The following is a 144,179-nucleotide window of genomic DNA, read 5'->3' on the forward strand; positions in this document are numbered from 1 at the left end:
CCCCATCAAAACTCCACAGCCACAAGTGATTATGAGAAGCTTTTTCAGGATGGCCCACCTACAACCTTGAGGTAGTCTTAGTCCTGCCAGGTGATTCCTAACACTACTAGGGTGAGTTAGAGACCTACTCTAAAACTTACCAGGCTCTGGCATGCAATTGTTCATCCTGTTTCACTGGAAGGATCACCAGATGAAGGTAGTGTTGGACACAACAGTAAGCCTAGGAAGCTAGCAGGAGCACTTCTCGGAATCATTTACCTTGGCACAAACCTTGAGATCACCTAGCCCAACTCCCTACGCAAAGCAGGATCTGCTGGAGACATTTGCCCAGCATATCATTAGCTGGGTTTTCAATCTGCAGATTCCACATCTGTGTTTTACCACTTACTGTAAAAGAAGTGTTTTGTCCTGTTCAAAGAGAGGATTTTCAGTCTATGCCCATCTCCCCTTGCCAGTGGTGCTACTAAGATTAATCTGTCTTCATTCGCTCCTATCAGGGATCAGTAGGATATCCCCCTAGGCCTACACAGAGAGAAGTCTTCAGGTCTGAGATCTCCCACCTCAATGTTCAGTTTGGACTAAAACACCACCAGCTGTTTTACTGCAATGTTGTGCCACAAAGGCTTTTGTTTTAGCTGGAACAGAACATGAGAACCTCCACGCTATTTGACAGGATGATGGATTGTCTATTGTAAAGCTATCAGAGGCTGAACTTGAAATGTCCATGTTCCTACACACACCACATATATCCAGAACACTACCTAGAATGATCCAAGGCTTGTTTCACAATTGCAAAAGCACCTGCAAGCACACCTCGGCCAAAAGGTTTGTGACCAATGCTATTTGCTTCCACCACAGGACTTACTCTGTCTCAGAAGACATTATTTCATTAGCAGAAAGAACTGAAATCCACCACTCCCAACCAGCAGTTAAAGAATTAAGTAAACAGAGCTGTAAGACTTCAATTACTGACCTAAAAACCAGGCATTTCATTTACATAACAGCAACATGGACACTCACCCCAAACAAAACCAGAAGCTTTGATTCCTGAGACCAGAACACCCCAAGCAGGGAACAGTTAAAGTGACTGTAAATAAAAGTGGCCTTCTCACACATTCATCTTACCAAAGGCAATTGTCTTGGCTAAGGCAGTCTTTCACAATCCTTGTGGGTCCCTTCTAACTCAGAATATTGGGATATTGTGATATCCCAGTGGAGATGGTCTTCCCCTTTTCACCTTAGATCCTTTCACATGCATGCTGAGCTGCAGCAGATCAAATGGGTTGTGATTCCCAGCCTACTGAAAGTCAAGGCACCAGACTGGCTAAACCAAAAATTCTCATCAGAACCCTGTTTGCGTTACTTACCTATAAAAATGAGCCATCCAATACTCCAGCAATTCAGAATCTGAAGTGGTTATTCTGATGGTTCTGGAAAATTCTCAACCTGTGCTATTCTAAGTATGTCTTGCCCCAAGCTCTTAGAAGCACAGAATGAAGACTGGGTACAAAGTGTCAGTTTGATCACTTACTTTCTAGAAGGCAAATCCTAACTTGCTAGGAAATTTAGACTGCATAAGCTTCCTGAATCAGACTGCCAGCACACAAACAGCAGTTCTAAGGAATTCTGAGGCTGGCTATCAAAGCACTTTTGACAAGCCTTCTCTGGAAAACCAGTAGAGCTGTTCATAGTCCTCAGAGAGCAGAGCTTTAAGATCAGTGACCATAAACACTTGATTAAGTGCTCCTGAATTTGGATTGAACAGCTGTCCTAATTTTAGATGCTCACTGCATTTAAAAATACATCAAAGATGATTGGAACAGTTTTAAAACATTAGATAACAGCTCAGCTGGGACCAGTGAGGGTACCCAGAGGCAGGGGCCAATGCTTTGTTTAAAGGCCAGCAGAATCCCCAAACAAGATAACCATACAGCGTATGTACAGTCAAGGCAGTTGGCTGCCAGGAGAGCAGAGAAGCAATGGGCGTGAGCAGCCTCTGGCATTCTTTTGAGTTCTTGGATTCGTCCTTAGGTTTGCCTTCTACTTAAAAAAAATTAAACCTTGACAAAAAACTAGTGCTAGAAGCACAGTCATGCTCAATAACAAATGAGGAAGAGAATGTTTTCCTTTTGTACTTTGAGCTGACTGCATTCTGAATGGCAACTCAGACATGGCAGTTTCAGAAAAGCCCAAATGTGAGACTAAGTTACCCCAATGTACCAACTGACAGGGAATAAACTCCAAAATAATTAAAAGAAAGCAAACAGGTTTAGTTGTCTGAACAAGGAATTTTAATTTTAGGTCAACTATTGAACTAGGTCAACATCCAGTTCACAATGTCTACAGATAGTGGGCATAGCCAGTCACTACGGTAAGTTTATTGAAGCACCAAGCTCCACACAAGACTGCAAAATACATTTTAAACTACTAGTAAAGAAAGCTTCTTCAAGTCAACAATACTATTAAGGGCCAGAGTTTAAGGACTAAGTTTTCACCTTCCAAGCTATTTTAAGACAGCCAATCCATTGCATAAGCAAACCAAACTGCTACATACTGAAACACAGAGCAGCAACTGCACTGAACAATTCCTGTAAATAATTCAAGGATACATTGAAACAGTATGGGTAAATTGTAATTTTTTATTGGAAAACAAATATACAACTTGGAATGGATTTGAGGCAAATCGTGCCATAAGCAGATTTTTTTGAAAATAAGTGGCTAAACAAAGTTTAAAAAGCATAGTAACAAGAGGAGAAAATGTTTTCTGGCACAGGACCAGGAGTACAAAAAAAACTTGTGTACAAGTACCTGGATAAATCACCCGTTTTGCATTAGTGCAACTTAAGTTTCATATTGTTGACTGTCAATCGTCTACAATGTTAAGACTCCACATTTCAACAACATGTTACAGGTATGGCCACAAACAAGTTACTGTGAAGTAAGCTAGGATAATGAATTTACAGTGCATTAGCCACATGATATATGCTATTCCTGTCATTTTATCCTGCAGTTAAGCTGCAAGAGTCCTTATCTTACCATCACAGCAAAGGGGAAAAACTCCTATAGGAAAAACTCCTATGTACTTCAGAATGAGAGCCAGCATGTTGCTTTAACAAAGGATCCGCTAATGCATGGTAAACCCTAGCTTACTTTATGTAACTTGTCACACCAGTCATAAGTTTCCTAGAGAAAGCTACTTTTTTAATAGACAATCCAGATGTCCCCTCAGTTAACCAACTACATCTAACTTTAGATGTGCAGAAGGGCTTAAATATCCAGAGTAAGCCACATGCAACATTTGTTACTTATATCAATTTTCCAAAAATCAGAACAATGACAGTAAGATAAAGGAGAAAAACATGAAGGAATGGCCTTCTAATTACTATACATGCATAATCTTTTGACAGTAAGGGAAAAACCTTTTACAGATAAGTTACAAACAGAGAAAAGGCAAATAAACAATTTTGTACAAGAAATCTAACACATTCTGTACAACGTCTTCACTTCGCTGTCATCATTTGTACAAACTCTGTAAAAGGAAAGAGTCGCATAAGTTATTTGAAGGAAAAACATCTGAATTGCAAGATCTGAGAAATGGCCTTACTAGTGCTGAACATTGTTTCAAAACTGCATTTTCAGTTACATTCAAAAAAGCATCTTCAAGACTCTTTTCCAGTAGTCACACCTAAAGTCCTCCTATTTTTAATGGCAAAAGGCCTTTATTTTTCCATAAAAGTTGGTCCCTCAGTGAACTGGGAAATAGCCTTACTTCCAAGATAAAATATTACAGGGTCCTATGCCCACAGACTTACAGATGAGGACAAGATATCCAAGAATGACTAAGAGATCGCTACAAATCACATTAAAGTGACAATCAACTAAGCAAGTGTACAGGCAGACATTGTATTGGTCTGAACTTCTGTTTTCCAGAGTGGAATAGTTAAGTCTTACTATTTTATTTTGCCTGGCTGGCTTTAAGCAACTGATTCAATGCTTAGTCCATTTCAAGTTAGAACCCACAAAATAGGATTCTTCATTCATCTTGCTGAAAGAGTTTCAGGTACAATAACGACAGGAAACCCAGAACCCAAAAGGAGTTAACTGGCTGCTCAAGTTTTGAAAGAGCAACTGGAGACAACAGGGACACACACCCTCTTCTCTAGTGCCAGTTCTGAACAGCCTAGTCAAACATACTGATGAAGCAGCAGCCTCGTACATAAAAACTACTTTTCACTCACCGATTTCTGCGTACCCTTAGGCCACAACAAAAAAGGCCTCAAAGGGAAGGCATACCTACACCTCAGAAACAGCACAGATATTATCAGAAAAATACCCTAGATATTTTCTGCAACATGTTCAAAAAGTCAAAATGAAAAGCGTAGTGTCTCAGCTGCAAACAACTGTCTAAAGGTACTCCTGCTTGCATGACTTCATTTATGGTTCAATGTCAGGAAGAAAGAAAGAAATAAAAAGAAAATTACTGTTGCAGCTGATTTATGTGAAATAAATGTATTTAAAGTATCTTCTGAAGGTCTTGAAATTCCTGCATATTTGAGAGGCTTTTCCCTTTGATTAGGAAGTAATTTTAAAAGCATTAATGACAAATGAGCGACATCCTACAGTCAGATCAGCATGCATTAGTTAACAGCACAAAGAGTACACGAACATCTCTTGACAACTTGCTTATTCTAATGGTCATTAGACATCATTAGATTTACAAAGTTAGTTCTTACACTGTACAGAATAGTCCTTTTTTGCCTTTGGCACAAAGGCAGCAATAACACTCAAACCCATTCAGAGGTACACACTAACTGAACATTAGCTTAAAGGAACACTGTGTTTAGATGAACTTGTTGGAACACTGCCCTATTTAACCTTGGTGCAGCTATCAGTAATCACACAAGAACAAGCATGAGAAGTGCGACAAAGAAAGAATCAATTAACAACTCCTTACCTTCATAATTTACTTGACCATCACCATCAATGTCTGCTTCCCTAATCATTTCATCAACTTCTTCATCTGTTAGCTTCTCCCCCAGATTTGTCATCACATGACGGAGCTCTGCAGCACTAATGTAACCATTACCATCCTGGGAAGAGAAAAAGGAACACTGGAATAGACTTGCCTAAGGCCTAATGACTTAATTATAACTTAGGAACATTGCAGCGCAAATTGAACTTTAAGAAGTTAACACAGCCTTAACCACTAGCATTTGCACAAGGTAAATGAGAGCTGTAAAAGCATTATCTTCAACATTGTCCAATGTCTTTGGGCATTGTAATATTATCTTACAGTCTTTGACTGTCCTATTCTGACACATTTTTAAACCATGAACAATTCACCTTTTGCAACTTCTTAGGTGATGAATGCCTATTAAATCATGTGACTGTGGTTCAAGTGGTGATTTCTTAGAACAGAAGCTACTTATCTGATTTGCCTGTTTCATGGGAGTCCGGCATAAAGCCACAAGGACTTCAGAAATGACTTTTACATATTCCAGTACTAGTTGGGACATTTAATATTGAAGTACTAGTGTACACTAACTCAACTGATGTTTTCCTCCCTACCTCCCAAGGCACTTCACATCATGTTTTCAGGTCCAAGATGCATCTTAAGTAAGCTGAATAATTTTAGACTCTTGGTAATTTACTCAGCAAAGACTACATGAAATACTTAAAACAATTTCCTGCCAGTCATCTGGAAGTATTACAGTATCACAGCAAGCAGTACTTTAAATCATGTCACTTATTACTATCCTGACAAGTCCTCTGACTTTTCCATACCACCACAGTAGGTTGAGCTTTAGGGTGAATGACCAACCTAGAGGCTCTCAGTGATAGCACTGCAGATACCCCTCAGATCTGTGAGAAAGCACATTACAATCAGACCGAGTTTTCTTCACAGAAATATTCCAGGTAGACATGACAGTACCTTGTCAAAGACACGGAACGCTTCTCTAATTTCTTCTTCACTATCTGTATCTTTCATTTTTCTTGCCATCATTGTCAGAAATTCTGGAAAGTCAATTGTGCCATTGCCTGGAAGGTTGAAAAACCTTTGTTAGAAAAACATGGTTTGGGCACTTCATTAAATAACTTTATTAATAAAGTTCTTACCATCAGCATCTACTTCATTTATCATATCCTGTAGCTCTGCTTCTGTGGGGTTTTGACCAAGTGATCTCATTACTGTCCCCAACTCCTTAGTAGTTATAGTACCATCACCATCCTTGTCAAATAGTGAGAAAGCTTCTTTGAATTCTGTACAAAACAAAACAAAGTTAATCCCTTATGCTTTGAAATGTTAACAATCAAAAAATTCACTGCTACTGATTGTTGCAAGTTACAAATTTTGATTTCAATCTAAGAAAATTTTGGTATACTGCTCAGCCTGCTATAATTGCAATGGCAATATGGCAGCATCAGCATCTGAAAACACACCCACCAGTCTACTGATGAACCACATGTTGACCTAAATTAGGATGGACAGTCATCCATTTTCAAAAACTCAGATGTTTGTTACTCTCTATCTTGAATAAAGGTTCCTAATATGGAGCTGAAATAGCTGCCTGCAACTACAATGATCCACATCCTTGGTAGGAATTGCATCTCAAAATAAACCAATATGGAATTATTATGAGAAAATTGAAAATGGTACTTTAAAAGTACATATGCTGCAGCTTAATAACACTTTTATTACTAATAGAGGAGATGAGTCAATGGAAAAAGGTATTATCACACCAAACTACACCCGAGTTTCTCAATATAAGCCACTTCCGCTGGACACAGATGTCTGAACATTGTATGCTACCACAATTGTTGAAGGAAGAAAGTCACTGGAGTCTTCAGTCCTGAAAAGGTGCTTACAAAACTGCTTCAGCCCTACTGTATCCTGAAACAGCCTTCACAGAAATGTTTCTGACTAGTTCTAAGACTGCTTTGCTGTGTTTCAACACTACCTCTTAACCCCCTGCAATGGCTGTATTATAGCCAGGAATATTAATACAAGCATAACATGCTTAATTGTCCACTCCAAAAATGGAGTTGGTTTTAATCCATGCCATCTGTCTTTGGCCACAGACCTTAAACTAGCTCACTGGACTGTGGCAGCTCATACACACACAACATTTAGGCATGAGCATCTTGTCTATTCCCTTGAAGACTTTAGATCCCTTTACAGCTTTCAAATTATCTGAGAGATCATGGCTCTGGACAACCTGTCAGCTCAAGGGTACTCCTGCATAAGAATTATTTCCAATAATTATTTTTTTCAACATTTCCATGCAGCCAGCTTTCCAGATGGTGGGTTTTCCAGACCAGAATTGGTCACAGTAAGTTATTTTTTCACAGGACCTGAATGAAGCCTTTACTTCATACTCTGAAACTCTTGAGGTGAGTACAAGCTGGCAAGTGTTAAAAATTCAACTATAAAAATAGGGTTTTTTATAGTTTATGAATGCAGCTAGAACAACCAGAGTCACACAGTCAAATCCCATAAAGGAAAAAAACCCACTACTCTTTGACATTTAAGTCTGAAGTGTTCCAAGACCCAACCCCCACTGTTTAGCCCATCAGAATCAGAGCAAGGTTACCACAGGACCAGTAGAAACAGTTTCAAGCCAATATGTATAAATTACAAAATAGAAACAAGCAGATACAACCTGTACATACAAATCCTTCCAACTGGTCTTTGGGGGGCTAGTTTCAGTTATCTTGGAGGCAACAAACAGGTTTTTTAGGGCTAAGCTCCTACACCAGGGAAGGAAAAACTTTTGAGACAATCCTAGCAGAGATGTTCAGTCTGTCATGGAAGAACCTCGTAAGGGGAAAGTTGATGCTTCATGAGGAGTCAAGTGCTCAAGTGTTATTCAAAACATTTAGCTGTTAACCACTTCATCCTTCATGTGAAAGTCAACCATCACTAACCCAAACATAAAGCAGATTTCACAGTACTGCAGTGACCCTGCCTAGAAAAGGTAGTACTTCATTCATATAGAAAACTCAAAGGCTTGCTTTCTGTATGATGGACATTTTAGTGGTGTATTCTCAACACTAGGAAGGAACCATTCCAAGGACAATTCTACCCTTCTTTTACTCAAAAGTTGCAATAGGTTAAGAAGCAACCAGCTATAAATCATAAAGAAAATAAAGCACGTTGAAGATTAGCAGCATACTCCTGCTTGAACTGCTGAATCAAGTTAAGAATACCATTAAAATACCTCTCTAACCACTTCTAGGAACCACCTCCAGTAATTAGAACAAAGGAGTGACAAGGTACACAGATGCAGTTCAGACTAGAACAACCTGGCATAGCTTTGGAGGATTTGCAGCCATGGCTAGTGAAGTCACCTATGACATACTGAAGTTTACTGAGCAACTCAATTCTGGCATCCTGCAACATAAGGTTATAAAACATACCTTGCACACTTAAACAACTTGAGTCCATACAGCATGTAAAGCAAATCCTCTTTATTCCATACTTCTCCACACCAAACTGCAAATGAAAATTCTCTGCTAAGGCTACAAGGTTTCAGCCTTTCCACCCATCTGAAAAGCATCCTGCGTCCAAAGAAAAAGATGACTTCCAGGCCCCATGAAAGACATGCTAATCCAGCAATGTGAATTCTAACAAGCTAGCTCAGAATGTTCTTTTAATCATAGCTTCTTGGGCATCTGTGCACCACATCACCTTTTCAAATGAAGTGGCAGCCTTCAGTGACCTAATATGTTCAGTGAACCAGGACTACCATATCCACTGCTACACAATTTAGCCAGCTATGTCTGGAACTTTTATAGGAGAATGTCAATTGTTCTCTTCACAACTACCAGGACCTCAACACTTAAAACATGTCTATTTCTACTATGACAAATTTTAAATCACCGTTGCAGCCAAATCCCCAACAGAGAACCACAGCACACTAAAGGAACAAGACAGTGAACACCATGCATAGGCCTGCTTGTACACAGAGTCCATTTAGAACTCTGAAGTCCAGGGGAAGGATAGCTCACTTGACCAGCTGGCTTTGGGACAAAAACATCTTCAGGCTGCTCTGCCATCTGACAACCCAGGTAGTCATGACCCCATTAACTTTGTAATACAACACTTAACCAAAGAGAGAGCCACTTGACTTAGCAACTTCAATTCTTACTGAATGAAACTGCAGCCAGTATTACCATTTTGTAGAAACTTGGCTTTTAGTATCAGTCTTTCATATAAACAAAATCTGGAAAGGTTTTCACCCCCACCTACACTGACAAGAAGCTTCAGTCCTATATGATCAATGTGTCCCACAGGAAATGCCATCAACTTTCACAACCTTGCTTTCACAACTGTATTGTGATGCTTCACAGCAGAGGAGGAAGGATTTAAGCTCTGGGGAAGTGGCTGTTTTAAGTACTCCAGTCTTCATGGCAATGTAATGTTACCTCTACCTTGCAGTACCATTTCGCATGTCTGCCTTCAAACCAAATGCTACGAATCTCCAGGGAAGCTCAATTAGAATGGTGGTGGCTCAAGTTTTTCTAGCCAGTCTCTGTAAAACACTCGAACTGTACCTCTAAGAGCCTTCCAATGCAAGACCACTGGCCTCCAACAGCAGAACTAAGCAGATACAAACTTTCCTAAGCAGTATGAAGAATGATTCCTTCACACACCACCAGTGGGCTTATGTCTTCACATCTGAGGTTCATGGTTTACTTGCTAATACATTTGCTTAACAAAACATCATAGCTGCCCAGAAAGTAGCAGGCCTTTTTACACTGGCTACTAAGATACACTTTTAATCCTTCCATGCAGTTACAAGCCTCTATTCCAGTATGACCAACTCATCAATACTTACTTTTGCCTCTGAGGAGTATATGATCATTACTGAATAGCTAAAATTAATACTAATCCCAAGGTAGTGTTAATAAGCTTCCCGATTATATTCCATAATTAGCTACATCAACTAATAAAGCTCCTACAATTAACAACTGGAACAATGAACCATTACTGGAAAGACAGCAGCGACAATTGATAAAGCCTGCTCTAACTAAACTGATCACAAAACCCTTAGGCTATGTAGGCCAGTTCCTGAAAAAAAAAAAAAACCAAACTGAAGTTGAACTAAATTTGGCTTGTGCTTACTTTTAAGACGCTACCATGGCAACAAGTAAATACACTAAGGACTTTCCACAAAACCATAATTAGTCTCCTTTGAGTAAAAGCAAGCTTCTAAAGTCTAAAAGCTACAGAAGAATGTTCTTAACACTTCAGATTTGGAAATTATGGCAAAAACAAACCAGCTCATAATGACACTTCTGTTTAATACTGTATCTTCAAGAGCTACACCATAACTAAATAGTAGTATCGCAGAGGCTGTTCTTTTTATGCTTGACCTGGTACTATTAGATTAGCAGAAACCTAACATCCTCTAAAGTAATTTCACATGACAGTTATGCACATTAAGACTTTCCTGTATTAACACTACACACTTGTCAAATCAAAATCGTGAAGTTCTTGAACATCTATGGCAAAGCTGAATTCTGTATTAGCGGCTTTAAGACCCATCTGTTACGGAAGAACAGTCTACTGAGAGCAATGAGACAAGTTAGTTTGTGCAGCCTGCATGAATAGGACATAATAACCACAAGTTTTTGCCCTTAGTAAATAGCTGCCAGTGCAGATAAATCCGTTTCTAGGGGCCAATAGCAAGATATAACAGATGCATATTTATTTAAGCCTTTCAGAGCAATTTCCAAATACGGAGTATCAAGAGTTGTCATCATGAAGCCAATCTCTGCTGTCATCAACAAGAGCCACTCAAACATCTCTGCTGACAGGAGACAGCAAAGTAAAATGTTTTTGCATTCTGTTAAAAAAGCACTACAGATACCAAGCCTTCACCAGATCTGTTGTCATCCCCTGTGCCCCACCCCCCTTTCAGTCTGCACCTGGGACAATTCTGTAGTCATGGCAGAAAAATAATTACCAGTCTACTAGCTAGAAAAGCTGTGAGGATTGTTTAACTACATTAACTACACAACTATAATTCATTATATCCATGGTGCTTTTACAGTAGATAAGCCTTTAAAAATTAGGTGACAAATTAAAACATTCCACCATACTACTTTAGTATCTAAGAAAGTTAAATATCTTGTGTAACACAGACTGTCACTGGATTAAGAGATGTGCCAGGTCAAGTAGGAGTAGCAACACAACACAAAAACCTCACCTGCAATCTGCTCTTCTGTCAGTTGATCAGCCTGTAATAAAAGAGAATACAATTATATTTGTAGCAGAAGTTCAAGGCAAAATAAGACAAACTTGTAGAGGCCTCTGAGTATGGCAGCTGCTCTTCAGTACTGATTTGTAGCATTCTAGAATAGTTCTAATAAAGCTCAAAAGTCATCAGGATTGCTTGCTAAGGAAGAACTGGCAGCCTATTATCCTCTCCAAATCCTGCAATATCCCATACACTCAAGTAATAGATTATCACATGTATCAATCAATAATCCAAGCAGTGCTAGCAAGCTCAAGGCACACAGGTCCCTTTAAAACCACAGACTGGTTTTAAAACTCATTTACACAGCACACTAAGCACTTTAGGTCTCAGTAATGCAGCAGGAACCCCCCTAAGCACTTTAGGTCTCAGTAATGCAGCAGGAACCCCCAAATGCCAAATTTAAGGCAGACTAGCTAAAACCAGAAAAACATACTTTTCACTAGAATTAAATCATCCCCTGATTTACATGAAACTTCATGTGCAAGACCTGGCTGTAAAAGACACCAGCTTCAGTCCAAATGGGTAATTTCAGTGTCATACAGCCCATCTACACTTTTTTCAGCCCTTTGTCTACTTTGACTCCATCAGCATAATGTAAGGGACAATAGAGGACAATAGAGAAAGGTTCTGCAGTCTAAGACAATTTCTGCATCAGCTGGGTAAGCTCTAGTGTATACCTCATTCTCCTCTCTCACCAATTTTGAATCCATTAGATTTGATAGCAATGAAAACCATCAATCTTTCAGGCCAAACCCAAAATGAACTTTGCTCTTGAAAGAACACCAAGATGTTTGAGGACTGCAGAAATACTCTCCCCTAGGTTCTCAAATCAGCTGATTCTTTAAACAAATTCTGGATAGCTTGAGTTAAGTCGCAGTAACAAGGTAACACATCTTCAGGGAGACTTCCTGAACCCTTTACTGAAGTGTAAAAAAACAGTAAAATACACAAAAGATATATTCACTGCTGAAATACACCACTGCTTTTTTCCTGTTGTGACCATTTAAGTAGTTACCTTTTTGTAATTACTGTAATATTGACTGAATTTTTTTCTGTCATTAACTATGCCCACCAAAGTCTTTCTCCACATTAGCATCTGTCAGGGAAAGACTTAGAAAAATGTGTTTACAATACCTGTCAACTTTTACTTTGCCAATTTCAATTACATTTTTATACTGCATGGGAACATTTAAGTTACCAGCTGCTGGCTATTCTTCCTATAACAGAAGTGAAGGTGGCTGCTTCAGCAGTCGTACAGGTGCTGAACTGCTTACAAAACCTTGAGTGCACACAATACAGCAACAGCCCAAGATAAAGGCCACAGACTGGTTGGGGCTCACCTACTTTAAGAATTAAGACCACGCTACTGAGGAACTTTTAAAGCAGCAGACAGTGGGTATTGGCAGCTACAGATTCATTTCTGCTGTAGGAAGTATTCCCATGTAGGTTCCACTTTTTGTTAAAAAAAGACTAGCATGGCAGCAGTACTGCTGAGAACATAACCAATTCAAAACTAAGCTTTGGGACAGAAGTGATTTGCCAGTCACTTAGCAGAAGCCCAACAGATTTTTACTTGTCTGGAGAGTATCATTAACACAGACTCATACCTTTGCATGCTATTTACATTTTTATTGCTTGAGTTAAGAGAATGTGCTACATTTCTGTAAGATATTTATGTCCACAGAAAACCGTAGATCAGATTTAAGCAGTAAGAACCTAGTTTATTTAGTTCAATACTTATGAGGTGCCAAGTTGAGTCACATACTCTTTTATATAAACAATTTTATATGGAGACATGACATAACAGTATATAAGTTGTTAAGCATTCCCAAACTCTTCCTTCTTTATAAAGAGAAACTCTTCCAGCAACTTAAGACATCCCAACCATGAATTTGGATGAACTCTGACAATACCTGTAAGAGGTGCAGTGTTTGAGAAGAGCACAAAGCTTATTAGAAGGCAAAGGTATGGAGCAGTTGAAAGATAAGCGGGGAGGTGGGGCAAGCTTGAACAAACACCATCTGTACTCTGCAGTGCTGGGCTCTGCAGGCGCTGCTACGCAACAGCAGCAAAAGGCGGAGCCAGCGAGCCTGCCAGCTCCCAGCCTGCCGGGCCACCCAGGTGTAGGGCTATCAGCCTGGAACCATGCCTGCCACTTACAGGCCACTGTGGCCTTCCTAGAGGGGCCTCCCGGAGTTCTTGATAATGGCGTACCACACACGTGATAGCGTGCACGCCTTCACCCATGCAACACAACTTCCAGGCGGTTAAATACTGACTGCGAGGTGCCCATGCTGAAGGTCTGACAGACCCTTACTGTGGCCGAGACCCACCCGAAACCCTCATCTGATGCCATCACAGCTTTGACGCGGCTTTCTGTGATTCACACTGCAGCATTTTCATTTTCACTGCAATAGCTCCCATTCCCCCACCCCCAGACTGTGCGGAGGGCCTGACAAAGAAGCCGAACCACCTCCCAGGAAAGCAGGGGAGCTGCTGTGTGCGCGGACGTTTCTGTGGCACACGTAGCCTCTAGAGGTAGGGTTGCATTACAGCCGCTATGGCTGCTATGCAGTAACCAGTCTGGGAGCTCCTCCACAGCGCCCGCGAACGCTGCCCAATGGAGAGCTACCAGCAAACGGCAGCGCAGGTGACACTGCTTCCCTCTGAAATTTGGCTCCTCAGTGTACTTCGCAGGCATCACATCTGAATGAACACTTCTGTTCTGACAGGACTAACTAAAGAACAACCACCGGACTAGACTATATAGACTAAAATTAGGTGTATGGTAGGTTAGCTTGTTTTGGGAGCAAATCATTCTGTCTTATCTAGCGTGGGCAACACTGGACAGCCACAGGTTGAGCCAGTCTAGTCTGTTAGGATGAACTATAACCACATTCAAAGTGTCACTGTGCCTCCTGGACACACCCATTTTTGCACGGACCTTGCTTGAAGATACTCCATTTTTGGTTCTGCACAGATGATGACAAAATGCAGTAAGTCTTTTGTTGCTACATTCATTGCCTTTCTTCCCCTCACCCCGCTTTATGGATGGTTTGCTAAGTTCACAATTCAAACTAAAGAATAAATTCAGGCTTCTATTCACCAAATTTCTTTGCCCACAGACAGCATTTCAAAAAACCCAAAATTTTAAGAAGCCATCGTTCACATTAAACATGATGAGCTGACAGTCATTTGATTCCTCAGAAGAATATAATGAATGAAAAGACTCTACAGCATCTTCTCTTAATGCAGAGATAGCACTAAGTGGTCAATGGTGCTGCTTTTGCAACAGAATTGCTCCTTTTAGTACGTTTCTCAGTAGCCGCTTGTTTTAATTTTAAAAAACAAACAAACGCTAAATTCACATCCTTTAGACTGAAATTGAAACCATTCTCCGATTTCACAAAATGCGTTCTATTTCGACAGTGGATTACAATTCTAAACGCAACGCTAGTAATATTAAAAACGCAGGGCTGTTCTCTGCAATGACCAAAATGGGAAGCAAAAATTGTTAAAAAAAAAGCACCCACAAATAATCCCTTGTGCAACGGAGCCACCAACAGCATGGCGCTACCACGGAATCGACAGAGACTCCAACGCGAACTGACAACAGGTCTAGCGAGGAGGGCGATGGTGCAGTGAGGCACAGCCTGCCCCTCATCACCATGCTGCTCAGAAGCTGCTGGGCTCCGCAGTGATTATGACCAGACGCAGCACACCTCGCTAGCGAGCCAGAGAGCTTAGGCTGCCTCATTCAGCCGCGCACGCCGAGAGCAGGGAGGGAGGAAGCGGTAAGAAAGCAGAGCTGGTGCCATCGTGGCAAGCTGCTTTCCCCCCTCCTCCCAAGACCGCGGGTCCCCCCCAGGAGGGACCGCTATCCGCTGCTCCCCCCGGCAACGCCCGGCGCCGCCTCACGGCGCTCCCGCCGACCCAGGGGCCGTTTGGATTTGAATTCACACCAACGCCCCAGGGCGGGAAAGGGACCGGGGCGGGACCCGCCGCCACCACAACTTCCTCCCACGCAAACTGCGCCTCCGAGCGGGACCCCCCGCCCCAGCCTGAGCCCGCCGGCCGCGGTGAGGGACAGCTCCATCCCTCCTCACACCCTTTTGCAGGCGACCTCGCCCCACAGTAGCCAACCCCCCCGCCCCCCATCAGCATCAAACTCAACCGCCCCCATCCCTCCGCACCGCCCGCCGAACCCCGCGGCTGCCCCGTGCCCAGGGACTCACCATGATGGCCCGGCCTGGCTGCGGGGTGCGGTGGGAGCTGAGGGCTGCACGGAGCGCACACTGCGCGACTTTCCCACTGCACGGCTCGCCTAACACTGAGTCCTACCCGCCCTCCTGCGGCGCCTCATAAACCGCCTCACCGACCGAATCGCTCCGCGCCGCTCCCTGCCCCCTCCCCTTCCTCCGACAGCGAAGGGATTGCGAAACAAGTCCCGGCTCTTCGCGCTCTCTTCGGCAAGGCACCCCGCACCCCGAGTGCCGCTCCTTCTGCCCCAGAGCCCCGGCGCAGGAAGTAGCGAGGTGCGGGAAACAGGGGCAAGCAACGCTTGTGAAACGGCAGGGGAAAGAGGGGGGAGGAAGAGAAGGGGGGCGGGGACCGGGGCTAGGGACTATTTCTCTGAGCGGAAGAGGGTTTTAGGAAAAATGCCGCGTTGAAGCGGGGAGGGGGGGGAAACTCCGTAAGGAGGGCGCTGATTGGTGGGTTCGTACCTGCAATGCGTCACTCGGACATGCACGCTCTGGGCTGGGAAGGCGGGCACCCTTCCCCCACTCCGCAGTGCGTGAGGGCCGGAGCGGCCCCGCAGGCCCGCGGAGCCGTCGCTGCCGCGCAGTGCCGTGCCGGGCCCCCAGCCCAGGGCGGCAGCCGTGTCCCCCGGAGCGCATTTGCTACAGCGTTTCGAGCCATTATCTCCGTGCTGTGCTTCGGAAAGCCTCCCCCACAAAGAGTTACCAAATGAGACTCGCTCTGCATCCAACACAGTCCAGAAAAATTCCCACCTTGCGCTGTAAGCTAGAGATGCTTCGTCGCTTGGTAGCGTTGTTGAAAAGAATAGATTTCACAGAATCAATTAGGTTGGGAACGATCTCTGAGATCATCGAGTCCAATCCGTGACTCATCACCACCATGTAACTAGACCGTGGCAGCGAGTGCCACATCCAGGCTTTCCTTAAACACCTCCAGAGACGGTGACTCCACCATCACCTCCCTGGGCGGCCCATTCCAATGTCTTATCTCCCTTTCTCTGAAGAAACTCTTCTTCGTGTCCAACGTAAACCCCCCAGTTAGACATTTTCCCTTTTCCTCCCCCATTTCTCCTGTTAGGAATCACATATGCCCTTGTCCTGTACCTAAGGTCAAGTGGCCAGCAATTCTGAGCTAAAATCTGGAGTCTTATAAGAGTTTTATGCAAAATGCATTTGGACAAATGGCTCCAGGTGCAATTTTCAAACTTGCACGTGTATTTTCAAAGATAATTCAACAGAGAGCTGCAATATTGCCTGAGTCCAGTGATGGCAGTCCTGTCCTCTGTGAAAAGCACAACATTCATTTTTGGGACCATAAATACATTATCAAACTTTGGGATCTGAGTTAAAGTTTTCTGACCTAAGTTTGAACACAAATTACAATACCAATCACATTTCAAAAAAAAAAAAATTTACCTACTTCCACATTTATTTGAAAGAATTATGTAGTTGATATTTACACGGTATGTAAACAAATAGTTTTTTGTACCTATCTGTGCACTGTCAGTACACAAACTAGAGCAATGGCTCTCACTTTGCACACTAAAGAGGTTTTATTCATCTCAGTTCTTTGCTGTCTTTGGTTTAAAGGCCACAGAAATAGGATGTGCTTGGTATGAGGCTGGCATGAATGAACTTATAAAACAAAAAGTCGGTGAGTTTTTCCCCCTGAACATTAAGTCAAATTCTCAAGACTGCTTTCTTTTCAGGATCTTGTATCCACTGAATTCAGAAACAAAGTGGGGTGGGGGGAGGAACAGAAGAAGGCCTAGTTTCTTTAAATAAAAAAGGACCCCTTCATTAAGTACAGTGCCTCTCATTCCTCACTTCCTCACTTTGTGGTCATAGGCAATACATAAAACACCACCATAAAAGCTGGCCTTCAGCTTTGAAATCTATCTGCAATTACTGTTTTGTGATGCACTGGTCTGTTAGGCCTCCTTTACCCTCACCTCTATTAATACTCCACAAATCAAGCACATCTGAACTATTGTCTTTTCAAACTCTGATAACATTTTTTCAATGTGTAATGTGTACCTAGATTAATAAAATACTTCCCAGAGCAGGCAATGACTGCCAAGGTTATTGTTACCCATGCCTCCTCCAACCACTGCCATAGGAAGCAGGAGCAAATACCTACCTGTGGTCAGGCTATGCTGGATACAGACAGCTGAGCTTCAGTCGAATTTTCCTCCTCCCTGATGTCCCCTTTGGTTCAATTTTAAGGATTGCTCTGACATTCCCAACTTCTTTACATTTCTAGAGGCGTGAATCTGTGCAGAAAAGTTCTTGACCAAAAAATTCATACCTGCTCTAGATTTGGGATAAAAGTGGCATAGCAGCGCTCAGGGTGCATTCCTGTCACACCCTCAAATCTGGAGCAGAGCAGAGCACTGGTGCATTTTGTGGAGCAAAACCATCTCCTGTAGAGACCTTAGCTTGGGTCCAATAAAATGCTCACGGGTGCGTGGTGCTGGGCCTGATGTGCCAAGACCTCTCCTTGGCATCTTTTATCCTCATATTACCTCAGAGAGACAAAACATTGTGACACCTAGGTTGCTCAGGTGCCCAGGCTCAAGGAATCTATTGAGATGTGATAAATCATCTGTGAAACTGGTCCTGAGGAATTTGATGAGAAATATGTGGAAGGGCTGTATTGAGACAGCAAATTCTGACCGAGTCCTGTTCCTGGAGTTTGCCACTGGCCATCACGAGCATGGAGGCTCTAGGAAACATGATGGCCACAGCATGAGTAAACTGTAGGCTCATTAATAATGGTCTGAGGGTCTGCTGAGGAGCAGGGGCTTGAATGCAAGGGTCCCAGATAACTGGACCACCATACTGTATGTTTTTGTGTATGTCCCTTAAAGGATTTGGTATCTCTAATTTATATTAAATTCTTCATACTCTTTTTAATTACATTTAATTTTCTCTAAAGAAGTGGTCATTCAGAGCATCCTTCCTCTGCTGTGTGTTTCTTAGGCCCCTTGGTTCCTTGATCTCTCTCTCTCTCTCTCTCTCTCTCTCTCTCTCTTCCATTTCTCTGTTCTTATGTGTCTCCTTTTTTCCATCTGCATTTTCCTACAGCAGCACCCATTTCCTGTGGGTTTCATCACCACCCCCACCTTGCTTCCATCTGTTGAAGAGATCAGCCACGAAGTTAACTTGCAATTACACTACCCGTGAAATTACACCAACACTTCCAGTGGCATTACTAAGCATTAAAGCGAACACCCTGGTGAAATAAAGGCGAGAGGGGGGAATTTGCCCCCTGCATAAATGGGTTGTTGGCAACCTCAGGTAGGTAAACCAGCAGATCCTCAGGTACACTGGGGTAGCCAGAGAGGCAGAATTGCTTTTCAGCAGCCTAGCTGACACTCTGCAGCCTGCATATGCCATGAGAGGCAGGGAAATACATCAAATGACTGGCCCCACTGCAGGCTGCAACTCTGGCACCTCTGGCAGAGCAATAATGGGAAATGACAGTAATTTCTCTGTTGCAGTGGTCAGGTATAGTTCTACCAGCCTGGTCTTTTTAACATGAAAATTTCTCTCTCTGCTATGTAATTTAATAGATTTCTCAATATTTGTGATCTGTGCTTTTTTTCTTCCCCCTCAACACAGAAATACAGTTTTACATAAGTCCAGTTTAAGGATTAGGGCAGCAAATTAGAAAAGCAATTTGAGTTCCAAGGTTAGATGAGCTGTATATGCCAGCAATTTCCACAGTTACTCTTTATGGTATATTTAATATTGTGTAAATGCAATTTGTTCTACTATTTTAATAATACTTTAGTGGATCATTTGGACTGATGTATACAGAATGTTGTGCCATGGTACAAAAATGCTATAGCTGCTTCCTCAAGATTATTGTAATAGTTTGAACAACCTAATTAGAAATTATATTATAAGTGAAATTCTGAGATAAGAAGAAAAAAGTTCTCTACTTATGATAAGTACTAATACTTAGCATTTAACTGCTGCATACAGAAGGAAAATTGCTCATGGCTGTTTTCCCATAATGGGTCTGATTTTTTCCAGCTTTTTCTGTAACACAGAACCTGCCCCCCTGAGAAAGGCCTTTATCCTCAATTCCAGCTTTATGGGCATAAAACTAAGGTGGAAATCAATACTTATCCACCCAGATGTATTTGGAAGGCCTATTCAGCCCTCAGCAAGGAAAAGCTTAGTTGTCTACAAAATTTTAAGGTGCTAAATGAGACATCTTGGCTTCTGGTATCCTGAGAGCATCTATTGATGATACAAACCCAGAATGAGAACTGGGAGGCTACCCTCGCCTCACCTGGATGGCAGCAGTGGATAGAAAAAAATGACTGTGTTGGATGGAAGACACCTCCTCTAATACAAACATGGTTATGGGAATAACTGCACTTTCTACTTGCATGTTGAAAGCCTTGTCTTTTCCTTTGTGCCTGGTCCCTAGAGCACTCGCACCTGGACTGCATAGTGCCTAAAATCATGAGGATAGCATTTCTTCCCCTAGGGAGTATGGACAGGTGATTCCTCCACACTTCACTTTCTGTGGGAAGTGCATAGACAAGAACAGTACCTGGCAGAAGGGACTGCATTACCTGCTTTCAGAATATACCTGTGGCTGTGTCAATGCTGAAGGTGACCCAGACATATCCCAAACAGCTTTTAGGTAATTCAGACAGGAATACCAAGGCAGCTCTAGCAGTGTGGTGCCTTCCACAGAGCACCAGACCCACTTGAGAAGCCAGGCAGGTTTGCAGCCAGCGGATACAGAGCTCTTTTGTTGGGATTATGCTGCTCCCCTCCTCGAGGCTAGATGTTTAAAGCTGATTCAGGTGACCTAAAACTGACTCTTGAACTATATTGTGACTACTCATTAACACAAAAGAAGACAGGAGAGTCCAAAAAGGCAGATAGGTGCACTCACATAAAACGGGAGGCCGGAGGAAGGCACAATATCTAATCATAGGCTCTAGACTAGGATTAAGAGTAAAAAGCCAATGGGACTCATGGGACTCACAATGTTTTCCTTTTTTTTTTTTTTTTTTTTTTTTTTTTTTTTTTTTTTTTTTTTTTTTTTTTTTAGTTTTAAAGAGGTACATGGCGTCTCTCCGTGTTTTCCCGGTCCCCGAGCAGCTCCGGCACCTAGAGCAGTGCCGCCTCCCTCCGGCACCCGAGATCGCCGCGTGTTTTCGGGCTCGGCTCCGTGCCGCAGTCCGGGCGGAGGTGCCAGAGGATTCCTCGCCACTAAGAGCGAGAGACACCAGTAACGAGTGAAGGAACGTCCGCCTTTCCCACGCTTGCAAGGCTAAAAGTCCTTTATTGCCGCGGGGAGCTGTGCCGAGGCGCCGCGACCGGCTACCAGCTTGCGCGTTAGAAAACACGGCTTCGGGCCCTCCGAAGCACGGGATTATATCGGGGAGAGAGCGAGGAGAGCAGGGACCCTCCCGCCCAATGGGAGCAGGCACCGTGGCGATGACGTGGACCACGGCACCCAACGGGGACACGGCCGGGGCGGACCCCCGGCTCTGGGGCGGACGGGGAATGGGAATTCGGAGTGAGGGGCACCGAATCTTCCGGGCAGGACGGCGAGTGGTCACAGGAGTGGCTCCAACAGCCAGGGACCGGGAGTGAACAGCCGCGGAGGGGGAAGCGCGGGGGTACACAGAACACGGCTAGCTAACATATCAGAACCTCTAACCTAAACCCCAAACCGCTATGCAACATAGGTAAACAACTGCTTCCATTTTATGAGGATTTCTGATGGAACATTGTCCATAAACCTGCAGTATTTTCTGTGCTCCTATGAGAAAAACCTAGCTCTAGATCTTCATCTCCCCAGTGTATCATTCTGGAAGATGAGAATGCTGCCTGGGCAGAGGCAGTAAGAGATCCCATTTCTAAACTGTGTTCTTGAAGTACAAGAATAGATGGCCTTCACACTAACTCTGAGCCAGATCTTGCTTTTTCTGTGTTTCATTTTCTAAAATACCTTAATAGGAGGGAAAGCATAAACCCCATATTTACTCCAAGATAACAGAAATCCCATAGTCATCATCTTTAGTACAGTTCTGTTTTGTAGGGACTGGAAATAATACTGTAACACTTAAAAGAGGCAGCATAAAGTGCAGGAGATTGCAGAATGTATTCCAATATTTTCAGATTCTGCATTGGCTTCTTTTTCTTTCCTTTAACAAGCTGTAAGAGGAAGACATCAAGAGTTACCAACTCTCCCACCTGTGGGGCAGAAGTCTTTGTGAGAAGCACCACCCAGTTATTATCATCACAGCTTGACAAGATGAATCCAAGCAACTGTTTAAACTTCCCCTCATGTGAAGATCTAGGAAGACATTGGTAAAGGAAGTACTTGTTAATTCTCCATTTTGACAGGAAGAAATAAGAGGGAAAATATGCTTTTCTGGATCTGAAGATTCTTAGTTTTGGTGGCTTTCTACATGGAAGGTTTTCATCCTAACATATTTTTTCTTTATTAACAAACAAAAATGACAGAATTATAGGTAACTCCTATTAAAAAAATCCTGGGGGAGGCAAAGCACTGCTTATAATAGAATTATTGCTGCAGCCTTAATTAGGGCATGGTGCCAAATACCTCTGTGATGAAAAACAAATCGATGTAATGATGCTTTCCCATTACCTTTTTTTGGAGTAATTAAATGTCACAAAATATTTTGCATACTTCCTACTGGGGCATATGGGACTGATTTACAGCAGAAGTCAAAAGGATTTTCTTTAAAACCAGTACAGGCAAACAGACAGCTTCTGGAACTGAAAGTTAAAATGTATTTTAATTTTCACCACAGCAAATGGTGAATCACTTATTGACTGTAAAATCTGAAATACAGTGTAGAATCTGACTTGATTAACTTAGTATTCTACTTCCCTTTTTCACCCAAATATACATTGTTTCACCTAAACCGAAACTGCTCTGGAAATTCAAACCCTGTCATTTAGTCTTGTACTCTAAGATCCTGCATGTTTAAAGAGACTTATGTCCACACACATTGACGGCTGAAGAATCCACCTCTGTTGAATTCAGTAGGCTTTTCACTGGCTTTCTTTCAGCAGGTCACATCATGAGCATCTTACTCACTTTTTCCTCTATTTCCACTTAGGCATGCTTTCAGAGGGGTTTATTCAACACAAGGGCCGATTAAATAATGAGCAAACAGTTCAGAATTTGGCTGCTTTTATAAATAATGATTCAAAGGTTTGATTTAGCTACAGATGAGCCTGACCCACAAAAAAAAAACAATTGCATCTGGATCCTAACTGTGTCAACTCCCATGGCAGAGATTTTTTTTTCCCAGCCAAAGCTTGGCCTGAAAGTTCATGCAGAAAGACAAACTGTGAATCAGAAGCCTGCACCAGTGCCCCGGGTGAAGTGCGTACCAAGATAGCCTGCAGCCACATGCCAGCTTGCCATTGACCTTTTATCTGCATAAATAGTTGTGACCTTTGGGCTGCTCAAATTAGTGCAAGCTGCTCGAGCAGGCAAGTATCACAGCCCTCTGCTGCTCAGGCTGCATCTCTTTGCCTCTTCCTTCTCGTGCCATCTTCTTCACTGGGCAATGAAGGCAGGTGGGGACATGGGACAGCTTTCTTACGTCTGGGGACATCCTCTGCCTCGAAGGAAATCTACCACTGGCTGAGTAGGATTGTACTAAAGCCTCATTACATCAACTAAGTGACACAGAGAAGACCAAGTTAGGGAGCTGACAATCTGCCTTTGGGTTGATACTTTTCTATAGGGTACAATAAACCTGCTTCTTATCTTCTATTACATAAAAGAAGTCCTAAGAGTTTTAAAATCAAAAGAGATAAGCTGTTAACAAAACAGTTATTCTTTTGCTCAGCCTCAAAGTGAGTTGTTTTTCTTAAAAAGAAAAGGTAGATCACTAAATCACTCTGATCTACTTTTTATTCACTGGACCGTATGCTGTATGGGGTTTAATGCCCATTATTTTCTCAGTAGACCAGAACTAGCATGCTCTCTCATGTAAATAAACATTTTCTCCTATTTCAAAATGCATCACTTGTGTCCCTGAAACCACAGCAGTTTCAGTTATTTTTGGACACAGGTATTTGTACAGTTTTACAAGCACATTTTTTCCAATTGTTTAGAAGAGGTCCTTCAGTTGTTTAATGACAATATTGACTAGGCCTGAGGGGAAGAAAAAATGAGTGGGGTATTTTTAAGGATATAAAGCAGGAAAAAAAAATCCAAACATTTTCAAGGATCTGCAAGACGCCGACTGCACATTTCAAAGGGAGGTTACTATCCCTGAAATTCTTTCCAAAGCTCTTTTTATCTGATTTTCTTTACCCAGAGCTTTTTTCTTTTTGTCTGTTTCAATCATGGGCTACCAGATCCCAAGTGTATTTTTCCACATCATGTACATTTTCTGCATGATGCTTTAAAAATTCAAATGACTCTTACTATACATCCTGGAGACATTTTTAATTGCACCAAGGAAAATTGTCAGGCAGGTAGTGAGACAGCTAATAAGTAATCACAGATTCCCATGTTTTTAAAACTAGATTTGAGGGAGCCATCCTGCAAGTGAGAGTGGGAGCTGCATGCTGAGGCACATGCCTGCTGCCTTTGGCAGATGTGTTGGAAGGGAAGTAATTGTTCTGCTGCATCACATCCTTCAGCTCTGGAGCAAAGTCAAACCCACAGCTGTGTGGGTGAGCTGAATTTCACCCCACATTTCAGAAACATCTGCTTGCTGCAAGGGTTGCACCATCACTCATATATGGTCCTTGGTCAGCCACCCAAAAATCAAGTGCCTCTTTCCCAGAAGGATGGTATGGAAAAGTGCTGCAAGTTCTGAGAATAAGTTGTGAGGGTGCAAAACCTGCAGACACGTCTTTGTGCTGTGCAATTGGAGGGGGTGCAAGAGAGGGTAAGGGCTTCTTGCTCCTATTTCCATGAGCAGCTCCACAGAAACAAGACCTTGTGACTCTCAAAGTCTGTTTGCCAAATTACAGCATCTCCCTCTTTAGTTACACCTGAGAAAGGGCATTTATGTTCCACCAGAGAAGCAAATGAAGGGAGGGCTGGGGTGGCTGGTCTGCATCCCTCTCTTCTAGAGCCATGGAGCCCCTTATGCACAAGCTGCACTACAGCTGCAGAGAGGAAAAAATGTGGGTTACCCTTGCTGAAACATTGGCAGCACATCACTGTTTACAACTGGAATTTTTGCTACGGGCTTTTACCAATGACAACTTAGGACAGGAATAGGAAACTTCACATGATGATGAGGTCAACTTTTTTTCGCTTGTCCTGTGCCCCTAGATGAAGACAAAGCTGCTGAAGTTAAGATTTATGATTGCTTGCAAAAAATTGAGCTTGAGCCACAATTTTTAGCTGGCTCTTTTGTGTTATCTTTTATAGCACTTCTAGCAGCATACTCATTTGAAATTTTTAAAAGCAATTTGAGTTGCTTTCATTTGATCCTCATTTCTGCTCCCCCGCTCGATTATCTGTGCCTGTCCAGGAGCAATTTTAAGTTGATCCATTCTCAAGTAAATGAGAGGGCACTGTGTGTGTTTGCAAAGCATGTTTAACTTGTGTCTTTCATCCGTGATTAATATTAGATCTATTGAACAACCTAAATAAGTAATTCACCTACAAACCTGACAAACTGACAGTAATTTCTTCCCCTCAGAGTTTACAGCTCGCAGGTATCTCTTTTAATGGTTTCATTTCCTTTTGTGTACCTGAAGATAAAATCAGTGCGCTATACAATCATGTGTAGAAGAGGGAAGGCTACTTGGCTGTTGTTCTCTGCCCCCATCCCACTACACTCAACATACATAACGTGCATAAAAACATAGAGTGAGAATAAAATAACCACTTTGCATGTCACTTCTGTTCTCGTGGTTTGTGCATGAGAAGTAGACTCCAGTTCTGCCTTCTGGTTTGGATAACAGCCCTGTAAAATAATTTCTACCAAGAGACTAGAGGTCTGGTTTTGTTCTCATGCAAATGATATTAGTGGAATTATATAAGCATAGAATCAGGGGCAAATGAGAGGAAACTCTTATTTGCTCTTTTGTGTTTTTATGGAGTTGGGCTTCTTACACAGAAGACAATGCTCTCGGAAAAGATGGAAAGTGTGTCAATAGGCATCTGGCCTTGGGAGGACCACAGTGCTTCAGCCTTGCAAGCTGTGTGAGGCACACTCACATCTGGCTGTCAGAAGGTGGCTTGAAACAAAATAAACTCCCCAGACGAGGAAGGCCCTTGGAACTAAGTAAGAGAAAACACTAAGTGCAGGGGGTCTAGATGAAATCCCATCCCCTCTCCGCCTTGTCCACTGGCCTATATCAAAGCTGTAGGAAAGGATGTCCTTCTAGCCAGGAATCCTTTCCTAAAAATAATTGTGTAGGACCTCTCTTTGGAAGCAACGATGGGAGGCTTTTCCTCAGAATCCACCCTGGCACCACTTCAGGTTGTGTGCTGTGCTGGTACTGGGCTAAAGCTCTTTATCTGTCGGAATTCCCCTTCCTCCACCATTGGCTGCATATGTAAAAACCTGCATAAGCCATTGTAGTCTCTGGGATCTGGGGGTGGAGAGTGGAATGGAAGAAATCTTGTAGCAGAATATATTTAGCTTCCATCTCTTCCAGGATGTGCCTTCACACCTCCAGGTTAAGTGCATCCAGCCCTGTACTGAGCCATGAAATGCAGAAGAACCAGCAGAGCTTTCTGCCTCATTGAAGGGGCTCAGATTTATACTTTAATAAAGCATCCTCAGTACATAAAACATAAAAGGGACCACCCCAGTTATTAGAAAAAAGACATTTTAAACACAGTTAATGGGAGAAAACTTAGGTTGGATCCTAATGCTATTCAGCCATACAGAAAAAAAAAAAAAATCATGTGTGTTCAGAACTTAAAAGTGGGATAAAAACTATTGGCTAAAAGGACAGAAATCACATTAACCGAGCTGCCTTTTGCCTGCAATGTTTGGTCTTTGGTGTTTTTCACTTACCAGTGTTGCAGAACTTATTACTTGTCCACAAGGAGTGCTGCTGAAGGCAGGGAGTAACCAGTTCATGGTTATCTGCTGTGATCAAAAGCCTGAGAGTTTGAAATGGACTTTATTCATTGCAGCCACCGTGACTGAGGCCATTTCATATGGAAAAAATTAAGAGGCAAAAAGCATATCATAACAAAGGAATGAGAAGAAAGATCAAAAAATACAAGCAGATTGGATCATTCTCTAAAAATGGATACGGTATTTACTGTTGGCAAATATAATAAATCTAAGACTTGAATTACCACAGGACAGTGGGCAGGACTCTGAATTGCAGATTTTTTTTTATGCCGTCTAAGAGGAAACAGTTAAGATTAATGGTGAATGTAGAATTTAGGTCTAGAATAGAACAAAATGTAACTTATTTCATATGTGCGCAGAATGGAATCTGAAAATAATGTGTTTAAAAAGTCACAATGGGAAATTATGTAGAAATTAAAAGCAAAGAGGAAATAAAAAAATATGGTCCATGAGCATTTCCTTAAAAGTAAGGGGAAAATCTAAATGGACATTAAAGAACATCCACAGCAATTTGCACATTTTCTTGAGACCAATGTAAATGCAGCCAGAAACAGAAAATGGCTAAAGAAAAGAATCTCTTTCTAAGAAGTGTTTACTCTTACAGGCAGTAAAAACCCAGGGGGAGGGTTTTTCCCCCACTGCTAGTGGAGAACAAGCAAGGCAGTTACTGGAAAGCATATACCATAATAAAAAATTCTGAAACACCATTTAATATTTCTGTCTGGCTGAGTAATTAAATGAACAAATTTTCAACACTAAGTGATATGAGATAGACTGTCAGTCATGCACAGCTGGGAGCCAGAACATCCATGTCTCTCAATTCCTAAGATAGTCATCTGAACTTGCAGGAAACTTTGGAAATCACTTTCAGTAGCTACTAACACTAGGTCTTCTAGTGCTGTACTGCCATGCCCTGGTGCTGTATGCACACCCACACACCAGTTTTCAATATATTACAACCTTGGGTGAATTTAATATAAACATGCATTGTCAGATGATAGCAAACTGCCATCCAGCTCCTCTCTTTTGACCATTGCCTAGGAGACTAATTTCTATTGCTGCTGAAATCAATTTGAGTTTTATGACTGGCCTCACTGGAGCCAAGATTTGGTTTAGTGTCTGGATGTAAGCAGCTAATGGTTTTTCTGACAACAGCTTGGAGCCGGTGTAAGTCAAAGCAGAAATATTTAATGCTTTGAGACTGGCAGAACATCCCATTCATACTCTTGGCTTACCTGGCAAAAGGAGTATCAGGTATTGATGCCTTCATTCCTGTTCAAACACCCTGCTTTCCCCCTTAAATAACAGGAATGCATAAGTGGAAGTCATCTCACTTCTTCAGAAAGCTGAGAACTGTGCAAACACCCACTAAAACTGGCCAACATACTCTGAGCAAAGGGTTGGTCAAGGGAGCACCTGAACCTCTGAATGGGATACCACAGACCCAGCCTAGTGCCTCCACTGTCACCCTCCACCATTCTGCCCTCCCTCTGTTTCCCTCACACCTCCATGACTCCTCACAACATGTGACATTCTGCATCTCAGTTGTCTGAAGCTACCACAGCTTGAAAAAGCTGTGCTGCTGGGCTGGGTGGCATTTGGCCCTCAGTATTCTCCCTCCGGCTGCTTCTTCCTTACTGGAGCATCCCTTGGAGGCAGTAAGCACACCTCCTGCACTTCCTGCTGCTCATCCCCAAGCCACCAGCTTTGATCACTCGGGCAACCATTAAGGCTGCCAGCTGCAAATCCATGTGATTTCCAGTCCTCTCCCAACTTTGGCAAATGCTTTTGCCTAAGCAGTAGTGAAGTGGAGCATGGCAGGAGGCAGGCAGCTGGGAGAAGGGATAGTCCCATGCAGGATGTGAGTTTCATCCATCTACTGGCTGGACACAGAAAGCAGAGGTTGCAGAACAAGTAATCCTGGGTGCCTTTGGCATTTTAGAAAGAGCTACATATATGACACAGTTTCTCCAGAAGTTCCCTTTAAATGGGCAGTAAATTTTCTGCCCATTTGTATTCACAGGTCTTACGATTCTATTTTTAAATGGAATGTAGGTGTTCACAAACAGTGGGTGTGAGACTGACAGCACTAGACAAGAGCTCTCCATTTGCAGAATAACTGCTGCATTGACTACTATGCTGTAAACTCCTGTAATGGAAATACCAAGGACTGAGAGGGTCTTCCCATCCCTGGGCTTATTTTGCCTTTGTCCTTGCAGCTGAAGCTGCCTCAAAGGGAACCAGCAAATAAGATGGGCTGTGGATGTGTGTGTGTGTTCACATGCATGTTCAAACACTTGCTAGAATAGACACAAGATTATCAATCTTTCCAGACAGTAATTACTTTTAAGCCTCAGCAATTCATTTGGATTTTGTACTCCATTGCCATAGAAGTAGCTTTTCACATGATGCTTTGAGTTCTCCTAGATATCCTTAAAAAACACGTTTAGGTCTCCTTCTTCTTTATTTGCTAACTTTTTGTTCTTAAACAGCTCAGGCCCAGGTACTTGTACCCAACTTTGGAAATATCAAATGTTCTTACCAATTTTCAGTGAACACCCTGAAACCAGTTTTCAGAGAACACTCAGAACACTGTTGTGCATAGCAGGGGTAGCTTATGCCTCTAACCATTATTTAGCAGGTGATTCTGCAAATGAGAACAATTATGTTGGGCATCTGATCCTTTCTCCCACCCCAGCTCAGTCAGAAACACCTTCTGAAAAAAACATGTCAGAATCCCTCTGACCATTTAAAAAGCTGCCTTGTATTCCTTACCTGTCTCCTGAGCCATCTATTCTGCACATTACAAGATCAGGAGTAGAGCCAATACCAATACCTTCCCTTTCTTGAGGCATGCCAGTTATATTACTGGATTAAGGGAGTTCCTATATTTTCCTCCAAGACTATAGGCATGCCATTTCCAGCTATTTCTCTGAACCCTCCAGTCCTCATATGTTAATGTGCTTTGGCTTTTGGTTCAAGTTATTAGGAAGGAATCTTCTTGAGCCTTAATTTTATTTCTTTGCTTCCTTTCAATAATTTAGGGTCAAGTTATAATTTTCTCTTACTGTCTCTAGGCTTCTGTAGAGAAGAGCAAAATTCTTTTCATTTTTGTCATTTCCTGCCCCCTCCCCCAGCTCACTGGAATGGTTTTGTTAATGTGCTGTGCTTGTATGCTCAGCCCTTTGCTAACTGTCTAAAGAGTTGCTTTTTCCTTGCAAAACTAGAAGAGGATCAAAGCATCATGCCAATTCTGGATGCTAGAGAAAGCATAGGCAGAAGCTGCCTGACACAGAGTTCCTCTGGAGGTGGCATTGCTCTGCCACATCAGAGGTGTCATGGTCAGGCAAGGAAAATGGGAAGAGACCGGTGCTTGGACCTGTCTTCCCATGCTCCAGCTGGGAAATCTGATTTCTGAGCTTTGTTTGCTTTCACAGTATTAGAAATATCTGTTATACAGACTGAAATTCTGTTATAAAATGATTATAAATGCTGTTATGCAAAAAGATCAGGCCCAAGGCTCTTAAGTAGCTAGGAGCCCAAAGACTAGATTTGGGATGATCCAAGGCCTGCCCTTGCAGAGAAACTGCATGCAAAACAGCAACACAGCCTCTTGCTGTGAGGTCATCTAAGGCTTCTTGTGTGCTCTCCTGATTTTATGGTGGGATCTTTTGTGATGAGGTTCAGCCCTGCCTTCCTTCTGTTCATTTTTTTTAAGTACTTTTGCAGTAGTCAGTTCTCTGAAGTGCTGTTCTCTTTCCTTTGAATTGACTGAGAATCTGGGTTAAAGTGACTGACTGATGTGACAACAAAGGAGCGAAAGTCATCAGGTCCAAAGGATTTGATATGCTGTTGGTTATAAAATGTGCTCTGACAGCCCAAGTTCTGTGCCAGATTAATATTTGATGTCATGGGACTTCACTGGCTGTAACTGAAAGAGCTGGGGCCGTTGTTGGGAAAATGGCCATCTCCCTCTCAGGGGAAAGTTAGGACTCATAGGAGCTGACAGCCTGACAGTCTGATCTTCCATTCACCCATAAGCACCAGTCAGAGTGAGCAGTGACAATGCAAGTTTCTTCAGATTTAATTCACTGATAGGTCAAATTCTCTTTGTAACCCCTAAGTATTGTGCATACTTTCTGTTATCAGCCAGAACTTTCCTTCTTCCAACAGTTTAGAGAGTATCAGTGCATGGTTCCCCTTGACAGTAGCTACTCCCACTCTCTCCCTTCTCCCTCCTCCCCCCCAGCCATCCCCACCTCTCCCAGTGCCTGTGGCAGCAGCAGTAGCCTGCTTTCTCTGGGCGAGACACCACCACCACCTGTACCCTCCTGCCTCGGGCTCCTCCGCTCATTCAGTAGTGGCAGGCATTGTTTAGTCATGGTCACAGCAACATCGACCCATACAGCAGCTGAAGGGAAGCTGGAAGGGTTCATGCCCTGTTGGTGTAAGCACCCCAAAGCAGGCTCTGTGGAGAGGATCCCAAGCCAGTATCCACTCTCAGCACCTGCCTTTCAACACCAGGAGGATTCTGGCTTGATGCCTTGCAGCACTGTGCTGGGCAGCACATGGTGGAGTGTGGGGAGGGTCACACAGGAGGACAGAATTTTCGGCAAGTAACAGTCATGCATTTGCTACCATTATTTGTTAAGAGTCATAAAAACAGCACCTAGGATGCAGATGTGTAACTCTGGCCCTATCTCTGTATGTGTGAGGCCCCCCTACATAGTCCATGCAGCTGCATAGTAGTCCAATATACTCCAAAATCCTAAAATCTCTCACATAAGGAGAAAACTATTTTGGGCTGCATCATCAAGGCTTTCCCAAAATGGCCCTGTTTTGTCTGTCTGCTGATCCTTAACTTATCCAAAATCTCTCTCAGCTAATGAGGACCATGTGCCAGTCACACTTCATTTAAAAAGAGCGGGGGGTGGGGGGGAAAGGAAGTTGGTGTTGTAGCATATAGATATTAAAAAAATAAATCGAATAAAACTTGGCATTGTAAATGGAAATCAATGGACTGCAAAATTGTATTTGTTCTAGGTGGAGAGAGTACTTGCTGAGTTCCAAGCTGTTTGTCCCTTTCCGATGAGAGACAGGGTCTACTCCATTTGTACTGTAAATGCAAGGCTGTTGTCAAGTGAGACTTGAACTTTTCCACCTTCAAAACACTTTATGCATACAAGAAAAAATTAATTTCACAACATCCCATGAGACAAGAATTTTGGGCCCTTATTTAAAGAGGGAATGAAGGGAGAGTGGGTATTTTGTCTGAAGCCATGAATCTCTGTTAGATGTGAAATGCTTGGTTTCTGGTGTTATACTGAGAAATTCTGACTATGTCTCTCTTAAAATTCTTTCAGTATCTACAAACTGCAGGCAACATAATGTCCAAACAGTAATAATTAATGATAAAGCACTGTAAGTCCATGTGACCTTGTCTAGCTGTAACCTTCAGCTCAGGAAACCTGGAGGTGTCACAGGGACAGTGTTGCTTCTCATCTGCACTACACTCAACTGCTGCTTTTCTGAAAATCTGATTCTTGATCTTTTACAAATCCTAAGAAATTTATATATGACCTAAAATTCTGCTCAACTAAAATATTTATATATTACCTCAAAGAACATGACCTAAAATTCTGCTCAACTAAAATATTTATATATTACCTCAAAGAACACACAAAAATATTCCTATTATGAACAGCCCATTATCACCAACTTATCTATGACATCTATTATTTGTCTTTTCCCCTATTCTGTTAATAATGATGATTATTTATATTAGACACAGAAACAAATAGCATTTCTTACACTTTCTCATTGACTCGTGCATGTAATTACCATAGAAAACCTACATTTTTCTAAGGAATTTTATCAGACTGACTTGCATTGGTCAAAATCCCTCCAAAACTGTTTTCCCAGGACTTTATATGTACAGTCCTGAGAATGGAAGATTTAATTTCATTTCCAAAGATTGTGGTGTTTGAAATTCATCACCTTGGGGATGGGAAGCCAATCAAATGAACCTTGCAAGGCTGAAGGAAGTTGTTTTCAGACTTGAGGAGGTACAACTGGGTAGGAAGTTTGGCAACCAAACTAAAACCTGACAACAGGGTAAAGGGAAAGCTAAAAAGAGAAGACAGTTGTTAATGATCACATCTTTTTCTTTGAAGTCTGAGTAGGTGATGCTGGAGATTAGAACAAGGCAGTAGAATATTATTAGGACAAAGAACCTGGAATTTGCAACTTTTAGCACCATGGCTGGTGCTCTGCAGGAGAAGTCTCTTCATGCCACCAACCAGGACTGTCCTACCAAAGAGCTGTGTCTTCTAAAACCGTTCTCAAAAATTTTAACTGTATGGAGTATGCTATGCAAAGTACTTATCAAAAAATAGATACCAGCTCTGTCCTTGATATCAAGTAGGATCATTTGGATTACTGCAATCAAATGTTAAAAAACCCCATTCATTATGAATGTGAATTTACATCTCTTCAATTGCAGAAATGATCAGAAGAGTATCTCATTTAAAATTATCATTCTTTAAGTAAGGCTTAAAATTTGAATTGATTGGAGAATAATAGCCTATCCAACTCTTTGCTGCCTTCAACTCTCTTTAAAATAAGAACTTTTTATTAAGAAATATATAAACCATTATTATTTTCAGCCCATATCAGTTATGCAGCCTTGATCATTTTGGGGTGAGAGTTATTTTGGGTTGGTTCCATTGGGATGAGAATGCTGATGGAGTTGGTAATACCTTATATCAATGCTCTTGATTAACACTGAATGCACAAAGCTCTTTGTCCTTGAAGTTTTAAAACCAAGGCCAAACCAGAAAGAAGGGGATTTGTTTGCAATTCTATGTGTCTTTCTTGAAAGCACTGTGCCCAAAATCCCTCCCTCAGATTTTGTTTGGGGTCATACTGCTGAGGCCTCTTCCAGCTACACCTGAGCCTGCTTGGTTCTCTTCTATTTCTGCCTCTCTTGTATCCTCCAAGAAAATTGCTGCTTTCAAGCTGATCTCTGCCTGAATGAGTAGATTAGTCACTAGCAAAGCCACCCTGCTGCTGGGTTCACATTCCTGAAGAGCCTGACAGGGAGCCTGCCTAGCTCCAATTTTTTCAGTGATCTGTTAAGACAAAGAATAGTTAACATTCTAAACTCAATCATTGTTGTTGTCAGTGCTGTCCCACCACTACTGCTGCTACCCAGACTGTAGCCAGAGAGTTCCAGTATCATCCAGCCCTGAACCAGGGCTTCTCCACAGTTTATGCACCCTTTGGCATTTCCAGACACAGCTTCTCAGAACAAGAAGTATTAAGCCATGGGAACTATTTAGGGCTTGGCTTTGCCAAGCTCTCAATATGCTCCTTCTATGATTATGACTGAACTAATGTTGTGATGGCTTTTTGTCTATCTGCAACTCTTTGCTATTCACAGCTAGACATTGCACTGGAAATGCTATTTAATAGGAACTTACCCAAGGCTCCTGGGTGCCATTGTGCCCAGATGCCATCTTCCGGGAACTCCAGCACTCCTCCACACTGCCACCCTTGCACCGTGCTGCCCAGGATGGGGACAAAGCTTTCAACTGCCCTATGTACAAAAAAGGAATTCCTTTTCTTCTTCAGAGGCTACATAGAGGGAAATATATGTTATTATGGTAAAGGAGAAGGCTATTTGCAATGAATGGACAAGCTCCATCAGTCAACATAAAATGTTCATAGAGTGGATGCTGAAGCCAAGGCAGATTATTTCTAGGATATCATAGTCCTTTATTCAGTGGGGTTTTTACCCAGTTTCTTGTCTGCTAGCAAACTAACCTCCTTATGTTTCAGAGGAAAGATGGTGAATGGCAGATCACCGGCCAGTCACTTGAATGATGCCAGCTGACATCTGTACATTTAACCAAACCAAGTGATCTTTGGCCCTAGCAGAAGCAAAAGTCAACCATATGTACACAATATATATGCACACAGAAAGCAGCAAAAAAACCCCCCACAACCAAACCCAGGCCAAACCACTCCAAAGATTATAAGTAACTAAGCAGAACAAAGGTCTATCCCTAAATGCTAAAGATCAACATAAGAACTTTTTTTATGGCTGATAACATACCATGCCCCACTGTTAAGGACTTTTTATAGCTGAACAAAACCTGAGAATTGTTTTTATGTAGCATATCTCATAAAAAAAAGGGAAAGTACTCTGCTAAGAAGGTCAATATTGTTATCTTTGTTCCTCAGAAAGCTGAGCAGCAGAGTGGAGGTAAAGGTGCCTAAGGAGCCTTACTTAGAAGACTGTAGGAGTCCAAAAGTCTTCTCCATTCAAAAGGAGGAAGTATGAAAGGGACAACTGTGCTTTACTTAGGTGGTTACACACACACTACCCCATTTGCAGTAGGAATGTTTTCCAAACACTGCCAACAGTAAGTAATACAGCTCCACCGACAGTGCCGGGAGTGCCTGTGGCAGCAGGGCCACCCCTATGCCAGGGGATGGGCAGACAGAGTTCCTGCACCGTCAGCTGGAGTATGAAATTACAACACCTCAGCTGCCTTGTGGGACCAGTCGTGCGCCTGCCCGGCCACCACCACCATGGCCAGGCCACTCGCCCTTCAGAGAATTCCTGTGACCCACTCTGGCACAGGGGGACGGAGCAGGGGGAAGGACAGGCTACGAAGAAAGCCAGGAGGGGGAATTTACTGAATCCATCGTTGCTCTGCCATCCCAGCCACTGCATCCTTCCCGCGCTGCTGGAACTCACGTGCGCCCAGAGCTGGGGTCCTGCAGCAGCTGCGGCAGTGCTCAGGGCAGATGCAGAACAGCTTTGCAGCTGCACGGGGTCACTCCCAGCCCTGCAGGGCAGCCCTAGGGACAGTTTCCTGACCCCATGGTCATGCTCCTGACCGTGCTGGAAGGCAAGTAAATTACATGGCCACATTTACTGTTGGATTTAACATGAAACATGTTAAATGCCACTGGCCTGGCCCCTTGGTTTCCTACACATTGCCAGGGAGTGGAAAGAAAACCTCTCGCCACAGAGTTCAGAGTTCTTCACCAGGGAGAGACAACTGGATCAGTCTCCCTTTCCTTCTAAGTGTGCAGGAAAAAACACCCCTCTCAGGGTAACTTATTAACCCAAATTACCTTCCATTCTTATCTCATTATGCTTGTAAGTCATACTGACAAGCTTTTGGCAAGAGTTTCAGAGCCCTGCAAAGGTCCTCCACATGAATTTTCAGACTCAGTGGAGACCTGCCAGTGCCCATTCCTTTACTTGACCAAGCAGCCTCAGCAAGGGAAGCTGTGGTGCAAGGCTCTTCTGTAAGGCTGCTTCATTTGCCTCTGGTTTACCCTGAATGAAACATGATCTTCAGTTTCCACATTTAAATCCCAGCAACATTCTCTGCAGCCTGTTGGTCAGTCTGCCTTGCAGCTCAGTGTGGGAAAAAGCTAGGAGCAGTCAGTCTGCCAGTAAGGATGTATATAGCAGACTACGCATCTATATGTTGTCATGGAGATGCCATGGGATTCATCTGAGGGTTTTGCTGGTTGGGTTTCTTCTGCATCACACATTTGTACAGAAATTAGGTTTTGATAAAAATACAGTATCCGAAGTTTTCCAAAGTATAAGTGGAACATAGATCTGTGTCAGAGCAGATCAGGTCACCTTACTCATGATGACTTGCATAGGCCTTAATTTTTTATTTTCCACTTAAATTGCTCTGATTTCATATCCACATAATATCACAGAGTTCAGAGAATTAAACTAGTCAAAAATAATCGAGGGGAAAAAGAAGCAGGCCATATGTTTTAAAAGCAACCATTTCAAAACGCAAGATGACAGAGTAAAATAGTCTTCTGCAAATACAGTGGGACTCAAAATACCAGTCAGGGATTTGTCGTTAATATTAAACCTGAGACGTCTGAAACCTCCATTCTTTTCCAGCTTTACATGATGTTTTTAAAGATAAGCGATTTTACTGCTTGTGTCCATCTTGTATTTTTACCTATTAAAAGTCTCAAATATTTAATAAACATTATTTTCAGTTAAACAGGGCTGTTAATTTTTAATCTTTTAAAAAGAGAAAGAATTAATCCATTTCCAAATTGCTTCTTGTCCATAAAAGACAAATCATGTGGTCCAATGAAATTCCACTTGAAACAGTGCAGGAAATGCCTGCAATCAAACAGGCTAAGGACCTAACAGCTAATTGGGTAATCAGAAGCAAACCTGAAGAGCCACCATCAGCTCACAACCTCCAGACCATCTTCAATCTGAGCTTTTTTAAAAAAGTACCACCTCAGTCTTTCTAGATAATATCCTAATGGTATAGCCTTTTCTGTCTAACCACACAATTAAACCTCTCACCTATCCAAGCTCTCATCTAACTGTGCTAGATAACTTTTAATTTTACTTGGAAATGGCAGTCTACTGCTGGCCCCCTTATTCAGATTTGAGATTACTGTAAAGAACCTGCTGCATTTTCATACCTCACCTAGTACAGATCCACTGACTGAGAAAAGCTCCCTTGTGTCTGTTGACATGAATAATCTCTAACATTTTTAATATAGGCTGCCTTTGCCAGTTGGCTGACACTTGTGCTATGCCATGAATAAAAGCTATTTGATGACAGTTGAGAAATGGACGTGAGACACTTGCTGTTGTATTTCCTCTGCTCTGTGGGACCTAGTCCCTATTATTTGTCATGTGCAGGAATGTAAAGTTGTTAAAGGTGACATGGCTGCAGCCACTGATGATGTGCTAGTGCAAAATGATGTAGAAGTGAGACTCCAAACCTCTTCTAATAGGCTGCTTCTTATGTCCCTTTTATGTCTTTGCCACCTATAGGAAGTTTCAGTCACTCTAAGTTTAAATAACATTCATTTTTATGCATTTACCTAGTTGAAGCATTCAAAATGTGCCTTCACATCAACAGAAAAGATTCCTTATTAGCCAGCTGGAGAAAGTTTTCTGTGTGTCACATAAGCAATGGGATTAATAATGCATGGTTACTTACCAGCAACTGCTGTTCTTCAAAAGACCCTTGTGTGTTTGTATCTGTGGGGTGGGCACTGTAGGAGAACCACAAATTCCTGGTGTGAAGAACATGCACTCCAGGAAAACCACGTGGGACAGCAGCTCAGATGACTCTGCATAAGGGCATGTGGTGTGTTAGTGCTAGCAAGGAAGAAAAAGGGATTTAAGGTAGAGTTGACAGAAGAAGAAGAAAAGTGTTTGGCTAACAGAAAATGGGAGATGGACTGAGGTGTCTGAGGACAGTGAAGAAAAAAAAACAAGATTGAACCATCCAAGAACAAGATAAAATGAGCAGAAAGAGAGATGAGTGGGAGAATAGGAGGAGGAGTGGGAGGAATGAGATTAAAGGCAAAGTAACTTCAAGAGGACCTTAAGGGAAAGATAAGGAGATTTACATGGAGGCTGAGAGAGACATGAAATCAGTGGGATCTCAGAGATGGGCTGGTGTGTCACAGCTGGGGGATTTTTAGCAGGAGACTTCTGAGCAAACAGGGGAAAAAAGTCAGAAGAAAGAATGGGAAGGACAGACTGCTGCAGCACAGGCATGTTTTGCAAGGATAAGAGTCTTTTGAAGATGGACACTAAGGGAAATGTAGATTTAAAGAAGATTTAATACATCCCCATACTTAAGAGACATAGCTTACAGATAACTCATTAAAGCCCTTTTATTACTAGAAAACCCCAACAGACACCACCAAGTTTAAAGGCCTGTCAGAAAGAGGCAGCACATGCTATACAAAGCAGGCAAAATTCCTTTAAAATATGGTGAGTGGCCTGCAAAAAAATCAACAAGGGCTTCTGTCCTGAAACAGAGTATTCACTTGATTCCATTCCAAGCTGATCCTTGCCCTAGGTTTTGCCCTCAATGAATAGTGATATTGAGAAGATTTACAGGTTAGTCAAAGTTTTCTCTCCACACAAGTCCTTACCAGAGCTGTCTCTGCAAACCTGAGCCAGCTGGGAAAAGTGCTGCCCTCTCCCCTGACTTCAGATCAGAGCTGAAGCTGACAAAATGCACCTGCCATAACGACTCACCAGTAACAACCCTGCACCTTCAATATAAAGTTTCAAGCACCTGGTATTAGTGTGACACTGGTGAGCTCTGCTGTCTCTGCAGAGCACTGAGCTCTTACAGGCACCCAAGGAGAGATGAGGTGGCCATGCTTCATGGAGGCTCTGTGCTCTCCAGCAAAATGGCCAAGACAAGAAACTGCATACAACCTGCTAAAGCTGCATGAGAAAAATCAGAAGCTGGAGAGAATTCTTTTCTGCCAGGAAGAGGGAAGAAATGGTGTGTATAGATAGACAGTGTCTTGGGGTTATAAGGCGAGACATGGTGGCACAATGATGGAATAATTTCCAGATGATCTGTTGAGCAGAAGATGCTTTGGAAAGCTCTTATAGCCAGGTCAGCTTTTGGGATGTGGGACTAACAGCAATAGGCCATAATAATTATTTTAAAATCTCACTTCAAGCACAGTTTTCTCCTGATTATCACTAGAGCACATTTCTAGCACGATATATCTTGGTTGTATCTGAAGCTAGCTCTAGGCAAATATGTTAAAAACAGTATAGCATTTTGCTCTTGCAAAGGAGAAATCTCACAATTAGGCCATCTGCTACTTTGCACACCAGTGACAGCTTGGCCTCCTATTTGCAGATAGAACCAGGGCTGGCAATTAAATAGCAGCCCTTCCTCCCTACCCTCCTCCAACTTCAACAGCTCTACCCCTGTGCCACAGCTCCTCTCGTGCATCACCCACCAAGGATGTCCTTCTTCACCTGAAAAAGGAGGAGCTGCCATGCTCCTCTGCCAGGTCCCTCCCCACAACTGGTCTCTGCCTCTCTCATTTTGCCCTGGCCTTGAGCCACAGCTCTAGGTGGGGTAGGCTGGTGCCAATGTTCCTGAGGATGAAGCTGCAGTTCCTTGATGGAAGGATACTTATTTTCAGATCATGTCAAGTCAGAAGGGAGCTGCCTCTGCAGCTAGTATGATTGCTTTCATGTAGCTTGAACCTCCTCAAAACAAATCTTCTATTTCAAAGTCGACTGAGAAAAATAACAAAGGCCACACCAATTTCAGCTTTCATGCAGGCAGGGAGAGTCTTATTGTACTCTGTCCCTACAAGTAACTGCACCCCAGCATAGAGGAATCCACCCCAACCCACAACACAGTGGTCAGCTGTGATGGTGTGGAGCTCACACCTTGCACTGCTAGGTACCTTGGTACCTCCATCAAACTCAGCTTCTCCCAGAGCCTGAGCAGCCCAAATCCACATCCTTGCAGTACATCACAGTCCCCTGGGCAAAGAGTCCACTAACTTTTTCTCCCATGTGCTCCATGCACAGCACTGGCACCCTGGCATGGAGACTGCAGCAGCTGTGTTCTCCCCTTCCATTGCCAGCCTGTCCCCTCGCCCTTGCTGCACTCATCAGGAATCCTCCCGTCCTCCACCCCTCTGAAGAAAACAGCTCTCTTCAGTGGGCTGCTGGCAGATAATCTGCCTGACTCATAATGGCTTGCTTTCTTTTAAGGAAGATGGATATCTCTGAAGTTGGTGGTTTCTGTCTCTCAAATTCATCATCCCGTGCTTACTGCAGTATCAGCAGCAGAGTTCCTACAGCACAGCAGCTGGATGCAGTGGCAGGCAGATAAACACGGTGCACATGCTTTATAAGGCACAGAGACCCAGAGCAACGCTGTGCTCCTGATGAGATACCATGCTTTGCCTTCTTTCAGCACATCAAGTACGTTGGTGTGTTTTCAGCAGGACCAAAAACCCCAGAAACAGAAAGGCAGACCTGGGGCTTAGCTTCACACTTACTTTTCCTCTGACAGTTTTGTATAAAGCTAAATATTCATGTAATCAGCATGTGTTTCTTTAAGGGAGCTTGTTCTCGTAGTGCTAATCCAGGCTGAATGGCCAAACACACGGAATTTTGCTTGTGGTGCTGGATGAATTCACCTGTGGGGCACCTGATCAGTGCAAGGGTCCCTGCACTATCCCAGTGAAGAAACGGGGCTTCCGCAGCTCAGTTCGGCGAGCTTTCCGGTTTGGGCAGACATTTGAAGCGGAAGGAGGTCTGGGTCGATTGAGACGATGTTTGTCGTGGGGAAGAGGACGCGTTCCTGCTGCCAGGCAACCGGCGCTGCAGCGCCCGTGCCAATGGCTGCGAACACCTCTGCAGAGGCAGGTCTACGGAAGGAGCGGCCAACCCGGGGCTGCTGGGAGGGCCCCATCACCCCACGGAGCCGCGGGTGCCACAGCTGCTCCCCCAGAGACCCCCCCCAAAGGCAAAGTGGGGAGATAGTTCTGTGCCCCTTCCCTGCCTGCGGGTCCCTGTCCGGGGCCGGGCAAGGCGCTCGGGGAGCGCAGTGCCCGCTGCACCAAAGGAGACTTTCCGCCCTGCTTCCAGCTCTGGTTTCAGTCAGCGCTGCTCAGCGGGACGTGCCCTTGCAGTGTGGAGGCAGGGGCGAGGCTGCTGTTTGCAAGGTGGTGCTGTGAGGCCCGAGGGGGGGTCTGCAGAGCCCCTTGCCCTCCCTCAGCACTTATCTTCAGGTGCTGGGGGGGTTCCATTCATCCATTCTGCAGCCAGCTCTCTACTCCTGCCCGTTCAGCCCTCTCCATCCTGTGGCACAGCCTCGCTGCAGGGCTGGCACAACCTGGGTAGCTCCATCACTCGCCAAATGTTCACTGTAAAACTGTGCCCCAAAGAAACAAGCCCCTTCTCATCATCCTCTCTCCTGCATCTTCAGCCACCCTGGCAGGGGTGAAAGGTGGGGAGGGAAGAGGGACCCCAGACTGGTGTTGGTACCAGCATGGGGAGGCAGTGCTGCTGCTGTTCTGGATGATGAGCTCTGGAGGGAAGTCCTATACTCTACTCTTAGCTTGGGTCAGGAATTTCTTTTCCCAAACCCTGCTGCAATCTGCCAAACATAGTTTGTCAGCTGAGGATACAATAGATTTTACTCATGACAGATATGCATACACACACATATATATGCATGAAAAGCTCATTCAGTAGGATTAGGCAAAATTACCAGAGCATGTGCAAAACAGCAGTGCCATCCGCTGAAAGCATGCCCTTTGCTTGCTCATTTTGATAAATGATTTCAATTTCTTCCAGTCTCTCACTCCAGGAATGAGTTATTGTGGAGTCAACATGGAGATCTGTGTACTAATTGTTTCAAGAAATTTTCATGTAGTGACAGTTAGGCCTTTAAGATGTTTCATTCCCTGGGGAAATTTTTATTCAGATTTTCATTTAGTTTTTATTCTGCATTTTAGGGGCAGATACCTGGAATGCTGAGGAACACATCTTGTTCCATCACACTTGATCCTTCATGGGCAGGCTTTGGCCACAAGTCCAGTGGGAAAGACATAACTTATTCAGAACCATGCAGATGACATGTACTCTTGCCAATTCACACAGCTTAAACCCTAGAAACAGCAATGTGAGGTGAGAGAGGGTGAAGAGAAAGGCAAGATCAGATCGTTTATTGTGGCTCTCCCCTATTGTAGATACAGATAGATCTCAATGGATGAAGTGTTTTCTGCAGGAGTTTGAAGCTGGGGACAGGAATTGTGTCCCTTCTGGATCCCAGGAGCAATTCATTGCAGTGTAATGACTAGACCCTGGGTACAGTGAGCAGCGGTGCAACAGCACTAGCGAAGGGCCGTTCAGAAACTGCATTTATTCCTGAAGCTTCTTCCCCTTTTTCCCTTTGCTCCTCGGGTGTACTGGTAGCGAGGCAGGTGCCATGGCTCCCCAGTGCAGGTGGCAGGAGATGGAGAGCTGCCTCCTCCAGTGCCAGTGATCAAGCCTCTGCTGGCCTGATCAGCCCGGACTGGGAAGCAGACTCTGCTACAGTTGTGCACAATGCTGCTTGATGATTCACTCCAACTTGCTTTTCATTCCCTTGGGAACACAGAAGGGAGCCAGGGAGCAGATCAGCACCCTGCAGACACAGTTTCCCCATGCATAAGCTTAGCCTTCCAAGTGAGCCTATGTCCTTACTTAATGGGAGTACAGAAAACCTGTCAGAATAAACACCAGTAAGGATTATTGTTGTGAAGTACAAAGCAAGGATTTAGCTTACCACCTCCAATTCTCGTCAGTCCTAATAGGAGGTGAGGGGTGAACTTGAGGTCTTTCCCACTGACTGGGCAAAGTGGTGATGCAGAGTACTACCAGTAGGCCACTGGGCTGGCCTGGAAATAGTTTCTTTAGCAGAGTAAAAATACCTGACTTTGACAACCAGCATGCTGGTTTGTGTATGCATAATTTGCTGTGATCATGCTATAAATCAAGATGAGACTGCTAAAATTATGTATGACCTCATTTGATAGATTATCTAATAAGAAATTTGCTAATGCAGTTTATCACTTAAAAAGCCATACAACTGCTAAGGATGAGTACTTTACTGCAGCACATTTAAACCTAATTGTCAGAGGAGAAAAGCAAGCGGATTTCAGAGGTGAGTTAGAAGAGCATCCTTATGAGGATGATGTCTTCACTAAATCAGTGGTGCAATGCAGCAAGCAGGGTGGAAAGGAGTCTCCTCTGGATAAAGGTACAGAAAGCTGCTAGACCAGGCTGTGCTGTGTGAGAATACTGCATAGACTCACTGATCAGTAGCACCTTTATAAATGTAAATAGTTGTATCCTAACTGGCATGCATGCTTTTATTGTTTAATCTAGTGTTATCTTTTATTTTTTCTGACATTTCAGTTCTGTTTCACTGTCTTGCAAGCAGATCTAAAATCCCTGATATGTGCAAAGAAACTACTAGCCTAGACCTCTAGCTCTAACTTGCCGTTGTTGTTATGATGCCTGTCAGAATAAAAAGGGTAATTGTTTTGCTGCTATATGTTACCATCAAATATTTTTGTTCTTCCAGTCCTGTGACTCATTTAAAAATACTGAACATCACTTTGATGTACATAAACAGAACTAGAAAGCAGCTCAAGCCAATGAAATAAAGCTTGTTTTGCAGATTTGTTAATCACTTATTCTTTTCCAATCTCAAATTTATTATTAATATGATTAAAATATAAAAATAAAATATACTGTTTTCTTTACTGATGTTTTTCTAAAGCTCATTCTGGGTCTAAATGCCTGTATTTACTCCCTGGATGTATGATACTGTTCAAAGCATCTGAGATAAACATTAAACCTCCTCACAACTCTCCGTGTGTGTGTGTGTTTGTGTGTGTGTGGAGTGGGAGATATTAGAGAAGTGATGATTTTGATCTCCATTTTAGGATTGGGAAAAATGAGGTGGAAACATGAAAGAGCTTACAAAGGGCCACACAGAAAATCATTATCAGAGTCAAGGCCTAACCTCTGTCTTCCCTGATCCTCATCTCATCTCCTGACTGCCTGGAGCAAAATTTGCAAATGTCCCCTGTCTACACCCCCGCACCTTGAGCAAGGCCTGCCTCATTTGTACCCTGCCCAAAAGGGGAATTTGTTATTCTCCAGGGAAAACGATGCATGATGTCAGAAATGGGGAAATTGGATGTTGCTGTACAGAAAATGTGACCACTGGCACAAGAAGACAGGAGGTGATTTTACTGAGCACTGCTAAGTCAAAACAGTAGGTGATAACTCCACATTGACTTAGGCGTGTGACTAATGATTTGGGATTGTAGAGGAGCTACTGGTGTCACAAAAAAAGCAAAGATACTTGTAAAACACTGTAAATTCCAGGGCCTGGGATCAAGGAGCTGAAGAAAGATATTTTGGTAGAGGCATATATTAGAGTCAGGCAGGGGGACTTCCCATGATATTTGCATAGGAGGCCCATCTGAATATTATTATATGAATATGAATATTATGGTGCCATTGGAGCAGCTGGAACTGTTTCTGAGAGACCTGGAGCCTGCGTTTCTTTGTGAACACACAAAGCTGTGTGTATACATCTGACTGGAGTGATTTATTTACAAAAGAGAAAACCACAAAGTATTGGCAATGTCATCTGGTCATTAAATGGCCCAGCTCTAAAGGGGAGAAGCCACTTGAGGAGTAAGAGCATAATTCACCATTTGTGCCTTTCCCGACTGACATTAATTGATGCAAGCTGAACTAGTGGATTTTACATTGAGGACATATTTCTACAAGAAGCTGAACTCAGGGCATCTGCTCACTCACCCTAGACTGTCAAATAATGCCCTGATTTTAATGTTTGGTCACAGCTGATACACCTTAAGACAGAAGTTTCATCACAAAGCTTTCATTAGTCATTCCTTGAGTCATTCTGTTTCATGAGCTCTTACCCCTACCAAGATAAAATCTAGCTATCAGTAACAATTCTCAGAGACCTACCAGTCAGTGATTCTGTGATGCAACCTGTAGCAGCCAGGCAGAATTTACTCCTCCATATTTCATCTCCTGCCAGCCATCAGCAAGGCAAAGTAAAAACAGCTGCTCTGAGCCCACATTATTGCTGTGAGATTCCAAGGGAGAGATGCTGAACCTCATTTAAAACCAAGGGAGAACCAAGACAAGAAATAAAAGTCCTAAGCCTGTACCCTTGAAGCAGAATATTTTTTTCCTCAATACACATCTATTCAAAATAAATGCTTCTCATGCCTGCTGGGCAGTAAACCTTGCCATGTAGCTGCATAAACTGTACTAGGCGATATGGTTAGCAATACACCATGATGAGAGACATATCATAAAAATAGTACTGGTAGAAATATTCTTCAAACACCACTTATGGGCCAAAAATACCCTCTAGAAGAAACAAACCGTGAAAGGACATATTAAGGTTGCTATCTGGTACAACAGGCAAATGCTCCTGCTGTGCAATCAAAAGGTGGATTTTTTTTTGTTTTGAAAACATTAGGTAAATATTCCTACATAGACAGATCTTAAATGCATGGCAAGGACAACAGCATGCATTCAATGATCAATAGTTAGACTGCCCAGAAAAATCCAGGGGATGTGGGAAGAGAGCAAGGCTGCAGCTGTGTTCATAGCTTAGGACTAGGATACATTCCTTCAAAGGGTGGAAATCCCACCCTCTCCTAGATCATATGGGAGATGTTTAGCTGAGTCCCCAGAGAAGAGCAATACAGAAATTTCCAAAGCTGGAAGGAGCAAAGTTTTACAGACATCCTATTATTGACAACTTACATAATTTGAGTACTTAGCTGCTTAGATAATATAGTGATAGAACTTTATAGAATTAAAAAAAAAATAAGAAGCTTCTCACAGATAATAATATAGCAAGAATGGAATTAAAGTACTCAAAAATCAGTGAAATAAGTCCCATTTTCCTTCTGGCTTTATTGAACATTTCCAAGAGGGACTTAATGCAACAAAGATGATACCTTGACTCCTATAGCCATGGCATCATTTACACTGAACAGTGACTTCTCAAAGCATTATTTTGCTTTTGGAAACAGAAGCTTCTGGTGACAGACACAAAAGTCAAAAATCAGTGTTCAAACAGTAGTCTTAAGAGGACTGGTTTTTTTCCTATTAAACTGCAAACTTGCACTAACTTCAGTGTGGATTCCTACTCTTGTTTGTATGCAACACCTAATGTCTTGCAAAAGATGAGCAACTCTTTTCTCCATGTACATAAAGATAAACACAAAATTCTTGCACAAGTGGCTGCAGCAAAGGACTATAACTAATGTGGAAGAGTAACCATGCAAGCCTGTTACACCTAGAATTATTTCTTCTTTGATCAGATGTTTTGGGGTTTATCTATGCTACATAAAATACTGAGGACTTAGGTCCTCCACTGGCTTAAGTCATAGCTCTATATCAAAGCACATGGAATTACGTTGATTTGTGTAAGATGATCACATATTTGTAAAACATATTTTTGCCAAGATGCTGATAGACTAGAGTAAGGGAGTAGAAGGAAATAAACCCTTTTAGAAGACAATAATCACATACTTCAGTAAGGTGAGCAAGAAAGAAATATGTCCTACCCAGTGAGAAATGTGCCCTTTTTCCGTATGCACAAGCCACGTGTATCTCTAATGAAATAACTCCACCTTGTGCTGCAGAAACAGGATGGACACATATATGAACAATACAAGGGGGGGCTTACTTCACAAGTGTTTCCTCTGCACTGCTTCTTGTACCTTGCTCTGCTTGCTTTTCCAAAGTAGAATCTCTCTGGTGGTTCAGCTTCTGTGCAGGTTATTCAAGGACTCTTTTTCAAGTAGCAGTACACTTGCAGGGATAAGGTTTATCTGAAAGGTAGGCTATGCAAACAAACATACAATAAACTTATGTGGTTCCACATTTTTTTCCGCTCCAAAGATTGTTCTTCCATCACCTGACACTTTGGTGCAAAATGCATCAACAGGCTAGAAGCTGGTATGTAAACTTCACATGCCAAACATAGGGAATGCTAAAGACATCCATAGCTGAAGAGTTTCGATGACGGGAGAAGCCCATATTCATGTGAGGGTGGAAAACTTGGTTTACCAACAGTCAGGCCATTTGCTTTGGAATAATTTGATCAGTGTTGGCATTAGACCGATTAACAGTTTGCATGGTGCAACTGTGCTTGGGGAAGCACAGGCTTCCAGCTTCCATGACTAAACACAGCACTGAAAAGGGCAAGGAATGATAACAAAGGAATTCAAGTTATCAACTACCAGAAAGCAAACCTGATTTCCAACAAAACACGTGCCATTAAAAAATGGTTTCCCACAAATTCCTCATTTCCTTTATGGAGTCTGATATCTAAGGTTAGCCAAAGATTCGAGGTAAGATGCCAAACAATTTTGCTTATCAACAATAAAAGTCTGCCAGTTCTTTGCAGCAATAGTTAAAATAAAGTTGCACATGTGGTGCTGCTCTTCCATAATTTTGAAGCTGTTCTTCAGGATAATGTATTACTTTTTGTCTCTATTTATTTCCAAGGGCTATTGCTTGGCAGGCAAAACTTTTGGACTGTGTTGTGTACCAATCCTTCCAGCACCTAGGTTTTCATAGCGTTATTAATACTCAAGAACACAGGAACAGATCTAAAATAAATATCCCACTGTACTCTTCACTGGGTCCTATGCATCAACTGCTGCACTAGGATAAAGAAATGCTTGGTATTCCACAGCTGGATGGAGAACAGAGAAGGGAGAGCTCACAGTGAAACGCCGGGAGCTTGCTCACTGTAAACAAACAGAATGGAAGATAAAGCTGTTCTTTGATCCCAGCAGTCCGGGCCATGTTCTGTTTGACTCTGCACTGACAGCCAAGAGCCCCTTTACACCCACATTCGCCAGGCATAAGGTATTACTGAGCATCCCTGTCCCACAGAGGCTGGGTTGGTGCAGCATTAATCAGGCTGGTATGAATCTGTGCAAGCCAAATAGGGGCAGGACCCTTGCTCTGTCCCCAAGAACAGCACAGGAAGCCTCTCACGGAGGAGCAGCCGGCTCTGCTGCTCAGTGCTTCCCGTGACCCAGGTGCCTCAACTCCAACACTAATCATGCTTCCCTCTCTGCTGCTCCCAGAGGACTTAAAGGTGTTCCCTCAGATGATATAATTTAGCCCTTCCAGGTATCAATCCTGTTCACCCATGCGAGGACAACAGAGTATTTAAAGCTGAAACAGCCAAAGAATATATTCAAGAATCTATGATAAAAGCTACAATTTTATGCACCATGGAGCATCCAGCAAGGAAATGCACAGAGTTAGTGCCACAAAGTAACAACATGTGCCGAGTCCATTGTAAACACAGCTTTTATGTGCATCAGCACAGCTGGGGACAGTGTTTAAAAATATAATTATGTAATGCATTTTATGTAGTCCGTGAGCCATTCAAATGATACCATCATTTCAGCAAAATTGCATGCAGCAGGTCTGTATCTATTGGCCTGAGCTAAGAAATATTTTTCAGGAGCATTATTTTTTTTTCCTGCCACAAAATAGATTTGTCTCCAGTGCCTATGGGGGATTTGTGTCTCTGTCATTGGCCACTTTCTCTCCTACTTTCACCAATGAAGGAGGAAGAAATGCGGAGTTATTTTTGGCCTTGCAGCAGACTCCAGCATCTAAATCAGTTAGTTCTGAAACCACTTGGGGTGGTGCCGGTTCTGTTTTAATGGCTTTAGAGGGAAGGAATTTGTGACGTCTGACTTAGTGAAAGGAAACAAAGTGGCTGTTGTGTGGTGGAAGGGCAAGGCAAGGTTAAGGTTCTGTGTAAGGAAGCAGGGTCCGGCCTTCAGTACTAGATATGCAGCAAAGGGTGAGCTGTGGCTAGGGCATCACAGAAGAGGCTATTACCGAGCCACACAGAGGCTTCAGTTAGCAGGAGATGTCTATTAAAATGCACAGAGAAAGCAAGCTTACAGCTACACTAACTGCTGACACCCTCATACACCATCCCCACTGCCACCCCCCTATTTATTTTATCCTTGCAAAGCTTGTACTCTATGAGCTGCAAAACACGTAGAGGAAGCTTTGCTTTCCTTCTTGTTCAGTCTGCAAATTGCAGCTCAGTTGAGGTGATGCAACACTAAAATTTCTGATACAGTGCTTCACCATGCTGCTAAATGATAGGAGCTGCAGCATCCACAGATGTTTACCTCAGACAAAAATCGATGTTTGTAGATACTACTTAATGGTCATTTTAAGGCCCCAAGGCTTTCACTACTTTGCAGATTATGTGTCTGGGCTAAATCCTACATGGATCCTCAAACATCAAAGTCAAAGCTCTTTTGAGCTGTCAAAGTCTCTCTAGGAGACCCAGAAGATTGTTTTGTTTTTTTTCATTTAAAGAGACCATTAAAGAAATCTGTACCTAGTTTCATAACAGAAGATCCACAGGTGGGAGTAGTGAGATAGCTTCTTCAGCTAGCCAGGAGCCGCCTAGCACAGAAACAGGACTTGATGCTGATTTCTAAATATAGGATCTGATATTAGAAAAGAGATTTCCTTTTTTCTGTTGTATGCTGGGTCATGTGTAGCATACAGAAGAAGAGAGTGGGGACCAAAATCCTGGTGTCTGCATTCCTAATTGTATGCTGTCAACATTGAGAAAGAGAGGCATAGCTCCTTGCATTTTCCATTCCTTCCTATGAATATTGTATTTCTCTTTGCCTAGTGGGACGGCATTGATCAGAAGATGGAAGATATCACAGCCAGAAGAGCCCTTCACTGGCTGCAGCACGGCACAGCAGAGCCAAGTGGGAGCGCTGCTCCCGGATCACACCTGGATGATCAGCAATGCTCGACAGTATAGCTGTTTGTCTGAAAGACAGGCAGACATCATCCAGCTACTCTTTAAAAAGGAAGCAAATACAGCACTATTTGAAAAATCAGAGAATTGCCATGTTTGATTCCAGAGCTCCTGAGGTATTTAGGTGTTTCCTTCCCCACAGAAATCTCTGTAAAATACATTTTGTAGATGAAGATCTTTGTGTTCCCTGTGGCAGATTGTACAGATATTGACTGATATATAGTGGTGCATACCATCTCATTTCAGAAAAAGCTAGGGCAGCTATCAATGCCTTCCCTCCACTGCACAGCCTACTGGCGCATGCTGGTGGCCATATTTCATGTCACATTACACAAGGAAGATAAAGTTTCCCATGAACAATTTAAGTAAGCAAATATTCACACACACATATATATTACATAGATACTGAGCAGAATCTTTATATCTTATTAAGGAAAGACTGATTTGGGGGAGGTCTAAGCAGTTAGATGCTTTCTGTAATTAACTTGAGGAAATGCAATCTTCTGGATTTCTAAAATCATTCAACATGATTTTTAAAGTTGCACATAGTGGAATGTTTTCTGGGGAACTTTATCAACACAATTACTGCTTTGCAACACAAGGACGTACAGTATAGTTAGTCAAAATGCAGCAATTACCTCCTATCATGCACACAAACAGAAGGTATAAGTACAAAGTACTTAAAAATTAATTTTCTGAGAAGAATTGGTCAGTGGACCACTAAAAATTCCTTCAGTCTGTAGTATCACTATCAAATGAAGGAATTTTATTCCTACAGGCTGAGATTTTTTATCATGTAACATTTTATAGTCTCATGGGCATTTGTAATTGTCCACTTGAATGTGCTTGATAATTTAGAGCAAGACATGTTTAACACAATGCCTGCAGACAGTGAGCTGGATTTTTAAAACCACACTGTTGAGCAAACACAGTCACAAGGTTATATGTCTATGGCTTGTTTATGCACAAGATAATTCCTTTGTAAGTCTGGTTCAGAATGTATCATACCAACAGGTGAAGACCAAACTCTTCTCTTTATATGTCTTGTCTAATCCAACTGGTGAGGTATGAGTATAAAATGAGTTGAAAAATTTACAGTTTTGGACCCTAAAATGCTATATTTACTACCTCCAAAGGTAAACATGTTAAGTAGAGTACTGTCAGCAGATGAGACATGGGGAAGAGGCAGGAATGAACAGGCAATGCGACTTCCTCAGGATCACATAACAGCTTTGTAGAGGAATTCACAGCAGAGCCCTTGATTTGTGTTCCACAGATTGCTAACCACTCTCAGGTCCAAACTGCTTGCAGTGTGCCTTTCCATAGAATGTCACAACACTACACTACCACAGAAGCAGCAGAGACCACGTTCTTGAACATTTGTTAAAGAGATCTGGTTTAAGGTTCTTAACAAAAAAGTTACTTGAAAGGGTGTGTTCTATCCAAGTGCATTCAATGGAGCTTTATGGCTTAAAAGCTAAAAGCAAATTTGATTACAAAAAACACTTTCAAATTGAATGTGTTATATATGATCACAGGGAACCTTCAAAACATAAAATTAAATAATTTATCAATGCCTCCTGGGTGAAGCCTAGCTGTGAATTCAGAGGTAGAAATATGCAGGCAGAATGTTGTGTCCTAGAAAGAAGAACAAATGCTACTTCTACCTTTCTGAGAGAACAGAGAATCCCAACACTGATGTGAGCACAGAAAAAAAATTAGTTAAAAGCAGGGAGAATCCCTCAGACTGCGCATGCAGTAACTTCTGAATATCCATAAAGAAATTAGTGCTAACTGTATTTATTAGCTAGAAGAATTACCTAGTTGTAACTAAAACTCTGATTCCTTGAAGCCAGTCACTCATTCTTAAAATATGGTACATATGTGAAACTTCTACCTCTTCCAAAAGAGACAACTGCCCTGGCTCAGCAGATTAAGTAATACTGCAGGGAAATGGTGGATTTGGTCACAGGTCTGAAGGAGTGTTGTAAGGAGAACCCATCCACCCCTTGCCCTTAAATACCTTCAGTGCTCTTCCTTTAATCCCTCATACTAATGTTATTTATGCAGTGTTTATTAAAAGTGGTTTCTAATTTCAGGTGCCTCACTAAAAGCACCCAGCTGCTAGAGGTTTGCACAACTCCATCTGAGATAGTGGAAGCAATGGGCAATACCTGGTCTCATCTCCTTCCCTTAATTGCAGTAACACATTCCAACTTTTTCAAACACCACTACTCAGCACAAAGGGCTACTCAAGCTGTATTTCCTTAAAAAGGTGGGAGTTGGGGAAGCATTGGCTATTTGGGGACTTGCAGGCAAAATATGTTTTTTTAAGCAAGAAGATACAAGCAGATGGATTTCATGAAGGAAAAACACGGAGCAAAATGCCATAGCCAGTCCAAATAGTTACAGTGAAGACGAAATGTGAAACTGAAACCCAAATTGTTAACTGTATCTTGGCAGTGTGCAGTTGCAGGTAATAATTGTATTCACAGTCCAAATTCTCATGCACTTCCCAGCCCATGAAATGGAAAGTTAAGAACATAATCACCCTGACTGGCAGACAGAGCTGGTGGATGGCAGCTTTGAGCTACTTGGAAACTACAAAAGAGACTCAGCCTTTAGAACAAGAAGGTGCTGGTCAGCTTCTTCTATAGTGACCCTCCAAAGCACCTCACAATGAGGATGTTTCCTTTTGCTCACTATGCACAACAACAGAAGTAGTGGCATGGCCTCATCAACAACCAGGACAAAAAAAACCAACTTTTAAGTTGTTACTGTTTTAAGGACAAGGAGAAGGTGATAAGCAAAATCTACCTGCAGCACCATGTAAGAGCACTGTGAATGTTTCTTCCCCCCTTGGAAAAAGTAGGTAGGTGAGGAGAAAGAGTCACAGAAGTTCTTACCCTCCATTCCACCCTGAATTTTCTAGAATTCATGGCCACTGGCTAAGGCCAGTTTTGAGTATTCACTTACCTGGCACATGCAGGTGAGAAATTAGTCTGTTATAAAGAGAGAGAGTTAAAGGCAATAACGGACCACTACAATCACCCTTTCTAATCTCTAATGTACTTAATTTCAATTCAGTAACCTCATAAAGAACCACATAGCCATCTATTTAAGTAAATCTCTGGCTAAAACATGTCTTCTGAAAATATATTAATTCTTGTCTTAAGAAGAGTATATGAACAATCACTCCTTAGGAGGTTTTTATCAGTAATAAAAATTATTTCAAAATTAAGCCAAATTTCTAATTTGAGCTTACTTATCCTCAGGTTCCATATGTCTGAGACATACTTCACCAGTCTCCACACATTCTCTTGAGCCATTCAATCATTTTTTGGTAGTACCATCTTACCATGAGAGTACTTTATACTGAGCAAGTCAGCTTTTAATCTTCTTCCTGATAAAGCTAAACCAGCTCTCCATTGAGGCTCTCCTACTAAAGATTCCAGGCCTCAAATCTGTTTCTGGCTTTCTGTGAAATCTTTAATCAATACCTAGGCAACTAAAACATCTGTCACAAAAAAAAGGATATTGAGACAGAAAAGGGGTATACAAGGAGAAGGAATGTGCACTTCAAGCAGCACTTCAAGTCTACAGCATTACAAAATACATTTAGATCTAGACTTCATCTGTTTTACTCTGTTTTGTTAAGTTCCAACCTTACCTTTAAATCTCCTACACATACAGGAACAAAAAATTAGGGAAATCATTATATTTTCATGTCTGAGGACAAATTTTAGACCCCCCTGCATTGTAGAGAGAAGTGCTAAGGCAGTGTGCAGGGCAGTGTTCAGCCAGAGGCTGGGATTAAGGAGGTGTGCAGAGCGTACCCAGGACAGCCGGCGCTGTCTGGAGCTGGCTGCAGGGGTGCTCTGCCTCCTGAGGCCAAGGGCCAGCCGGGGCTGCTTCCACCCTGCCCTGCTGCAGGTCACCTGCTTGGACCCAAACAGGGCACTGATATTTGGGCTGCAGGTCGTGGCTATTCAAGGACCGAGTTCATATTTGCTAAGCTATTAATTACAATGTAGGAGTCAGTTTCTAATACCAGTGACACAGCTGGAAGCTCCCAAAGTCTCTACTTCAACCTTCTCCACCAGTACCAAGGTTACTACTGTTACTTTCACATCATTATGCTTTTAAAAATGATCAGATCACAGTTTCAAGAAGAAGCCAACCTTGGAATGGCATATATTTAAAAGAAAGGCAATTTCCAATTACTACAGTCTGTAAAAGCCAGAGATCAGATTCAATTACACTGCACTTTGCAATCTGTTGGTGCTCATTTCAGCAGAGGCTTGTTAAATGCTCTCTTGCTGCAGACCTTCAAAATGTTCTTGCCAACTGAAAGAACAGTGCTTCTTAGGGGAGCCTTACCATAGCTTAAGCCATTAAAATCTGGGTCAGACTCCAGCCTCTACTAAGAAACCCCACTTAGGCAAGAATGGCACATGGCTGGGTTTCAGCCCAGTGAAGGAACCTGGTGGGCTACTGAGTGAAGCTGGTGTGAGCGCACATTTTAAATGTGAAGTCACCAGAATACACAAATATGCAATATGTCAGATTCTGACTGGCTCACTGACCTATTATGGCTCTAAATCCAGAATTTGAATGTTCCTGGATTTTCCTTTTTTGAGAGTGAGGCTCTCTGGCTTCACAGTTTGGTTGCTATTGCTGTGGCACATAAGTCCTCTGAGATAACAGGACAGTGAAGCTGCTTGTCCTGATGTTTCCTGATGTACATTCAGCAGATCCACAACCCAAGGCAGGTGGAAAAATCCAAGGGAAGAACCACAAAGGCAGTAGATTCCCAGGCAGGTCATCTTTGCAATCCTCTTCTTGTAAGTACAATGCCAAATATCACTTAGGTATGCTACTATAAAAATTAAGCAGCAGTGGTAAAGTCAATAGAATTGCATCAGTTCATACCAGATCAAAATATGGTGCTCTCTTAGAAAGTATGTGGTATGTACTTGATTAATTGAAGACATAGGTTTCCAAAGAATCCCTGGCTCAGGAAAAAATGCAAAGTGTCTTTTGATGTGTTACAACAAAGCAGATTCAATATATACCATTAAAGTTGATAGCAAAAATATTTGCAAAAATGGAAAATTATTACATTTCTAAACTCATCCCAGAGCTAACTCAGTCACTCCTTCCCCCATTTCTGCACATCTACTGGTGTGGACCTTGTCAAATACCTGAAAACATGAAACTAAAGCAGAGGAGGAGAGCAATAACAAACAGCAGTACGCATCCCTCTTAGTAGTTAAAGATGTATTTTCCAACAAGAAATGTGCCAGAAACACTGAACTGATCCACTAACAAGGCAGATCAAAATGCTTTAAGATTTGTTTAGGAGACTAGATACCAACAAAAGTCACTACCATTAAATCTTGCCTGTTAACAATGGCTTAGTGTAGTATTAGCATATTCCTGAATGGGCCATTGTCCTGAGGTTGTGGTTATTTACCTGCAATGTAGTAGTGCAGTGCACCATGAAAGTTCAAAGTAGGCAGCTGCCTTTGCAGACCATGGGATGCATTAATTTTGTGTATTCAATTTGCATTTATTTAAAATATTGTGACCTCTCTACTCCCCTTTCTGCATTCATATTTTTAAGTTTGCCTTAGTAATTTTTCACTTTTGTATTGGTTTTGGGTGTGGTGGAAGCCAAACATACTTATCTGCAGTTGTTCCACTAGTACTGAGCTACATTATCAGTGACATGGGCTACAGGGGTTTTATGTAATTGGGATAAATCAGAGTGATTTCAGAGAAATGCATGGAGTCAAGCTCAGATTGCACAAATTGCTCCAAAGTCAGAGGAGGAACCAGGTCATATAGCAGACAGCAATCTAAAACCTAGATTTGAACAGGTGTCAGTTGACCCTCCTGCCATGAAGAACAATCAGAAAAAGCACCAGGGGAGGATGAATGGAAACAAATCCTGAAGGAGCTGCAGGCATGAGAGCTCTGGTTCTCTCAGAAGTCCAAGGACTGCAAAAGCATGCAGCAGCCTGCAGGGTTGCTGGCTCTCACTGTGCCAGTCCTTAGGGGAGCACAGCCAGGGTTGCCCTTGGGCAGCATCCAACCAGAGGTTTTGTCCCTAAACAGTGGGGCTAAGGAGGTTCCAAGGAGGAGGTAAAGTTGACTTTGGCAGCCTTGAGGAAAATCTCAAGGCAGTTTTTGAGGTGAAATGAGGGGAAAGCTAGGAGACAGGCAAACTTGGAAATGCAGCAGCTGCAATATTCATCAAAATTTAAGTCACATATGGATTAAAGATGAAGACATAACTTCTGAGCTATGAATATCACTAGGAAAAGGAGACAGGCAATTCAGTCCAAAGGGTGTTTTAAAGTTCAGTGCTTTTAGCTAAAGAAACTAAATGTTAACAGAAGACACTGACATGAACTTGGCTTTTATAAGGAAGAACTTTCCCTTCCTCCTCCCAGCACGGCAGGGAGCCAAGCTGAAAGCCGATGATCAAAGGTCAGGCAGCGCTCCTGAATCTCACTAGTTATCAGGATCTCCACTGGAAACTAATGCTTTCACATGGCAGTTGAGCATGTTTATAAGGGCTGCTGAAAGCTACATTTCAATTAATGCAGACGTAATACACTTTGGGTTCTGGGTGACATCAGCATGGAGATATTTCGAGTAGCAGTGAGTCAATACCCTATTACTAGCAGGTCTGCAGGCAAAGTGCCTGCTGGGAATAGGGTGGCAGCTATAGTCTCCTCTACCAGCAGGGGTCTGGGGTAGGGAAGCATCCACTTTTGCTGTTTGCCCTGTGCTAGGTTTTCTGGATAAGCTGAATTCTTTGGTTTCTGTGGTTATCAGCTCAGCACCACTGTTAGAGGCCTACATTTGATGTAACAACTTTTCAAAACCTACCTCAGAACAAGACCAAGCTTCTGCAGATGGAAAAGCTGAAAATATGAATTTTGAGAGCCAGCTTTTGTCTGCACTACTCAAGTAGGTCTTAGAGGACTGCCTGCCTACATTCCCCCAAAAGTTCACATCTCATCACTTCTATTGGAAAGTAATATATGTGTGTGTGCTTATATATATATCTATATATCACTTACAAGGGATCACACAACTGGGGTCACAGGGATAATTAGTTAGGGAAGGGACCACGCAGCATTTCACATTTCCTGAACGAAAGACCATAGGTTTCTCTCAGTTTGGGTCTTGGCTATAAACTGCATTCCACTTTTTGACCTTGAGCTGTTGGGAAGTATTTTCTGGACTAGACAATTAGGAAGAAAGTGAAACAGTACATGAAAACTGGTGTGGGGTTATGTACTTTTGAGCGGGGTGCCCTTGGCTCATTAATGGCAGATAGGCCACACCTACATGAAATTTTCTGTCCCTCAAAATGGATCCTGGTATGAACAAGTTACTGACGGAGAAATTTAGAAAAAATACTTAGGGATCTGTCTGAAAAACATCATACTGGTAAACAAAAAGGTAAGGAATTTATTTTTTTTTTCCCCATGAGGCTGTGCATGGCAACTCCCTCCTGCTTTGTCACACTCCAGTGCCTGGTGGAAAACTAAAAACTTAAGAAGGGAAATGACAAAATCATTCATCTAATATGGGTGGGCTAAAATAGAGATAAAGAGGAAATAAAAGATACTATATCCACAAACACTGATTAAGTTGTGGGAGTTAATGAAGAACAAAACTTTCCTTCATTGAGCTAAAACAGTAATTGGGACTGAACATTACCCAATATGCTTAAAACAGAGAAATAAAGCTGTATTTCTTTAAATGAATAAAATTCTCTTGGGAGATGGTTGGCACCAAGTCTAAGCACAAATGAAGATCCACTGCAATCCATAGAATAGGCTTTAAAGCCATAGACTTCTCTTTTCACCAGGGCTCATTTCATCCTCCAGCAGGCAGAGAAAGGAACAACAGAGGAAACCAATCCAACAGCTTCAGAAAAAAAAAACCCAACAACTAACCAATAAGTTGATAAGTTGGAAAATAGCAGCTCAGCATGCCTTGTGGGTTTTCCTCCCCTTTTTAAATTTTTGCAGCATTTATTCCTCCACACTCTATTCAAGTTCCTTGTATATTCATCACTTCAGAAAGGAATTTGAGTGAAGTGGCAATGCATAGTCAAGTAAATGATTTGGATTTACTTGTGGCTTTCTCAAAAAATGCAGATTTATCTTTGTATCAGCAGATTTTGGAGATATGCCAACAAAGAAGGTAAAACACAAGGAAAGCAGTAATTCCATTTTTTTCTGCTTAGCAATTACCTCTTCAATTAAAGTCGGGAGAAATTTTTTTCATGTCTTTGTCATATTTTTGAAACACAAAACTGCTGCTTGTTCAGGAAATAATCTTTACATTATGCAGTGTTTTAAACCCTATAGTGACAGATCTCTGCATAGGATACCTCCACATTAGTATAGTGCTTCCTGACTCCACTGTGGCTTAGCAAAGATGTGGAGCTCACTGCACATGGAGGCCACATCAGCAAAAACCATCAATAACATTTTACATGTTACAAAAAAACCCAAACCACCAGATTTCTATATACCTGTATCTTCTTTGCCAAAGCAGTGCCACTGTAGAAAAACTGAGATGAAGAGGGCAAAGTTTCCTTTCTTACTTTGTATCAGGGCAAAGAGAAACTGGCTTTCACTTGCTGCTTTTCTCCTAGGTCTGCTGTTCCAGACCTAGGTCCAGGTCTTCCAGGTCTGCTGACCTTTGAGCAGGGCACAGAACATGGTGCAGAAAGCAGCATTGCATTGTAGCTCAGCTCCCATGAATCACCCATTTTCCACGTGGAGCTTAACCTCATTATCACCTCTGCCACACTCAAAAATGGACCCTTGATATCCACAGACTATTATTTGATCTGTGCTCCACCTCCCACAGAGCACTTCGTACTGAAACAAGGATGACTGCATTTCTTTAAAAGTTTGTCACATTTCATTTTGCAGATCAAAAAATTAAGCCATCGTATATATCAAATTCACCCACTTCAGTTACTTTGCATGTAAGCTTGATTTCATTAATTGTTCTGCACGCTGTATTCATTTTGAGCACAAAGATGAAAATCCCAGCCAGAGTCAGGTCCTGCTGAAAGCTTTGACTCATTCTCATATTTCTCTTTGCTCCAGGGCCTCTTTCTTCCTAACCTTAATATTCTTTCACTGTAAAAAAGATTCAAAAAAACCCCAAAAAACCTCTTCCCCCGTTTACTGATGCTAGCAAGAGTAAATGCTTTTTGTTCACAGCCTTAATATATAGAATAATCACCATTCTCCTCCAGGTTTTCAATGAAAACCTGCCTACTTCATCTCATCAGTAGTCACCAAAATCAATTGAAACATTCCTATGGATTCCAATGGGCACTGAAATAGGCCATTATAAAACCTAACTTGTGCAGTTTTACCAAAATCTACTTAGTTCTAGGTGATTTTTTTTTCAGAGAGGATTTTAATACTTGAATCCATTACTTTAGTTACAGAGCAGCCCATAGGCCTATGGCTGCCAAAGTGAAAATAAAAGGAAACACGCATTGAAATCATGCTTGCAACACACACAAGAGCTCTGCTTCTTCCAATCCAGGATGGGAAAGGACTTCTGGAGTTCAACAAATTAGTGAACATCACCAAAAACCTTCAAGCATTTCAGATAACATAGTGGGCAATCAGAAAGCAAAGGAGAAGACAGCCTTTTACCAGTCTTCTGTCTCTGGTGTTTGCTGTCAGAATTTAATCTTTGCTAACCTCTGACAGATGCACCAACACTCTTCCCACGAGGTAAGAGATGGCTCTCCTTTGTTCTTCACACATTAATCTGTGCTAAGGACAGCTGCAGCACTTCAGCTACAACAGGTGAGAAGTACTAGGTTCACATGATGAAGTTTGTGGCAGACAAAGGTTCATCAAAAAGGGGGCTTAATTATCTCTTTTTCCTTTATTAACACCTATTGAATCTCATCTTGTAATCTCAGGCAACACTTCTCACTCATGGTGTGCCTGTGAACGAGAACACATTCAGTGTCTGGCACAGCCCTTCTTGCAAATGTTTTGCTGGTGCTGCTCTTTCTTCTCCGGGTTTTGAAAATCTAATTGTGATTTGCAACATGCAAAACACCTCAGCAGAGGATCAGCATTTCAAGGTGGCTCGCATTTTCTGATGCTGTTTCCTCACCACATCATACAAATACTTTCATTCCCACTTATCCTGTCAAAACTTTGGATATGTGAGGTGGTGGGATTGTTTCACACAGCAGTGACTGCAGAGCAAGTCTCAGGGTTCTGTGGTCAAGATAACCCCGAGATTGTAAAATGTCTTCACCTCCCAACCCCGCAGCCAAAGAAGAAGTCCAGATGTGTCGGTTTTGCTTCTCAAGGTTGTTAATTTTCTCTTATCTATAACATTCTTTCCCTGACCTGCTAAGCTCTGTCTAGCAAGTCGGATTGTGGCATTCTGTCTGCCCTCTAGGGTGGTATTTACATTTTATACTATGAACTACGTGTACTTTATTTACGATTAATTTCCAATACCTATAATCTATGTTAGACAGGGTGTCTCTACTCTAAACCAATAGAAAATGTCATAATCGCAGGGAAAGACAGAGGACAAGAAGAAGGAGAAGAAGGACAAGACACACTCAAATGCCTCCATGTTGCCTCCTGAGCCCCGTTCTAAAAACCCCAAAATTCTACTTTTTCACCCTGTGTTACATTAACTCAAACTCTTGTGACCTGTAAATCTTCACACAAAGTTGGCAGCTTTTTCCACAGGCTAAAATCAAATCTACAGGTGTTTTTGACTTTGTGCCAAGGTCTCTGAGCCCCCTGCCAGGGTCTCGAGAGAGCCAGGGCAGCCAGAGGGATGTTCTGGGTTCCCACAAGCATGATAACTACATCTACTACAACTACACTAAACAGACAGAAGTTGAGAAATTTTCCTCAAGGAAGGGATTATTCAGTTTAGTCATAGGCTCATTTATATCAGATTCTCTCATCACAGGGTCATGACCCAGCTGAGATGACTTAATGTTCTATAGATTTCAGAACCAAAGTCCAAGAAAAACAAAAAAATACCACATCAGTCTTCAGCCAGGTTGAACACTTTTCCTCCTTCCTGGCAGGAAAGCCAGCATCAGCAGCATTATGTAACCCACAAATTTTGGGCCCCAGGAACCACTGTTTCTAAAGTATCATGCTCTGCACCTTGCACTTTCATACTACTCCCTAATGCCTCTTCCCAAAACTGGTACCTACCAGCCCAGCCCAAGGCTTTCAGGCCCTTTTACAAGGGTCTCACTTCCTTAAAAGCCTCACTATCAGATCCTCAGTCTTAATTCCTGCAGATGTCCTGTATGTCCTTGCCAGACTCTTCCCTTCTCATGAGAGTTTATGTCTGCTCCCTTCATGTGGGGTGAATAAAGCGGAATTAAGGTTGAACTCCTGCTCCTCTGAGGGGTCCAGCTCACCACATGACAGGATGAACTCCACACGGAGTAGCTTGGCCCACTGGCATCCAAGTGCTCATTCCACCTGAGCTTCCGGGACACTGGCTGCAGCTCAGGAGGACAGATAGACACTTCTAACTTTAAACATGAGAGCAGCCCCCAGGAATCAGAGTAGTGGCATTGCCTACTCACTTACCTAAGTGCTTAACTGCACCAGAGCTGATGTGACCTAGCTTTGGCTCTGGATTTAAATGCTGGAGGCGGAGTCTTTGCTTGCTGCTTTAAAGGAACAGAGCAAGCCTCCTTTTTCAGATACTGAACTCCAGCTGATTTAGCTAATGGCAGGGGAAATCATGAGTCCTTTGGAAATCTCTGAAATTTAGGCACATAATGTGTAAAGAAGATTGTACAAACAATGCAGCCAAATAAGTAAATCTTGGTGAAAGAACAGCTATTTACTGAGGAAACAGCATACAGAGAAGAGGAATTAGCTGGGAAGTACTGTTTTGTAAAATTATTTGTCCAGTTTCCATGTAAGCTATCAGCAAATCTTGGAAATTACCTTGGAGATTTCCAGCCACTGGAACACTGCTGCCAGCTCTCTGTTTCCATGCCACAGAGATAAAAAAAAAAAAAATCTACTGAACAGTCCTCCCTTGCTTCCATGCTGCCCTTACACAACTTTTCCACTATTTTCTACATGGTGATGTTTTTAAACAATAAAAACTTCCACCTGGCATAGGACACTTTTGCTCTCTCTCTCTCCATTTCCAAAGCACAGAAGAATCAGTGATTCACCATGGCTAACAAAGAATGAAGGGGCTGCAAAATGGCTGCAGAAAAAAAAATTCAGATGTACAAGTCCCCTGTTGTGAGAAATGAAGCCAACTCTGCCAGCCCTGCACTGCCACTGCAGCACAGAATTCTTGGTGCAGACAGTCATGAAGGCTTGAAAAGAGACCCTAGGAAGCTGCATTTCTACTAGTCCTCCTGAGATTTACTGGAGCAGGATCATAAAGTTAGGTTGCTATTTATTTCCACATTAACTCCACTGAGTAAGAGTGGGCCAGGTACAAACACTAAGACAAGAACAAACCTGGCCTTTTATCCAAACTCTGAGACTTGACACAAGCATAAAAATGTAATATAGTAAATATATTTTTTTAAATGTTGAATTTCCTTCAAATACACTTATGTCTAGGGTTGCAGCTGCCAGCCAAAATCTCTCTATCTCCAGAGATAAATAGTGAGATTATGAGATCATATCCTCTGAAATTAATTCCCTGGTATTCAGTTTCTCCAACTTCAATCCATGAATTCTGCACAAAATGTTTCAGGGAACACAGTGCATCTCAGCTAAAGATTACTTATTAATAAACAGAACAGTTATTTTATGAACACAAATTAGAGAAGGTCAATAAACAAACCCTATTTTAATAACATCTTCTGCATTGTTTCCCCAAGAGAACCAGAGCAGAAAGTGAATTGATGTTTCTATGAAAACTCCAGCTCCACATACTCTGCTGCTGTTAGTCAGGCTTCTTAATTGCTCTGGAGCAAGATTTCATGAGCTGAGGGTGAGGACTCTCCTGGACTGGGGGTCAAAGACAACTATGCTAAAATGGGCAATAGTATGACAAAATGGCAATAATATGAAAACCAGAAATGAGGTGCAGAACATGGGCCTCCCCAAGAAGTGCAGAATGCATCTTAGGCAGATGGGTTATGTGCTTTTAGAAGCAGATTGCAGTTAAATCATCCACCAGTAAGTGGGTAAGTGGTCATTATTTTGGCTGAGCAATAAACAGGAGAGCTTAACAGTATGCTAAAACATTTTATCCTCTGCATGGCCATTTTCAGCCGATCTATGGCCAGCCTTTTGAGGTATCACTGTATTAAAAATGTTCTTCCCTAAAGGTACTTACACACCGCAGCAGATGTTCACCGACTTGGCACTGTTTGAAGGGTCTGTTAAAAGTAATATAAATAATTATTTGGGTTGTCATGACAACCCTGCTTTTGAGATATTTAAAATGGTTTATTGTTGATAGCCTTATGGTGCAATGTGCTGAGCACCTTCACACTCACCCCTGGACACTGAGACAAGGGCCACTGCAGGCTCCCCAGGCACTGAGCATCTTGTCTCCTCCTGAGGCTGCTGCTACATGTGACACTCAGCACAGGGCCCAGTGTCACCACTCCCAGGAGACCTGACCCAGCAGCAGGGTGGGTGATGATTTGGGAAAGTGATATTCCCTGCAGCTGGGTAGGACCCACACCAGAGTGGAGGAGCATGACAAGAATGGAGCAGCAGTGCTGAATTGCTCCACCCTGACCATAAACCCAATCCCCTTTGCCTTGCTCAAGGGACATAACCTGTGGTGATAACAAGGATGAAGGAGAAAAAATGGGCCTTGGAAAGGGGGAAGGAAAGATGCTTTCTCTGAGTGTTTTAGTGTTAGTCTTTTTGTCTTCCAGTACCCAAAAAAATAATTAAATACATAATTAATTGCCAATATATTAATTCAATTTTCCTCAAGTGTAGCCTGTTTTGCCCATGATGGTAACTGAAAGTGACCTCCCTGTCCTCATTGCAACACATAAGCTTTCTCATTCCTGATCTTCCTATTCTCTCTTCCCTTCCTCTTAAGGAGGAGAGCGAGTGAGCAACTGGTGGGAGTTTGGCTGCCAACCATGGCCACCCCACTACACTTGGATACCAAACATCTCACGTGGACAAATACTGAATCATGTGCAAGGAACTGGGAACTACAGCACCTATGGAAACCTCAATGACAGGGATGGCTCCCGGTGCCCACTGATCACCAGACTCAGACAGAGCTATGCCACCACCTTTGCTAAACTGTCGGGCTGCATCTAATTCCTTCCTCATGAAGGAAATCTTTTGGGTTCCGCAAAATTTCTGCCAATGCATTTGACTTCCATCTTGGGACAGAAAATGCAGTATAGCAAAGCATCCTTGAAAAATTGCTGAGCTCTGCTCTGTGGCATCTATTGCCAATAAAACAAAAAGGAACAAATTCTGAGAGGCGAAGAAAAGTCTATAGGCATACAGAGGATAAAAGAAGTAAGAGTAATCTGTCACCTAGGTCTCTAAAGCACAAATCTTTTGTTAATTTAAGTTGCTGATATTGCTGTTGTTTGTTTCATTTTAGACGTACCACCAGGAACCAAAAAAGAAGCATCACATTTAGGGTTAGATTATAGAAGATAATTTACACAGTTTTCTCTCAAAATCGGTGCAAAATGTCTCAGATATAAGCCAGATCATGCAAGCTAAGATATCCCTAAACACTGTAAACAGAGTACAAGTAAATATGAATTTGAAATATGAAAAGAGGGGGATATCTCCAGGCATCTTTCTCAGCATCCTCTCTCAGTGATATGGAAGAGTCATCAGCACACTAATGAACACAGTCATGTTCAATATTAACAGGAACTTTTCTCAAGTGCTACCAAGGGCCAAGAAATATTACATAGGAAGTAATATAAGAGTAGTTAAAGCAGAAAGAAAGAAGAACACAAGCGCATTTAGGATCTCACCTGAAGCCCATTGAATAGAATGGGTAGAAAACCCTTGACTCAGTGATGCCTCATATCTTTCTTGAGAGAGGAGCATTCAAACTAGCATTTTCTCTGTAGGAAACAAAACTACAGATACTTCTCCAAGCCCAGAGATAAATCTGAAAAGCAACAATAATGAAAATGAACTAGAAGTGAAAGCAGGGAGCTCGCTAGGTATGACTATGCCATGCAGTTTAGCAGCTATGCAAACTAATATATTTTGGGCTGCAAACATACATACATGGTGTGGTGCTATGCCAAGTGATTCAGGCTGGCTTTAAAAGAGGCAGTTGTGTAACCAAAACCTCTATGTCTGTCTTTGCTTGGCAGCCTATTTGATCTCAGAGGAGCAGAATGTTTTACGTCAGTAGCAGGTGGCATCAGAGCAACACTTGAACTAGCCAAAACCAGACTGACTGATTTCCAGCTACAATGCGTATCCTCCATCCAGAAAAGTTTTCCTATGAATGAAAGAAAGAAAGGCTGTGGGGAAAAAGAAGCCCAACACCCAGGAATCATCTATACAGATTGTTATGGTCGGTTGCACTTACTTGACAAGATGAAGTGTTCCTTGTGGCTGCTACAAGATCTGCTAGATGCTGTCTGCTGGCCACTGGTGTTTGCAATGAGGAAAACTCTCTCCTTTGGAATAGGAAAAGGCTGCACTTGATCCCAAAGTAGAGACTGTGGATGAACAGGCTAAATTTTCCTCTGTTTGGGCTCTGAATTTACATGAGAAGTTTACCATTTGAGTATCATCCTATTCTGCACTGATTTATCTTTTTCTCTCCCACTTTTTGCAAATTGAAATAAATGGATTAACTAGAATTCAGTTGACCTTCTGTTGTTTAAAACTGAATCTTGCTTGTTATGCTCATACGAAGTGGCACAGAACTAAGCAGACATCCAACCTAGACAGGCAGGCTTTTATGTTATGTAAAGCATAAGCAGATTTCAAAGCAAAGCTACTATTAACCTCTGCCTAATTTTTTCTAAAAGGATTTTTTTTAAGAATTTGAAAGCAGGGCAAAGCGAAAACTGCATTTCAGAATAAGCTTGTTAAGCAAATGCCAGTGAGATAATACACGACTCAAGCATACTGCAATGCTTCCCTTCCTCCGTCTTCCCCTTTACAGAATCAAATCAAAGAATGGATAAGTTTGGAAGGGACCACAGTGGTTTAAGTTCCCTGCTCAAGCACGGTCATCCTAGAGCACATTGGAAGAACTCTTGAATATCTCCAACAAGTGAGACTCCAAAACCTCTCTGGGCAATCTGTTCCTGTGCTCAGTCACCTACACAGTGAAGAAGTTCTTCCTCATGATCAGGTGAGATGCTGTGTTCCAGTTTCTTCCCATTGCCTCCTGTCCTATTGCTCAGATGGAGCAGAGCCTGGCTCCATCCTCTTGGCTTCCCCCTTCAGATACTGATAGACATTTATGAGGTTCCCTCTCAGCTGTCTCTCCTCGAGGCTGAACAGGCCCAGCTCCCTCAGCCTTTCCTGGTAAGAAAGATGTTCCAGTCCCTTAATCATCTTTGTTACCCACCACTGGACCCACTCAGGAGCTCCATGTCTCCCGTACTGAGGAGCCCAGAACTGGACACAGCACTCCAGATGTGCCTCACCAGGGCTGAGTAGAGGGGCAGGATCACCTCCTTCAACCTGCTGGAAGTGCTCTTCCTAATGCACTGCAGGACAGCACTGTCCTCCTTGGCCACAGGACCACTGCTGGCTCATGGACGGCTTGTTGTCCACCAGGACCCTGAAGTCCTTCTCCACAAAGCTCCTTTCCAGCAGGTCAGCCCCAGCCTGTGCTGGTCCATGGGGTTATTCTTCCCCAGGTGCAGGACCCTGCACTTCCCTTTGAATCTCAGACAGTTCCTCTGTGCCCATCTCTCCACCCTGTCAAGGTGTCTGGAGGGCTGCACAGCCCTCTGGGGAATCAGCCTCTCCATTTCAGGCTGACTTTCTTACCATCAGGTGGCCCCTCTTACTGTGTGTGCTGCACACCTTGGTCCTCAGCACATCTACATATTCATGTCATAGTAATAATCATAACTACTCTGAGATAGCAGAGGGTGCTACTCCAGGGAAGACTAGCTCATGGTGAGGTCTTATGAATTTACTACTTCAGTTGGGAAACATCAGTTGAATATAAAGAAGCAATCATAAGAGAGAACTTTCTTAATCAATCATGTGCTAGATGCTTCTTAAGGATATTCAAATTACCTGTGTGACAAATTACTGCTTCAATAATTTTCCCTATGGGCACTGCCACAATTGTGCCATCACAAATCCAGCCAGTAACATTTCAGCATTGTGCCAGGAGACCAGAAAATTAAGTAGGACAGACAGTTTACTTCTTAGCAGTTTAGTCCCCAAAGAGTCACAGTTCCCAAATGCCTCAATTCATGCCCACTAGGAGGAACTAGGTAATCATTCCTGCTTTTCCTTTTTCATCACTTACCACTTTGAAGAGGGCTGACTAAGAATCTCAGACACTAAAAACCAGACCTATCAGGTAATGTAGCACTTCTCTCTTTTTACAGCAACAGGATTATTCCCTCTTGGCTACTGTAGTCTAAGCATATAGAATTAAGCCAATTACCTTGGTCCTCAATAATTGGGTGTTCTAATCTGCTTTTCCCTGTGTTTGGATCAATCCTGTCTTTTTTGAAAAACCTCTTTGAGTCTTTTGTCAAATGCCTGTATCAGTAATAGCTGATCAAAACTCAAAATTTCCCCCATGTGGGGAAGTCCAATGATGATGAAGTACAAATTTTAACATTGCTAACACTCCTCTGGTTCAGACACAGCTAGAGGTAGGCACACTCAAACAGCCATCCATTAAAGCCCAACCAAGGCTAAAATAGACAGGCTGTGCAGCTTCAATGTGAATATTTATTTCTCTGTTTTGTCTTAACTCTTGCAATCTAACTCCTCCACCCAGCTATGCAGGGTGGTGATCTCATATCTGCATAAGATACTGACCAACCTCAGGCCACACAAACTTCAAAACAGACTTTTCACCCTCTGTGGAAGATGGCAAAACATTCAAGTTTGCTTTATAATAAAAAATACAAAAAATGGTGAAATAAATGACTGAAATTGCCTTTCAAAGTGTTTTGTACCAACTTAGATGGTATGCGACATCTAAAATTATAATTGGAACAAGATGCTTTTGGCTTGTCAAACTTAAAAAAGGGTTAAAAACTTTCCTTGAAATTTTAAACAGAATGTGTATGTGTATGCGAAATACAATTTCCAACGCCAAACCTATTTGCTTGAAAATTTTCAACTGTTTTGCATTAATAATTTTGCTCCTGTTCCCTGAACAGCTGATTGTGTTCACTGTTTTCTGTTAATAAACAGCACATAATTAAAGACAAACAAGGTACCACTGCAGGATGACTTGATGGAAAAGGAGTTTCCTCAGTGGTACCACGCAACATATGTAGGGCTCTGAATTAGATAAGAATAACTTGGTTTAGCTTTCTCCTGCAGCGTTTCAGTGATTCTGGTCTCCCCTAAAAAGACATGAACAAAACTAGAGCAAGTATTCCCATTAAAACTCACACTGTCAAAGCAGAAAGGACTCAGTAAAACTGCACAGGTCTGTTCTACACCCTTTGTTATTATTTCAAATATAAGTATTGAAATTTAGACGTAAATATGTTTGCGATACATGTTTATCTGTCCACCTGATTGTATTTCAGGGAAACAATCATGAACTAAGTATCCATGTTATAATCATCTCAATCATTGTGTGGTCAATTTTGAGTGCCTTTACTTTAATACAGTTTTAAAAAAGCAGTCTTTACAGCTAGGCATAGTGAAAACAATTTCTAAGAGGAATTTTGCAGGAATCTTTAGCTTTGAAAGCACAGATAGCCCAGAGAGATGTGTATTCTCCACTCAGTACCTAGTGAATATTTCCTGTATCAGAGCATCCTGGGCACAGCTCTCAGAGAAGCAGGCAAACATTCCTGTATTCCATGATCCCCTGTAGCACTACAGCATGGCACAGAGGGGTCCTCTGAACATGGAGCTGCAGTAGTGCAATGTTAATGTCACAAGCTGCAGACATCACTAAAGCAATATACTTTACTAACTCATTGCCCTGTCTCCCCCTCCTGCTGCTTATCCTACAAGACAGTTCTCTGCCCAAAATGAGACTTCACCAGGCATGGACTTAATCTGAGTAATAGGGAAAGAAAAGCACCAGAACAAGATGTAAGGGATCTTCAGAAATTGCAGCTCACCTCTAGGATTCCTTGCGTTTTCCATCCTTGAATAGCTCTGAACAACCATGCAGTGAGCAGCCTTTGTCCTTTACAGATGGGACTGGTCTGGCCTCAGAAGCAACTCACTTTGTAAATACCTCTGCTACATGAGTCCTGATTTCAACCTATCCTTTACAAGCATATAGGCAAACAAATGAAGAAAAAAAGGACAAAAAAGAAACCAGACTATCTAGCATTGTCTCAATTTAAATACCATGAGTGACTGCAAGAGCTAGATACTTCTACAGCTAGCCACATTCCTAGTATCCCTGTGCACAGTCTGTGTAATTTGTAGTATGTTTTATCTATCCTTCAGTAAGTCCATCTGTACTTATGCTATAGTTACCACAGGAGAGTTAAAAATACATCCTAAGTGTAGCAATACATAAGGCAGATCCTCACCAGTAAACTAGGAAATTAGTAATTCCCCATTCTCCTGAACAATTCTTCACAATGACAACTCCCTCCTTCCCACACACCTACACTCTCACATGCCTAGAGAAGCCAGGGGCGGGGGAAAGCTGAGCTTTGCAATGTTGTCTGGAAGCTCATCAGATCCAGGCTACTTCCAATTAAAGGAAGGAGCAAGTTCAAAGCCTCTGCTGATCTCTGCTCTGAACTGGCATTATGCTCAGAGACATCTGTGCCTGCTGCTGAGACACAAATCTGCTGAGCCAGAGAATATTGTGTATGAGCATGTCCCCTGTCATAAAAAAAAAACCAGGATAGCAGGAAAACCCCAAACTTGCACAGGTGGCTGACAGTACTGGAACACTGACTTGAATTAACAGGAGAAAATGACAACCAAATCCAAGTGAACTACAGTAGCTTGCAAGCACTGGCAGAAGATGCTGAGGGGGAGTGAAGACCAAAGCGAGGAGATGCGCAGAGGGAAGGTAATCCTGGCACTGTTGACATCATCATGCTGTGTGGATCTGAAAGGTTCCAAGCTGCAGGCTACTTTGCAGCATTGGCTTTTTTTCCCCCCTCCCTAAAAAAATCCACTTTAAAAGTCTCTGGTTTTCAAATCCTAGATATTGTACTGGAAATTAAGAAACAGCCTTCCAGAACAGTAAGGTATTTCAGCAACTATCAGAAAGACATGCTCGATGATAAACTGTATAATTTGTCACATCATTTCCCTTCTACTAACTGTTAGAGGATTCTGAATTGATATAAAAATTGCACAATTGCTGCCATTAGCTTGGGCCTGGATTTTTCACAGCATCCATCAAATCTTCAGAGTCAGTTCACTGACTAAAAATGGAGCTACAAACACACACTTTGTATTTGCCATGAAAAATACAGTGACAACAGCTGTGGCAGGTCCCATCTCTAAGCTTTATCTGGTCCTTGAATACCATTAAAGAAGGGAAGATGAGTGAGGAGAAAACAGATACTCGCATGCTTGTGATCCAAAACAACTTTAAGCAGAGGTAGGTTCCTACTGCCCTCTGCTGTAACATCCTTTTATACTCCTAAGAAGGAAGCACAACCGCCTGAAGTGCAGCACTGGGCGTTACACCCAGACAGTATTAAAACTGTGGAGAGTGGAAAAAGACAGTTAAAAACAATAGGCTTTGGTTTCTTGCTGCTGCTTTTAATTCTTGAAGTGGATATATACTTCCCAGATGTTGACCCAGGCTCTACCAAATAACTCATAAGTTTCCCTAGCAAAATATTCCATTGAAGCTGCCTGAAGCTTCTTTGGTACAGCACAATCACTGCAGCACCAGAAACACACCAAATTTTCCTAGCAGCAAAATGGGATACTTTGACTGGACAACCCAAGACGTTTATATACATTTAAAAAAGGGGGGAAAAAGTCTAATTCATCATCTTAATATAAGACAGCAATATAACGCATGTAATGAATAATGAAGAAAGGTGGTCACTATGCAATACTGATGTGTATTTGCAAGTTGATCCATATTTACAGAACTCCTTTCAGCTGTTTTCCCAGTAGTTCTTGATGTTCCTTGAAAGCTTTGTAACTTCTGGAGACTTCTACAGAACTACAGGCTTATACAACAAAATTTGAACAAGTAATTTTTGTCTGTGTTCTTTCCCTTTACTACTCAAACACCAACAACACTAAATTTACTGAAGCTGCTGTGATATATCATGTTTCTTCTCTTGCCTCTACTGTTCGTGCAAACAAAATCCCTTCCTATAGAAAATACTATATATTTAGGGGCAGTAAACAAGATGCATCTATTTAGTTTGACACCACCCTCCCAAAATAAACCAGACATCACAATATCTGTAACATGATAATTGTAGCTTGGCAACATGCACGTGTGAAAGATTGCATATGCAACACATACTGTCACAAATACAGAGGCTACATCTAAATACAAGCAGAGGCTGAGATTCTCAATGCCATTTGGGTACGCATGTACTTCTTGTTAGAAGGAATAGGAACCAGACATTCAAATCACTCTAGTGGACATGAAAGCCTTTTCTCTGAACAGCTTGTGACACCAACATTTACTCCTCTTGTAATTTCATTCCTAAAGTCTTTTCAGTAACTCTGCCAGCAGCTGTAATTAAGGGAGAACAGAATCCTAAGTCAAGGCTGCAATACATGGACACTGCATGGGCAAGGTACTGATCCACAGATAAATCCACACCTGCACATATCTACACCTCATACAAGGCTAACAAGATTCATTGCCTTTCTAATATCCTCTCTGAACTTTGGATCAAGTTTCCTCTATGAGCTGCTATCCCTTCAAAGAAAGGAGGACATAATTACAGTTCTCAAATAGCCTGAGGAATTCAATTTTTTTTTTTAGGTCTGCATTCAATTTACATGAAAAGGACAAACAGTAACCTGATGAGGCATTTGAGTTATGGGAAATCCTGGGAAAAAAACTGCAGAACAGAGCCTGCAAGCAACTGCATAAATGCTAGTGAGATTTGGGATTCTGTGAGGTTTTCAGAATAATATCAAATGACTGGAGTAAATTTGCTCAAGGAATGGGCTGGATCTTTTTAAAGATCTGATTCTGATCTTAAACTGTGTTTGTCTGTAGTGTAGAGATATGCAGGTGGATGCCTGTTACATACCCTACTGTTAAACCTTTATATTTCAGTAGAGCCTTCTTCAGGGCTCTTTTTCACCTTCTTAGCAAACAGTCCCACTTCAACAATTTTTCTGGGTGAGATTAAAAATGCATTTTTCCCACATAAAAAGAAAAAAAAATCCTGCAAATAAGAACAGGCTTTGGAAATTGAACTAGAGATTTGGAAGAGAGTTTTTCTGGAATCTAGGGTGTGGCTTTGAGGAAAGGCACATGAATTTCAATACACAATTAGTCTTAATCACAAAAGGGAACTACTTCTGTATTTAATTAAGTACACACATAGGTTTTTCACTAAATCAGTGGACTAAATCAAGGACTAAGGACTGCTAATCCCAATAAAAGTTTCATTCTAGGTTATATATACTTGAAGAATGTGATTGAATAAATTGATTTGAAAGGCTAGGGTACAACTACTGTTTTACACTACAATAGTTCAAAACTACCAAAAGATAAAGCAAAAACCAGCGGAACTCTAACATAAGTAAGCTCTATTGGCTTTAAAAGCAGTACTGAAATCACAGTATGACAAGACATGCCAGAATGTTTCTGGTTTCACTTTCATCACTGATTAATTTTCACCTTTGCACAAAGCAGTCTTTTCTTGAACATTTATTTTACCCACTAGAAAAGAATACAGACTCAGCAAATCTTAAATTATATACTATTTCAAATCTTATATAATGTGCTACTCATCTTGGCATACAAATTATTTAGTGGAGGTTGATCACCCAAGTGGAAGGCAAGGCCTGTCCTCTTGCTCCCACAAGTTCATCTGATTGATTAAACAAATCCATCTGAACAACTGATAGGTACTACTGCCTGCAGACTCTGCAAAATCAAAGTCCATATGGCTACAATTCTTCTTCACCAATAAATTCCCAAAACCTTTGAGCAAAAGGCAGATGAAGCAGACCCACCCTCTGCTGAAAACATCAGGAGAGAGGAAGCAGTATCACCTTATTTCATCATTAGCATAATAAAGCGTCTCCCTGGGACAGCTCAGCAACATGAACATAGTCAAGTTTCTTGTGAGTTTTCTTTCCTCCTCCTTAGAGAACAGTGTCATAAGGAAGTAGCCTTGTGAGTGAGAATTCAATTTCTTCAGGATGTATTGGGGTGAGGTTCCCATGGCATCATCTTCCTCTTCCTCATATACCCTTATACAGGTTTCAGCATCTTACACAGTCCCTGGAAATGTGAGCAATTTATCTCAAACACTTTCCAGCAGAGTGAAGAGGCAGGGACTGCTCTTCTCCTGTCAGCAGAGGGTTACAGAAGATGATATATGCAATCTCCAAGTGCAATTCTTACTTCCACTAGCTCAGTTCTATTGCATATCACCTGTCCAAAGCCATTTTCCCTGCAAAGGACACCCTTTCCTTTCATGAGAGCTGGCAGCTCTCCCTTCCTTAGTAACAGTCTTGAGATAAACATAGACAAAACTTCAGGTTGCTGAGGCTTCTAGGTCACTATTTTTTTCCATAAATATAAGATTAGGCTTTGGAGCAACTTTCCTGGAATTCAAACTGTACAGTAATTAGATACTGAACAGGATGACTACAATGAGAGGAGCTATTGGAAAGGGCTTCACTGAGGTTTCAACAGTCACATTACGCAGCTTCCTTCAGGATGCATTTTTTTAGTCTTGCAGGACTCCTAGACATGTCCGTAGGAGTGAACTACAGAAGGCCTGAGAGTGGGCCAAGCACTATCACATTTAATTTTTAGCATAAACGTTGACACACTTTTACCCATGCCAAAATGCCATTTACAAACAACATCCACATGTACCATTTGTGGAAGAAAGATCTGGCAATGCATGAACTTATTAACTTACAACAAGAACTTATTGTAAGACTGTGAGGGCAGAATATTTCTGTTATCTGGACTTGCTACATCTCACTACAGCCATTCTTTGATGAATACTTCATAAAATACCTAAGACAACAGGAATGGACTGAGGTGAGTGCTTGATCTGAAGACTCATATGTACAGGTATGTATTACAGGAACCAGCTAGTAAGGTTAGTTTATTATTTCAGAATCATTTACATTGGAAAAGACTTCTAAGATAATCAAACCCAACCTTTAAGCAGTGGTAGTTCTTCTCTGGGTGCGCCTTCTCACCAAAATCAGTGGGAAGTGAATATGTGCAAGAGGACACTGATTTTTTTCAGCAGGAAGGTTAAGTCTACCCATCCTGCATCACTGGAAACAGAGAAAGGACATCATATCAAGAGGTAGCAGCAGCCATTGGGTATGCAACAGTACCTGTGCATAGAAGCAGCTCAGAAAGGAAGATGCTGTTGCCAAGGCAACAAGAGTGCAGAGGTTCTGGCCATCCTCTCCTGGACTCCCACAGAGAGTTAGGTTTTGCTCTGGCAGAGCCAGGAGGACAGGAGGCACTACCACCATGTGCCATCCCACAGGGCAGAACTCTTCCTCTGGGATACAGGGCTCAGCTGGCACAGGCAGTGCAACATCTCATCAGCTGAAGCCAGACAGACCCTGTTTCTGTTTAGCAGAAGTTCCAGCTGCTTTCAGAAATCCCAATGATAAAGTACAAGCCAAAAGAAAGAAATCCAGATTATATCTTTCACTTCAGTTCCAAATGAGCAACTGTAGCCCTTTAAATTGTTGATTTTTTGCCATCATGCAGAGAAAATCAGTTGCTTGTCATGCCTCAATTAATACATGACCTGACAGGTTTTTTGTTGGGATCCAACAAAGGACATTCAGCAGATACTAATCATTAGACAAGCTTCAAATGAGACTTTCATGTTCGATAAAAGGCTGATCCCATGCAGCAGTAGATAAACCTTGATCCTAAATAGATGGCTTTTGCACAGTGTGAGATGAAACCTTCGCCTTCCAGGTTTTTTTTACTGGATACTACTTGCTAATGATCCTTGAGGGATTCTGGCCAGAAAAGCTGACTCACTAGAGATGGCCTGCCTCACAGTACAGCCATCATAGCACTGAAAGCTTCATACCAGGAATGGCTGACATTGAAAAAGAGCATTTTTCAATGCCTAGGGCACTTTGTGCAGGCAGCATTCATTTCTATTTAGCTACTTTTCCAAGGCTTTCCATGTCCTTTCAACAATACACTTGCTGTGCAGTAAGAATCAAGAAGAGTTAACAAATTACTTTTCCTGCCATTCCTTTTCATGGAAGTGAGACTCAAACCTCATAGCTGCAAAACTGCTATGCCTGGGGCTTCTGAAATGAGCTGGACATGTATGTTCCATCTGTTTAAAGATTAATTACAGAGATCAACATAAGCTTCTTGCTTTTTATGGAACAACATTTGCTCTTGTTAGTGAAATAGCATTTCAAGAAAGTCAGTAACTACAGAAATACACTGGTTGTGGATACAGCTACATTCTGTAACTCTGAGTTTTATGAATTTGAAATCAATGAATATTTAATGTGCCTGGCAAATTACAAGTTTCTTCTCCAAAATACCTGCTGTAACAACGGTTTGAATTAAAGCAGCATGTGATACAGGGCAATCACCTTTTAATGCAAGACAATCACTTGCTTTAAAAAGATATTAACACACTGGTGCTTCATCAACAAATAGTTAAACCTCTCTACCTATCACACATGGGATATTGACACAGGGGACATTCAGGAACATGCCCGTATGGCCAAGAGACAACAACAGATAGTACATGGCTGCAGTTCGCGTTAAAATCTGTGGCAGTTTCGAGTTCTTAAAAAAAAAAAAAAAAAAAGACAGTCTCACATTACCTCACATCATAAATAGAGTGTGAACTGTTGCAATAAAAGCATGAGGGGGCAGCATCTTCAAGAGTTCAACTCTTTGGAAGACCAAGCCAAAGAGGTTTAGAAATATACTAGGTCCAGGGTACACAGACTGAACTCCAGATGTTCAATCCTCCAATCTCCCTGCAGCATCTCCACAGTCCTTATGAACATCATGCCAGGAGGAAGAAAAGTATTTCATACACACATGACCTGCCACTGAAAACAGTCATGTTTTTTTTTTTTCCTGTTTCTAGACATTCTTATGCAAGTAACTATTGCTGAAGGACACTGAATTCTTGGGACAAAGTAATTGTAAGTATAAGAGGTCATCATTTTGCCAGATAAAGTCTTGCTTTGTGGAAAATGGTGAAAGAAGCATGATAGAAATTCCTTCACTATCTTTGTTATAGATTACACAACTCAACTGAAAAATTCTTTTAGCTAGTAAAAGAAACATCTAGATGCTATTTTCCTAAATAACTGCAGTTCACATTTAAGTGAGTACAGGCCTAACTCTAAGTTTGAATGAAAGGCCACTTTGTCTTTTGGCCAGCAGCATCACACATTTCAAAGATGTATTTGTTTCCTGGGGTTGTTCCCACTGAGTTGCACTGTTTATAAAACAATATTACCAACTATCACCACCTCCAGCTGAATAGCCATATAATAGGTAGCCTGGATACCAGGAAAACACTTGCTAAAGCAGCACAGAACATGTTTACATACTCGCCAGAGTATGTTAACCTTTACTGCAATTCAACTGCTTCTCCTAGCTTTGCTTTTAATGAGCTTGGGTCACATGGGGTTCAGGTTGGCCACCTAACCAAAGAAGTTGGGGGATACTTGAAAATGTATATATATACACACACATAAGCAGCTACCTGTAAGAAAGGATAGCAGCAGAAGCCACAAAATAATAAACATGAAGCAGAAGCAACTAAAATAAAGGCAGATTTTCAGACTGAAAAAAACTGGATACATAAAGACCATCATAAGTGGGTATGAAACTATACAATTAGCTTATTTCCCACCAGGCCTACAATGCTTGGTACTCCCAAAATGGAAATAGTAAAGCTAGATGAAGTCATAAGTGGACCATTTTCTTGGAAAAGAAAAAAGGCAGTCATACTGAAACAAACATCAACTGCAGCACACCACTTCTGCTTTTCCTATAGGAAAATGTATTCTTAAATTTACATAACATTAGCCTGTGATGTTAGAAATCACTGTACATCCAAACCCCTTAAAAATAGTTGACCATAAATGCCTGCAAATAATTATTGATCAGTTACATTAAAAAGCTGCACTTCACCTATCTAAGCCCACTTGTACAGACCTGGGTGACTAAACAAGCCCTGATCTTCATTAAGCAAGGTTCAAAACCTTATTTGCTGTGCACTGATGCCACCGCCTGGCTGTTTTCATAACTCAAATTCCTGCATTTACGTCTTAATTTTATTTAGGTTTTTTTTTTGTTAAGGCAGCAAAAGCAGTTCATCTAAGAAAAAAATACTTAGCCCATTAAGATTTCTGTATTGTCACCTACAAAAAGAATACACAACATTGCATGGGAATAAATTGATGCCTGACAAGTATGTGATAGTGAAGCTCTTGCATGATTACACCAGAGGTGCCCAACAAGTTATGCTCAATGACACCTTCACATGCTGGCCACAAGCTTCAGAGCTTCATTTCCTCAGTTCAACACTACAGAACCCTGAGGGCAAAAGCTATTTGTTGTGCTGAACTACCACCTACTGCTAGAAGGACTGAATATATTTTATAGCAAAACAAGTACATGCTATTCTCTCAAACTGATGCTTGAACCAATAGTTCAGCAGAAAGCTGAAGGCATCCAATTACTCTGAGCCCAGCCTTTATTGAAACCTCCTTTTTAGAGTTATCATGCCCTTCTAGTTTTCCACATGGCTCAGTTTCTACCCTAGTAAAACACAAGTCAGCAAAATCTAAATTGTATTCCATGAGAATAACCCTCATGTGGGTAAAAACACAAGGCTGTCAGGGAGCCACTGAGGCCAAAAACTTCAGGGATAGAGAAACAGATAGGTATGTGTGGATTAATACAAACTTTTCTTAGGGATTGAACATGGTCCTCTGAGAACTAAAAGCCAAAACTTAAGAGTGTAGCTTAATATAAGGGGTAAATATACACCCCAGTGTTGAGGAAGACTGAAGGACCAGTAAGCCTGTACAGGATGTGCTTCCACATCACATGAGCTCATGCTCACCCACCTGAGTGCAGAGAGTATCTGATGGCCAGAAGCATGTGAAAGCTTCTCGAAGGATCAGGCTGTTCTTGTCTTTTTTCCTGCAGCTGGCTCATGACTCGCTATCAAGAGACGGGATGTGAGAACTCGAGGGAAATCAAATGCTTCCTGAAGATATCGGTGTTCCCAACACCATCCCAGAGTCTCCTGCTTCTGGAGCCTTAGGGAGTCTGGCACACAGGTTGTCCAAGAACTGCTGTCAGGCCTTCTCTAAGTTGTAGGCAGCTGTGACCAGGGCTGTGACAAGCTCTTCCCTCTCTATTCCCTTCTCACTTGTACCTCAGACTGCAACTATCAACAGCACACCTTCCAGTATGGCCTCCCCTCAGCAACCAATGCTTGAAATCTTGTAATACTAGCTTGTCTACCTCTCACTGGACTGCTACATGCTTGGAAAATCATGTCAGCAAGCAGGACAACACATAATTTTTTTCTCCTGCCACCCCAGGGGCACCTAGCCCAAAACCAATCCATGATTGCAGCTGCCTACTGAAATAGCAGCCCTGTACCTCACATCCAAATCTCTAATCCTGCAGTGACCACACAGTGGTACAAGGCATCTCCTCTAGAACAAACTTCATGCTGTTGCTCCCAGGGCCTGATTAAGGAACAGCTGCCATGAAACCTTTCAAGCTTGTTGGAATGTGGAAGGGAAAAACTATTACTACAGTGTCAGCAGGTAGTGTCAGTGTCAGTGCCTTTGTTTCAAGTAAACTGACAGCTCAACCAGTATTTGTCTCTGCTACTGTTCACAGGATTGTGTGCAGTTGTCATCAGATCATCCCCTACAGCACTCAGAGAGGGGAAGACACTGTATTGTCTCAAGTTGAGGAAGGTTACACAGGCCCCTTATCCTTGTGTGCAGTCCACATAATTCCTTGGACAGACCTCACATGGCAGGAAATAGGCACTTTGAGGCATAATTGTTTCATGGCAGATTTCTCCTACACCTCACAGCTCTATGGAATTGCTTTTAAAGATCTAAAGCAGCCCTCCTGTTCAGATAAGCAACTCACTGTCTCTCCACACACTCAGGCCCCATGTACTAGTTCCATCTAAAGCCTCACATGCCTGTCCCCATCCTCCACCCTATCCCAGCTGCTGATCTGGTAGTCAGGGACTGCTGAAGTGCACAGCCTCTTCCTACTGCCACTGTGTTATCCAGCCACCAAAGATTTCATCCCTCTCATGACAGACTGAAAAATTAGTATTTCACTGCAGCCTAAGGCACCACCATACTGTAACACCTGGGAAGCCAAAGGAACTTTGCCACATTTCTTCTTTTCTGTCCAGAGCAACAGAAAGCATGACATAAAGAACAGAAAGGATATTGTGCAGATTGTGGGACAGCAAAGTAACAGACTTCAGTAGGACTCAGTAGTTTGGATTATTGACACCATGGGCATACACTAGGAACAAACTTCTGTTGCATACAACTAACCCAAAAGACCTAATTTGCATACAACAGCAGAAGCTCTGTAATCCAAAGCAGTACATGAGGACAACAAGGAAGATTCACTTCAATGCCACAAAATTGCCCTGAAACAGTGTAGATGCAGCTTTTCAAGAGCAATTCATTGTAGACAACCAGTGGAACCTGGCTAAACATCAAGTGATTCTCTCAAATCAGGTCTAAACTGTGCAAATCTCTTTTCAGCAGTACGTGCCTATAATACCAGGCTCATAAGTAGAATGAAGAACCATGTAACTAAAATAAACACAAATAGTACAATATTTGGTTATGTAAGGTGTCAAAATTTAATACCAGCTCTATTCTGATAGCATCTCCTAATTAAAACCCCATATAAAAGCCAAAACTAGTATATTTTCCTTTTTGTAGTTTTGATATATACCAGATCTAAACATACTTCATATTTTCTCTTATATATTTCCACCAGTCCTTCTCCAATCACTGGAAAATAATGCAGATAATCTATAATCTCCCCATACTTGGTTAGACTTGAAAACAGAAGATTCTAGAGGTGGGGGAAGAAATCCAAAAATCTTCACCCAAGACAAAGACTAATTTTTCTACACTTTTTTTCTTGGTAGAGAGTCTTCCCTCCTCCTATTGCTTTAAAGGTTTGACTCTTTGGGGTGAAAAAGAGAATGCTGTAGATGGATCCAAGACTAACTTTTTCTATACTTTTCATGGGACATCTGATTCTCTCCACATCTCACTACCCCCTTCAGAATCCTCAGATACTTTAAGTGATTTCACAAAGTCTGCAAAACTTCTGGGAAATAAATTTGTACATCTAACTGAGGTAAGACTTGTTTTAATGCACCAAGGTCTGAGTTATGAACCATGCACATATTTCAGTACTGATCAAGGAATAAGGTTTTCACATGAGACAAGAGAAGGATAAATACGGAATAAATGTCAGTTCTGCATTTGCAGTAACAGCTTTCCATGCACCGTCCTTTGACCACTAGACGGCATCTACATGCCAGACCAATTTGAGCAAAAAAAAAAATTATATCAACTGGATTGGGTCTTTATTAAGTAACCATACTAAATCATTGTAATAGTATTAGAATAAACAAGTCAGACCAAGTTAAAAAGTATGTCTTATTCTAGGTGGTAAAGGCAAGGCAAGAGCCTCTAAGCCTACCATGTCAGTCATGTATTGTACCTTTAGGTAAGAGCCTTGAGTAGGAACGAATGAAATATGATATTTGTTCTCCAGTATTACTTCAAGAAAAGGGCCTTAAGTCTTTTAGCTCATCCTCTGAAGTCTTTTAGCTCATCCTCTTAACTCAGTCTTCCTGGAAACCAGATGCAATTAAGGTGCAGCTAAGATGTCTATTAAAATGTAATTCTCCTAAAATGTTCCCTTTCACAGCACTCCATGAAAGTGTTATGCATGCCATCTTTGTGGAAGTTGCAAATGGCCACCCAGGAGCAGGAACCTGAAATATAAAAATGAAATATTCTGGGATAACTAATGGAAAACAACTTATTTATACATGTCCAGAAATTTGACAAGACAGTGAGTTACAGGGGCAACCACAGAAATGCTGCTTGGATGTCAGAAGGAACAACATGAAACACTTGTAATTATTTTCACATTACGTTTGTTGGGACATCAAAACAATGGAGAAAAACTTAAAATGGAATATATTCACTTGCCACAGTTGCTCTCTGCATTCATCAGTGCTGTGTGCTCCTCCGCTTCATGTCAGGAGCTGCACCAGTTTTATCCTCAAGATATCATTTTTCTCTGGTTAGCCCTTTCAATAATTAATTGGATCCTTCTACAGCATTCTCTTCTTCACCCCAAAGAGTCAAACCTTTAAAGCAATAGGAGGAGGGAAAACTCTCTACCAAGAAAAAATCAGTAGCTTAATTATTTTGCTTTCTGCAAATATAATTTACTATATTTGAATATGAACCATCTCTAAGAATAGACAAATTATAATCCTTCCTATTTATTTTCCCTCCTCCGTGTAATAGTAACTTGGATGAAGTCAAAACACTAGAACTTAACATCTGGGAATGTCTAACCTACATAAGGAGGATTTCTTCGAGTGGTGCTTATTCCTACAGTTCAGCCTATGAGCTTACATCTTCCCCTGAAGATACAAAATAGTTTTTGTTCTTTATTGGCAGCTGGATCTAGTTATCACCTGTTTTCTGGTATGGCTGCTTCAAAGACCGAAAGGAAGCTTGGGCTGCAGATTCTGTCAGCAAAGGCAGTGGAACCCAGCAAAGGGGCAGTGCATCTGCTTAAAGCTCCCCCTGTTCTGTTTCATGCAGCAATGAGTTTTTCTTGAAACTATTATTGTAGTCATATACTGGCAAGGGCTTGTAGGAAACACTCATTTTGCATTGTTCTTGACATCTCATTGGGACACAGAGATACACAGATTAGTGAGTTGAAACAGGATACTGGGAAAAAGAATGAAGTGTCCTTATTACCCATTAACATTATTATCTATTTTAAGAAGGCCCAATGAGACACAAAACAAGTAACCCAACAACTTAGCTGTTTTCTTAACACCTTGAGTGCTGTGCAGGGAAGATGCTCAGGCACTATCAGTTCCATTAATCCATAGAAAATTAGAATTTGGCAAACCCAAAACAAGTACCTAAACCTGTGTCTTATCTGCCTAACTTCTTTACTGACCAAACACGGAGTTACAGCCACACGGTTTTCAGTGTTCAGCCCAACACAGCCTGAGGTGCCTTCAGCTTTGATCATCCAGTATATGCAGTGAGAATGCTTGGTTATAAGCCCACGAATTGCACACAGTCACCTGGTGAGATGCTGTCCTCAAAACCTTGATAAACCTTTGGAACAAGACAAGCAAAATCCACGTATGATCCAGGTGAAAAAAGTATACAGCTGCACTGACAGTGAACTTGAAAGTGTCTATTGCTAATGAGCAGAAGCAGAAAAAGTGACAGCAGAACAAAAACATCCAGGGCTCTGCTTAAATGTCCCAACCTTGGTGTTGTTTCATTGAGTTCCTTTTTACTGACAAGAATGGCTATACGCATGAACTTTATTGCAAACTCTGACTTGTATCAAAAAACCCTCTCTGTCCTTTAACCCATGTGGATTCAGACATTTGATTGTACTGTTATCTCTGCCCCAGCATAAGGATACATTCTCTCATCCTTGATTTTTTCACAACTTTATCTGAAGTCAAATATTCACATTAATCCTCACGTACATTCCAAAGCAGATGGACACCAATCATGAACCAAGCTGCAATTCGAATGAGTTCAAAAGCAATACAACATTGATAGTACCACTGTCTCTGCTCTTTGCTAAGCTGCAATATTACCTGGCAAGTTTGTATAAGGTGTCTTCATCTCTAACCAACCTGGCAGCAAGGACAGTCCCAGAAATACCAGCCATGGACACAAAAATTAATAGCCTGCCAGCAAGAAGTTCAATACCTGGTTAAAGACTAGGCTTTTACAATTGTTATCTACATAAGCCTCTACAAAGCAGAATCCCTTTTCTGTTAACCTCTGAGCTTTACATTTAAGGACAAACACGGAACATTTGTGTCTGTCATCTACAAATTCTGAAGATTCCAGTTATTTAGAACAGTTACTCTCAGATCACCTTCAGTTCAACCATATTCGACAGCAAGTGTCTTTTTATATTTCTATTACTAGAGAGCAAAAAAAAAAAGTGTCTGCCCGCTCAAAAGTAATCATACAGAGCTCTAGCAATTCAATCTGACAGTTTACACTTAGACTTATGGGAAGATAAGCCACAGACAGGAACACTTCTTCATTTAAAGATATCTTTCTGTTCATCGACTCAGACTTTGGCTGCATCCCTTGTAGCATACTTTAAATTAGTATTTGGGAAATTCAAAATGCCCATCAACCAGAAAGGAACAAGACAAGAGGTTGTGTACCATGTGTACTCTACTATAAACACGGAATGAATATTACTGTCAGAAAAAGGTGTGGGGGGGGTTAAACATGCAAAAGCACATCTTAAATGGTGCAATGTTTTATATGCCCCTCAACAGCCCATATAAGAATGTTCCTGTTTATTCCCAGGACACTACACATGCTATTTAACAGTATTTAAGGCTTGTACAGACAAGATGTTTATGTGAAAAAAAAATTATTAGCCATTAGACCACTAGCAATTCCCATGGAAGAAAGTTAATTTTATCTGAGTAGAATTAGACTGAGGTTATTTCTTCTACTTCTCCCAGAATGGACAATATTAAAAACAGAGATCTATACTAACCCTGTAAATGTAAGCCAAAGTGGTGAGTTCTGTTATGTATACCACTTGCTTTTAGTATGGAATATCAGTCATATCTGCAGGGGTAAGATTACTACAACATGTGTGTTTTCCCCCATATAGATGATGAGGCATGTTAGCAGACAACCCAATTCTCCAGAAATCAAAACAACATTCAAATAATTTCCAAATGACTGCTGCTATGTAAAAACACAATTCTTCAGAATACCAGCACCCAATGTGGCTTACTAGAGCCATTAAACAAACTAAAAATTTCCTATTCCTTTAGGACACAGAAGAAGGCCCAAAGACTTTATTTTTGTTTTGACACAGCATCTGTAACACAAGCGAGCATTTTAGGTACTCACATAACAGACAGTTTTACACCTGGACATTTTATGATGCAGAAGACATTGTTCCAGAAACAAAAGAAAAAATGGAAAAGGGTTAATCCAGATGTTTGGTAACACAGAGGCTGGCACTTGGTAAAACCCAGCATTTTCAAAGCTTGCAAAAATAAACCTCAAATAAGCAATGACTTAGAGCAGGAAGTTACCATGTCAATGCTTACAGATTAGATTTTATTAATTACCTTGTCCCAGACTGCAGCTACTCTCACACAGCTCTTATCACTGACTTTCAAGAACAAGTGTCTTTGAACAACGTCAAAAAAATCTACTTCATTTTATTTTAAGCATTGAAACTAGTGTTTGTTTCAAAGTGTGGTAGAATAAACCATTGTTCAAAACCACTGACCAACCCAGTATAAATCAGTATCAGATAGATATCTTTGTAAGATTTCCTTTTCTTTAAAAACAACCAATTCTACACGTTTTCAGTAAGTCAGGTATGTTAAAATAACCAGTCAGACTTCATTCAAATGAATTAGACAACTTTTACTAAATGATGCATTTAAACCAAAATGGAATTAGAAAATAGACTTAAATCCATTTAAAAGAACTTGCTCACTGTGTCAGAAATCAATATATCTCTTGCATTATATAATGTGCCAGTTCATAAAACATAAGTTACTAGAATCCTCAATTTAACATTTTCAAAGACAATACTGAAATCAAGAGTTTTACATCTACTGATGCACATTTAGAATGGTATAAATCTGCAGCCTTCCCCCAAAGAATCTTAACAAATTTGACAGTATTCAGTAAAAGCTTTTGTACTTGTGCCCAATAAGTATTGCATCCTAAAGCATCACAAATCTGTGCCTTTGGTTTATCCTACTAGATATTTTGTAACTTCTCTATATCTTGCCATTTGCCAATGTTAACTCTTTTTAATAAAGGAGAGAACTGAAAAGAAATACTGTGTAACTCTTGATCACATACAGAAATTATTGCTACTCTATTACACTACAAAGCAGAAGTCTATACAATAGTATATGAAATTTGATCATGAAAATCCAAATGATGGAATCTTTAGTGATGTAAGCCTTACTATAAAGTTGGATATTCCTGTAGCATTTTCAGCTCACCACCCATCATCTAGCCTATTGTATGTTGAAGAACATCCATTTAAACACACCCTCTTCTGAAAAAGAATGTCAACTTTCAAAGGCTTAGCAAACAAGGATCTTCACGTTCTGTAGAACTATGTAAGATGAATTTTGACGCAGGTAGGAAGTTACCTGGAAGCTAAGCATGCCAAAGTTGTTTCATGCTAATAAAACTAAAGCCAAGGTACCACTAAATCAAGTTACCAACTAATAGGCAATACCATTTTTGTCCTATCTAAGTTAAATGAAGTGCCATTGCACAGTGTAATGTCAATAATTTAAAATAGCGTAGTGCACAAACTCATTGTGTGGCAATTTAAGTTAAAAGGTCAGGACAGATTTTTCTGTCTTAATGTATGTTGGCTGCCAAGCTGCCCAGTCCGGGCATTTGGGACTCAGTTTGCCTTTTAATCACTACTGTACTATAAACTTTGCATTATAATGTTGCACACGGCATTATGATGAAAAAACAGGGGATTAGGGGGAGGATAAGAGATCAATGGCTGTTCCAGAAAGCCCCTTCCTCATATCAATTTCAAAAAGCCAGGAAATAAGACTAGATACCATATTCGTATCATTCTAGCTACAAAATAACCAAAGTAAAAGCAATTAAGCAACAATAAGACCACATTACACAAACAGAACATCATGCTCTCATCTGGTTTAACTATTACACTAAGTTTTAACTGGGATGTTGGTCAACTTTAAAAACCGTGGTAAATATGAATATGTAGTTGAAATAGTTTTTTTCTAATTTTTTTCCCTCTCTATGCTGGATATTAGAACTTGGAGCTATACTTGTTACAATACAGTGTCGCACATCTTTCTACTAGAAAAAAATTAATAAAGATCCTTTACCCGTCTCTTTAAGTTAAACGTGTGACATCATAAAGGGTGTCAAATGGCTGGATGGTTTTACAGTGCACACTTATTATATACTGTAATATGGAGTTTTGTCCTTGACAGATCTGATGGTGTTTTCTACATTATTTCCTTTCTTCACCTCTTCTTCGGTGGATTAGCTGTGCGAGGTGGAGTGACTGGACGCCCAGAATTCAGTCCACCATACTGGTACTTGGCTTTCTTTTCAGATGGTTTCAATATCTTAGAGAAAATAAAGAAGTTCCTTTGAGACAGCAACAACTAAGAACATTTCAAATACTATTAAGCCCACATGAAACCTTGTTTAGCAGGAACAACGGGGATGAGGATGGTGGGGGGGTGGAAATCACATCACAACTCTACAAATTTCTTAGTTCTACATGCAAGAGTAACAGCAACTCTAAATCCTTCTAGTTCTACCACTATGTTGAGGTGGAAAGGGGAAAGAAAAGGGACTAAAAACACATCCAGGAAGGAATAGGGACTAAAATCTGATCAAAGCAGCCATATTAAAAGGGTCGTCCCTTTAACCATTAGTTTGTATAACTGTGTACTCCAATCACTAGTATGACTAGGTATGACCAGAAAAAAAAAATCACCCAATTAAACTTTAAATTTTGAAATGAGTATTTATATAGATTGAACAACTTAATATGCAATAGTTCAGAAAACATAAAATCCCAGTTTTCTGGAGAACAGCTGGTTTGCAGTTCTAGTTGTTCACAAATGCCAGCCTCCTGTGCAGACCTCTCTGTAGCCCAAGAATATTGCTTTACACTAACCACCAGTACAACAATGAGCACACTAACATGGTCCATACAGCCCAACACCTACAGTCAACTTGATGCACAAATATACCATACCTGGAAGGAACACATCAGAGTTTCATCCACACTCATCATGCCACCTGCATTGTCAAACTCTCCACAATAATTTGGAGCTGAGAATAGGGTGACCAACTGCCGTTTAGCAAAGAACTCGTATCCATCTTCAACCACCTGTCAACACCAGAGAAATCAATAGGGCTTACATATGAACTTTTGAAGAAAGAAAAGAATCTTGAGGCAAACTGGACTTTACATAAGAATGATAAAGGAACTAATCAAAAAACTATTTTGTGTCTTGACTTTCAGACAGGACAAGTTCACTCATTTTATCTTACCTGACACTGAATGCCAGGCCAGATAGCATACCCCACATCTGACACTTCAAATGTGAAACACACAAGCTTGACTGTTTAATATTTTCATAGTTAGAGTCCAATTATACACCGCCAGCATGAGGATTCCCTGCATTTAATGCATTATACACAGAATGTGGTTGTTTGACCTAATTAGCTTGGAGCACACAAAGTCTGGATACCACCTTCACTGCAAATTGAAACAATTAAGTTTTGCTTAAAGTGGTGTTGATTGCAGAGACCTCAAGTGTAGGTGATTTTAGAGAATCAAAATTATAAAAGAAGAGTGATTCTGCCAGATCTTGCCTAAGAGCATAATACACCTTTACAATCATGCAAGTAGTATGATACATCAGCTAAGAATGTTCCCTCTTTTGCCAAATAAAAGCTTCATGTTACAATGTAGTACCAGTACACCCAACTGCTTACTTTGGTGCGGTCATCATGATCTTTTATAAGATATCATCCCTCTTTTATGAAGAACTGAATCGACTATATGAATAGAGCAAATTGGTAGTAATCTTGATCAGCAGTTAAGAAATCTAGTCAGCATGTGGAATCAATACTAAATCTTCTCTAATGTTTTAGCAGTAAAATTACAAAGAAAAAAATTTAAGTGTTCTAATAGTGTAACCAAGCCTAACAGTGACACAGAATAAAGAACCTATTTTTGTTTCACAGCAGAAGGGAGCTTCTAAAATAGACTAAATAATGAAACTGAAATGTTATACAAGAAACTGAAACCTGATGTCCACCTAACTAGCACTCTTGCTTGAAGCAACCTAATAAAAAAGTGTGCTAAGGATTGACAATGCAAAAACAGCCTGACTGAAATTGGAGGAAATAAAAACAATCTACATCTAAGTACTCTGAATAGCTGAATCAAAATACTGGCAACAGTGAAAGATTTTATGTACAGACTTGTTTGTAGAGATAGTCAAAATGCATTTAATATTTCCATGAAGCAAAGCAGAGGTAGTTTAAGCCAGAACTACCAGGGAATTGTCTACTGCTGAAACTGAAGAACTCAGACTTCAGTGTAAATCTCAAATTCAAGTCACTCTGCCCCTTTAAATCTGGACACTTTACCTGTGATGTTCACATACATCAGTCTAACATTTAACAGACAGTACAAAAGGAAGAAATCCAGTGTTAGTATTCTACTCCACTGACATTAGACATTATGTGTCAACATGAGCCAGCCGAAGGACACAGCCTTTATAGGCCCTTTATTAGAAAGATTTTTTTCTCTAGAAATAACAGTGCAAATTAAGTTCCAAATATACACTACTGATAACGAGCAGGAGAGGTTTTAAGAACAGCAGCAAAATTCATACCTGATGAGCTCGACAGATCAGATCCAGATCATGACGATTCAGAAATTTACTGACCACATCAGCACCAAAAGTGAAAGAGACTCCACGATCATTTTCACCCCAACCTTGCACATCTTTGTCTGGGTCAGACCACAGCAGGTCACAGAGCAAACCTTCAAAAGATAATAAAAGTGAAAATAAAGAAAATAAGCCTTAACAACAAATGCAACAATACTTAAACAGAAACTCAGACAAAGAGTACAGTCTGTAAATCTGGAGATTGTTCCCCCCACCACCACCGAAAATGCCTTGAGATTAAAATAGTTCTCTGAAATAATCTTTTATTGCAATATTCAGTGTTTTTACAGTGAGCATTTAAGGAGTTTAAAAATATTAAAGTGCATGTGTATTAAAAGGCAAGCATCAAATTCACAAGAAATTCACCAAGAAAGCTTAGTTTGAAAGCTGCAGTAAATGTAAAAGTCCTATGCATGGCCAGTCATAAAGGCAGCAAGTAATTTTGTACACTAAGTTTCTGAACACGAATAGCTTTGATTCTTACCCTTCCTAACATGCATGAGGAACCTTAGATGACTAAATCAAAATGTAACAAAGCAAAACACTGATACATTGTTTCATACAGCACTGTCAATTTGCTTGGACCCCTGTTGACTGTTTCAAAAAACCCCGTGACAGCCAGTCTGGAAGCTAAGCTAGAACAATAAGCCTCTCTGGCATTTTAGCACTGGTCAAGATTTTTTTTTTGCTGCCAACAAAAGGTCAGCCAACTCTGAAGTTAACACCGGGTATTAAAAAAGATTTCTCTAGATCAACTGCAATGCCTTTACACATATAGAACTTTCCATAAATATTAGCATGAGAGCAAATTAGGCTAATCCAACTGCCACACAAACAAACCCCCCAAACTTTTGAAAGGTACCCCTAATGGCTTCTTATCATGAATTTCCAGCAAGTGACAGAAGCTGCTTATGTGACTTAAGTGACTCAGCTATTTAGCAAGTGCTTTGTCTTCTTTCCCCAAAATCAAATAATCTTTAGGGTCATACAAAACAAAAGGCAAATCTGTCCTAAGAGGTCTTTAAATTGCAGTCAAAGTTGCAAAGCCTTTTTTAATCAGGCTAGAGGAAGTCATCATAATGATCTAATCCTAGCACAGCCACATGACCATCTACCAAAACTTCTGTATCGACACAAACATTCCCTGAGTGACACCCCTCCACAAAGGGGTAGCTTTGAAGGGATTGAAACTTTCATGGAAGTGAGACTACTTCAGTTTATTTTTAATTTTCCACAAGATTTACTTCCATTATGTAAAACTAGTTTCCTTAAATAGGCCCAAAAGATGAAGACCTTTGTCATTGTACCACAGCACACATGCCTCTGATGGGACATTTCATTTTAGCTCTGACAGTACACACACAGCTATTGCTTCTGAAAGCAAAATTAACACTATGCAAAACAAAAGCCTTTTACAAAAAAATCTCCATACTTATTTTCAGGAGGTACTAAGAAGAGAGATGATTTCAGTGGAGTGTCCATGGAAACAAGAACTACGTTCTGTAAGGGCATTCCTGAAGTGGGGGTGAAATCCCAAATGCTGTGAAGTAAGAGCTGTATTTTTCAAATTTAATGAGGAAGGAGACAAATAGAGCAAAGCCCAAAAATACTTAAACACCCAAGAAATTTAACTTTGTTGTACTGTTCAACTTTGAACAATTACATTCTTGGATAGACTAAAAAGTTTGTGTGTGCCTAATCAAGGCAAGGGGAACTAGCTCTTCAGTTTCCTTTATCTTTATTTAGATTTCTAAGATGTTTTAAGGGAAACTTGTGAATAATGTATCCAAAAACATACCCTACTCTGCTATGACAAACAACAACAACACATACAACAACCTTTAACATATATAGCCTTTAACAGATAACATAGCCATCATGAGCAACAAGGCTCACATCCTATGCAGGCACCAAGGTATACTGTACAGCGAACAGAGGTTACGTTAAGTCACTACACTCCTTGCACAGAAATTGATTAAACCTGTTTCATCATTAAGACTTATTTACAGTAAATTCCACGTCACTCACCTGTGTCAGGAACATCTGTAGGTCTCATAATTCTCCGGATCTGCTCCATTGACTGGAGATCTGGAGACAGTCCTGTAAAAGTACAAGAAAACAAGTGACTCATATATGCATTTCACCTGTGGAAAGGGTTCCAGAGAACACAAGATTTGAGGTTCAAAGGCACACAGCATCCACTGTTTCCACTGCAACATAAACAAAGGCGATTTGCTATAAGACAATTAAGTTGCTGGATAGAGGACAGAGAATAATGCAAGTGAAATTACCAAGGGGTTCTCATCACCATCCTTTTAGCCATGGAGGTTGTCATCTACTGTAGCTCAGCTGCTTAAGTCAATTATAAAAATCACAGTACTTTGATTACTAAAAAAACCCCAAAAAACCCAAAACACATAGCACAGACAGTTATTTTTCAGTAGTTTAGCTATTAACACGCAACTACAATTAAAGCATGGAATTCCAAAGCCACCCTTTGAGGAGTTTACACACCCTAAAGCTCCTCTACTTGGGGCATAAAGGCATGAAAGAGAGCCTGCTAGATCCTATAGCATCTTAATACGTCCTTAAATAAGGGTCCTAAGTGTTTTAAATTACTTAGGCCAAGGTATCTAATTAAGAAAGCTGCAAATTTGAAAATGGAACATGAAGACCCAAGTTGTGATGAAACACATTTCATGTTAACAAACCACAACAATTTGACTCAGTCCAGAACTCTGAACAGGACAGAAGAAAGCTGTCATTGGAAAGGTCATTTTATGTGTCATTTCACCATGTAAATAATTTCAGCTAACATCAGAGTTATGCACAGTGGCAATGTATATGTTACAAGAACAATGATATTTGCAGGAACCAAAGCATTTGATACAGACTTGAGGAACTCTTCAAGTATGAAGATTTTAGATTATTTTTCTTGAAGCAGTCTTATGGTAAAAGCCTTCTGTCATCATCAGCTTGCAAAAACTGTTTTCATATTCTTGCTTTGAGGTTGTAAAGGATGGCAGAAATCTAACAGTAAACTACTTAAAGGGGGTATTAATCAAGTCTATAAACACAACAACACAGGAATAATAATATAAATTCCAGTAGACAATCACCTTTTAAACTTTGACAGATTTACCACTTCCCCTTCGCCAATCTGATCTATTTGTACACACATTACATTAGCACATGGCACCACACCCAGAGAGTGCAACGGCAGTCTCAGTGAAATAAGCATGACTAGTTTGTGACTTTCTATGAAGCTACAGCTTTCAGCATTTCAGGTTGCACCCAAAATAAATCTTTAATCTCTGGAAGTGTTCAAGGCTAGGCTGGATGCGACTGAGCACCCTGGTCTAGTGGAAGGTTCCTTGCCCACAGCAGGGTCATTGGAACTAGGTGATTTTTAAGGTTCCTTCCAACTCAAAGTACTCTATGATTCTTTAAAAGGCAATGTTACTACAAATCATGCCTCAACCCTGTGGCTGTCCATTTTTGTGCTATTTTGCATTGGAAAACAGCAAAACCTTAAAGAATTGCCTGCAGGTTTGCAAACTGTAACCATTTCTTTGCCCAAGTATTTTCCTAACTCCCCTTGCACAAAAAAATAGCTAATATCTCAAATTCACACCAACAGAAAAAAGTCCTACATGATCAGTGTTAAATGGAGGATATAAGAATGCTAAAGCTCACTGTAAAACTGCTGACAGTAAAGTGACTGCTAAAACCTACAGCGTACTAAAAGTACACAATTAAGCTGTCTTGTCACAACAGCTAAGCAGAGGGAAAACAAAGAATTGTCATTACTCCTGGCAGACTCATCAAATTTGATTTGAACCACTCTCTGACTGGGTGGAATTGGTAAATAAAGTGTGATAGGTACTAATTTTATAGTGTAATCTTTGAATACTATGTAAATCATGTAGAATTAAACATCAACATCTAGTTAGCTGTCACTGATGTCACAAGAAAAATAAAATTACAGAGCATAAAAATACATAAATGCAGTTTTTTACTGTACAAACACAACTCCCATCTCAGAGCTTAAATCCAGTGTGTTAAGACCAATGTATTCTATCAATATGACACTACAATATGGACTTCATTTATAGAAACTTGAAACTAATCATCTAAGTTCTCCAAAGATTAGAGCTAGAGAGTGGTGTCATACATAAGAGGACCAATGCTGTACAGAATACAATGCAGAGAAAAAGGGAGAAGTCAGGAATAGTTATGGAATAAGCTTTAATGAAGTGAGATAAAGAGCAAAGTCAAAAGTTAGTTGAGAGGACAGCCTTAAAAACAGGACAAATTCTGACATGTATGAGGAATGTGGGAAGAGAGGGAGATGATGGTAAAGATACAATGAAAGATCCTCTCACTAGCATGAACATTTAGAGACAGGGGTAGCAAGAGAGGTTTGAGTTATATTGCAAGATGGATAACTCAAAACAGATGCCCAGAAAAGTTCAGGTAAGAGAGATTACTCAATATATTAAGCTACTGTAGACGGCCTGCTGGAGTTGAAGTTAGGTGCCTTTTGTTTTACTATGTTATGCAGTTTTGCAAAGTTTTATTATATCCCAGAGGACAATATTTTTAAAATGAACTATGCAAAAATGCGCAATATAGTAAAAAAAGGCACCTACCTTATATCAATATGCTAGCTTCAACCTCCAGCAGAGTTGAATGGTTTGTGTTGCTGCCTCAGTGTCTATTAGAGTAGTAACATAATGAAAAGGCGTTGACAGTCCATTACTTCATTGGATCTGGAATGCAGTTTGGATAGGACTGGAGCAAAGTGGGAAAAGGGCAAAACTTATTTCTGTGCTGGATGTCCACTTCCATTTATAAGGAGCACACAGCACATTAGTAATCTTTTCACTTTGTTTCACAGCTGCAGATCAGTTCAGAGTAGCAATAATTTCAATTACAGGCTAAGCCTATAGAATTTAAGGGGCAATTAGCAATGAATAACAAAGTAAATACTGCTTTTCATAAGAAGATCCTAAAGTATACTATGCACAAAATAACCTCTTGTTTGGTCAAGTAGGAAAATTTTTAATTCACACATGCTCGTCCCCCCATTTACAATGAAACTTTAAATATTTTTTCTTGAAATATAGCTCTCGAGGCTTCTTTCTCATAGTTCAGGTCTCAAATGTATACACACAAAGCTACCAGTTTTATCATAGTGTTCTGCTCTATCTGCTAAGCTGCTTTGTTTATCTTCCACCTAAACTTAATTGTTTGCCTGAAACATTCCAGTATTTTGTTACTATTCATTCTCTGTTTTCCAAAAAAACCCAAAATTCTAAAACATATGTTGATAGTAAAGCAGTAATTCTTTCATAAGCTGTTTTGGAGACAAATTTATTACACGGGTTTTTAGCCACTGATATTTGGCTACCTAGGTGCAGAAGTGACTCTATCTCACATTCTTAAAACTATGAGATCTAGTCTGTAAGATAGATACCAGTACTTAAAAAGAAGAGAACACTACCACATAGCTTGAGAATAAGATTAAAAGATGAGGTGTAAGCAAACAAGCATTTTGACTTGTCAGTGGTACCCAGAAACTGGCAGACCCAAGTGTATTACTGCATTAACTATGTTTTTACAGGGACTTAAAAATATCTCAGAGCATGTTATGTGTAAGACCCTATTAGTGTATTCTAGCAGGCACTGAGGGCAGAAGCTTTCAATACAAGACACAAGAACACTCCAGATGATTTTTAAAGCACATTCCATACAGGCATAGCTCTTGAACTGATACCTGTAATTAATAAAGGCAGGATGGCAGCCATCAATAGAACATTATGAAGTCTGGAAGAGTCTTCTCAGGAACTCTGGGCTACACACTGTTTCTAATTCCAAACAGAGGTGTTCAAACTAGATGTTTCTGCATTGCTTTCATTTCCACTAATTTCCATCTCACTGGCAACACAGGTGTGACATCTACCAAACCATTTCTAGATCACTCAGAGAAAGGCATTAAGTTGCTTATTAATGGAGGTGGTTGCAAACACGGCTGCAAAAGGCAGGATGGCTCTTTCTACATGTAATTTAAATTCTTGTCAACTGTTTGACACTGCAAGCTTCTGAAAACCTGTTAAACATCATTCATTGCCTGTAAAATCATAGCAAGGCCTGTTCTACAAAGATGAGAGCCCAAGTAAGTTCCAATATTCAGACAAGTCACAGCCCTTGATCAGATCAACACCAAACATTTTTTTCAATACACTAACAGGGCAGCACGGGACCAGGTACCCACAGAATGTAGACTGTCTAGCAGCAAAGGCTTTATGGAGTCCATGCAATCCATGCCTAATCTGTTCCAGTGTTAACAAATGTCTCACTTCAAACTGTGGGCTTGACTGTATGACCTCAGAGGTCCCGCCCACCAAAGTGTTGTGAAACGGTTAAAGAGGCTGAGAGTACAGAGCCAAGGTTACTAGTGAAAACCATTCTTCACCGCTAGGGATGCCACCATTAGCGAAGGCTGCACTGATATATAGTAACAGCAACAAATAATGTGGCAATAATTACAGCATTAAGTAACCTTCAGAGAGGGATACAGTGATGGGAATACTAACAGATGCACTTCCCCCTCAGGCACAAGAGGGCCATGTGTATCAGGTAAGAATGACGGTCTACTGACAAGTGCACAGAAAAGTGCACAGAAAAGCCCACACCTTTACAGACAACACAAGGTTAAATATCTCTAGTTAAATATCAGGAACACGCAGTCACACTATTTGGTATAGCATTAACCCGAAATCAAGTTTAGATACAGCCTTTAAAAGCAGCCATCAGCTTACCTCCATGACAACAGAAGATCTTCTCATCCACAATGGCTGCAATAGGCAGGCAGTTAAAACAGTCTGTGAAGGTCTTCCACAGCTTAATGTTAAATCTCCGCTTGCCTACAAAAACAGTGTGTGACATTAAAAATCAGCTTTTTCTTCCTAAAGACAACCTGTAACACATATCAGAGCCTAAGCAAAAATGTTAGCAAACTGTCTTCATAGGACTGTATGTCTGCTAGCACACTTACATCTCAATCGGTTACAAGAGCATTTCAAGGACAGCAGAAGAAAAAATAGTAATGCTCCAGAGTGACTTTAACCTTGGCTTGGAACTCAAAGTTTCAAAGCTGGTTCACAGATTATTGAAACCCTTGCATTACAAGAGTCACTACTACAAGTGTTTCCAAAACAGTATTAGTCTGTTGTAGTCTTCCAAAAGTAATAGATTTTGCTTACATTCATCATAAAATCCATAGATTCGATTGATGCTAGCACACTCATGATTTCCTCTTAGGAGAAAGAAGTTTTCCGGGTACTTGATTTTATATGCCAGTAATAGGCAAATTGTTTCCAGAGACTGTTTGCCTCTGTCTACATAATCTCCAAGGAAAAGATAATTAGCTTCTGGTGGGAATCCTCCATATTCAAATAATCGAAGCAAGTCTGTATACTGACCATGGATATCACCTGAAAAAAAAAAAAGATTTTACCAAGGATTAGTGTAACAACATAAAGATTTATACAAGTCAAGAACTTAAGCCAGCTAATTAGATTTTATCCAGTGATATTAAAAAAAGGCATTAATATTACCTTTAAAAACTTTGTAATACAATATGCATTACAAAGATAAGAACGAGGCTTGTACTAAAGCTGAAGTACTCACAGGATATAAATAACTCACCATATCTGCACAACTCCTATGTCAGGTATGAAGCCAATCTGAAACCCAAAAGCTACAAAAAAATCTTCACAATAAAGCATAAGCTTTTTAACCAAACTTTAATTCACTTAAATGAAAACAAGTCAGAAAGAAAACCTCTAATTGAACAGGTATATGACCAGGAAGCAAATGTACTCAAAAAAGTCACATTATTTACTGCAAAAACAGATCAGTGAAGAATTCAAAGACTGGAGAGGAACTGAACACTGTGCTGGCAAAGTACACTTACTTCAAAGGTCAATTTCCATAACGTTGCTGTTCTAAGAATCCCATCCTCCAGCATTTAGACTAACTCCTCTTTTGATGCAAGTAAAAATCAAGACAGAGACTCAAAGACTCCATCCCTTACAAGATACTCAACCCTGCAGCTTGTTGTTAGGAAAAATATCTGTCATAATATCTGTTACTCTTCACACTGCCAGCTTTACAACTAGGCTTTCCATGGAACAGCTCTGTGTGGCATTTACACCACCACAGTGCATCACATCAGAGCAGCCAAAGCTAAACTATCTCTTAACTGTCCACATGGGTTAAGATGCCAAAGCTGCTCTACAGTAACTTCCAGCATACATGTAATGTATTCCAGCTGACTGGAAAACTTATTACCAGAGTGACTGGATGCAAAACAGATATGCCAAAGGCCTTCAGTATAAGCTGTATGCCATTTAGATTCAGTACCTCCAGGTCCTGTACACTAAGCACCACATAAATGTATTTTCTCCACTGCTGCTTGTTCAGTGACAAAATCCTGACTTTGCGCAGCAGAGTTATTTTCCAGTAGAGCACGAGCTACTACAGCCTCAAAAGAGAAAAAAAGAACAACTCATGTAATTTTTTTCAACTTAAAAAAGAAAAAAGGTTCCCAAACCTGTATGCTCTCTGGTGCAATTCAAAGCATACAGTGATAAAAAGAGTACATGCTGTATTATATTCCTTTAAACTTTCCATGAAAAATGCAATACTTCCTCCTTTAGGCAACATTCTCCCATAACTACTTCTCACTCAGGGAGAAGAATCACTTCTCCAATTTTCTTCTAAGAGGTGATCAGTATCTACTACCCAATTTCAGTCAATCTGAAGCTCCACTGGCTAAAATCTCTTTCACACCTTGTAACAAGAATAATTTGTATTCTCACTGATATTTAAAAGTCTCTGGGTCACAGCCTGAAGAAGCAGAGGACTCCTCAACAAATCGTTTCTATGCTGAGTCTAGTACTCCAGAACCATGTTATCAAATCCCCAGACTTCAGCACTAACAGAATTAACTACCAAGTAAACACACTTCAGAAAATATTATTATGTTGTCTATAACTACTTTCAGTTACACACATGCACTGAGGGACAAATGCACTTAAGGGGTAAAAACATTTTACAGAAACAATTTTACAAAGGTACCAAAGCATTTACCATTCCATTCAGGGCACTTAGCATTTTAAAATACAGCTTCATGTGAGCACAAGTTGAAGTCTACCAGATATAAGACTTACATTAAAAACCACATCTATTTTTAAATGGACATTTACATAAGAGCATCTTTCATCTTACATTAAAACACAGCCATTCGAGATGTAGAGCTTATTTTGAACTGACTTGACTGTAAGACAAGACAATCCTATTATGGTTCCTCAGGCATTGCCTGAACATGCAAAAGTAATAGTTCAAAGCAGTACCAGCTGCATATTTTGCTTTTGGTGAAAGCAATCATCTTTCTTTCAGTTTTATCTAAATGCAGCTTTGACAGTTGTTCCAATATGAAATTTAGATGCACCTGGCACTTCCTGGTACTTTCACTGTGTTTGGAATCCGATTTAAGATAAATGCCTCATTTAGCTGTGCATTAGCTACACCTATTACTCCACACCTAACAGTCCATTCAACTGCCTCAATCTAAACAGATGAGGAGGACCTTACTTTGGAGTGGACCAATTATTCTTTGCAGACTTTGACTTATGTACAAGCTACCTGAGTGTCCATGTTTTCTTCATCTAGGAATACAATAAGACTTCACCACAGTGAAAAGTCTTAAGAAACCACAATGTGATAAAGTTGCATTTTACCTTCAACTTTATGTAATTAGGCAAGCTGGGCTGGTTTTAGCTCCCCACCCTACCAAGCAATTAGTCATTTAAAAATGACTTTGCCATTAACGGTTGGTTTGTGGGTTTGGCTGTTTTATTTTGGGGTTTGGGTTTTTTTAAATTGGTAATATCCTCTCAATGTAAGAAACATTGCAGACATTGCATCTGCCAGGAAGAAGCTAATCTATGTTAGAGGATGTAAGTAGTAATGAATACAAAGATTGTTTCCCCTTTAATGACACTTCAACTAATCTAATTCAAGGAATTTTATGCTTTCAAAGGCATTGTCTATTGTTAATAAGCAAGTTGAAGGATGATTACAATCCAGTATTTACAAAACTTTTAAAACATTTTTTACAAGCTTGTAGTTACAGTGTACTTTGGAAGAAGTGTAACAGCTTATAAATGCTTAGTGAGGTAAAAACAGACATGTTTTATTTGTGTTTCAAAGTAATACTGATGTTAAAACATGCTGTAAAACTCAAGGAATTTGTTACACGCTAACTAAGCCTAACTTAAGTCTGCATTCAGTTTTACTTTCTCAATTGAAAGACTAACAATGCCTTCAATTTTTCAAGTGTTTCATTTCACGAGGTCTTTGTTTTGTTTATGCTTTGAAGTGAGCAACTGCAGCATGAAACATGTGGGTCTTTTAAAAGCAGCTGCTTTCTGAAATAGTGATCAGAAGAGCACCAGCTCTGTGCAGGCAAGGAACAGGTTGCAAAATTGGCACTAGATGAGGGCACAAGCAGCCCTTATTGCCAAGGAAACTTGCTCCAAAATAGCATGAGAAGCATCAGCAATGTACCAAGTGCAAGCTGCTTTTTCTTCACTTAATCCAATCAAAGCTGAAAACTACATTTCAGCTACCCCCTCTAATCCCAACTCAAACCCATTTGCCTGACTCAGTATTCTTCCAATCCCCCTAGCATAGAACTAGATTAAAACACCTACATAAAAACGTATGTATCAAGCTTACATACCACAAATTTTCAGAGGTGCCTCTAGTTCCAGAAGAATAGGCTGGCTAAGAAATATTTCCCGTGATTTTATGCACAAGCCCCGAACTTCTGCTTCGGTCATCTGAACAATCTTCCCAGGACGACATCCTCGTACTGAAATGAGATATTTAACAGTTGAAGATAACTACCACACAGATATACAGCAATAGCTAAATGCAGATGATCTATATTTAAAACCTATATTTGACAAAAAGCCAGCATCACATGCTACATATGTACCAAATACCTTGGAATTATGCTGTCCAATGAATTGTAAAATTAATCTCTGATACTGTGGTAATCTGTGCGTAAAGATCTGTATGCATTCCTGTTTAGTAAGATCTCAGAACAATTTAAGCTGTGCTTTTGTCCATATCTGAATAAATAGCAATTTTAAGAAGTGTTTAATTTAACAATTCCTTTATGCTAGAGTATTCATAAAAGACAAGAAACAACTTGAGAACAGAGAACCTGAAAACACTTCCACATTAGCACAAGGTAAACTTCTTTAGGATTGTTAAGTTCAATAGCACTAGTTAAATACAAAGAAAAAATCAAAGGCATTATTATGTTTAAATAAACTGAAACTGCCATATTAGGAACATCACACTAAAAACTAGACAAGTTTGATGAAACTTTCATACATAATGGATCTTAAATTACTGAAACCTTTACAGCCAAGAACATTCTAATTAGAAATTAAATTGAATTCTCAAAACCTGTAAGTCAGGCACTCAGACCTATATTTAGCATAAAATCAAAAGCATTTGCATGTCATTGCACTCTAACCAATATCCTCTGGAAAGTTTATCTGCAGCTGCTTCTTCCTACAAGTATCTGTATGATTCCTGTCAGAGGCTTTAATGTGTCTTCAATGAGGCAGCAAAATAGAAAAATTGTGTTGTCACTTTGGCCAATCCAGTTCAGTCTTGCATCTCAGCATAAACCAAACTTCAGAGTTCAAACGAATAAGCCCGAATCTCTCAGTGTCTACAACAGGTGAACATCCTGTCCTGCCATCTGTTTTAGGTGAAAGCAACATTCAGCACTAAATCATGGTAGTACCTTCAAGCAAAGATAATATGCAACTTTTGCAGCTCAAATCCAAATGTTTTCAAATTCATGTATAGTAAGACTTCATAAAAAATTTACCTGCAATTTCAGTTAGTCTAATAAATTTGTGAACAGAAGAGCAAAAACTAGTTCTTCACACACAGCAAATTCCTAGGTCACCTGCTTTCCCTCTTCAAACAGAAGAGTAAGCTTGTAATTTTTTTTTTTTTAATTAACATAACCTCCCTTTTGCTTTCATTTCTGCTTAGTTCCTAGAAAACCTATATGGAGGAGGTCAGTATAATTACATCTATCATTATCTACATAGTGCAAGGGGGAAGAAAGGATGTGATGGAAAACAGTTTGTCCTAGGTCACCTAGTACTGCAGTCCAAAGTGTTAAACTCAAAATGCTCTGCTCTGGTTATCACTGCGTACTTGTCCCAGTGTAACTGCACCTCTGACCATACCTGTAGCAGTCAGGGGCCCTGCAAGGCCTCCCTGGCGGTTACCCACCTAAGACAAGAAATGCAGAGTCATGATGAGTGGACCAAAGTAGCCCCTCTTCCGCCCTTGGACCCTTGTTATCTCTCTGTAAGGCTATAGGTCGTGTTCTCCTCAACCCTGGCCATTGGACAATTTCCAACACCCCAGTAACCTACATAAACCCCCATCTCTGCCCAGTTCAGCAGAAGAGCTGTCACTGGAAACCTTCGCGTGACCCTGATAATAAAGACACCGCTGTGGAATTCCACAAAGGCATCTCCTCTCTCAATCCCTGCGTCTGCCGAGGCACCTTTTTGAGCTCAGAGCTGAAATCACTTAAGAGCTGAACTCACACAGCTGGAATCACTCAATAGTGCTCGCTAAGGTTGCCTGCGGCTGGGAGCTAGCCCGAGGGACCCAGAAAGGTTGTGCCTCATCAGCACAGCGCTATCCGGGACACCTATGGCAGCAGCTGCCCAGAGGGCCAGACAGACCCCCGGGACCCTAGGCTGTGATACATGCCAACACTGTGCTATAAATATTTATTTTTAATAAACACCAGACACTTCTTAGAGGTTAAGAAGCAGTCACAGGAACACGTGAAAAGGCAGAACTGAAGAGTGGTTTTCAAAAGCAAGGAAGAGATGCGAAATTAGATCCTGGGACAACTAGTTTGAGTGCCAAAAGAGCAGGAGGGATAGTACATCTGAAGTTGATGATATATTGGAAATACTTAGCTCATTAGAAACTCACAAGAAAAAGGCTGTGTCATACAGGACTTCTTTTAGTGACACTCAGTGAATCACTACCAGGTGATATTTATGACATGCTAAGTCACATTCCTCTTGCTAATTAAGATTTCAACTACACTTGAGAAAGCACACAGCATTTTAGCAACACGTTTTTTGTTATTATTCCTCATGCATTAAGATATTCACTTACATATTGAAAAATACAAAGGCAGACATAAGAAACAATCAATGTGACTTGCAAACAATATATGCCTACAGGCTTCCATTTCATCACATTTCAAAAAAATGAGCTATGTTCTTACAGATACATCTTCAGCCCCATTATCAGCAAAAAACCACAAACAACCAAATAAACTCAGGCTTGGCAGCTTTGCACAGAACTTGACTATCTACTTTGCAAGGTACCAAAATGTTCCAATAACCTTAATTTCAAATCCTTGTGTTCCAATAGTTTGTAATGATCCCCTTCAGAGACCTGGGACTCCTTCTGATAGGCACAATAAACTGCCATTATACACAAACAGAGTCTTCGTATTACAATGGGCTAAAATTTTAATTAAACAATTGCTCTATTTTAGACCCATATCTTGCAACAAACTCACACCAAAGCACCATACAGCACAACCAGCTTTCCAGTCATGTCTTCCCACTACAGACAGTGCATTCTTTTAACCATAAGCAATGACATTCTCTTCTGTATTTAACTTTCATGATGTTTTGCAGTACCAGAATGATGCCATTTCATACAGATCAAAAGCAAGAAGTAAAACTACACACATCCACTCTAGCTTTGGAATTGGACCCAAACTAGTTTTGGAACTAGACTTTCAAACCCAGGAAAGCCCACTGTATACAACATTAACATTACCAGGAGCAGCACCAGACCAAGCACTGAGACCAAAACTGAGATAACAGTTCAAGTAGGGCAACCAGTTTAAATAACTTTGACCCAATCTGTTTTTCTTACAACACCAGCCTTTAGCTAACTCCCTTTGAAAGTCACACAGAGGTTTAAACTTGGAACATTTGCTTTACAGGATTGATGCTTTGAGTGGTGCTGGATTTTTTCATGAGAAGCAAGACAGAACATGTAGTTCCTGATTTCATAATTAACTGCCAGTCAGTGCCTTGATGGTATTTCTTTACTTCTAACAGTACAGCCCTAAATGCTGCAAGTCCTTAACAGGCAAATCAACTAAGCAACTTATTACCTCACTTCAGATTTTCCAGGTTAAGAGACACTTCTACAACTCTAACAGCTCTATCACTCTTAGAAGAGGAGAAAGCATGCAGTGATGATCAGTCACTTCCATCCTTTGGGAAGGGTGCAGATCTGAGCCATTGCACCTTGCACCCAAACAGTCTGCAGCCCCAGAGTAAACACGTAGGTTCAGTTACATTTGTAGTAATACAAATCCTGGAGTTTCATGAGGAATAATCATCAATACTAGTTAAGATAAAAGCAGTTTTCTCCCACAGTTCCCCGATCAGCAACAAGGGTATTACATATTGAGAAATGAGAGGCTCCTGTGACCCTGAAAGGCTCAGCACTTCACTGGATTCACAAAGACACTGAAAGGTTTGCCAAGTAGTCATCTGGAACAGATGTGGTTCAAGTACACAAGTAAGACTAAGCACTTATTTCAGCAGCTTACATCACAACTAGAATTTTGTTCAAGTTCCCTTGACTCAGCTGAGCTTTGTGTGGATTGTAAACAACACTGCATTTAGTTTTTCAAAAGCCAAATCCCCAAGAACAGATTGAAGGGGAGGTTCTAAGAACCAGATCGGAAGCGTAAGAGATGTTTTTCAGACTCATTTACAAATTACTATAGCTAACCACACAAGTCATAGCTTCACACACTGCAAAATCCGTAGCCCACAAACAGCCTTTAACAGCATTGGGAAAACCATCATTTTTAACGGCTGTCGGTTACCCAGGAGAGAAATATACCAACATTAAAGGCAAATTAATTCTCTTTAATCTAAAATGCTGTAAACAAGCTTTGATTTACATAAATTAGCCTTTCCATAGGGACAGCACTTCCTGTTGCAATACACAAACTCACATGCATAGTGCTTTGAGAGAACAAGCCATTCCTCCAGTGAGCTTCAAGCAGAGTCACATGGCATGGGATAAAAAGAAATAAAAGAAAATATATGCATTGAACACTGAGACTTATTTTAGCACAACAGATCCTAGAGTTACCTAAAAGCTACTCTAATTAATATTAGAATAATCTCTGCATCTACACAATCATTGGTAAGCAACCTTAAGAAGTTCAGTAACAGTAATTAGCAATCCAAGACATGAGCTGCACAGTGGAGGGTAAGAAAAACTTGAGCAAAAAAATAATAATTTTTTTAAATCCCTCTAAACTCATGCCAGCGTGTAGTAGATTATGTAAGGCGATACTGGAAAGGAAAAGGAAAGTGGGTCAAGAATTGGCTGTTCCAAATTCCACTTGGATTGCTTTTTACCATAGCCTTCCATGAAATGGAAAAAGTATATTTAACCTGTTCTGTCACACTGCTTCTGGTGTGCCTCTCTCTAAGCAATTAACCTGCTCATTTTGTGTCGTCACTAATAGTTTCTTCAATGACTAACTCAGCTATGGTATGCACAGCTACCCTAAGCATTTACCTGGTGTTGCTTTCCAAGATCAGTGTCCAGTTTACTGGATGTAACACCCACAGTTTTATCATAACATCAAAACCCAGAGACTTCTCCCTAAGTATAATAAAAAAATTGGGTCAGCATTATTTCTAATAAGCACCCTCCATTCACTCTGGTTTTTTTTTTGCAGATGTGCACTTATGTGGCCACATAGTAGCCACACAGTAAACTGCAGTGAACTAACATTTTCTTCCTAGAACAAAGATACAACAAATCAAAAATGTAATCTAAATAGTTCCCCAAGCTGAAGAATATAGCCTCTGTGAACTTGAGATAGGGCTAGTGAAAGAGTAAGGAGCTGGTTCTGCTTCTTTCCAAAGTAGCTCCAGCCAAGCTTATGTCTGAAATTATGGCTTTAGAAGTCAATTTTGCCAGAGTAGATCTAAAAAAATCCCCCAAACTACAAGACAAGATTGCAAGCATGCAATTTTACAAATCGCACACAAGCAATTCCCTTGAGCTTACACTCCCCCCACATTCTGTGCAATGTTTAATCACTGGTGATTAACAACTCCGACATTTAACTATTCTTTTTGTACTTAAAAGTACTTTGGAGTATTTGGCAAATGTTGAACAGCCTGTCAATAGTAGAAGCAGAATAGATTTTAAAGCTTAAGGCGGCATTATCTATGACTTGGGGAAAAAAACAAACAGTCCTTACATTGATTTTGGAAATATCTTCTGAAGTTATCTGCGCTTAGTATTTTGTAAATCCAAATTACATACTTTCATGAGTTAAAGTCAAGAATCCTATACTGGATTTTAAAAGCAATTCTCAAAAAACTACTCCCTCAGAATATCTTCTGTTATTTAACTTGTTTAGCTGCCATGCAGAAGCAGCCACTCCCTACCTTGCAGCAAACAGTTAAGCCAGCAACACAAGTTTTAAGTTTACAGAACTGCTGTGACAGAACTAAGCTTAGAATAGCTCTCATTCACGAGTTACACTGGTGGACAACAATAATATAAATGAACCCGTTAGAGCTTTGCTCAATTCAGCAAGAACAGATCGCTGAACATACAGCTCTTCTGCAGTGTACCCAGCAACCCTGAACCTTTCCTAGGGTACATCACCCAAATTTCTCACTAAAAATAGAATAATCAGTCTTCCTGGGAGCATTCTTCCTGAAAAACTGTGCTTTTACATCCAGGTAACCTTAAAGTCTTTCTAAAATTGCCTTTACTAGAGGACCTTGATATCAAGTATTTTGCTGAAGAACAGTGATTGCTTGTGAACTCATTTTAGCAGGCTTATTTAATATCTAGCACAAGTTCACTGAAGAGTAAGAGACTGCCTAAGCCTTTAATGGGGGAAAAAACCCTAATAATGAAGTGGTGTTGTTCTACCCAAACTTGAATTTACATTCTTTAAATACATACAATCCAGCAAAATTAATACTCATGGAGAAGAGGCTTTGAAATGACTTAGAAACAACTACGTAAAATTGCTTCAGGGGATGCTCCAGTAAGCCCATGAAAACATGCAACCTTTACCCATTCCTTTAGCTTTTCATGGACCACCTGCTTCCTTACCCAGAAGTTCCACAAACTAATTGATGTCTCAGTCATTCTGTATCATACATGGTTCCAAGAATTGCTGAATTCAATGCTGAAGGACAAGATCACTTATTCTGTATTTACTGTTTGCTTAAGTAAACTTGAACCTGAAACTCGAGCAACCAGCAAAACTGAAGGTAGAAACTTCTTACAATGCTGTGTTATACAGTGATAGTAATTCCTGTCCTAGTCTACTTGGAAAGCTAACCTAGCATAAAAATTTCTTGAAGTGAAGAATTTCAGCTTATTTCTCAAAGGATGACTTTCTTTTCCCCTAAAGCAGTGCTAATAACATTCCTAAAACTCAAGGAAGGCGAAGGTTAATTACAAAAGTTATGAAGTAATTTCTGAGAAGTACCAAGGAGAGAAGTTACTGAAGTTATGATACAAGAAGCTGGCTGTAATTTCTGCACATCAATGTCACCGGTATTTAACCAATGCAGTTACATGGGATTGATACACAAAAAGCTTTGTATCAAGCTTGGTACAAAAATACCAAAAAACAAACACAAAATGCCCCCTCAAAACTCAGAAAAGATGGTACTGTGAAGCTAAAATGTCTAGTCAATGTACTAAGACAAATCACATAAGAGAATGCTCATTTCAATGTTTCAAATTATAAACCAGATACCGAATACCTTTAGCGGCACCTCAGGCTGTAGTTAAGAGTGGATTCCCCTATACAGCCCTCTCACTGAGTACTGCATCTGACCTTAGTGAGCAACAGCCAAATATAGCATGCTGCCTTCACCAGTCTACGGTTTAGCAGTGTGGCTTTTTCCTTTCTAAAAAAAAGTTACATTCCTACCTTTGGTGGTAATAATGAGCATTTAAGAGAAATTTTAACACTTTATAGTTGCAGTTATCTTAAATAAGAACAGCATTTCTCTATTTTTATACTATGATTTAGCTGAGCTGTGAGAAAGACACTGAATGACTCAAGTTAAACCTGTGCTGCAGAGTATCTAAATGAAACAGCTACTGAATCATGGAGCCTTCCAGTGGCCAAACAGCCAGACAGAACAAAGAATCCCAGCACACTGCCTGATGCTGGGTCTTGGCCTTCAGTGCAGTTTTTCAAGCCAACCATTCCATTTGTCATGCACTTATAAAGCTAAAGATGAAGCGGCTGATATCTGCCCTACTGTACAAACCCAGAAACAAACTTCATTTTTCTATCCCTCCTCTCTGGTTAATACAATACCTACCCTCCTAGAAACATACCAAAACTGCTTATTTTCTTCCTCTTTTTAAAGACTATTTTTAAAAAAGTCCTTTGCAAGCAACTCCTTTTACAGTTATTCTTGTTTATTTTTCTAGTCTCATATCATCCAGTGACTTCACACCAAGCCAGGTTTATTCAGGATTTATTTATTGATTTATTTTGTTTATTCAGGATTCATATCCATGGTTTGTTTATATTGTTTTGCAACAGATCATTGAGGTCTATTTTATTTCTCTACAACTGCCTCTCTTTTTCAGCATCAGTTACAGAGCCTAGAACTGTGAGCACTATTACCATATCATAATACCACACCATCAGGCTGGCTGGATATATTTATTAGCTAAGACAGTAACAAAATAAGAAATGTTATTGACCATAGCATATTTGATCACTATGCTCTCTATACCATTTAAAACTAATAAGGAAAAAATCTTAATTATTTAGTAAGAATTTAAAATCCAACTTTCATTTAAAAAGTCAAATAATATTCAAATTTCTGTTTATCACAACCTATAAGACCTCCAAAATCACAAGAAAATTAAGCTTGCAGCTTTCTTAGAAGACAACCCATGACACAGTAAGAACAGCATGCAATTGGCTTTATTAAGGCAATTATAAAAATCACCTTTTTAGCTGAACATTGAAGCAACAACCATTCCTACACCTACTGGTAGTCCAACAAGTCTCTTCTTGGATAACTATTTCCCAGTTTCCTTGATTCATTGGTACTACCAGAACTAGTAGCCCTCAGCCACACCAAAAATGAATTTGTTTAGAAAAGATCCTCATTAAGTTCAGTCAGATTAATTCAAATTGTTAATTTTAATTAGGACAGCTAGATTTAGGCAAGCAAGGTGTCTTGCCTAGACAAGGCAAATTTGTTTGTACCACAATAGAAATGAAGCCTTTACAGAAAGCCATCTTGTACCTATGGTTACTGTGTCTTGATTTTCCTAAGTACATCCTCCCTTCCATATGGTAAACTCCCTTGTATTTACTAAGTCGCACACCTAGAAATTTAAAAGAGCAGAGATGCATTCCAACTGGGATGCCTTATATCCAGAAATTAAGGATACAGCACAGAAACAGAAAGCCCAATACTCTGACAGAAATATGGAACTCTTACTTAACACCATTCACAGCACTCTTTACAAGTCAAGGTTACACCTATTCCAGTATCTTTGCTTTGATATAGGGGCAACCTTTTCCACAAATCACTAAATTTAAATCAGCTTAGACCTGGTGCACCCATTTAGCTCAGCATTGTTGCAAATTTCAGGGCATTTCCCAGATAGGAATACCATGTATCCCTAGATGAGGCAAAACACAAGTAGCAATTTCAGCTGCAGAGTCCAGGAGAAAAAAACTTCTCCATTCACATTGGAAAGTAGGATTCCAAGAGACACTCAAATCACAGCCTTCCAATACTTAAAGAGGGCTTATAAGAAAGATGGGGGCAGACTTTTTAATAGGGCTTGTTGCAATCAGACAAGGGAAACTGATTTATACTAAATATTTTTTTTTAAGTAGGTTAAGACTAGATATATGGATGAAATTCTTTTACAGTGATGAAACACTGAACAGGTAGCTCAGAGAGGTGGTGGATGCTTCATTCCTGGAAACATTCAACATCACACTGGACAGGGCTCTGAGCAACTTGATCCAGTTGAAGCTGTCCCTCCACTGGAGAGGGGTTATACCAGGTGACCTTTACAAGCTCCTTCCAACCTAAACCATGTTATTATTCTGTATTTCGTAACTGATGTGCTCATGGCAGTATCATGCATGCATATTCCTGTGCTGTCCACAGCTAGAATGGACTGGGGAAAAAAATTAATCCACCAGACAGCATAGCTGGGATAGTAGGAAGGAAAGAAAAAAAAAAAAAAAAAAACACAACACATGAAATAAGTAGACATACTGAAGCAAAAATAAGACCACCATCTTAGTGTACCATAAGACAGCTAAGCCTGATCTGTGATTCTGCATACCAGCACAAGAAGGAAACACTCTTTCAGTCAATTTGGCTTATTCACTGTCATGGTCATGTATCACGCTAAGAGTCTTCTAGCAAAGTTATGGAATTCTGTAATTAAATGACCTGCAAATCTTTGCAGATTCACTCATGATAGACAGTAAAATTCAAAGTATCTCCAAGATAGTGAGTCACACATGTCAGAACATCAGCACCTCCCTCATTCTTCTAGTAAAGCAACAGGAATGACAATTTAAATGTGGAAGATAGTACCTGGTAGACAGAGATAAAATAAAACATTGCTATGTTCAGACTTCATGTATACACTTGGTTTTTTACCTTCCTACCATTTCCAAACAGTATTTATAAGGTATCACTAACTAATGGCCATGTACTAGACACATTGCAAGAGAAAGTCAATTCAAAATGAGATCTTACCATTCCTAAATTCACCACTTAACCAATGAATAGAGAAGAAATTGGTATATGCAAAAGAACATGAAAATTAAAAGCTAAAGAATATGGAAATTAAAAGCTGCTGTCCTAGAAGACTATTAACATTCCTTACACCCATTACATCACCACTTCAGGTGAGTCTATGAAAACTCTCTCTAAATTCAACTCAAGAGTTAATCGACCTGACTTCCAGCACTCAAAAGAACTACAAAGTAAGTATACATTCAAGATAAGCATGTGGGCACACTCCTTGAGGACTGGGAAGATGTTCCTGAAGTCTCCCAAGCAGCCCAGCTGTAGGCCATTTCATATTGATATCTCAAAAAGAAACCAAAATCACAATTAAACACAACAAAAGTAAGATAATCTAAGTAGGCAATTCCAATCAAAAGGCAAGGTAATGTGTCATATAACCCAGAAGGACAAAAACAGTTAGAGTAACCTAATTAAAGTAGGAGCAAGAACTCCTGACAGTTAATATCACAGCCTAGAAACAGGTGTCACCAACCAGCAACCCAGTGGTAGCAGTGAAGTTTCCTACTCCTGTGGCTTTTGATATGCATTTGCTACCCTTGAAAAATTACATGTAGCAGCCACTGAGAGACAATTGTATACTGTTATTCAAACTTAAAGCCCTACCTTTCACTTAAAGCAACCAAAAGGACTAAACATATACTGCATGACAACATTTAACGAAGATGTCTTTTTATTATTTCACTTACACCACAAAAGCCATGTTTCCTTATCCTTTTAAGTCAAAGCTGAAGTGTGAGCAATGGAGCCAAACAATTTGCTTTGAACAATGTAGCTGGCGATTAGAGTCAACAGAAATTTTTCTGCGCAACCAGCGTGGGGAGGAATTCATACTTACTTTACCAGAACAGGTCAGCTAAGCAACAGCATGAGCTCCAGAATGTGAGCTGCCAATTGTACAAACAAAAAAAACCAACCTTCAATGTGGAACACTGCTGTTTGAATAACAGGTTAAAATGCTATATGCTAGCAGTGCAACAAATAAAAGATGTTAAAAAGAAAGCAAAAGTAATTGACACAATGCATTCCTTTAATTGCTGCCATTTTTTTTCAAACAAAACCTGTAAGAATTACCTACTACTTTTCAGATACAAGATGCTGTACAAGGCACTCCTCTAATGTTAGCAGATGACAAGCAAAAAGAAAGCACCTCATTCCCTTTAAAAATCTTCATAATCTCTGCTCAGAGTTAAAAGGGGACTCAGAAACGAAAAATTACAAGCAAGGCTTGGTCCAGAAGTTGTACATACATATATCCCTAAAGGTTAAAGTACTATGGGAGACAAAAACCACGAGGTAGGCTGCTGAAACACAAGGTAAGAACCATAATCCAAAAAAGTTATGAAGTTGTAACACACATATTTATGGTGTATGTAAACTGTATAGAAGACATATTTTAAAAGTCTTCAGAATCCCCTCCTCCACTCTATATTTAAGTTACTACACTATTGTGGAACAAGTATCTTTCAAATATATTATTTAAAGTGTCTCAAAAACCCCAGAACCATAAATATACATGTATCTTAATGTCTCCCCCCCAAATCTGCCCTAAAATGTCAACATTTACTAGGTTTTTCGTTCGTTTTTAAAACCTACCTATTAATCTGTGTTTCAACATCCAGAAAAGGGGAGTTTTATCTGCATTAACAATCTAAGAGAAACTTCAACTGATACTTGTTTCTTCATACTATACTACACTGCATACCTTAAATCACAAACGTAAGCACAACCGTTCAAAGACTTTATGTATTCTTAAATACTGATTATGCTGCTCTTCGTTTTCACGTCGAAAGAAATGAGATAGCAGCTACTAAGAAGTCCTTAAAGCCCTAAATCCCTTGCTTTGTAGTAACTCGACTACACAAAACTCAGCCTCACAAAACTTGTTTCACTTCCCAAACTATACATGCTCCATAAATTCCTTTCTATAAGCATTCTGCAATGGCATCTAACTATCTAAGGAGTACGGCAACCAAATAAATAAACAGCGCATACCCATGCAAGTACTCTCATCTCCAGCATACCAGGTATTTGTTGAATGTGGAATGAAAGATTAATGGAAGAGGCCCAAGAAGACTATACATTCATGACATAACTTAAATAAAAAGAAAATGCAAGCAATAATTCCTCATCTTCTCCAAAAGCATGCAATAAGTGAGCTTACTTTAAAGGGCAGAATCACTAATACACGGGAAACCCTCCACAGCCTTTATCAGCCACCCATGAGAGCCACGTCTGGAGACTGCCCCGTAGGCCGGCTGAGGAATGTCAGCGAACTAAATCCCTCTACTCCCACCGACACTCACGTACACACAGTCCCACACCTAACGCAGTTCGCAGACGTAATTTTACACACGGAGGACTGCGACTACAACCCGACCGGAGGGGCGGGGGGGAAAAAGTCGCTCAGCTAGCGAGGAAAAGAGCTCAGCTAGCGAGGCGCCCCCAGCTCGCCCCTCAACCAGGCAGCTGCAGCAGGGTGAAGAAAAGAAGATGGAAAATGAAGCTTTTTTTTTTTTTTTTCTCTATTAAATAGAAAGGCAGCCAGAGAGGGCGGGCACCCCCCCGCGCACACCAGCCCCTCCTCCCTCCGCGGGGCTGCAGGGCCGGGGCTGGGGGCACCGGCGGGACGCGCCGAGCCCGCTCCCGGCAGCCACCCCGGGCCGGCACTGCCCCCGCTTGCCCCGCACCGCGCCGGCTGCCCCGGCTCTTCCCGCGGGGAGCGGCGGCGGTGTCCTCTGGCTCCCCGCGGCGCCCCGCTCACCTTCCAGCAGCCGGGTGATGAGGCTGTCCACGTTCAGCTCCCCGTCCGCCATTTTGTGGCCACCGGACTCCGTCCCGGGCGGGGAGAGGGCGGGGTGGAGGGCGCTCCACGGAGGAGGAGCAGGGAGCGGCGGCCGCAGCGACAGTGACTCCCCCCACCCCCCTCCGGCGGTCCCCGCGGGCCGCCCACTTCTCCCGCTCCCTCGCAACTAAATGGGAAGAACGCGGCCACCGCTCCTCCCCGCGCCTCCTCCCCTCCTCAGGAGCCGCCAAGGGCGCATGTGCCGCCTCGCCCGCTCCGCGTACCGGCAGCGCGCAGGCGCGGCGAGCTCGGTGGCGCCGGCGCGGCGAGCTCGGTGGCGCCGGCGCGGCGAGCTCGGTGGCGCCGGCGCGGAGCGGGCTCGGCCGTGTCCCGGCAGCCTCGGCAGCAGCGACGGGCAGGGATAAGAGGCAAGAAAACTAGCCCCGGGAGCCTCAGTGTCAGCCGAGGGTCACCCCTCTGCCTGCTGCCACCACACCTGTGCCATCTCGCAGTTTATTAAAAATAATTTTTTTAAAATCTGTCACAACTGGAGTGACGAGTTGTGTTGCAGCGCTCTTCTAACGCAGTTGTCAGAGAAAACTGTGGTTCGTGTTTCACTGCGACTGGAGCTGTGAAGAGTACTTTTTTGGTGATTTCTGGAACTTTTTTTTTTTTTTGAGATGAGCTCTCTAAAGACATGTTTACATACTTCTGTCAGCAGATGCTTGCCTTGGATGGACAGAGAAGTGCTTTAAAATGTAGGTGGTGAAAACCCTCTGTGAACTGGGAGAGAAGATAAATACATGTATGTTGACAAAGTAACAAAGTGCAGATGTTCTAGGAAAAACAGACCTCTCCTTTAAATGCCTAAATATAGATCGTGATGTAGAAACTTCAACTTGAATTTTTCCATCAGTCCCTACAAGCCAGCAAAATGCTGCCACCTTATATAATGTTGAAACCCAATTTTTATCTCCTGATTAGAAGAAAATGAGTATGAGCAAAACAAAAGCAATTAGGACAAGGTGGGGCCATGATTAGGTATCAGATGATGCTAAGTGTCCAGACAGGTGAAAGAACGCTGATTTGAAATGCCTACACTGGTGGGCAGGTTATATGGAAATAAAATTTCAGCTCATCTGCTCATGATAGGATATACATCTATCCTTTCTTGTTTTTCAAATTCTGCTAGTATTGGAAATCTAAATAAAAAAAAAAAAACTCTAAAATGTTTTTCTTTCATTTTTTGTTAAGCTAGGAAAAAGAATTATTCCACTTTTTGAAAGTTCATCCTTATCCCAACTACTTAATTGCTGCCAAGACTAATAGACCTGCAGTCCCTCTTGAGCTTTTAGGAATTGTCCTAGTTTCATTTCACACAACTGAACTGCCCTGGAGGCTATTTTAAGCCATCACAACATCAGGTTCTGACAGTTCAGACATAATAATATATTATCGCAGAACATTGTGCATTGATAATTAAATGGAGCTATGAAATTATCTTTCACTGTGACATAAAAATATAATTAAGGCATCTTCCCAAACTCCACAGGATGATAAACTTTCAGGTAAAGTGAGCAAAACAATCCCCTAACAACTGTTTTTACTTCTGGAACATGTCAGCATGTTCCAGAAACAATTCAGCAGCATATCATAACACAAAATACTTTACTATAAGCAGAGATGCTATGAAAAAGAACAAGCTGCAAAAAATAGCTCATTTCATTTCTTGTAAATTCTGTGTCCATGTCCAAGGAATGCCCCAATCATTCAGTGGTAGTGCTGTTCTGTCTCTCTTAATATAGTTTTTGTTTGAAACATATCATGAGATCTTTGATTGAGACACAAACTCTATACTCATCAAGGCAATAGCAATTTTTGAAGAACAAGATTGCTTTGTAGATTAATACTGACCCTTGATTCCTGGGAATGTAGTTATTCCATCATTGCCTTTTATACATATTTAAAAGGCAAGGGTAGGGCAGGTCTAGATGTTCCCAGAAAACAGATTGTTTATGTCAAAAACCAATGCTGAAACAGTAAAAAAAAAAATTAGAAGAGCTATAGTAAGTAAGACCTATATTGAAAATCTATTTTTTTAAAAAAGAGCAGCTCCCCCTGCCCTATCCTGACAGCTCCCAGGTGGGTTAGGGAGTCTGGAAGGCAGGAGAGAGCTTCCCAGGAGCTGCATGCAAAATAGCAACAAGGTGAAGCACAACCGGGGTTATGTATCACAAGTTACTTAATCTCTCTGTGTCATATTTAAAAGAGTGAGAATCATTGTTTTGTTTTATTTTCTTTAAATTATGTTTATTAGCATGTGATACAATATCAGTTCCCCTGACACCCTTCCTACTGCCCACAAACTATGAGAAATACACAACACTTGCTGAGGTATTACTCCCCAAGTGAGGAAGGGGGAAGGACTTCTGAAGCAAAACAAGGAAAATAATTTGGGCCTGCAAGATCTGCAGTTTGAAGGATGTCAATCAAGCTTACTATTCCTCTGCTTTGGAGAGAAAAAAATCTTCTCCTACTGTTTCCCAGGAAGGAACAGCTGCAAGAACTGAAAGTGTCTGCATCTATTTTCCTCAGTAAACATGGGAATATTTAGTTTCAGCAAAACCAGATGGTTTACACCCTGTGAATATGCTGGCATTTGATACCAGCAGCCAGTTTCACAAAGTGCATGCAGAGAGTTAGAAAGAACTCCTTTAAACTCTGGGACCTGACACAAGAAATAAAAGCTCTGGAGGCAGAAATAATGGATTGACTAAAAACCCAACCTTTATCCAAGGATCTCCAAGTGCTCTCTAAATATCATTAATCAGACTACATAACAGTCCATGAAGTGATTAAATTTTGACACACATTTCTTACACTGAGGGTTACACTTAAAATGAGAAGGTAAATAAGTTCCTCTGGGTTATGTGGTGAGTCATGGTCTGGTCTCCTGCACGCTCTGTCTACGTCTCTTCTCACTAATGCGTCTTCACTGTGCTGTGTCCTCAGCCATATTCCCAGGACACAATTTTAAAATGTGAAACCATTACAGTTAATAGCACAGGGACAGGATTGCAGTGTTCGCAGCATAAATCACCATAGCTAGGGCATCTGAGTGGTCTATGGGGAATTTATAATATGCTGAAGAGATTTTTATGAACAGCCCTCAAACCTCTTGCTAATGGCAGTTGCAGTGGGTATTAAGTTACTGAAGATTCTTAATTATTTGATGATTTTTATTGATTTGTGTTGTTATTGCTCAACATGACTTTGTAGTAACAAGGCATATGTCAATCTGAAAGTGTTTTCCAGCCAGTGAATTATTAAAGTATGTGGTTCTTACTTTTCTGTTGGACTGCTGGGAGGCTGATGTGGCTTGCTCAAGAATACTCATAGCTTGCAGGGCAAGGCTACAGGAGGGCTTTGGGCATCACAGTCACTGATGGATGCACCACATGTTCCTGAGCCAAATCTGCCCCTGCTGACTCTGTTGTCTGCTGCATGTAAAAGCAGGCTTGGGAAGGATTTCTCTTTACCTGCAGTTTCAGGGGGAACCTTCCCACAAAAGCACATTAATTCACGACTTAGTGAAATGCATATTTACAGGGAATCACTAGGTATTCCTTCTCCTTAGACCGACAGCCATGAGCCCTAAAAGGGTTCTAGTCCTGGTTCAGGACACAGCAAAGGCCTGCAGTATCTCCTTCAGTTTCCTGGAGAAGAGCTGTGTTCTGCTCCAGTTTATCCCATCGTCTGCATGATGGAGGGTGTGCCACTGAGCACACCTGCTCTGCAGTTGAGGCAATGCTACAATTTAATATACTTTGTGATCGGCATTTTAAGAGTTTGAATTTGCCATTTCTCCATTATGTAATTACATAATAATAATAATAATAATAATAATAATAATAATTTACCTAACATAATGTATGTGGAGTTTTGCTGTTGCTTCTTATGTAAATTGGAGATATTTAGCAATATGTTGCAAAATGGATATGTCTATTTTGGGCTGAGATGTAAGAGGTCACTTTGATTCAGAATAAAATAAAAAGAAGCTGTTGGAAAGACCTATTTTATAAAGAAATAACTATTTAATTGTAACTCTTTATCCCATGGCTTATTTACTAACATAGAAACTGCAGAGCTTCAAAGTGTTTAAATTTTAAAAGAAGACCAAACAAAACCCCTCTGTACTTCTGTCTCTTTAGAGAAATTCAGATATTTAAATGTAGATTCAGAAACTGAAATTATATAGAAATGGGGAATTTGACCCTGAGTTTTGAAAAAGCAGCATGAACAACTAACTAAACATTAAGGAAATAGCTAATCTTTAGGTAGAAAAGAACACTTATTTTAGTTGTTAATCTGCTCATAAGAAGCAGAGATACTCTATATTTAAAGTATGCTCCAGAAGAACATCTAAAGGAATTTAAAGTCAAATTTAGATATCAAAACGTGTCAGACAGCTTGACTTTTACCAAATTGTAACTAACACTTCTCATTCCTATTAAATTATGTGGCATTTTTATTACCTATTAAGTAATCTAATTTAACCCTGTTTTTCCAAAAATAGTTCACTCACATACAGTATGGCTCAGAAAAACAGGAGGTGGATGAGACCACAGCAGTGAGTCACATTGACAGGTTTAAGCCTTGAGTCATCAAAACCTGGCCTTACTCTCAAACCTCGGTGGGCTTGATTCAGAGGAGGTCATAGCTGCCATTTGGGTTTGGGATTGTACACATGCTTTCACTAAAGGTCCACAGAAACACGTGTGGCCATGGCTGGCCACGCTGCCCTTTCCCTGGTGCCAGCTCTGGCTGGAGGTGGTCATTCCAAGCTCCTGCTCTTCCTCCCCACTGTGATTTGCCATCCTTGCCACCATGCTGATGTGTTTCTGGGACTGCACTGCAAGTCAGGTGTCTGCAGTGATCCAGATGAATAACAAATCCTCTGGCTCTCTGGAAAGAAGTAGCTTTAACCCATGTTGCTCTGGGTGATCTGGTGTACAGCAGCCTCCCAAAGACACATGTCTCAGCCCAGTTGAGGACTGAACTCTGTGGTATAAAGACTCTGTGGTATAAAGACTGAAACAGTGGCTGGTGTAGGAGGGGGGCTGGCTGAGCAGCCCCCCAGAGCAATGGTGTGGGGTAGCTGTACCATCAGTGGGCTAGCAGGGAGGCTACAGCCCCCAGCTGCAGCTCTTGCATCCTACTGAGTCATCCCATAACTCCAGATAAGCCTTGTGCCTTATCGTGCCTCAGCCTGCCACCTGCAAATCAGTGATAACAAAATTTAAATAATTCAGAAGAACGTAGCAAGGCTTAGTGGAGGTTTGTAATATGTTTTGAACTCCTTACATACAGTAGTATGAAATTTAAGGTATTGCTGTTACAGAGCATGTTGCTAGTAGTGCTGTCTGCCTTTAATAATCCTTGCAAACTCTCTCTTCCTACTCTCATTATCAGTGCTAGGCTTTGGTGTCATTGTGTTGCTTGGACACCTTCTAATTTAAGTTTCATGTTTTGATTTCTGAGTGATAACTTCAAACACCAATTTTCTTCTCTTATGCTATGCAGCCTTTTGCTCATTTTAACGAAACCTAGCAACCATAATGTAAATCGGAAATAACTACAGCCCATTAGACTATTGAAATCCCTGAAGATTTGAATTATTCACTATTAACAGAACTTGTATAATTATAGGTTAAGATATTACTTAGGCAGTTAGCATACATCAGCTCCACTGTTAATTTTTAGCTCTTGTTCTGTATTAGTAACCTCAGCTTGCTAAATTAAAGGATATGCCTCCAATTAGCCTAAATTTAACATTCAAGAACACATCTCTGGTGGGATGATGCTTATAAGTTTAGAACATCCAGGCAATTCCATCTGATCTACTAAGTCTCTATCACAAGTGGAAGAGAAAACATTTTCTTACAAACACTTCAGTGACTTTCACGGGGTAAAAGAATAAAGGACAAAGCTGCATTTTGTGTAAGATCCAAAGCCAAAAGTGTTACAAGCATTGCAGTCCTCTGCCCCTGTAGGAATCCCCCAAAAAGTTTGTATGTGGGACAGAGGCAGTTGGGTCATTGAATGAGGACCTTCAGAAACCAAAACACTTAGTCTGAGGCAACAAGAAAGCATTGAGATACATAGAAAAACAGGGAGAGCACTGACATTGTTATCCAAAAAAAAAAAAAAAAAAAAAAAAAAAAAAAAAAAAAAAAAAAAAACCCAAACCAACACAGCAAACAACAAACCAACAAAACGTTGTTACTTTTCCCCAAGAACTTTGCCTGTGTTTAACACAGCAGAGCTGGGTAGGACATTTCTGTTTGTGCACTGGACATGTTAGGCATGTACTACAGTGCAGGCAGTTGTGGCACCTGTGCAATGTGTGGTCCTTGCAGAGTTTGGTGCTCTAAAACCAAACTCTGCATAAGCTGAGTGTCAGAATTGAGCAGTGTAAATCCCTCATTCAAAGCTGAGCTCCTTTTTTTGGATTGTTCCCAGGAATCTTCAGCATCTTCTTTCCAATTAAAGGACCAGAAAAGTTAGTGTGACAGAGAGAAAATCTCATATACTCATCCATTTAAAAAAGAGTGCTTTCTGACCAGAGTAAACTGTAATTGTCTGGTTAGGGATCTTAATAACAGGATTTCAGCTACCACTGAGTAGTTTTAACCCCCTCTTGAGGGTCAGAAACTCAGCTGCAGTATCTTCAATAACACTCAACATTTGTCTTTTTTCTTCTGAGAGCAATGAGATAACTTTCTGTTTGCTAGTGTATAAATTAACTCTTCTGTTCCACCAGGAAAGAAAGATTCCTGGTAACCATCTGTATATTTTTCATACAATTTGATACCTGCTTGAGATGATTTGCTTGCATTACATAGTCCTAGGTAATCACTTCCACTTCTGGAAAGCCCTTTTAAAATATGTAGCTAGAAAATGGTTTAGGCTTCAAAGCAGATGATGAGTCTGTTCACACATGCTGGTCAGATGTTGGAATAGAATCTTAAAGCTTTTGTCTTGGCCAACACTGAGAAAATATACAGCTTTTGACAGCATCATGTCTTCTATTCATAAATTCAATAAAATAAATTTCAGTAAACATGAGTGATCTTGTTAATGAGGAGAAATGCAGTGCACTTGGTAGCTGTATAATTGTGTCATAAGTATAATTCAAAAACTGGTTGCTAATATTGATGAGTGTCTCCATAGGAAAGCTCTGGGTGATAACAAATCCTCTTGCTGGGAAATCTGCTTATAAACTTATAATGGCAACCATTACAGAGAAGGGAGAAAGCACTAAACTGGAAAATGCTATTAAAAATGTAATAGAACCCAAATTATTCAAAGATTAGTCATGACATTCATTCAGCAAAACTTGTTGCAAAGTGTGGATTTTATTGGAAACAATTGGAATCAAAAGATTCTATTACTAATACATAACTTTGGTGTATCCAGAACAAATGAAAAAAGAACATTTTCAGCTCACAGCACTCTGAGGATTTTGCCTCAGGTCTTTTCTTTTTCACTTAGGAAATTGGACTGTGTCATATAAAACCTTTTGTTATGTTAAGCAGTCACTGTAGTATGTGCATCTTTTTAGTTAGACCTCCAAAATTATGGGGGTGCCTCACTCCTGGCCATGCTAAATTCCAAAACCATAATGCCCGTAGTTGTCCTACCAGCTTCCAAATGAGGGCTTTGGTTGATGAATCTCAGATTTGTGACATCCTCCATGTGCTTGCAGTCCTGTTTCTGAGCAACCAGGTGTGGTCCAAGCACTTGCAGTACTGGTACTCCAGTGCCTCTGTTTCATGAGGCTCCTTGGACTTTTCATTCCTTTGGCTGTATTGCTTGTCCCTGATGCCAGGATTATTTGTGTTCTATGTAAAGTGGATGCCATCTAGTATAAAATCCAATAACAGCTCTAGAGTAAGGACCAAAGCTGAGGTGCCTGACTAATTCAAGGCAGCTCACTGATGAGCACATGGGATTTTTCATCACCCTTTGGAGGCTGCTTATTCTACTCTGTGGTTGCAGGGAATGCCTGTATGCCTGACTTGAGTGCTTTGAATCACCCTACATGGACAGGGACTGACTTCTCAGCCCTTGCAATGTCTCAGAAGAGCTGCCTAAGCAGTCTGGCCTCTTCTTCTGCCTCTCCTTGTATGGGTTTATGCCTGAACACTTGCAATTTTCTCTTTAAAACTGTCAAATGTTTAAGGAGTTTGGATTTCTCTCATCTACTCTGGAATTTTACCTTTAATTACTTAGAACAAAGACTTTTCCCATTCTAATTAAACACCTTTTGCCTCAAGTGCAGACTATTCGTGCTTTTGCATGATCATTTTCTTTTAAGATTTTGAAAGCATTTTTTACTTGCATGCTCCAGATGGCTTGCCAGTGACAACATTCATGCATTTAGTTCTTTTCTCTCATTAAGCCTGTGGATTTTCAAAATATTTCTGGAATGTGATCTTACAGTTTTCTCTCTCTCTCTTATTTTTTTCCTTTGCCCTTTTCAACCCAAATGCAAGAAAAAGTACTAAATAGGTGTTTCCATGTCTGACTTAGATGTTGGGGTTTTTTGGATGGGGGAAGAGTGGAAAGCCTAGAGAGGCAGAACTTACTAAATTAGTGTAGTCAACAGTCAGAAATAAAACAGGCAGGTACAGTACTGCTCAGTTGCTGTAATCCTTTAAATCTGACCTCCTGCCCAGCCTTCCTGGGTACATCTGCTCTGTGAATTGGCAGAATGAGCCAAACTATTGACAACCCAAGCTGGTAAGGCTTCCTCACACAGCATCACACAGATGCAGTCTAGCCACACCAGCCAATCCACAGACAAGAAAAGAGTCTCCTGCAGCTGGTTATGGCAGCCAGAGCCAGCAGCTATATGGGGTGAGGGATAACCTGTTCCATGCAGGGCACAGCCTGCCTGGTGTCCTGTAATGTCTCTTAAATCCCCTTTGTCCCAGCTGCACCCAATGCATCAATTAGTAAGGAAGTTAGAGCTGGCATGAGTTACACAGGAGGGTGAAAAGTTATATAAATGTGTCAGTAAGTAGGACTAGGACAAGCAGGGCTAATTTTTTGCATGCTTTTGTACTTCCCAGGGTGTTGCTTTTCTCATTATACCACCCTCTGCTAGTGGGAGAATCCCATTAATGCAGCCTTTTCTTTAAAGGATCAGGCCTGATCCCTCTCAGGTGGGCTTGTGTCCTTCTGTTTACTTCTGAACTGGGTAAGAGGTAAGAGTCTGACCCAAAGTGTGGCTGGGGAAGGGGAGGTTTTGGAAAACAAATGATACTTTGTTAAGGGGTTAGAAGACACTGACTTAAATAAGCACTTAGCTCCCATTTACACTTGAAAGTTTTGTCGTGCTGGTAGAGTTCTGCCAGTAAACTCCTCCTACATAATTAGAGGCTTGTTGCCTATAAGATGCATTCCAGTCTGGCAAGCAGCATAAGCCATAACATCAAAACCACCACTTCTTTTTTTTTTTTTTTTCCTGCTGTTATTGTGTCTATGCAAAAGCTTTTGTTGAAGTAGTTATGTCATAAAAATCACCCTAAAAGACACAAAGCCTTCAAGTACAAACCAAAACTTTGTCTACCCAGCCAAATATTGCCATGCTTTAAATAAAGTTATGGAAAATCAAGGTAAATTTGTTAGAACGTGCTGGGCACAACTGAACAGTCATCAGAGATTGAGTTAAATCCCATTCATCACTATATGAGCTAACCCTATATCCAGAGTGGTATAATCTAATTTGACTTTTTCATAGCTGTGGTTGGACAGGGACTGTTCAACTTGCCTTAAACTATATCAAATTTTAACAGGGCCAGAATGAAATCTGCTTTATTTCAGTTTATTTTTCACTAGCATTATAATGTATTTATTCTGACATCTCTTACTTTGGTTGTCATCTCAATTAAGTGTGTTAAGCAGTCTTCCTTTAAGGCTTTCATATTAATTTGCCATTTTTTTGATACCATGAACTCTAAGTATATCTGAAATACCAATGGGAAAGAAATGTCTGTCATTTTGATATTCCACTGGATCTTTAAATGCAGACCCACTAAAATTTTTAATTGCCTAAGTTAAAATATTTTCAAGCATTAGTATAGCAGATTATCAATACAAATGACAATATATCTTCTTAGATGAGTATCACTTTCTAAAGGATGTCATTAGGCACACTCAGATTTACTTTTCCCAGTGGAAAGTAATTTGGTCATGCATTTCTAATAGTCTACCACATTTTAATTATATTTCTTTCACATGAATGTTGCTAGCTTTCCCCAACAATGCTAATGCTGCCCTTCAGAAAACAATAACAAGTTTTTATAATTGGCAAGGGTAGGACCTGAAGAAGTAACAGAAACTTATTTATTAGGCCCCATAGAAAATCAATACTACCTTACACATACAGTGCAAGTTTCATTCACTGATATCCAAAGTCCATCTGCTATTGAAGGACTGGAGACAGATTTGCCCCAGAATCAGTCACAATTTGTTACTGAATTCAGAGAAAGTAGATTTAGGCATATACTAAGTAAGAGAGAAATGTAATTTTTTCTCCGAGATGCAATGAATTCTGCAGTGTGATGTGGACCAGTTTAAACAGCTCTGCTTATTTCCCAGACATGAGAATGCCCATGACCACGCTGTAAGTACCAGCTAACAGTGTGACAGCTGAACAGGTTGTTAAGCAACATCAAAGCAGGAAATGCACAATGCTATATCCCAGTGATACCACTGGCAAATGTGACTGGACAACATGAATAGCTAAGATGGAATTAAACTAGGCATTGTATCTTTATTACAGAAAGCACTGAGGGTTTCCTATTTGCCACAGATAGGGTTTGTGCCTCACTCCAGGCAGGTATTGTGGCTCATGATACATTTGAACTGCGTCTGGCAAAGAGAGTCTGTTGTGTCACTGTGACCTGTGTAAGACTTAACGTGACGATAATCCTTGGAGAGATCCCTGCCACCAGCACATAAAGCTACAGAAAGGACAAACTGAAAGGCTGAACCAGGAACCAGGAGTGCAGTAGAGTACTGGCATGTGCTTTCAATCATGGGATGCTAAATAGACACAGTGACTGAGGTTTACAGAGGACTATGAGAAAGTCAAACACTTGGATATATTTTTGTATTGTTTTTTGCCTGCAAAAACAGTGAAGGACTAGTGGTTGATATTCTACTTCAGGCCAGAGCCTCACATTGAAATAATGAAATTCTTGCTTCACTACTCAAGCAAACAGACCCAAGAGCATTTTTTCTAAACACAAAACTGATGCAAATGCAATTTTGTTGCTGGCACACAGCCTCCATGTGTATTGCACCTGTTACTTTTGCTTTGGTGGCAGGCTGAAAAGAGAATATATATAAGCCTACAAAGCTGTTTAAGGTCAGTCCTGCCAGGCTAACAGTAGGGTTTTCTCTGACCATCTATTTACCACCTATCATTGTCATCTGTATCACCACAGGAGAGTATAATCTCCTCTTTGCTGTAAGTGTTTGCTGTTATCCTCTGCAGCACCAACTGATTTCCCAGTACAGATAATAATAAACACCCATAACAGTTACATAATCCACCCGCAATTTTCCGAGAGAAAACATAAAAAATTATGCTTGCGAAAAGCAGAAGCTTTCAACTTCAAAGAATACTGTGTCATTTTGGTAAATAGTCTTAAATGTCTAATTCAAGTGTAGAAGTGGGAACTACGCAATTCCAAAGATTCATTAGTTGTTATGTATCTTTTAGCTCCAGGCCACTGACTGAATCTGGACCACATGAGTAGCAACAGAAAGTTGTTACTTCTTGGCAGCCAAGGGGAGATCAGGTGGTGTTCCATCCCACTCGGGTTTTTCATGGGCTGCTGACCACAATACAAAGACACTGTACTGAACAATGCACAGATTAATCATTTGACTCTGATCTGGGAATTATCCCTTTTGATCGGGGCAGATAAGCAATTGCCCTGCATGGCAAGCAGTCTTACCACTGCCCTTTCTGTATTTATCACATGAAAAATGAATACAGGCAGACCTGTAGCCAGTCCAAATTGTCAGAGTTTGGGTCATTTATTTCAGAGTGATTACTATTGCTTATGCTGCTGAGAAGCTGGCCCAACAGGGTTTATACACCTTGATGGAAGCCAGATTTTTTGCGAGCATTACATATTCTTCTTATATATGTTTACTGTAGATTAATTCTCCCATCTTTTAAAGTTATAAAATATGTTTCTCAAATTACTTGCAATCAATCAATATCCAGTGCACTAGATTCCTTTCCACCCTCTTACTATAAAAGATTTCATTAATTTTACAGCACATTGGACTAAAACACATGGGTTTAGATTTTTGAGAGTGCCTTTTGGAGAGTGGTATTTTTGCTGGGAAAGTACTTTCAAAGTTGGGTAAGGGTTGTTTTTTTTTTTTTTTCTGTGCATTCATTATTGTAGTCTCAAATTCTGATATTTCTGTCCTTTTCAACCTTTGCTAGATAAGAACAGGACACACCATAGTACATTCAGAATTCCCATTTCACTGCCAACTTTTAACTTGCTTTATAAATCACATAGCTCATTCTGCTGCTAGGGGAAGGTATGTACAAGTTATATACCAGGTATTAGTCGTGTTAAACTCTAATAACTCTAACTTTTAAGAAGTACACCTGTCATTACATATTTCAAGACATGGGCAGAACACTTTTTTAACTGTCTCGAAGGAAGCAGCATAGGTGCAGTCTCATGCTTAAGAACAGCCATTTCTGCTTCTTCACATCACATGAACAGCAATAAACAGCTGGTGTGATTAATGAAATTATCTACAACCTTCTCCAACCTGATCTGAGTATTTAGTTAGTCAAAGCAGTTCTTTACTTCCCATGTGACAAAGCAACAGCAGTTCCTATAATTAAAAAAAAGCAATAATAAATAATTTTGAGAATATGAGCTTTATGAATGTTTACTGCATGTTTGAACGGAATTAAAAAAAAAAAACCAAACTCCCCTAAACATGATTATATAACCCCATGTTTCCCTGCCCTGAGTTTCTGAAGGCGAGTTGTACACGCCCCAGTGGCTCAGCTCTGCTCCAGTGTGGGTGAGAGGAGGGGACACGAAACCTACGTGAATGAGGCCGCTGGCCAAACTCCCTGTTTTTGGCACACCTCAGAGGCACACACACCCACAGAGGTGTGGCTGTGTTTTCAGTGCTGTAGGGCACCCGAAGACAAGCTGGGAAAAGAGCCTGGGCAAGTGGAAGATTTGCATCTCCTCATGGAGAACCCCATCATTGCAGTGATGGGGGCCGTGTCTCATGGCTGGCTCATGGTCTGCACTGTTATCAACCTGAGCAGCACAGGTCAGCCTGGCAAAACAGCACCATGTTTACCCTTTCGTATTCCTAAATGAGGTGTTCCAATGTCCCTTTTTCATCTCTGCAGCTGCCATTTCATATTTATGTGGTGCCACACATCTTCTCACTTGCCAAGAGCCTTTAACTCACAAAACATAAAATAAAACCCCAAAGCATCTCATCCCAGCCACAGCAATATGAATTTTTTCATCATTTGCTTGGTTCTTTTTTCAGCAAAGAAATATTTCTTTGGGGGAGAGGCACAGGGACCTACTGATTTACTGACTTCAATGTCAAATTGGCAGATCACATACAGCCTCCCCAAAGCTTCTCTGTTGCTGAGTACCCCACTTTTTTCCATGGCTTAGCAGTCTGACCTCCTGAAGGGGGATTTACTCAAGTAACATGCTGCTTTTCCCAATAGCATTTTCTCTTGCCAACACCCATCTTGTCAATGAGTAATTAGTGATTCTGGCTTCATGGTGGACCAAATAAATGTTTTGTGTACTTGAAGAAGATCTTGTATATTTGACTGGAACTGCAAATAGAATGGACACAAAACCAACTTTGGCTTCAAGGAAGAAAGTTCACTGAAGTAAAAGTTTGGTGATTCTAAAAGAGGTTAAAGTTATTTGACCTGGGTTGAATTTGAGCTTGAAAGAAGGGCAAATTGAGAACATGCAAAGACTTGAAGAATGGTTCCATAAACAAAAAAGGTACTTTATCAGATAAGCATTCACATTAATTTTTATTCAATCTCATTCAAGGAAGTGATTTTTTTTTCATGCAAACAGATTATGCTTAGTTCTGAACTCCTAGAACAAGTGGTTGGTCTCTGTTTCTGAGTCATGACTGAATCCTCAATGAGTAGAGAACAAAACAGAGGTCTTGTGGCAAAACAGCAGACAAATGAAGAGCCTACAACCCTGGGAGGGGATTGATAGGGGCAAGCCTGAAGAGGGGCAGAGGCATCACCATTTGCCTATCAAGGGAAGTGTGAGGTAGGGCAAAGGCAAATCTTTCTGTCAAGGTTTGGTGCAGACAGGAGAACCTTACACCCAGCTGGCCAAGCTCTTAGTGCAGGGGGCTTCTCTTCCAGAAACAGGTAAGCTCCTAGCTGTGGCCTTGCCATACAGAATACATGAAAAAAAAAAAAAATAGTGTCCACCATACATTGGGATTAAAAAGGGAGAGCTGTGACATAGTGCTGATTAGCCCATGACTTTATTCTGCTTTTTTTGCTTTGCTCTTCTTTTCCTAAAGTTTTCCACTGTTTTAATTTCTCCCTCTCTAATTCAAGCTGTGTTTGAGAAACCATTCCTCTCCATGGACTACAGTGGGGTTTGGATCAAATCCAACACATACATCTGCAGCTTGTTAAATTGCTAAACATCCTTGCTTCACAATCTTAGTGCTATGTATTGCTTCATCAGATTAAATGATGATAAAATTTGATCATATAGTCTAATTCCAAGGAAGGCCAGTACTCTACACTAGTCAGAACTAGAATGCCAGCTCAGCTTTTTAGTCCTTTGGACAGCTGGGCTCCACTAAGCACAGGCTTTCACTGCTGGTAGGTGGCCAGTTTACAATACAATAAATTACTTGCTCCTGGAGAGAATTGTAATCAGATAAATACAGTGAATTCTTCATACTGTCTGGAGGCAGTCTCTGAACAAAACCTCATTACATACAGCCTGATAGGACTGAGTTAGTGTTATTTTATAGGGATACATGCATTTTGTATGACAGCTTACTTTTAAGAATGTTTATTTTTTCAATAGTGATCTCTATTTTACTATCACTATGAATCCAGGCAAAGGAAACTTGTGGCTCACAGTCCCTTGTCCATATCAGTCCTCACTCCCAGTACATTCAAAGTATGATGCAAGTCTAAGTTTATGGCTCATCAAAGCCTGTTAAGTATGGGAAAGGTTTTTTTCTCTTCTGATTTAACCTAATAAGTAATCATAAAGAAGCCAAGAAGGAGAAAAAATGGTTCAGAATAGGTTTCTCTGCAGTAAACACTCAAAGACTGTGAAAAGATTATGCCAGTATCATTACCAGACTATAAAGCTGGCATAAAGGAATAATAAATATTTCAATGTTGTGAACAGTGAGGTTAAAAAATGAATTAAAGAACCCTGCCCTTTAAATAAAGAACCTTACACATAAAAGATGGTGGGGTAGTCTAGTCTCAAACCCATAAGTGAAAAACATTTGGGGTTAAAAATGAATGCCTCAGCTGATGCTTTGGACAAAAACCTTTAACCAATAATTAAATTAGTAAAATCATGAGTTGCTTGGCATTTTGGGGGGGTGTTTCTTTGGGTTTTTTGTTTTGGTTTTGGGTTTTTTTTGGTTGGCTGGGGTTTTGTTAGTTTGCTTTAGGTTGTGGGGGTTTTTTTTGATTGGTTGGGTTGGGTTGGGGTTTTTGTTGTTGTTGTTTGTTTGTTTTGTTAAATTGCTATATATATATTGCTATATATATTAATACTATACCTGCCTTAAGACACCAAAACTGTCTCTGTGTCTGAGAAACTAAGTGCCCACAACCATAACATGTTGGCTGCTTCTGTAGTTTTGTCAAGGAGACCTCATTGGCAGAGTTAGGGCCAGCTCAGTGGTTCTCAAGCTAGGGTTATAATAAATATATGGAGACCTTGATACCTCTTTCTTGCTTTCCTTCCCCCTTCCTTTTCTTATTAGCTTTGGTATCAAAGACCTTCATCCTGTAACACTTGTTACTTGGACTTCAGAATGAATGCATTCAGTGCCCATGAAATCCTACAGAGAGCACACTACACATGGGTTGAGTGAGCAGGGGAGCATACTCAGGGACAAACAACTCTCATGCCTGTAACAATTCCTCCTAACTGCATCTGCACATCCGCATTCATCTAACTCTCTTTATATTTGCTAGCAGCTTTATTAATATCTAGAACACTAACCAGATTTTCTCTTCAAAACCTGTGGCCCAAATTCTTAAGAACACACATTATATCCCCTTAAAAGGACAGAGAGGAGTATGCCTGTTTGTTTACATTTGATTAGAAAGCACAGGCAATGAGCTAAATTATTACACATTTGCATAAGAAACAGTGGAAATTTGCTTGATTAAGAGAGAGAGTTCCAATAGATTTCTGTTTTCTGGTCAGTACTTGTCCTGCATTCAACTTGCCTTATGATGGTTAATTCTGTCAAAAGTATAAATAATACAAGCTAGGGGGTCAAGCCTAGAAGCCAGCAGCTCTATCCCCCGCCTCTTCACATCTAAAACGACTCATGTTAAAGAAGACTGTAGCACAGCTATTTAATTGTTAAGTCACTTAAAGGACAACAGAGCCAGTTAAGCATTTCTGAACCCTAGTCTTACATTGGCTGTCAGTTCTCTAAAGAGCATCTTTTCACCTTATAACATAGTCCAGAACAGTAAGAGACCCCACAGTGAAGCCTCACATACAGGAACACTTAATGAAACTAACACCCAGTGGTTTAAGAAAGAAAAATTGTGCATTTCAATTTGCTTGAGAACATCCTATGGACATTGGAGTGGAAGGATTTTTTTATACTGATGGCATAGGCTGGGAGAGTGCTCACCTGGTTTTGTTCCCTGGCCTTAGTTAATAACTTATAGCATCACCTGGGCACACTACTTATCTCCTTGAATAGATAAGTCCCATGAATAGCTTTCCAAAGCTGGCTTTTTTCCCAATTCTTGATGATGTGAAATTATTAAATCAGGATTAATGGTGTTTCTAAAAACACATACTTGTGCTGTCATAGGTTGTTTGGTCCAATGGAGGAAAGAAGGTTAAATTATACAACATAAGCAGAAGTTCAGTGTAGATGATCATAACAGTCCCTGCTGGACTTAATATCCATGAATTAATATATGACAGGGGATAAATGCAGTGGGACATAATGTGATTACTGACTCCAGCTCCTGCTCCCTCTTCTATGAAGTAGCTCCCAAGCCTACCAGTTTACAACCCCCACTGCATCCCTAATGAAATATACCATCAATACATTGCTGCTGGGGTACAGGGCACTGAAAAGCAACAGAAAAGGCCACATAATTTTCTTATTCAAGAATACACACATATATTTGGTCACAAATGTAGGGATAAGCAAATCTTCAAGATGGAAGCAGAAAATGAAGGGTCAGAACAGAATTCTCCTGTCCCTATCATTACATAAGTAGCAAACATTTGGGATCTCTCGTGCTATCTTTTTTGGGGTTTTTAAAAACCTTTTTCCTTTCTTTTCCTTGAAGCCTCAGACACTGACCATTATTCAAGTCTGAATCACAGAATGGTTTGTTTTGGGAGGAACCTTAAAAATCATTGAGTTCCAGACCCCCTGCCATGGCCAGGGACACCTTCCACTAAACCAAATTGCTCAGAGCCTCATTCTACCTTACCTTAAGCACTTCAGGGATTGGGCATCCACAGCTTCTCTGGGCAATCTGTTCTAGTGCCTCCTCACCCTCCCAGTAAATAATTTCTTCCTAAAATCGAATCTAAATCTGTACTCTTTCAGTTCAAAGCCACTCTTCCTTGTCCTATCACTAAAATGATGAAAATTTTAACAGGTTAATGGCTTCATCCTGTAAGGTAAACTTTTTAAAATACGGTAGATTGGAAGAGTTCTTTTTAAAAACACACTAGGTAGGTGCCTTTGACAAAACAAATTTTTTCAGTATGAGCTTTTAGCTTTGACTGTTCTTCAAAAGTGGATCACCCAGTGCTGACCTAAGGCAGTGGTAAAGCTTCCATGTGACTTCAGTGACCCAACTGTTGGGGAAGATGAAATAGGAAAACCTTATAAATATGATTGCCTGGCAAAAGATTTGGAAAATACAGACATTGAGATGAGAACTAGATTTGAAATAACAAACCTTGATTACTGAATAACTAGAAAACAATAGTATAGCCAGGCTGAAAGCAATCCCCCCTTCTGATTAAACAATGCTCTTTACCTACAGATAGGTCCAAAGGTCAAATGGAATGCTCTGTCTCACCCCCCAATGTATGGTTCATCCCACACCTGTAACCCTCCCCTGAAGTATCAGGTATCTGTGACCCCATTGGCCCAAGTCCTGTTCCAGCCCACCTTGTAGCCCCCTGATAAGGTGTGCCCGAGGGACCGGACGCTCTCTTGGACCTTCCCCTGGGACCCTCACCTGGAACCCTCTCGCTCTCTCTCTCTCTCTCTCTCCCTCTCCCCCTGGGCCTGCCATGAGTTGCGCCTGGCAAGTCCAAGCAGGGCCTTTCCCCCTTTTAATAAACCACATTTTCTAAGACCTGACTTCAGAGATCTCTCATCCATCCAAACCGTCCTGGAGACCCGCGCTTGTTACACCCAACCCTCTGCCACTGCTATCATTCCATCCACCCAGCACAATGAGTCAACTTATTGCATTTAGGAATTTGCTGTACATCTGTAATTTATTGTGCTGTCATCTCAGAAAGCAGTATTGTTAAAGAATGACATAGTCTTTCCTTTAGAATTTACTGTCCCAATAAAATTATTCACCCAACCTCCAGTTCCTAGAAAACTTCACAGAGGAAATCAACTTTTAAAGAGGGTCCTTTCTCATCAGTAACAACCAAGTAAGAAGTGAATAACTGCACAGAACTTGATGTGAAATACAGATGGCCTTGGAGTGGCAATCAAACTTTAAAAGTTCATCTTTCACAGAAAACATTAAGCTGGGTTTTTGGAAAAGGTTGCCCCCACAATTTGAAGCATTTTTTTGTTTTAATGTAGTTACCAGTTGTTTCATGATACAAGGAGGAGCCCACCCAGGGCAATTGATGTGATTTAGATAAGGGAGATGCACAGTCTCATGCCAATGGCTGAGTCAGATGAGTGACACCACAGAAAATCCAATCCAGCCTCAGCTTTGAGTCTGGCACCCATCAAAAGCCACATCCCAAGGACACATGCGACACAAAGCCGCGATTGGTATGAATGGTGAGGGCCATGAATGAACACAAAGCTGGTTTGTCCTAAGCCCTCCCATCCAGGAGGCTCAGTGGAGAGGGGTAGGTTTGCTGGGACCGAGGAAGTCCATCCTCCCCTTCCTGTGCTGTTAGCAGTGCTCGGTATAGCACACACATGGGAAAGAAGCCACGACACTGAGGAGCTGCCCCCATTGCTCCCTCAGGAATGGTGTGCTTACAAACACTGATGTGCAAAGACCCAGAACTCCTTCTGCTATGGATTTACTACTCCATTCAAGAGTCAGTGAAGTTATGCATGAAAACTCAACAACCTTAACATTCTTCCAGTGCCTCACAGTTAGTATCAAAGAGTTTTGAAGAAAAAAACATCAGTTACAGAAACTTGAAATTTCACTACCTATGAGATCCAAGTCCACACCAGTCCTCTATTTTTTTTTTTTTAGAGAAGAGAAAGCTCAAGATTATTCAGCTATTTAGCTGAATGATTAAGAGATATAATTTTAATGAGTCTTTAAAGGATATACAGAAATCAAGAGCACCATCCAAATTTTGCCACTAATTTGCTATGGTTAGGCCAGTTAAACTCTCCATTCTCCCTTATTCTTGCCCATATTGCAGAAATACTGGAAGATTAAATTAGCTAATATTTTTCCAGCAGGGGAAATATATAAAGTAGTCAGCAAATGCAGCATGTTACCACTAGTGCTGGAACAGTGATGGATAGTAAGAGTGCCAGCCCTTTTAGCTAAAGGAGAGATAGAAAAAAAATCTGTTTATTGAGATGGAACCAAAATTGAAATTGGTTCAATTTTTACAAATTTTCACAATTGCATGTTCCAGAACTTGCTTAAAATCCCAGACATTATGAAATCACACAAGTTATTTGCTGCTTTCTGAAATGAAGAGAGTGACTCCTTCATCTCCACAAACACACTTCAATCTTGCTTCTACTGCTTCTTCACATACGACTTTCCATTACAAATTTTAAAATCTCTGTGCCCGGCAAAATGAATTAGTTCAAAAGTCTTATGGAAAACAGTTTTAAAACTTGTTTGATAAATGCTGTGTTTCAGCCTAGGATGGTTTTTCTTTGCACATTAACAGATGAAAGCTACCAGAAATTATGATAAAGAAACTCAGGTAGTATAAAAGTACTCTTCAGTTGGCTTAGGATGACTTATACTTTGAGGATCTGGACACAAACCAAGAGGAAGCTTGCAAACAGAGCTTTTCCTCAGCAACCATCTCTTAGAGAGGCCGTTGCAATCCCAAATAATTTCCTCTATTAAACTCCTGTTCCAGCTCAGGAGTTCCTTCCTTTTGCAGTAGCAATGGGAAAATGCAACCAACAGCATCAGACCCATCTGTACAAGTAGTTTAACTATACAGATCCATGATTGGTATTTCAATTTGTGCACTGTGCTTACCAAAAAAGTTTGAGAGCCAGCTTCAATTCATAAGGAAACATATTCTTCAAAGCCATCTGAGCTGATATGCTCACAAAAGAACACTATCTGACTCACTGAAATCAAGATCCTTCTCAGCAATAAAAACTTGGGGAAAGAGAGGATTTGCATCTTGCCCAGGATATCAACAGGATTTTCTCAATGACAAAAGACACACTGATCAATGGCAACCTAAAGTCAGCACAGCAGGCATCAGCAGTTAGTCCTGTCCTTGTAGATGTCTTAGATGTGTTCATATTTTCCCTCATTTCATCAGTTTCATTAAGATGAGAATGTTCACATCAGTAAACACACACATTTGGTGAAATAAGCTTGTATGATAAGATTACACTCTGTTCTGGAGTTTCAGTGCTACCAGAATGTGCAGCTCTGTGCCATCAGCTGCCATTACTTTTGCTCTCAGTACCCCTATGTTAACACACAGGCCCCCAGTACATAGTAAGTGATGGCAACTGACATGGGGAGGTGCCTGAGGCACAGAGAGAAGCTGATGTTAGTGCACCTCTGCTGCCACAATGCAGTCCAGGTTTGTGGTTTGGGTCGTGGCCATTAAGGAGCCCAGCAGATTGATATTTTTCCTTATTTCTCCCTTCACTGTAGCATTCAATTTCACTTGGTTTATATCTTGCACAAAATGTACTGCTAAACATTGAGGAGAAAAATAGGTACTACATACAGAAAACATATCCTGTAAGGACCTTTCAGCATCATTTCCAGATATCACATTTTTCTGGTTATAAAACAACTCCTCAATATCTTAGCTGAGCATGGTGACATGACAAACTCAACACAGTCATATCATGGAATTTATCTGTTTCCATCTTCTTTCTTGCCACCAGCTATATGAGAATCATTTACTTAAAAGCAACTTTGGAATACAAGTATTTTGACCTCAAGTATATCAAAACACCTCCAGGCAACCTCCATGCAGGATCAGCTGAGTATAGACCCATTTCCACCATGACATGAGGAATAATGTCATTTGATCTCATTCTTTTTATCTTTTCTAATGCTTTTGTCTCTTTTGCCTACTCCTCCTGTTACCTGGTGTGCAATATGCACCTTAAGAGATCCAGGGTACATTGTCTCAGAGAAATAGCAATTAATTATTAAACCTGTCTCTATAACAGCCTTTCAGGTGTTGAGACAATCTGTAAGCTAAGCACTGATGTTTATCTCTGTAACATGTCACTACTGCATGAAACCTGTCAGCCAAACCGCTGCAGAAGCCTTTTCAGTTTTATTCATTTTTATTTTTATGGAATTGCCTTACAATGGAAAAATGCCTATTTACAGAAGAAAGAGACAATCTGTGGTTAAATCCTCCCTTTTGTCCAGTTCTGGGCAGGCATGCGTCACCATGCAAAAGATCACACTGATTTCAGTACTGTCCTTATCACCTTTGCTGTGTAAGCAGTCAGGAGCTGGAAACCTGGAGCCAGGTTTAGATGCAGCACTTGCCATTTCCAAGCCAGCTCATTTCTTGTGGGATTACACATGTCTACACAACTGACTAATTTCAAGGTTGTCCATGGAAGGGGAATGGAGTGGGTGAGGGCTGAGAATCTGCTGCCAGAAAAAAAAAACCCAAATTGTTGGATGAGATTTTGTGCCCAGCAGTTGCCAGATGAATCTTTGCTGATTAGATTTCCTTTGTCTGCCATTATCAGTATCATTACAGTTATTTTTTTCATGGTCTATAGCAGCACATTAAAAATCCCTTTCAGGGATCTAAAACTATTGTCCCAACCACAGTGCAAACAACCTAAAAGTAACTTAATAAACACTAGAAGAGTCCAGGTTTCTTATGGGTTTGTTTCTCATGATTATTTGGAGGTACAAACTGAGGCACTTTTTTTGGTGCCTAACTACTGTATCTCCCTTATTAACTTTTTGGTATCTACTAAGATAAAATGTATCTGCTACTTTTCTTTCTGGCATGTGACTCCAGGGTTCCTCTCTGCTCCAGCTGGCTGCCTGCTCGCACAAAACTTGCAGGAATTCAATTAGCATTCAGGCCACTCTCCAGCAGCCAAATTAAATCAACTGGTGTGTTCAACAGTTATCTGAGGATGTACAGAACATGATAGCCCTATTTCCTGAGGAAACCGGACTAGCAATTCCTACTTCTAAGACCTAATCACTTGCAATGGATGTATGAAATAAATGGGAAAATGAGAAGATTGCAGAAAGGCCAAAGTTAGGTAATAAGAAGTCAAACATTCTATTGTGCAAGGAAATTAACATTAGTCACAGTACAGTGCTGACAGCTGGCACTAGCTTTGCAACCAGGCAAGGCATTTAAAGGAAGAAGGTGGCAATGTGGCATTTTGTCCCAAATCATCTTATATATGCAAGGCAGCATGGGGGGAAACTCCACTCGAAGGGAACTAGTAGGAGATGTATAAGCAAAAGTGGTTGTGTCAAATGAGCAGGGATGAGCTTTTCCACCCTGGGATCCATGTGCTATCCAGGGAGACTGACCTGCCTCCAGCTGTGCCCCAGGACTTGCCATTCACCCTGCCCTTGGCCTAGGGGCTCATCTTCCAGCTGAGCATCTCATAGAAACACTCCTGCTGCCTCAACCCAAATGGAGCAAGGAGAAACTTACTTTGGGAGGCTTACTTTGTAAATTCAGACATGAGCAGGTGGAGAGCTGCTGCTGTGGGAAGTCAGCAGACAGTAACTTTTTGCACTGTTTGCAAAAGAGGCATCTGCCCACACTCTCCATGGGGCAACTGGTCCTGGAGAGGGACTGTGATTTCAGGCACCTTCTGTACAAAAGTGAAATGCTTGCACTTTTCAGTATGGGGAAGGGAAAGGGAGTTAATGTGTGTTGAGAGACATCTCAATATGTTTCTGACATTTTCTGGGTTACAGGAGACATATGGGCTCAACTTTTTGCAAGGGTGGGTACTGGAGGTTTGGATGGAAAGAAAACCTAAATTTAAAGAATTTCTGTGGCATGTTTTGGCTGAGTGAAAAGCAGCAGCAAACAAGTGCTGGTGGCTGAATGGTAGGAAATGTGGGCCACAATGGCAGAGACAGGACACAGTACAAGATTCTGTGGAACTAGGACTACTCACAGGTCTGACTGCTTCATGTATCCATAAGGCAATGTCCCGCATTCCATTTCATCAAGTGAAGATGAGCCTGGAATCAATAAATGTGAGAATTATGAGCAGAAGCAGTAAAAAATCAGACATGTATGCTTTGCCTCTAGAAAAACTGCTCTTCTTCCTCTACCTGCATGAAGAGCAGGAGTTGGATTTTATCAGCTTTTTCCCTTTTCTAGCTTTCTGCTGTCAGAGCTACATTTTTCCAAGGGAGCTTTTTCCCCACTGGCTAAGCCTGATGCTTTAAGGCCCACAAAGGCTTCAAAGCTGCTTGCAGATTGCAATGTGACCTTTTTTAGACTTCAGACTGAGACTGACTCATGTGAACTCAGAGTCCCTGAACATGGGTAGCAAATTGTCTTTCATATTTCTAAACTGTCAGATAGTAATTAGTTATAAATAATAAATGTCACATGGCTTGCGAAATACATATCCAGCCTATTTAAGAATACTTAATGCTTGTGGTAAGTTTTTTATCTCCAAGTATTTTTATCTTAACTAGTGGTTTCAGCCATTGGCCTCAGAACTGCCTATAGGAAGGAAGGAGAAAGGTAAATATCATACATTATACTCTTAAAAGGTGAAGAAAAGAGTAAGCCAAAGACAGAATTTGGATGAGACCCAGGAAGAATGAGGATGGACTTGCGCATGCATTAGCCATCATGGTTGCAGTGGTTTGCAGAAAGGCTGTGCTTTATGCCTGCTTGTTGCCAGACACCAGGCAGGAAGATTTTCTGCAAGCCCCATCCTCAGCATATGGCCTCTGGGAAAGGCAGGACAGGAGGCAGAGCAGGTCCCCACTCCTCCCAGCTGCACCCAATACTAACTGCTGTGCCAGTCTGCAAGGCAGGCAGGGGATACATATCTTGGCTCCATGTGAATATTGCATGATTCCTCTTTCCTCTCTCCAGTTCACTAAGCTCTCATTTCCTATCCCTCTGCTAGTGCAGTTCAGGCTGAAAAATAGTCTTCGTAATGCCCAAGCTTGTTTGCTTTCTTTGGTGATGTTTATTTAATATCTCCTCACTAATGAGTCAGGTTTTTTCTATGATCCACAAGGCATCAATATTGCATGTGCTCAGAGACCTGAAGGCTAAGAAATACATGGATGCTAAGCACTGTGTATTTCAAGTGGCAAGTGTTTTGTTAACAGCAACAGCTAAACAAGCCAGGGAACAGCCTGAACCTCTGGAGTCAAAGCACATAAAGGTTAATGGGCAAAATGCCACAGGAGCCATTCTGCAGTGGGAATTTATGATTTACAAGCATACCAGGAAAAGACTGCTTTAATCACTAGATTACACTAAATACTTGCCAATTTTAATATAGTAGACCACAATTTTTTCCTACTTCAGCATCAAAAAACTTCCCTTCTTAAATATAGAATCATATAATCAGATTCTTATGAAATGCTTTCCCCCTCCTTCCCCAAGAAAAGCATTAATATTATTAATAACACCATCAAGATCTCTGAGAAAGGGGTGCAGGGGATGGGAGCAGATTTTACCTCTTCCTCCCTGTCCCTATCCTGTTTTGTGCCTCCCATGTCAATTTGCTTGGAGGCACTTGTCCCATTTGCCTGTTCTGCCCTCTGGGTTATTTTCTCCATGACTTGGAGTTATACTCTGAGTACAGAAATCCCTTGATGCCCTCCCCAGTAGTGCTGTGTACCCCAGTTGCCCAGCACGCTCCTTGGACAACACTTATGCCAAAACAAGGGGGAGGTGATGTTGAAGATCCCCCCAACCACATGTCCCTCATGCCAAGAACGTGCCACTCACAGGGTCATCCCACAGCCAAGGGAAGCTGCTGCAGGAGTGAGGCAGCAACCCTGTCTCACCACCTCCTGAAAATGGTATGCTAAAAATTCTATTGTGAGCTCAAATGGTATTTATAGACACCATCAATCACAGAGGTCCTAAATGCATTAAATCAAAATTTGTTTAAAAACCAGTGTTCTTCAAGACTCCTAAAAACAGCTCAAAAAGATGATATCACTATAGCCCTCTCCTAAATCTCATGGTTTCCAGTAGGTCTCTGATGCTCAGCAGGGCTTGGTTTACACTGAAGCTCAGCACCAGATACTGGTATCCATCAAAAAGGGGAACAGAGACAGCAGGAAGCAAACTCAGACTGACCCTTTCTGTTACAGGGAACAGGGTTTACAGCTCCCTTACCTTAATGAAACAAGAGTCAGTGATGTAAGATCAGTACAGATGTAACTGTACCATACAGTAACATCAATGCAGAATAAGCTAGAATCAGTCTCACAACCTTCAGAATTGGTAAAAATCAAAAGAGATCATAAAACCAAAGCCCTATCACTAAGCCACGGCAAACAGCTAACCTCTTGCTATGTTTTTAAACTCCAACCCGCCCCTCCCGGTCTCTGACCATAATTGGGCACAGCTGGGTGCCTGCTGCTTGCCTCCATCCGGGGGAGGTTGAGGCAACAAACAGAAAACATATGTGAACTACAGACCTTGCTAAATTAGCTGTATGCAGTATTTTTCATTCTTGATGAGGTGGCATTTTAGGCAGCATTGGAGTGCTCACAGGGGTGCAGTTTCTTTGGCTAAAGCTTGCTTTTTGGTCATCTGAACCTAATTTATGCAGCTGTAGCAGATGTGCCATAGCCAAGGACAGAGGGATAGCAGCAGGCAGTACCAGTATACCAGCAGTATGATAGGCATGGTTCCTCAGTCATCAGTAGACACATATATTGCTATCCTGAGTTTGACTCTTAGGTCTAAAATGAGTTACCCTCTTGAGTTTGGATTTTCCTGGCTACTTGTGTTTTTATTTATGTTTATCAATTCATTAGTGCTGCTTGCAAAAATAAGATTGCACTTACAAGCTATTCTCAAGAGAAGAAGCATTTTACATTCTGAGTTTTACTAGAGCAATGGTACTAGAAGCAGAAATAAGGCATAAGTTAGTGTGTCTCGTTGCAGTAATGCTGCTTATTCCCTGTATAACTAACCTACAAGGGTGGAGGAATATTAAGTACCATGTAGGCCACTGATTTTCTTATTCCTGCAAAATCTCTACTGCAAGTTTAAGCAATCCCTATACCTATCGTGCAACAGAGTAAGCTGTGATGCAGTTTGCTTTTTCTTCATTAATGTAATTTGTTCCTATCCTTTCCTCAGCTCCTTTTTTTGGTTACTCTTCTGCAGAAAGTCAAACCACAGGCAGTTTTCTTCTACAAACAAATCCAATCAGTTAAGTTTGTGGATGGATTAAGATTTGAGACTCCACAGAGAAGCCTGGATGGAAACGTTAGCTAGTTCTTATTAAAAAACAAACAAGGATGGCGGGCAGCACCACATTTAACTTGGACACTGGTGGGTGGAAACCACCAGATAATTAAAGATCTCTCTTTATCACCATTGAAAAGGGAGGGTCAGATAAGGCAGGATTATGACTGGCAAGGATAGGTATGTAGGTCACTGTGTCACATGGAAAGACGCAGAGCAGAACCCAAGCAGCAGCCTGCACACAGTGGCCCAGATCAAAGAAGAAACTGGGGACATCTTAAGAAAGAGCTCGGCCCATAGATCAAGGAACAGCAGAACAAAGAAAAACACCTTACTCTTTTCCCTCTGGAAAGACAAATGGTCATCTTGGCTGCTGTCAGGAGATAGCTGACGAAAGAAAAAAACCTTTAATGAGGAATTCCTAAGATTTTTTAGGGCCAGAAATAGGGAGGACAAACAGGTGCAGGGAGTATGCAGACAGCTGCATGTACAGCACGAGTGACTTCTGCTTGATCCCACTCTTCCTGGAGTTCTTTCATCCAGAAAAACTGTCAAAGCAATGAGAAGGGAAAAAAGATTTCTCTCCTAAGGCATGGAACACAAATGAGGCAGATGGCAGGAGTAATATAAAGGTTTCAGACATTCATTTTTTGGGAACGGGTTAGGCAAGATCTGAATCCACCTTCAGTAGGGTGAACCATCAACTAGTCTGCAGCTCTGGCTGAATAGCAGCTATTGCTCTTGGAAATAAAAGTTGCTAGCATGTAGAAGCCAATATAGACCACGTAGCTAAACTGATGGCATGAGAGAATCCTGGAGGACCAGTTATCCAGCAGGAGTCACTAAGGGTAGAAGTGCTGACAGTCACTTCTCCACTGCTTTCTAGTGATGACTATTTAGATCCGTGGTGACTCCAAGTCACCATGCTTGTCACCTGCCGGGCAGTTCCCTTGAACTATAGTGAACTATTATATGGTGTTGCACAGCAATAGTATCTATTTCCCTGGATGAAGATGTGGGTATTTCAGGACACAGTATTTTAAATGACTGTTTATACAGTAACAGCTGGCTGCAATGAAGTCATGAAGTGTTTCTGAGGTTACTTAGTACTGCAGAAAAATCAAAAAAGAATCTGCCTGAGCTCCTTAAACATGGCCTGTGTCCCAGAGGGCACCACAAAACCCGTGAAAGTGGCAAGGGCTCAGCACTGCAGCACAAGTTGCTTTGGGTACCAGCAACCCAAATTTTGGCAGTCTTTGATCTAAACAGCTTGAATACTGGGGGAGAGTCCTAACACTGCAAAAGCTGCTTTATGATGAGGGTGATTAAACACTGGATCAGGTTGCCTAGAGAAATGGTAGATGCCACACCCCTGGACACTTCCAAGGCTGGGTTGGACAGGGCTCTGAGCAGAATGCTGCCAGTTTACCAAGAATATCTGCCACCAACAGAGCTTATTAGAGGATAAGAGCTGTATTGTGTGAATGTTGAGTTGGAAATGCATTTTCTTTTCACATAGTAATACATCTGAATGTTACAACTCCCTGGAAATGAATTGTTTAGGAATGATCATATTGGAGAAACAATTTTTAAGAGTATGCCTGTAGAGTTTTTGTGTCATTATGAAAACAAACATCTTATATGGAAGAAGAAAATGTATTCTAAGAAGTCCCCAAAAGTGAAAGCTAGGCACTTCACGACCATCCAAACTTCACAAAATATTAATTTCTGTAGAACTGTGTTTTTTTACTGGCCTGCAATAGCTGTAATTGGGTATTCATTTTCTGTCCAATTCTAATCAGTATAGCAATATCCAACAAGGTGTGCTGAAAAATTATATCACATTATATGGGCAAAAATATACTTATAATGTATTTGTAATGACAAAAAAATGAGGTTGATAAATGTAGTTTATTTCACTCCGGGGTGGGGGTGGTATGAGAGATCTGCAAAAGGCTGGTGGGACCCAGGTGAGCCTATGCTAAAGGAACTGCAGAAGGAGCTGTACCATCATATCTCTTCTAGGGAGCAGTAGACAACATGAAAGTATTAGATTAGGGGCAGAGTGGTCATTTTGAGCAACTTTGCATTTAAAATTGGCAAGCAAGCAGAAGGTTGAGAGAGACCAGGAACACAAAACCTGGGTTCCAGTATTAGCAAGTCAAATTGTGAACTGACATCAGGAACGTGATGAGGATTATGTCACAATAGTTGATGCAGTTTCCTACAGCTCTTTCTCCTGCAACTGTTTCCAACCTTGAAAGTTTAGAAAGTATTAACCAAGCACTCCAAATCAAAAAATTAAATTAAAAAGCACATCAAACTAATTATTAAACTGCCCCAAACTCTCAGGGTTTTCCAGCAGATAGCTCATGCTGTGAGATGGTCTGAGTTGAGCTGATAGTGCTGGCTGCTCAACTGGAGAAAATTTGATTTTCTTGAGGGGAAGGTGACTAAGAAGGGTATCTGTTATTCAAGATAAGAGGCTAAAATACAGTGGCAATGTAGTTGGTAGGAAGGACTAGCTGTAGTCTTCATGTGACTTTTTTTGTCTGTGTGAGAGATGGAGCTAGAAGAAAGACTAAAAGTGGATCTTAGCTTTCATGACAATCTTTACTTGCTCCCCATCTCTTTCATGTATTTCTTACATAGCACTACAGAAGTTTTTGGACACCTGAGAAATGCATCACTAACTGGGATATATATACCCATATACATGTGTGTATATATCTGTATTTTAAATATCTGCAACCCTTTAGTCACCTTGGGCTTTGTAAGAAGCAAGAGCCACAACGTGCAAGAGGTACCAAAATAAGAATGTAGCTGCCATAAATCCATCTTTAATCCTCCTTTAATTACACGGGCCAGTGGGGCATTAGCACTGAGACAGCACCGTGCTGCAGAGAGCTCCAGCAAGTGTAAAGGAAGCAGCAGCATCTGATGATGTAGGACCATACAGGACAGTAAGAAGTGAAGGCTGTAATTAGGAAACCACTTTATCGTGAAGCAGGCAGCCCAATGAAAGCAGCTGATGAGACCAGCTGACTGCATCTGTATTGACAATAGCCTGCTAGCATCATTAATATCTGTCATCGTTTCCCTCCCCACCCCAGCACATCTCTGAGCACATCTGAGTGAGGTAACCTCCCCACACCATAATGACCAAAATCCTCAGTGAATTGCTTTGCTGAGAACTGCCCTGAATTTCTGTGCTGTGATGGCTACTATGTTGGGTGGGGGTGGGGGGAGGGTTTCTGAGGCTTTTACCCACGGCTTCAAGCAGCTGGAAAGCCCGGCTAGAGTTGTCCTTGCAGAGACTGTAGCTGCCACGTGGACAGGCACTCCAGGGTTGCGGAGTGTCCCGGCGTGGGTACGCAGCCTTGGCAGCTTCACACGGAGAAGAAAGAAAGGGACGAGAGAGGCACACTTTGCTTGCAAGCCTGAGAACGTTTATTTCCCGCGTGGCCGCAGCGATGGTCGGAGAGACTGCTCCCAGCGCGGTGTAAGGCAAAAATGGCACCGGGACAAAGAAAGCATCAGGTTAAATAGGGGGCGGGCGGACAGGAGAGGAAAACCCCCTCGCCCAATAGGGACAGACAACAGGGACGTGACATAGAACATAACAACAACCTATGGGAACATAACAGCGGTGGGTACAGTGTTCTGGGACAAATAGCATTGCAAAGGTGGGGTGACTGATACAGAACTTTCAAGAAGGATCAGGGAGTGGCTACAAGATTGACATATAAGAGCTCCCGTGGTAGACAGCTTGGAGCAAACCATTGTGAGGGAAAATAGGGGTACAGAGAACCAACCTAACTAACACTTATTAAAATCCCTAAGTAAACCAACCCAACCTACAACAGGTTTCATCTCTGGGCTCACCTATGGCAAACAGCCAAGAAAGGATGGCTGCATCCTACTCCTGCTTCGCATATGCTCCCCCATGTGTGAAGGACATGGAGCAAATACAGAAAATATGACTAGGCAGAGGAACAGACTATGCTCAAGCCCAGCAGAAAGATAACAACAAATGCAAAGGACTTCCACAGAGCTCTCCCTCAGCAAACTTAAAATGCTCCTCACACACTTCAGTGAATTCATCAGTCCTGGCTCTTC

General features: G+C 41.0%; 2 protein-coding genes and 2 long non-coding RNA genes across 4 annotated transcripts; 1 reads left to right on the forward strand and 3 right to left on the reverse strand.

The window, feature by feature from the left end:
* Positions 1–2,619: 2,619 nt before the first annotated feature.
* On the reverse strand, positions 2,620–15,640 carry CALM2 (calmodulin 2). Its single transcript, XM_068185524.1, has 6 exons — positions 15,500–15,640; positions 11,214–11,244; positions 6,118–6,261; positions 5,933–6,039; positions 4,955–5,090; positions 2,620–3,529 (listed from the first exon to the last, which is right to left on the reverse strand). Exons 1-6 carry the CDS (start codon positions 15,500–15,502, stop codon positions 3,501–3,503), a joined length of 450 nt encoding a protein of 149 aa, XP_068041625.1. The 5' UTR covers positions 15,503–15,640; the 3' UTR covers positions 2,620–3,500.
* A 56-nt stretch (positions 15,641–15,696) lies between these two features.
* On the forward strand, positions 15,697–24,228 carry LOC137471313 (uncharacterized). The gene is made up of 2 exons (XR_010997520.1): positions 15,697–15,799; positions 20,187–24,228. It is a non-coding gene; the product is annotated as an uncharacterized lncRNA (long non-coding RNA).
* Positions 21,240–69,795, reverse strand: LOC137471312 (uncharacterized). The gene is made up of 4 exons (XR_010997519.1): positions 69,166–69,795; positions 46,719–46,875; positions 37,626–42,087; positions 21,240–27,900 (listed from the first exon to the last, which is right to left on the reverse strand). It is a non-coding gene; the product is annotated as an uncharacterized lncRNA (long non-coding RNA).
* Positions 69,796–84,339: 14,544 nt separating this feature from the next.
* On the reverse strand, positions 84,340–113,082 carry PPP1CB (protein phosphatase 1 catalytic subunit beta). Its single transcript, XM_068185519.1, has 8 exons — positions 112,834–113,082; positions 99,839–99,970; positions 96,294–96,524; positions 95,850–95,954; positions 91,054–91,125; positions 88,969–89,120; positions 87,315–87,449; positions 84,340–86,673 (listed from the first exon to the last, which is right to left on the reverse strand). Exons 1-8 carry the CDS (start codon positions 112,883–112,885, stop codon positions 86,569–86,571), a joined length of 984 nt encoding a protein of 327 aa, XP_068041620.1. The 5' UTR covers positions 112,886–113,082; the 3' UTR covers positions 84,340–86,568.
* Positions 113,083–144,179: the final 31,097 nt, after the last annotated feature.

This window comes from Anomalospiza imberbis, chromosome 3 (assembly GCF_031753505.1).
Source record: "Anomalospiza imberbis isolate Cuckoo-Finch-1a 21T00152 chromosome 3, ASM3175350v1, whole genome shotgun sequence".
Taxonomy (NCBI): Eukaryota; Metazoa; Chordata; class Aves; order Passeriformes; family Viduidae; genus Anomalospiza; species Anomalospiza imberbis.

Bases quoted from the DNA above. Each gene is read 5' to 3' on its own strand.
- CALM2 (XM_068185524.1), bottom strand. The intron at 6,262-11,213 runs GTGAGGTTTTTG...TGTTTTGTACAG, and splicing joins GACAGAAGAGCAGATTGCAG to AATTCAAAGAAGCTTTCTCA. The intron at 5,091-5,932 runs GTACTGTCATGT...TTCTCTTCCCAG, and splicing joins CGTTCCGTGTCTTTGACAAG to GATGGTAATGGTTACATTAG.
- PPP1CB (XM_068185519.1), bottom strand. From the start codon at position 112,885: ATGGCGGACGGGGAGCTGAACGTGGACAGCCTCATCACCCGGCTGCTG. The intron at 87,450-88,968 runs GTATGAATTTTG...TGGTGTTGACAG, and splicing joins TGATCTGTCGAGCTCATCAG to GTGGTTGAAGATGGATACGA. The intron at 86,674-87,314 runs GTATGGTATATT...ATTTTCTCTAAG, and splicing joins CTCTGATGTGTTCCTTCCAG to ATATTGAAACCATCTGAAAA.